Source organism: Gopherus evgoodei, chromosome 7 (genome assembly GCF_007399415.2).
Source record: "Gopherus evgoodei ecotype Sinaloan lineage chromosome 7, rGopEvg1_v1.p, whole genome shotgun sequence".
In the NCBI taxonomy this organism is placed as follows: Eukaryota; Metazoa; Chordata; order Testudines; family Testudinidae; genus Gopherus; species Gopherus evgoodei.
In genome coordinates this window covers 18,514,945-18,659,123 of record NC_044328.1, presented here as the reverse complement: position 1 = coordinate 18,659,123, position 144,179 = coordinate 18,514,945, and the positions used below count along the sequence as shown (strand labels likewise).

General features: G+C 39.5%; 1 protein-coding gene across 3 annotated transcripts; it reads right to left on the bottom strand.

Annotated features, from left to right (window-relative positions):
• Positions 1-55,568: 55,568 nt before the first annotated feature.
• WDR11 (WD repeat domain 11) lies at positions 55,569-136,586 on the bottom strand. 3 transcript variants are annotated; one of them, XM_030569165.1, is made up of 29 exons: positions 136,379-136,586; positions 133,769-133,880; positions 128,085-128,238; positions 120,814-120,987; positions 119,276-119,462; positions 115,556-115,721; positions 112,533-112,647; positions 111,143-111,338; positions 109,812-109,915; positions 108,499-108,678; positions 105,623-105,707; positions 92,346-92,452; positions 85,987-86,062; positions 83,922-84,030; positions 83,523-83,647; positions 82,866-83,013; positions 77,654-77,760; positions 75,894-76,008; positions 74,401-74,572; positions 71,692-71,800; positions 67,177-67,239; positions 65,639-65,704; positions 64,471-64,642; positions 63,960-64,055; positions 62,775-62,940; positions 61,724-61,821; positions 59,937-60,082; positions 59,403-59,482; positions 55,569-58,075 (listed from the first exon to the last, which is right to left on the bottom strand). In XM_030569165.1, exons 1-29 carry the CDS (start codon positions 136,462-136,464, stop codon positions 57,918-57,920), a joined length of 3,672 nt encoding a protein of 1,223 aa, XP_030425025.1. In that variant the 5' UTR covers positions 136,465-136,586; the 3' UTR covers positions 55,569-57,917. The 3 variants fall into 3 exon arrangements, with proteins under 3 accessions (XP_030425025.1, XP_030425026.1, XP_030425027.1); XM_030569166.1 differs by having other exon boundaries at positions 108,499-108,675; XM_030569167.1 differs by lacking the exons at positions 120,814-120,987; positions 128,085-128,238; positions 133,769-133,880; positions 136,379-136,586 and having other exon boundaries at positions 55,570-58,075; positions 115,556-115,743; positions 119,276-119,385.
• Between the last annotated feature and the right edge of the window lie 7,593 nt (positions 136,587-144,179).

The following is a 144,179-nucleotide window of genomic DNA, read 5'->3' as shown; positions in this document are numbered from 1 at the left end:
ACAAACTGTGTAGATTGGCTGGTGACACAGGTCACAAGGTATGATTCTATCCCCTGATGGGATGAATTCTTAAAATCTGTGTGGATATTCATGTTTGAGTTCAAAATTCAATGTTTGTGATTATTAATATTTGCTTAAGGGGCCTAAAGCAGCTCAAAGTCAATAGAAAGTCTCCCATTGTAATTGGAGCTGGCCAAATGTTTTGCACAAAACATTTTTTTTCCATTAACATTTTTTTCTTTGTTTTTGGATTTGGTGGCTGGGTTGTCTGTGCTTGGTGTTTGGGGAGTGTTAAATGAAACTTTCCTGAGACACTTTTTCCTCAATTTCCAAAAAAGTTTATAAAAAAGCAATTTTTGGCTTAAAAAAATTCAGCGGTGGTTTTGAAAACAATGATTAAACCTTTCAGTACAAATATTGAAAAAAGTCATGAAAAATGGATATTTTCTTTAATTACAGCAAACTAGAAACCACTTTAAAATTTTTCACAATCACTTTTCTGGTTCTTGACCTTCTCTGATAGTACAATCTCCTCATTTATCTCCTCATTTATCAGTGATACCTGAAAACAAACCGGCTCAGCAAGTGCAGAATGTGCCTTTGGTCATTAAAAGGGAGCTGGAGAAGTTTACTAACAAGGTTGGACCTTAGTGAAGAGAACATCCCCATGGTTATAGCTGCCTGTTGTGTGCGCCATAATATCTGAGAAAAAAAGGGGCAGGATTTTCCACAGGGGTGGGCTGTTGAGGCAGATCACGTGGCAGCCATTTTTGAGCAGCCAGACACTAGGGCAATAAGAAGAGAACGCAAGGGGTGCTGTGTATCCGTGAAGCTTTGAAAAGTCATTTCAATGATGAGTCACAGTAATGTGAGCTGCTTGTTTGCACTATGCTTTCCCAAACCTTCACCTGGCTTGTATCACTGTTCCTGTAAAGCCAACCCTCTGCCCAAGCCCACTGCTTCGGCTCAATAAAGAACATTTATTTCTCAAATCCATTTACTTTATTTAACAGACATAAGTAAAGAGGGAGAACAGAAAAAAAGTTCAGGGAAAAAAAGGAAAAATCCTTCAGGAAAAGGTGTTGTAAAGTTGAAATGAGAGAAACATTTTCATTTATGTTAACATAACACCACATTCTAGACCATCAAAGGTCTGTGGGACCTTCTGTTCCTTGTACCCTCCCCCTGAGTTAAGTGAAAGGGATAATGGACTTTTCTCCCATACCTTATGGAATGCTTTGGGGAAGATGATTCTGCACCAGGTGATGCTGGCTGGCTGTCCATCAAGGTCTGCAGAGGGACTCTACCCTCCTGCATCTGTTCCTGCAGTTCAACCAGATGCCTCAACATGTCTGACTGGTCCCTCATAATCTGAAGCATCTCATCCTGAGCTGCACACTCATGCTCATGGGAAGCTTTTCTGCTCTCCATGTCTAACTTCTCAGACAGTGAAATCCTCCATGCTCTCAGCTCTGTGTCAGCTGTCCTAGAGGCATTCATTATCTCGGTGAACATGTCATCCCGGGTTCTTTTACTCCTCTTTCTGATCAGCGAAGTCTGCTTTCAGGTGTTGCTGACATGCCAAATATTTCCAGCTGTCAGTCATGGGAAAGAAGAAAGGGACCATTGTACATGCATAAAATGTTTCCATAGCAAGGCCATTTTCATAAAAAAAAGCCCACCCTTATTACACTACATGCAAGCCATAACAGAATCAGAATCCGTAACCGTTCACTGTGCCATTTTGCTGCTCCAGCCATGGTCAGCAGGCCCCTCCAGGTCATGGGTGACAACACTTTTAATTAAATTTATGGCAGACTAATCTCGGGAGCAGAGGTGGCTTGTTGAACAATCGCCCCTCCCCGTAGCACCACGGGAAGCTGTTTACAAATGAGGCAGGAGTGAAAGTTTTCACTCCCAAATTGCAGAATCTCACATGTAGGGCCCCAGTCCCCTATCAGCCACTTAGTAAAGGCACATTAGATGCCACATGGTTAGGCGATCCTGTATGTTGGGAGTGGGGGGCGGTCTACATGTTTTTTTTCTTGTAAGTGCACTTTTAATGAAAACTTCCCCCATTTCCCCTGGCAGTCCTATGTGATATCAATCTCCTGAGGGTAACAGAGGTGGAGAGAAAGGAGATGCTGCAAGCATCTGGGTATAGACCAGGTCCTTATGCTGCTATGCTGTGTACCGCAACGATGCCAGCAGAATTAATTCAGGAGTTGGGTGGGAAATTATCCTACCTTGGTGGAAGAAATAAGACTGCCCTGCCCAGAAACCTTCTGCAAAGGATTGCCGTGTACCTCCATTAAAGTTTCTAAAGATATCCATGGAGGATTCCCAGGCTATCTCAGTCCACATAAACAGTCTTTTCCAGGGGGCCACACTGGAGCGGCCTCCTATAAGCAAAGAACCACAGCACCTTGCTTTTTCTTCACAGTAAACATGCAATACCACCAAATATGTGTGCTAAAGTTTAATTGGACTTTGATTGTAACTCTAGACTCACCAGAGGTGCCTTCCCTAGCATCACGGTCAGCCATTGTGATGTCCTGTGACCCACAGGGCTCCAAGGTTAAAAATATTTCCTGGCTCTTGGGTACAATGGATCCACCGCTCACCTGTCTCCCATTCTCCTTCTCTTCCTCATCCACCATATCGTCCTCCCTGTTGTCCCTAGACTCTCATATCTGCGAGGTGTCCACATTGCTTGTGGGGTACTGGTAGGGTCACTCCCAAGAATAGCATGTAGCTTGTTGTAGAATTGGCATGTATGAGGTTCAGCATTAGAATGACTGTTCACCTCCTTTGCCTTCTGATACACTTGGTGAAGTTCTTTTATTTTCACAAAGCAGTGCTGTGTGTCCCTCATGTAGCCCTTCTCCCCCATTCCATGAGCGATCTTTGCACAGATTTCAGCATTTCTTCTGCCTGCACAGACTCCTCTCCCCACACAGCGATGAGATACTCCACCTCCTGTGCAGACCAGGCTGGAGCATGTTTGGGGCGTGTAGTCTCCATGATTAGCTGCGCTCAAGCTGGCACTCTTCTAATGTTGATCAAACAGGAAATGGGAAATCAAAAATTTCCGGGGCTTTAGCAGGGGAGAGTCTGTTTCCTGTGTACCTGGCTGCAGTGCAGCAGAATTGAGAATGAGCTCCAGAGCAGTCACAGATGAGCATTGTGGGACACCACCTGAAGGTCCATTAAGTCAAATTACACAACACTGCATCTGCACTACCTTGCAGTCGAGCCATGAAAATCGAATTAAGCACTGCTCCTCTCACAGAGTCAACATTAAAGGTGACTTAGGTTGGCATAAAGGACCCGGTAGTGTAGACACATACATTAACAGGGCGACTTAAGGTGACTTTCTTTGACCCAACTCTGTAGTGTAGACCAGGCCAACGTTAAGACTGGATGTCCTTCTAAAAGACATTCTACTGCTCAAACAGAAGCTATGGACTTGATGCAGAAATTGTTGGTGAGCTTCTAAGCCTGTGTTATGTGTGGGTGGTCACACTAGACAATCATAATGGTCGCTTCTGGCTTTCTAATCTATCACTCTAAAATAAACATTTTGTAGCTGTTCATAAAGCATAAATCCCACTAGGAATTTAATGAAAAATTCCCAAGAAAAGATAAAAAAAACCCTTTTACCTTTTCCCTTTCACCTGAACTGCAATCCCAAATTTTATCTTTTTACCACATTATCTTTAAAGGAAATTAACTCCCCTGCTTACTAGTCTTAGTCAAATTATTTAAAATAAATGATCAGCCACCATTTACTTGGCTTAGGAAACTTCCTTAGTCTCAAAGCGCTCTCATTTCAACACTTTTCTTCTACAAGAATTCCAGCTGAAACAAAAATAATTTTCCTCACTAACCTTTCAACCCAGAGTCCCCTAGTCAGCTTTAAACATAACCCTAGAGAAAAGGATTTCTTACTTTTTCTTTCTGATGGCAAACTATTCACCTACCTGTTGCATCTTGTCTCACAGTAAGGCCCTGACAGCATTTCACTGAAATCAATGGGGAGCCACCTGAAGTTTCTTGCAGGATCAGGACCTCAGACTGTGAGATCTTTGGGAGAAGAGTTGGTCTTTGTTGTATATATGTACAGCACCTAGCAAGATAGCGCTTGAGTCTGGTTGGGATCTGTAGTTGCTGCAGTAATGCAAATAATCAAATAAACTATTGTATAATGTTCACTAAATGGGGAATTTCTCTCCAAACCACTAGCCCACAAAAAACAAATACCCTGCACTTTCTAACCAGCTCTATGCTGAGAGAGAACTTCTGCTCCTGAGCATATGGAGGAATACAGGAAATCTAAGGTGGCATAATAAAATATTGTAGGCCAGATGCTGGCTGCACTGTCACTGGTTTTACATCAGCATAACTTCAGATTGACAATGCTGAACCTGAGAGCAGAATTAGGCACATTCAAATCTGCAAAGAACTGAATCATACTGCAGTATAAAACTGGAGTGACTCTAGAGACTTCTCTGAAATTGCTCTGGATTTACACTGGCATAAATAGGTTGAATTTTGGCCCACAGTCTGTCTAGGCCTAACAGACCTTATTATTTTTTATTGGCAATGTTTGCTACCTACAAGGGACTAATTTCACTAGTGAATTCAATATTCCCTCTGGAATGATTTTGACTCTTACTGGTCTAATCTAGAAGCAATCAGTACTCCAGAGCTAAAGCACTGCTGTTCTCTAGCGAGGAGCTGTACTAGACTCACATGCTCTGAAGAATAGGCACGCACTTGGGAGGTGTAAACACATTGACCAGTGGGTTACGCTAGACTTCTACAGATCTGTGAACAAATGCTGGAGATATGAAATACTGGAAAGTGTGATTTCTTTGCATTCATCACGAAGGCAAGTGACAATCTAGAAAAGTCAACCCCTGCTGCTTTGTTATAAAAGAAGTTGAGAAGGTGCCAGTGCTGCCATGAGATGAAGACAGCGGAAACAAGTGGAAAAGAATTAGCAATTGCAGTCTCTAGAAAAGAGCTCGTTCAAGATTCAGTCCTAGAGAAAGGGTGGTAGCCAGAGTCTTGTCAAGCTGCTTCTGGACTCCAGGGGTTCAGACGGCAATAAACTCAGCTAGGATGCAGAACTCCAACTGGGAGCTGTGGCTGAGCAAGGCTCTGTGGGGGTGGGATTCCTTGCCCAGATTTCTTAGCACTGGGCTTTTATGAGTTGAGCACTTCACTGTGGGTGTTTTCTTTGGTGTTTATTTTCACATAATTGACTAACCTCATGCTTTAAAAATGTAGCCCTGGCATGAAAGTGGCATATCTCCAAGGCAGTGTCAACATTCAATGTGCAATCAGAGAGTAAACAGGATTTCATATTGTGTCAAAAGCTGAGCTACTATTTGCTTTTGTTTCGTTTGCTTTTTTCCAGATACATAGCAGTGAAAAGAATTTTATTCTCTTCTAAAACAAAACAAATAATACCATCCACCAAAAGGCCTGGTTTCAGGAACTGTGTTAACATCTGGCTAGTAACAGGTAGTTCAGAACACCCTGTGTGGAAAGTATGACTATAAACCCACTATGGCCTACGTTTTGGTGAGGAAAGGGAGGGGGGAAAATGCATTCCTAGTGCATTATGGAAATTTCTCCCTGATTTAGAAATGGGTAAAATCCATTTTGAGAAACGTGGTCATGGATCAGAGTGATGAGCAGAGTAGAAGTGCCCAGACAGATAGACATGTTCTGATTGAAATGCACGCAGTTGTTTAATCATGATTAGTGGTACACAAATGCAGCTGCTACAGGCTGAGTAAACAACAAGCTGATCCTGCCTGGTTGCTTAGAATCCTCAGCTCTTTCTGACTCCAAAGCTTGCAGGACATCAAGGTCCAGATTATTATTTGCCAAATCCTGAGAGGTGCTGAGAGTCTGCTACTTCCATTGCCATAATTGGGAGATGCTAAGAACTCCTCAGGATTTAGTCTTGCATAAACAAATATAGTCCATTCCAGAACCAGCTATTGGCACAGAACAGCAAAGCTTATTGAAAGAGCACCTGCAAAGCATCCTGCCTTGGCAGGGAGATGGAGTTGGTGGCCTAATAGGTCTTTGCCATCCCTAACTTTGATTTTATGAATTGTCAGTCACACCTACATCAGGCAGCTCTCTCAAATTCCAGTCATGGCAGAAAGATGGCAGCAGGCTTTGGCAGTGGAAATTGGCACCTTTTATGTGCAACTGTGCTGTAAAGGACTGAATGGAGGGGCAAGGTCTTCTCACTGGTAGGTACTTTCCACTAGATCAAAGACAAAATCTAGTTCTAGCCTGCTAGCTGTTTGGACTGTGCTTTGGGCTGCAACACAAACATTTTGTGGTGGGCTTTTTTTGCCAGCTACTTGTATATGGGCAGAGCCTGATGTAGTGGTGGGGTTAAGAAGGATGAAAAGCTGCCTTTATTTTGCAAAAAGTGCCGGTGAAAAGTATAGAAGCTAAACTCTACTCTGTAACACCAATAGAAAACTGTAGAAACTCCACTGAAGTCAGTGGAGCACCTCTGGATTTATATTATCTATGGTATTAAGTGTCCACTATTACCATTGTTTCTGAACACCTCACATCTGTACTACACCCCTTTGAGTTAGGGAAGTTCTATTATCTCCTTTTACAAATGGGGAACTGAGGTGCAGAGAAATTAAGTGACTTGTCAAGAAGTTTGGAAGTGGAACCTGACCAGAACTCTTCCAAAGTCTGGGCTGTTTGCTTGAAACTAGGTTTTGCTTCAGATGTTTCTCTAAAATATACTCATATTTAGAAAGTATTTTCAACACTAACATGGCTTTCCCAGGTGTTTTCTACTGGGGCACAGTGCATAGTGGTGCAATTAATCATATGTGTTTTTAGGAGTCTACGTGTCTTAAACTTCAGAGAAAAGCTGCTATAGATGCAGAAAGATCTTTAAATAATCAGAACTACAAACACAGGATAATTCATATATCTTTTAGTAAGCCCAGGCCAAAATTTTAGCAAATGTGAGTCAGAACAATGTCAGAGGGAAATTGTGCAAATTTCAGTGATTGCATGGTAATTTAGACAGCGCTTCACTTTCGATTCATTCATAGCATTTGAAACTCAAATCAAAATTTAGAGGATGCAAAGTCATTTCAATCTAAAAAGTCCCCAAACTGTTTACTTCAATCACGACTAACTGATAGATATAGGCTTCATACAGCTCTAATTTTACATGTTTTTGTTCAGAAAAGACACATGCTTGCGGTTCTTATAATATTTATTGCATTATCAAGTGCATGTGCTCAGAGTATAATTATATATTGCCCTGCCGTATTCTCTTAATTGAAACAGTATTTTTATTACACTTTACTCTGGAGATTCCTTCATTCAGTGTTTGCAGTTGCTTGCTGTTGAGGCTGAAGGAATTTTTTGAGCATTTCAACTCATTCATAATTAACTTCAGATGAAAATACACATTAAAATAAGATAGGGCTCCTATTCCATAATGGGTCTTAAAACCAAAATACAATGGGCTTTGCACAGGCAAAACTAAGTAATTCAGTTCTTGCCCATTTATAATATCTTTACTTAAAATAAAAATGGAACACGTAAAGCCACATTTTCTTCAACATCAACAATATGAGCCAAGGTTGATGTCAATAAAAGTAATTTACAGAATTGTGTTTTTAAATATTTGCCTAAGCAGAAAAACAAGTTCAACTATTAGTTCAAAACATAGTCACTGATGCTTTCACGTGGTGTTTTGCATGGATGCAGACAAATGCACTTTTCTAGGTCATATGGAAAATAGCACAGTATATGTTCCAAGATGTTATGCTATATGGTACAACAATCAAACCATTAAACTCAGTTAAAAAAAATCCACATGAATGACTCTCACCAAAATCTGCTGGACAAAATGTCTGGATAAACTATAAACAGACAGTTACTTTTCTACCTAATTTAACTAAAGGCTAAGGAAGAACAATCTAATTATGTCTCAAAACCACTTTCCTTCACAGAGGAAAAAGATAAAATCCCCATAAATGGTAAACGGATGTCCATTGTAACTTCTTTTGTGATTCCATGAGAGAACTTTTCATTTTTTGTCCACAGACAAGCAGGTGTTTTTAACGTTATACCAGTTGATTGCTTTAATAATCAAATGTAATCTCCTTAGAGTCTTGGATAAGATCATTTCTCACGCACCTTCAGATAGGGCAAGCCCCCAAACCATCCTCAGACTCCATTGCAGTCTGGGGCTTAGACTCAAAAGACAAAGAGGAGAATTCCCAAGGCCTTAAGGGTAGAGAGAGGACAAATTCTATGCTCCCCACCTTTCCCCAGGAAATAACTATGGGAGGCAGGGAGAAAATGACATTTTAAGATATCACATTGAGACACGGAAGTATGGTGGAAGGGAATCAAGGAAGAGGGAAGACCTTGGGGTTTGTACGGAGGGGACACAGACTTGGAAAGCCCCAAATTACCCCCACCTCTCAAGGAGAGAAATAAAGAACAACAAGGGCTTCCTCCTGAAGGAGAGAAAGAGGAGAAAAGCCTTCAACACTCACCTGCCAAATGACAGCAGGAGATACCTCCTTAAGAAGGGGAAGGAACTGACCTTGCTGTCTTTACCCTCCCAAAGACTTCAGCATGGAAAGAGTTTTTTTTGGGGGGGTGGGATGGGGCACAGAGGTTCATGTAGCTATAAATGCTGTATAGTAAGTTAATCGCTTAACATGAGCTGTTTCCACTAACACCATGCCATTAAACTTGCTCACTTACATGCTCACAGAAAGTGAGCACAACAGGAGCCTGGAGGGGAACATGATCCAAGTGAATTCATTACCAAGAATATCCCTCAAATGGTTATTTGTGGAATAGGTCTGTGCAGTATTTCCCCAACACTGCTCCCTTTCCCCCACAATCATTTGAGTGGCCATAGTGTGCAACATTAATGGCTACCACAAAGTTTCTGGTTGGCTGAAAATTTCTCATCCAAATTATAGCACCCTCCACTGTAGATAGGACTCAAGTAAGGGGGAACAGTGGTTCTCCTTTCCCTGGCCTGGGATAGCAGTGCTCCCCTCAATTGTTAATCCCTATAGTGAGAGCACTCCTTTCTGTTTCAATCCCCTATATTCAAGGCCTGTCTGTATTTTAAGAATATTACACCACATACAACCATGTTGCACTTTTTTATACGTTTCACACAGTGCAACAAATTAGCTAGTGTAACTCTCCTAGTGCCATTGTATTGTTCTTCCTCCCATGAACTGATTTAGTATTAAGAGAAGTTTAATAATTAACTGTTGGTTGTAGGTTAAGACAGACTCCCGTCTTTGTCTTGCAGCATTATTAAATACTTTCTTTGAAATGCCACATAAAAGTGATAGATGTCCTTTCTTTAAAAGTCAGCCATCTAGTGCAGTTATGTTTTATATTAGTTCTGCAACAAAGAGCCCTCCTTGCTTAAATATAGAAGCATAATGCAGATAAGGTTAAGTAAGCTGGCTGCTGTGAGAACACCAGGCCTGGACTCTGTTAAGATAAGTGGGCTGGAGAGGTAGGGGGGCATACGTTTTATAAGATTGGACTATCTGACTTACAGTGTGGAGACTAGAAAGCAACGTGAAAACAAATGAAGCTGAGACCAAAGACACAAATGGTCAAACATATTTGTGATAACATGATGAAAAGTTGTTGGCATTTGCTACCAACAACTAATGGATTTTGAAGTCTAGTTTGGCATGGGATATACTTTTAAAACATCTTCAGTTTTAAAGTGTACATTGGAAGTGGGTTGTTGGGGGTTCTTTTGGCACAAAGTTTATACTTAGAAAGTTTCCTGGTGCTTTTGGAAGTAATATTCTTTCCCTGCCAAGCAAAAATAAATTAGTAATCTAACCTGTAAATACATAGGCTAAGAGAAAAGCAAGCATTGGAAGAAAAAGTAGCAAGAAGAAAAAAATTCCCCCCGCATTATTACCACTACTCTTGGTAGAAACTTTAATTTTTATTTCTTTATTTTGCTTACCAGCTTTTATGGGGCAAAACTGTAGCATATGTCTATAAACCAACCTTTTGATGCCCCATGGCATCATGAGGCAGTTAGGGCTCTGTTAATACATAAATCCATGTCTATATGTTTAAAAAAAAATCTCTTATTTAGCTTTTTGACTGCAGTCCGCAATTTTAATATCAGTCATTCTCAGTGGATCTTTACCCTGAATAATAAGACCATTTTAACCAATTATACCAGCATCAATTCTACTGCAGTAGTCAAAGTTCTATCAGCAATTTCCTTATAAGCCTCTATTTTCAGGGGATTTATGACTTGTCTGTAAAACACACTCTGCTTAAAACTTGGCAAATAAGATTCTCAACCTGGAAGAGCAGTTAATTGGTTTTCCCCATCACATTCAAAATAAAATAGATAGCTGAGCCATTTTGAAAACATGAGATAAAGGGCCAGATTCGACCACCTTTTTGTCTGATGAGTCCCTTACTACTTGAAAAGTCCCATTGAAGTATAGGTACAGCTCAGTATGAGTAAGAGTGGCCCTGATTAAATAAATCAAATATAGAAAAGTTGCTGGGAACTGATGAATTGATGAATGTTGCAATCATGCTGTGTAACTTTTTGCAGTTTGGTAAGTAGCTCTCTTTGCATTCTAAGTACTTGTTCAATCATTTTTAATATTATTAAGCCTTCTAAAATAGATTCACAGGATCTGATTTTCCATAATGATTGTATAGGTTTTGAAAAACCCTATATTTTCAGCTTTTTTTGCACATCAGAATGATAATCACAATAGATTAAATAATAGGAAAAAAAAAACCTGCAGCCCTGGTCCCGCAAACACTACAGTACTTGAGTACCACACTCAGTAACAATTATTTTCGGTGACACTACTCCTGGTAGTAAGCATTACATTCAGAAATAAATGTTTGTAAGAGTGGACATTAGTCATTGATGAGTTGATACAATATGGAAACTTCTGCCAAACCAAAGGCTTTGCTAGTGAGGGTGCCAAGAACCAAACTTGGAATACCTAGATTCTGTGGAACAGTCTGAACTAAACTGACTCAATTTTTCAGGTATTATTGGTGATGGAAATCGTGTAAGTACTCACATGCTCCCAGCATAGGTAAAACTGACCTCTATGAAGTTTTACTGAGTGAAGGTCTTTTGGTTGAAGCCCTAAAAATCTAGGTAGTTTCTGCACTGCATGGTCATAAAAGATCCCAAGGCAATGTAACAGAGGTCTGCCCTGATGTTCTTATCATGTGTTGTGCAGCATGCCACGTACTGGCTGAAGACAGTGCTGTACTCCAGAGATGGCTGCATTTCACTAACGTTTATATATTTCACTGATACATACCCACACATAAACTGAAATAGCAGTGATATCCAAAGAAAAGAGGTGAGTCCACATGGTCTAAAATCCAACTAACTTTTTTGAGACATGTTGTGCCACTGGGCTACAAAGACACCTCTGACCTGAATTTAATGAAGCACTTGAGAGCCAAGAGAAGAGAGTGCCAGAGCTAAATACCCCCCAACTCTGTAGTGGATTAACGCAAAACATAAAGGGCTTATTGAAAGGTTATGGGAGGGATATGAGTGGCTGGGGAGTGAGGGATGCGCTGTGTAGAATTGGAGAGGGAGCACATTGGGAGAAATCAGGGAGTCTGTTGGGAATCAGAGTGTGTGCATGTGTGTGAGGGCAAAGAGATTGGGCTGTGCAGGGAGGTAGGGAAAGGACCAACCTTTTGGGGGTTGATCTCAATAAATCTTTAACTTTAACTTGTTCAGAGTTGCTGATCGTTGTTGAAATACTCTCCTAGGGAACAGAGTTTCTGTTAATGACCCTTTTGGAGGGCCTAATACATAAGCTATAACTTCATTACATCCTTGCTGACCCCTGAAAAGCAACTGACTTAAGCCCAGTTGAAATCAGTAGAAGTTAGGTGCTGAAACACCTTTGAGGATCTGGCTTCTATGGTTATGGAGACTTCTTTTCAGATCTGAAGAGACTTGGAATGCACTTGACAGTTCAGACTAAATCTCAAGTTTTTTATTATATTGTAGGTTTAGATGTTGACTTTCTTTGGTGAAAGAAACTGTGAATGGTTACAAAAACCCTATAGATACATAAACTATGTTTATTCAACCTGCAAAATGAGCTGAAAATATCCAGGTGACAAGCTGAGCCAATTGAAGCAATGGTAAATGTACACCGAGTAGTATCAATACAGAAAAAAAAAAAGATAAGATGAGAGCAGCAAACATTTTACATTGAACTATCAATATGCTTTAGTGTATCCCGAATAACACTTGAAGGCACTCAGAATACTAACTCTCTATACTATTTACCGTGGGCCCACTCTGAAACCCTCTGTCATGTGAGTTAACAGCAGTGGAATTTTCTGTGTCAGTACAGACTACTTGTCTGAGTAAAAGATTTTTAGAACTGGGCCCTCTGCCCTTGAATGCTTTAAAATAATAATTTTGTAGTTACATGGTAGCTTTCCTTCAAACAATAATTTGGTGGTTCTCCACTTCCCAGATGCTTAATCTATAGCGCAAGTCCCTGTCTAACAATAAAAATGCACAGTAATCATTCCCTGGGCAATTTCTTTGACCCAAGATATAAAGAGGACAAGCAATTAGTTCCTTAAATCATATATAATATAGGGAGTGTCTTGACACTTGGCAGAATCAGTAAGATTTTTCATTGATTAATAGCTCACAGTGAATGGAAACTGAATATGAACTTGGTAAGGTCAACATCACCCATACGTGCAATCCCTGCATGATCAACTGTTGGAAACAGCACAAGGAGACTTGTCTGGTAACACATTGCTAATCACCATAGTACTCAAAGCTGCATCTGCTAAGAGAATAATTTCCCAAGGTGATCCTTCATCCTCTTTGTGTTTCAATGAGAAATATTTCAGGATTTTTTTTTTTTTACATTTTTTTATAAATATCAGGAAATGAGGCAAATTAGCTTGCATAAAATAAATCATGCCTACCACACACAGAGAGAAGTGAATTAAAACATGCCATGAACTTTCTAACTAGTGGTCATCACACCTAGCTCTTTATATTTTAAAAGCTCTACTCACTTTTAATTAATCCCTATAATACCCCAGGTGAGGTAAGTATTATCAAAATTTTAAAAATGGGGCATATTGGCACACAGCACAGCTAAAGGAGGTGCCCAAAGAATGGAGATAGGTTAGTGGGGGGTGGGGTACTGGGATCTGTGATGTTCAACATATTCAGAGATGTTCTGAAAAAGGCAGTGAACAGTGGTAAAATTTGCATATGATAAAAAATTATTCAAGATACTGAATTCCAAAGCTGACTGTGAAGAGTTAAAAAGGGAGGTCACTAAACTGGGTGATGGAGCAACAAATGGCAGATGAAATTCAATGTTGATAAATACAAAGTAATGCACACTGGAAAAATAATCCCAACTATACATAAGAAATTATGGGGTCTAAATTAGCTGTTGCCACTCACGAAAGAGATCTTGGAGTCATTGTGAATAGTTCTCTGAAAACATCCGCATATTGTGCAGTGGCAGTCAGAAAAGCTAACAATGTTAGGAATCATTAGGAAAGGAATACATAATAAAACTGAAAATATTATAATGCCATTACATAAATCCATGGTATGACAAAACTTTGAATGATACATGAAGTTCTGGTCACCCCATCTCAAAGATATATTAGATTTGGAAAAGGTACAAAGAGAGGTAATGAAAATTAATAGCGATATGGAACAGCTTCCATAGGAGGAGAGATTAAAAAGACTGGGACTGGTCAGCTTTGAAAAAAGACAACTAAGAGAGGGGGGGAATATGATAAAGGTTTATAAAATCATGCATAGTGTCAAGAAAGTGAATAGGGAAGCGCTATTAACCTCTTCACATAACACAAGAACTAGGGGGTCACCTGATGAAATTAATAGGCAGCAGGTTTAAAACTAAAGGAAGTACTTCTTCACACAATGCATAGTGAATCTGTGGAATTCATTGCCATGAGAGGTTGTGAAGGCCAAAAGTAGAACTGGGTTCAGAAAAGAATTAGATGGGATCATGGAGGACAGGCCCCTCAATGAGTGTTAGTCAAGATGGTCAGGGATGCAACTCCATGCTCCATGTGTCCCTAAACCTCTAAACGCCAGAAGCTGGACCTGGATGAAACTCCTCTGTTTTTTTTGTTCCCTCCGAAACATCTGCACTGGCTATTGTCAGAGACAGGATACTGGGCTAGATGGACCTAATATGGCCGTTCTTATGCTGACTCTCTCTCTCTCTAACTAATGCATGTTGTTAGTGGATGTCCTGCTATCAGAGGTGTCATCTTTCAGGTGACATCCAAAATTAGGGTCTGGCCTACAGGTGGTTGTTAAAGATACCGTATTACTCTTTGAAAGAGTTGAGATGTTAGCCCTAGTGTCCTCCTGGCCCAATTTGAAATAGAGTAACTACATCCCATCTCCAAAATTCACAGTTGAGGTCGGTATTCTTTACTTCCTGGCCTGCATGGTTGTGGAACATTGCTCCAGGCTGTGGAAACACTATGGCATTACAGTGACAGCTCATGTGTTCTGGCACGTCTCTCTTTAAAGTACTTGATCCTGTATCAATGTAGGATCACTCTTATTTTGCCCTAAAATTGTAAACCAACCTCCATCCTGTCTTAATCCTGTAAATTAGAGTAACTTCATTGACTTCAATAGAACCACACTCATTTATGGAGATTTTCACATTTGAAAGGACCAGTGTGATCATCTCATTAACAAAGGCCTAGAATTAACACACAGTAATTCCTGTACCGAGCCCAGTAACTTGAGGCTGAACCAAAGAATTTCTTTCAGATAGGTCTCCAAACCTCCACGAGCTTTTAACCACCTCCCTTGCTATTCTGTTCCAAAGGCTATTTGCCATCACAGTTGTTAAACTGTTTTGTTTCTTGTTTGATTTTTTTCTGACTTTGTTGGATCTTGTTATGTCTTTGTTTAACTGGAGTTTATATATATTCGATAGGTGTGGATACCTGCTAATCAACCGAGGCGGAAAATCTTTTGTCATTAGCTGCCATCAAATGATTCTTTTTCAGTCACTGCATCTCTTGTACACTATGACCTGAACATTCAGATCATTGTGGATAAAGGGCATTGACAAGTAGAGGCGAGTCATTAGGCAAAAACAACAAAATGCATGTAACTTGCTGGTGCATGAGTGACTGTTGCCCTAGGACTGCAATAACTTACACATTCCTCTCTTGAAAGCTCTCTTTTATGAAATATACCCAATACATGCCTTAAAGCTAGTGCTCCTTTTCCGGCTCACTCCCCTTTGGAGTCCGGTCAAACCAGTTCAGAGAAAACCCTTCTTGATACAGTTAGGTGATTTTCTTTTAATACCTAGGACTTTTGTGTCCTAGCGCTGACTCCAAGTTTGGTAAGATGTTCATATCATCATCATGTCACCAGAAAGCTTGATGCCAGTGTCCTATGTCATTTCATTGAGTCACCAAATCTGTTGAAGAGTTTAGCCTGAATAAAATGTCTCCTTACCAGTTTCAGACACAGTGACATGATGGTGCTGATTCACTTAGTGGAAAGATGCCTTTTCCTTCTGATCCTAGTATAGAAAAGATAGGCTGGGACCAAGTGATCATACTCTATAAATACCTTCCAGAGAACTAAGGAAGGGAATAATTCAGAGCCTCAGAAGATGGTAGAGGAAAGTGCAAGCCTACAGAAGGAAAAGTTTGACACTTCATGTTGGGAGGACAATATTTTTAGCATAAGAATTGGAGACTGGACATGACAGAATATTCTGATCTGATCTGAGACCTCCAGTACAACATGCCAAGGCTTATAGACAAGATTTTCAACAGATGTTCAACATTAACTGCTTTTTATGGCATGTTATGGCATTTTGCAGTATCAGAAATTTACTGTTGTTTAAAACTTGCTTGTTTTATGTGTGAATATCCCCACAAACACACACAAAATCCCCTACGTTAACCTTAAAAAACATTATACACACTGATACCTTCACATTTTGAAGGTTTTTTTGACTGTTATTGTTATTGTTTCATTCTGTAATATTATCTTTTACCAGTAGCTGATTTTGTGCAAGGCTTGTGCGGGGGAACTGGAGACCTAGCCTACGTTTTCAGTTTTGGTGTAGTATAAATGGCTATAGTGGAGTCAGTGGGCACCAGGGCCGGCTCCAGGCACCAGCTAAACAAGCAGGTGCTTGGGGGGCCAATACCAGGGGGCGGCTCTTCAGCCGCTATTGGGGCGGCAGCTCTGGGTCTTTGGCGGTAAGTCCCTCACTCCCTCTGGGAACGAAGGACCAGCCACCTAATTGAAGAGTGGAGCGGCGCGATCCCGCTGCCACGGCTTTTTTATTTTTTTTTTGCTTGCCGCCTGGGGCAGCAGAAAACCTGGAGCCGGCCCTGATGGGCACCATTTAAAAAACAAGTCAGCTAGTTCATCACTTCAATATTTGACTTTACCACTCAGACTAGTTAAATTTACAATGGTATGTCCTATTCCAGAAGTTCTCAGGATTTTGAAGAGTGTGGGCTGCATCTTAGGTATAGAGAAGGTCTCCCAGATACACTTTCCCTTTCATTCCCGTTTCTATTGACTGCCTCCCCTCCCATTCATGATCTTTTGACATCCTTGTAGCAGCTAAAAACTTTCTTAAATGGCAAAATAATACCAGGAAAGTGGTCAATGTATTTTTAGCTTCTTCATGATGGCGACTTCACCGTTTGGAAGGCATGAGATGCACCTGTCCTAGGGATGGGAGTTCCATGACCACTGCTCCCAAGAGAAGGAGGTGAGCGGTGATGGTCGGAGACTCTCTCCTCAGGGAGTCTGAGTCATCTATCTGCCATTCCAACCGGGAAAACCAAGAAGTGTGTTGCTTGCCATGAGCTAGGATTCACGATGTGACGGAGAGACTGACAAGACTCATCAATCCCTCGGATTGCTTCTTGCTTCTCCACGTGGGCATCAATGATACTGCCAAGAATGACCCTGAGCAAATCACTGCAGACTACATGGCTCTGGGAAGAAGGATAAAGGAGTTTGAGGTACAAGTGGTGTTCTCATCCATCCTCCCTGTGGAAGGAAAAGGCCTGGGTAGAGACAGTTGAATTGTGGAAGTCAATGAATGGCTACACAGGTGGTGTTGAAGAGAAGGCTTTGGAATCTTTGACCATGGGATGGTGTTCCAAGAAGGAGGAGTGCTAGGCAGAGATGAGCTCCACTTAACAAAGAGAGGGAAGATCATCTTTGCAAACAGGCTGGCTAACCTAGTGAGGAGGGCTTTAAACTTGGTTCATGAGGAAGGAGACCAAAGCCCTGAGGTAAGTGGGGAAGTGTGATGCCAGTAGGAAGCACAAGCAGGAGAGTGCAAGAGGAGAGGACTCCTGCCTTATACTGAGAAAGCAAGAAGATCAGCGAGTTATTTTAAAGTGCCTATACATAAAAGCAAGAGACCAGGGAAACAGCAGGGAAGTCCTGGAACAGTCAAGGAATTATGATGCTATTGAAATAACAGAGACCTAGTGGGATAAATCACATGACTGGAGTACTGTAATGGATGGATATAAACTGTTCAGGAAGGACAGGCAGGACAGAAAAGGTCAGGGAGTTGCATTGTATGTAAGAGAGCAGTATGGCTGCTCAGAGCTCCAGTATGAAACTGCAGAAAAACTTGAGAGTCTCTGGATTAAGTTTAGAAGTGTGAGCTACAAAGGTGATGTTGTGGTGGGAGTCTGCTATAGATCACCAGACCAGGGGGATGAGGTGGATGAGGCTTTCTTCCAGCAACTAACAGAAATTACTAGATCACAGGCCCTGGTTCTCATGGGGGACTTCAATCACCCTGATATCTGCTGGGAAAACAATACAGTGGTGCACAGACAATCCAGGAAGTTTTTTGAAAGTGTAGGGGACAATTTCCTGGCGCATGTGCTGGAGGAACCAACCAGAGGAAGAGCTCTTCTTGACCTGCTGCTCGCAAACAGGGAATAATTAGTAAGGGAAGCAAAATTAAATGGGAACCTGGGAGGCAGTGACCATGAGATGGTCTAATTCAGGACTCTGACACAAGGAAGAAAGGAGAGCAGCAAAATATGGACCCTGGACTTCAGAAAAGAAGACTTTGACTCCCTCAGGGAACTGATGGGCAGGATACCCTGGGGGAATAACATGAGGGAGAAAGGAGTCTAGGAGAGCTGGCTGTATTTTAAAGAATCCTTATTGAAGTTGCAAGAACAAACTATCCCAGTTTGTAGAAAGAATAGTAAATATGGCAGGCAACCAAGTTGGCTTAAAAGTGAAATCCTTGCTGATCTTAAACTGAAAAAAGAAGCTTACAAGAAGTGGAAGATTGGACAAATGACCAGAAAGGAGTATAAAAATATTTCTCAGGCATACAGGAGTGAAATCAGGAAGGCCAAATCACACTTGGAGTTGCAGCTAGCAAGAGATGTTAAGAGTAATAAGAAGGGTTTCTTCAGGTATGTTAGCAACAAGAAGAAAGTGTGAGCCCCTTACTGAATGAAGGAGGCAACCTAGTGACAGAGGATGTGGAAAAAGCTAATGTACTCAATGCTTTTTTTGTCTCTGTCTTCATGAACAAAGTCAGCTCCCGGACTACTGCACTGGGCAGCACAGCATGGGGAGGAGGTGAGCAGCCCTCTGTGGAGAAAGAAGTAGTTCGGGACAATTAGAAAAGCTGGACGAGCATAAATCCATGGGGCCAGATGTGCTGCATCCGAGGGTACTAAAGGAGTTGGCGGATGTGATTGCTGAGCCATTGTCCATTATCTTTGAAAACTCATGCCGATTGGGAGAGGTCCCGGATGACTGGAAAAAGGCTAATGTAGTGCCCATCTTTAAAAAAGGGAAGAAGGAAGATCTGGGGAACTACAGGCCAGTCAGCCTCATCTCAGTCTCTGGAAAAATCATGGAGCAGGTCCTCAAGAAATCAATTCTGATGCACTTAGAGGAGAGGAAAGTGATCAAGAACAGTCAGCATGGATTTCCAAGGGCAAGTCATGTCTGACTAACCTAATTGACTTCTATGATGAGATAACTCGTCTGTGGATGAGCGGAAAGCAATGAACGTGTTATTCCTTGACTTTAGCAAAGCTTTTGATACTGTCTCCCACAGTATTCCTGCCATCCACTGCTACAGACCAAGTGGCTAGGCAGCAGTTTTGCAGAAAAGGACTTTGTATAAGCTGGATATGAGTCAACAGTGTGCCCTTGTTGCCAAGAAGACTAACGGCATTTTGGACTGGAAAAGTGGGAGCATTGCCAGCAGATCGAGGGACGTGATCATTCCCCTCTATTTGGCATTGGTGAGGCATCTGGAGTACTGTGTTCCAATTTGGGCCCCACGCTACAAAAAAAGATGTGGAAAAATTGGAAAGAGTCCAGTGGAGGGCAACAAAAATGATTAGGGGGCTGGAGCACATGACATATGAGGAGAGGCTGAGGGAATTGGGATTGTTTAGTCTGCAGAAGAGAAGAATGAGGGGGGATTTGATAGCTGCTTTCAACTACCTGAAAGGGGGATCCAAAGAGGGTGGATCTAGACTGTTCTCAGTGGTAGCAGATGACAGAACAAGGAGTAATGGTCTCAAGTTGCAGTGGGGGACGTTTAGGTTGGATATTAGGGAAAACTTTTTCACTAGGAGCGTGGTGAAGCACTGGAATGGGTTACCTAGGGAGGTGGTGGAATCTCCTTCCTTAGAGTTTTTTAAGGTCAGGCTTGAGGAAGCCCTGGCTGGGATGATTTAGTTGCTGATTGGTCCTGCTTTGAGCAGGGGGTTGGACTAGATGATCTCCTGAGGTCCCTTCCAACCCGGATATTCTATGATTCTATGATTTTAGCAAGGGAGTGGGGATGCAAGGAGAGGAATCTTGTGACTAGCCAGCTTTCCATAGACCATGACCAAATGCCCCATGGACAACCAATGGTCCACAGGTCACATTTTGTGATCCTAAACTTAGAATAGGAAACACCACCAACAACACTGTAAATTGAATGACTATGGGTGGAAAATATCGACTCTTCTAATAGCGTCCATTATAAGAAGCAGGGGGTTTTCCATGATACTTTAAAAAGATCCCTGATTGAACAGAATCATTCTATTTGCTTTGTGGTTGGGGGTAGAAATCCTGCGTTTAAGATTCAGCAAGCAGCAGATCTCATTGTTTTCTCACTCTATTCTAGGTAATAAAATTCCACAGGCTTTAGATGCCTTAAAATGGAGACTGATTGACATTACAAAATATGTAACTGGGGTCTAAATCATTCTGTGCAGCCCTGCTAGTTTCATAATTATACTCTGATCCCCATGATTGCTTCTGTGACTCTGAATGGAGTTTTAAGGGGAGGGAGGAGGAGCAGGTTGACTAGGAAGTTGATGGAGGTCTTTCAGGATTGATTTTAATTAATTTCAAATTCATAATATGCCTGGGAAATCAAAATGTATTAACAGAAATTGTAAACTGGGCCTCACTCTTCAAAAGGCTCAAAATGAATCCAAATATGTTGTCAACTTTAGTAGTTTTTGACTTATGGTTAAGGAATTTAGATATGGACTCTAACAATGCTTCACAGGAAAAATTATAAATGGTAACTGTAACCCCCCCCACACATCCCAATAAACTTACATCTGTTAAGATCATCCCTGAGAACTGTAATATGTTATTTTCACAATTTGTTCATATGAATCCAATATACACATACAGAAAAGTACAGTAAAAGTTGGAAACTATGTACTGTTGGGTAAAGTTTTTACCAAATACAGTCTTTGCTTTCTATCAATTCTAAAATAAACATGACTCATTCTGCTTTGTTCATCATTATTTGGTTCCATATCATTCCAAAACATAGGTTAGGTGTCAGCAGTTTGGAGGTCTCAAACGCGAGAAAGCCTGATAAAAATCTCATAAAAGTCAAACACCAGGAATTTATACACTGACCATAGAGCAGCACTATATTTAGCATATTTCAAAGCAATAAACACCATAAGATCATCAGGTGATACTAATGCCAGTAACCTGTCTACATGAAGGTTTCCACTGCCAAAAGTGTCTGGTTGCATAAATTGCAATCATCTTTGGAGATTTTTGTGTATCTTTTCATTAGAATTAAGTAAATGTTACTAGAGGATTCAGGTTTTCTGAAAACAAGGATACTTTTCCTGCATACAAACTTCTCCAGATACTTTACTTATATCTCCCACATAGGTCATCCCATCCCTTATTTTTAGGAAAATAGCCTTACTTTTCAGCCAGCCAACCTACTGTATGTCTGTCTCAGTTAGTACAGCCAATTGTCTGACGTAAGAACATAAGAACAGCCATACTGGGTCAGACCAAAAGTCTATCCAGCCCAGTATCCTGTCTACCTACAGTGACCAATGCTAGGTTCCCCAGAGGGAGTGAACCTAACAGGTAATGATCAAGTGATCTCTCTCCTGCCGTCCATCACTACCCTCTGAAAAAACAGAGGCAAGGGACACCATTCCTTACTCATCCTAGCTATTAGCCATTAATGGACTTAACCTCCATGAATGTCTCCAGTTCTCTTTCAAATGCTGTTATAGTCTAGCTTTCACAACCTCCTCAGGCAAGGAGTTCCACAAGTTGACTGTGCGCTGTGTGAAAAAGAACTTCCTTTTATTTGTTTTATATCTGCTGCCCATTAATTTCATTTGGTGACCCCTAGTTCTTATATTATGGGAACAAGTAAATAACTTTTCCTTATTCACTTTCTCCACGTCACTCATGATTTTATATACCTCTATCATATCCCCCCTTAGTCTCCTCTTTCCCAAGCTGAAAAGTCCTAGCCTCTTCAATCTCTCCTCATATGGGACCCATTCCAAACCCCTAATCATTTTAATTGCCCTTCTCTGAACCTTCTCTAGTGCCAGTATATCTTTTTTGCGATGAGGAGACCACATCTGTATGCAGTATTCGAGATGTGGGGCGTACATGGATTTATATAAGGGCAATAAGAATTTCTCCATCTTATTCTCTATCCCCTTTTTAATGATTCCTAACTCCTGTTTTGCTTTTTGACTGCCGCTGCACACTGAGGTGGACCAGTTTCAGACCTACTCATACTACCTTGGAAAGACTAGACATGCAGCTATACCTGTGACAAAGGCAGGAACCCGTACCTGAATCTATTCAGAAGGCTTGTTACACAGTAGAGAATGGTTAATTTATTTCTCCCATCCAATTAATATAACATTACTTTTTTTAAAACATTGTTCACGCTGAAAGATATGTGTTATGTGTGTAAATGTTGCATCTTTGTCTCAGTTCAATATCAGGCAGGGATTGACATATTCATAGATGTTAAAGCAAGAAGGGATTGGATAATCTAGTGAACAAAAATCATGAATGGTATGGAGAAATTGAATAAGTGTTATCTACTCCTTCACACAACACAAGAACCAAGCCTCAGCCAATGAAATTAATAGGCAGCACATTTTAAACAAACGTAAGGAAGTACTATTTCACCACACGCAGTCAACTTGTTGCCAGGGGAAGTTGTGAAGCCAAGAGTATAATTAGGTTAAAAAACCCACAAGATAATCCATGGAGGATAGGTCCACCAATAGTTATTAGCCAGCTGGTCAGCGACACAGCCCCATGCTCTGTGTGCCCCTAAACCTCTGACTGCAGGAAGCTGGGACTGGACAAAAGAGGATGATCACTTGATAAATTGCCCTGATCTGTTCACTATCTCTCAAGCATCTGGCACCGGCCACTGTCAGAAGACAGGATACTGGTCTTGAAGGACCATTGTTCTGACTCAGTAAGCCGTTCTTATGTTCTTAATCTGACCTCCTGTATAAAAACAGGCTACAGAATTTCATCCCTGAATTCTTGTAGTGAGCCCAGTAACATGGGTAATTGTGCTAGTGGAAAATCATGGTCAATTTAATTGTACAAAGAAGACGACCTTCCCAATAGGAGGTTATAAGAAATTTGTATGTTAATTGTCCTCTTTGATTATTCACAGCATGAAAATCAGCTGGGACACATGCTTATGAGAACTGCACACTGTGGATTTAAGCAAATAAGGATTTGGGCATTTCTTTTCTCTTGCCCTATTAATAAAAAACATTTACACTGCAGTGGCACCTAGGGGCCTTACCCAAGGCTGGACCCCACTGTGTTAGCCACTCTATGCACACATAAGAAAAGAGAGTCCCTGCCCCAAAGATTTTCCAGTCTATTACTTGGATTTTTTGTATACTGCTCTAGTGATGATTTTGAAACCACCTTAGGCAAGGCTTCTGTCACTCTAATTCTCCTTCCATATGTCTAATTTTTGTTGTTATTCCTGAACTTGGAACTCATGGGATAATATTGTAAAATCAGAAATAAAGAATGAGGGAGGTTCTATCACCTTTCCAGGAAATGCTACCTCCTATAGGTGGTATTAATTGGAATCAGGTTTCTCAACTCCCAGAATTGGGCAGAACATCTGTGGTAATTTTTTATGGGAGGGAGGAGAAAGAGATTGTCTGCCATGCCCTGCTTTCTTGCTTTTAAGTGTTTTGGCCTGGAAATTAATTCTATTCATTCAGTGAAATTCATCACAAGGGCATAATTAGCCTTTGCAGTTGTCTTTAAACATTAAATATAATATAAAATAACGCCTAATTTTCCTTAACTCTTGGCAATGGTAAGAGATTGTATTCCCTAGACCTCAGGTGTCTACAGTACCACATTGCATTGCGATACCAGGGCCTGTATTTTTAAAACTCAAGTAGCAAGAAACTCTAGCACTTCTTGTAGACTAATTTCAGTCAAAAACAAGAGCAAGCATGCAGGGCTAGCTTTAGTGTTTAGTCTTGTCAGGCCTTCAAAAATATTTGGCTACCAACACTTTCTCACAACTCACACTCTGTGCAAAAAAGGAAAAACTTAAATAAATTACTGATCATTCCCCTTTAAAAAGCCACTTGGTGCCTTTCAGGTTGCTCCATTCAGACACAGCCTTCACCTTCTTGGGAAGCTGCTGATGAATCAGAAACATTTTGAGTTCTCTCTCAGAGTAACAGCAAGCTGATGTGGTATCCTCTTATGGGTCCAATATGAAATACTTTGACAATAATATTTTATATAGGCTACTATGACCATTATTTAAAACATATATGTGTCATAAACAGATAGCTAAGGGTTAATGTCTCTTTCACCTGAAGCACCTGACCAGAGGACCAATCAGGAAACCGGATTTTTTCAACTTTGGGTGGAGGGAATTTTGTGTCTGAGTCTTTGTTTTCTGGCTGCCTGCTTTCTCTGAGCTTTGGAGAAGTAGTTTCTACTTTTAATCTTCTGTTTCTAAGTGTAAGGACAAAGCGATCAGATAGTAAGTTATATGGTTTCTTTTCTTTGGTATTTGCATGAATATAAGTGCTGGAGTGCTTTGATTTGTATTCTTTTTGAATAAGGCTGTTTATTCAATATTCTTTTAAGCAATCGACCTGTATTTGTCACCTTAATACAGAGAGACCATTTGTATGTATTTTCTTTCTTTTATATAAAGCTTTCTTTTTGAGACCTGTTGGAGTTTTCTTTTCTGGGAAATTTCAGGGAAATTGAATCTGTACTCACCAGGGAATTGGTGGGAGGAAGAAATCAGGGGGAGATCTGTGTGTGTTGGATTTGCTAGCCTGATTTTGCATTCCCTCTGGGTGAAGAGGAAAGTACTTTTTGTTTCCAGGACTGGGAACAGAGAGGGGGAGTCACTCTGTGTAGTTTCACAGAGCTTGTGTCTGTGTATCTCTCCAGGAGCACCTGGAGGGGGGAAGGGAAAAAGGATTATTTCCCTTTGTTGTGAGACTCAAGGGATTTGGGTCTTGGGGCCCCAGGGAAGGCTTTTCAGGAGGACCAGAGTGCCCCAAAACACTAATTTTTTGGGTGGTGGCAGCAAGTACCAGGTCCAAGCTGGTAGCTAAGCTTGGAGGTTTTCATGCTAACACCCATATTTTGGACGCTAAGGTCCAAATCTGGGACTAAGGTTATGACAATATTCCAAAGCAGTAGTGACTCAGCCCTATACAGTACTATACTGTATCTGATATCCTGGTGATTATATGCCCTTCATTCACTGTCATGTCTGAGCACCACCAAAATGCAGCCAGCTCTGAGATGGAGGGAGGCAACCAGATGCCACACACTACACTGCACAACAAGGAGGATTTGGAAGAAGGATAATTTTGGCCAGAAACATAAAGGCAAACCCTTGAGAGGACAAAAGGCATAATAATCACAAGAAGTAGACAGAGTCCTCATCAGTTTTTAAGCTGTTATGCAAAAGAGTTCTTTCCTATAAACTGTGTGTGAGAGTTGATATATCAGCAGCTCCATGAGGTGATCAGTGGGATTAAGAGATAAGAGATCCCTAAAGTCAACCTTTCCTCTTTGCATGAGGCATTCAGCACTTAGAAAAATTTCAGCTTTTTGTAATTCTGCTTCAAAAATCTACTCAGTTATTAGAGTGCTATCATCTGAATAATGTTTCAGAGTCGTTAATGTCTAAAGGACCTAAAGCACCAGGCAAAACTCCATTGAAATCAACAAATAAGGCAAAACCCAACAGAAGTTTGATTTTCTGGAATTACAAAGTACAGCTTCCTGTCACTATCTAACTCTTCTTCCCCTCCCACTCAAACAAAAATCGGGTTATAGACTATTAGTTATATAATGATCCATTTGTTTTTAATATAGACTTTTCCCTTACAGGCCCAAAGTCTGCTTTTTGGAGTCTCCTTGTAAAGTCCTACAAGATAAATAAATAATAGTAATATACTATATAGCACTTTTCATCTACAGATTGCAAAGCATTCGAACAAAGGAAGGCAAATAACATTGTCCCCATTTTACAGATGCAGAAACTGAGGCACAAAACCAAGCAAAGTGACTTGTCCAGGAACAGAATCCAGATCTCGCAAATTCCAGTCCACTTCACCATGCTGTCTCCCTTACAGCCCAGAGTTCTTAGTATTGCCTTTGTGAACAATCCTACACAGTACCGTCTCGAAAAATACTTATTCAAGTTACCCTTACTTAATCTCTTGTTTTGTCATATATAATTCTGACAAGTCATCCCAGCCCTTGGAGATGAAAGTGACCCTATGCTGTAGGCAGATGAAATGCAACTGCTGCACAAGGGAGGAGAGTTTTTTTTCCCCCCTTCGTCAGTTAACTTCTGACTGATTTAAACATTTGTTAGAATTTTCCTGGAATCTTAAAGTTTAATTTGGAACATGGTCATGGAGAAAAGATTCTACTAAGTACGTAATATAAGAATATGATAGCTAACAAGAGATGCTGATTTACTAGCAAGGGAAGATGACAAAGTATTTTTAAAAAAATAGCCGGTGATTTCACAATATTTCCATTCACTTTGAATCCAGGTTCTAGATTTCAACTGGTGGTATGGTGCAAAGTAAGCATGCCTCTTACTGTACTGGACCGAACATCCTTGGGACCCTCTGTTAAGTGTCCTGTAAACAATATGTGAAGCAAATCCTACAACTTAAAGATGCTAGTCACAACAAGCATTGCAATGTTTGTTTTTATTCTGTGATTAGAATGTAACCACCAGTGCCTAATATGAAACTAATTTTCTGCTTCACTGTTTTTCCCCTTGCTTTAATATCTTTCATCTTAGGAAAGTATGAAGAAAAGGTCAAAATCTGCTTTTCTATAACCACTAATATGCATTTAAAAAATTCAAATGACAAACTACTTTGTGCCTAGAAACAAAATCTAACATAATTCAGGAATAAGTAACCGATTAATTAAAATGATCACCATGTACTGAGCAGCAGCATGGGAGCACTCTGAGTTTATTCATGCTTGAATTTTTCTGTCATCAGTATGTAATTGTCCCAAGACACCAAATGATTGCTTGGTAGTAGCCGAAATTCCTATTGCTGGGAAGTTTGGCACTAATAATTATTGGGAACCTTGACTCCACTAAAATATGAGCTTGATAAAAATCAAAGCTGACCTCTCAGGTAGCTTTCAGATAGCAAGCACATGAAATGATGCCTAGTCAAAAATGCTTACAGGAATGAGGATAGGGAAATATTTGACAAAAAGTATATATATAGGATAAAAAAATTCTTCCATATTGCTATAAGGCAAGGGTCAGCAATCTTTCAGAAGCAGTGTGCCAAGTTTTCATTTATTCACTTTAATTTAAGGTTTTGTGTGCCAGTAATACATTTAATGTTTTTAGAAGATCTCTTTCTATAAGTCTAATATATATAACTAAACTATCGTTGTATATAAAGTAAATAAGGTTTTTTAAATGTTTAAGATGCTTCATTTAAAATTAAATTAAAATGCAGAGCCCCCCAGACCGGTGGCCAGGACCTGGGCAGTGTGAGTGCCGCTGAAAATCAGCTTGGTGCTGCCTTTGGCACGCGTGCCATAGGTTGCCTACCCCTGTTGTAAGGCTTTCAAAGGGAAAGAGCATTCATTCTATTATACAAATGCGCCAGGAATTATGAGTTTCAGTAAATTTCCACTGGAAAATGGTCCTTTGTCACAGCATTAACTTTTAATCAGGTAGCTCCTTTGAGGAAGAATTCTGTAGAAGTAACTTATTCAGTATTAGAAGATCAGAGAAAAGGTGTGACCGAACTCAGAGTGTTCCTTTAAATTGTATTCTTCTCAAAGATATTCCTACTTAGTATGACAAGTGAGACTTCTTCTAGCAATAGCAAGTAGGCTTTTAAACCTAATTTTTAAAATGATTTTTGGGGGGTGAATGGAAAGTGGTACAAACTCCATTTGATCAGTATGTTAAATGGCTGGAAGCTGAAGCTAAATAAATTCAGACTAGAAATAAGGCAGAATATTTTAACTCTTTACCTAGGGATGTGGTGGATTCTCTGTCACTTGAAGTCTTTAAATCAAGGTTTGACTTCTTCATAAAAGAACTGGTCTAATGCTACCAGAAGCAAGGATGCAGGTAACCACTTCGTAAAATTCTGTGGCCTGTGCTATACAGGAGATGAGAATAATTGATCGTAATGGCTCCTTCTAGCCTTAAATGGATGAATATTAAGGCAAACTTCATTGGTATTTGTTTTCTACTTCCCTGATACCAAAGAGGTCAGAGATCTATTAAGATACACAGGACTGTCAAGACTCTCAGGGAAGCTGAGGTTGCTCTCTCTGAGGGCAGGTCTACACTAGCAGCACTACATCGGCGCAGCGGCACCAGTACAGCTGCACCGCTGTAGCTTATCTAGTGAAGACACTCTATTCCAACGGGAGACTGCTCTCCTATCAGCATAGTTACTCCACCTTTCCAAGAGGCTGAAGCTATCTTGGCAGGAGAGCATCTCCTATTGACATGGTGCCAGTGTGGACAGTGCTTAAGTTGCTGTAACTTGCATCGCTTGTGGGGGTGTGTCTTTTTCACAGCCCTGAGCGATGTAAATTAGATTGACTTAAGCGGTAATGTAGGCCTACCCTGAGATACAATACACCTCTGCATTGAATCAGCACCTGCAAAGTTGAATGCAAGCCTCTAAACATTTTCAGCAAATATTCACTTGACTAAAAATTAGGAATTTGCTTTGTTGGTCTTTCTAACCCCTCTTCCCCTCTCCCCCCAAAAAATTCTTTTTGATTCACTTTCTGTGAATAGTCTAGTGCCAATTAATTTGACAAAAAAATACATGGAAACCCATAGAACAGATCCTCAGCTGGTTTAATTGTCTTTATAGGAGCTACACTAATTTACACCATCCGAAGATCTATCTCAGCAAATTTTAAGGAACTGTTAGGTAAATATTTACCTAATGTGAATGGGACAGACTATTCACATCAGGTATCGGAGTAGGAGCCGTGTTAGTCTGTATCACAAAAAGAACAGGGAATACTTGTGGCACCTTAGAGACTAACACATTTATTTGAGCATAAGCTTTATTATTCCTTATTCATGTCAGACATCTGATTCCAAGAGTTAAACTCATCCAATCACAGGACACAAAGAATACTATGTGATCAATCCAAACTAATTGACACTTCACATCCTTTGATTTAATAAGTGCTATAATGTTCTCAATACCAAAACAAAGATATTTCAGAGTATTAAATAAATACCATAGGAAGACACCAAACTATCTTCAAAATGCTAACTAGAAGCAAATGTGATGAAAACAAATGGTTTTGATACAAAACAATCTACACTTATTAATAGTTAGCTTTCCTATCTAATATATCAGTCTGTTCATCCGTCCCCCCGCCACACCCACACACACGGTTCAGTCTATTTCAGAGCTGGCTGGCTTCATGGGAATCAGAATCCAATTTTGCACGAGAACATCCCCACTCCCAAAGATGTCTCCTCAGTGAAAGGATACAGAGTGCCTTTCCTCACCCTGTATTACACTGAAACAGTCTTTTGTCTTTATTAATAAGCAAGGTGATTCTTTGTCTGTTGTAATGTTCCTATTTTATCTCCAAGTGGTTTCAATTGTTTGCAGTTATCTCTGATGGTGTTCCATTAAAAGTCTTTGGATGGAGCAAGGCTAGACAACTGAGCCTTGCATTACATCACCAGCTAACGATGGTGGGATGACAACTCCCTCCTGTTTGAATGAACCATCAATGAGACAGATTATCCCTGGAGAATAACTCTTACTCCAAGTCCATAAAGCATACTTTCAATATAATTACATTATTCATAAAATATTACCTGTACATACATCTCACAATGAATCTTGGCAAGTTTTGAGGTTTCTGTAGATACCTTACATGTTAGTCTTTATGGATAGATGTCATGCAAGATGTGGTTTTGGTGTAGTGAGTTTGGCAGATCTGAGGTGAAAGTGGTTTGCAAAAAACCGGGGGACCTTTGGCCAAAGATCCCGTGTCACATAGCACCTCTTCACCAACACAAGGTTCTTATGCTGCGTTCATAGCCACAGTGTCTGAGCACCTTTCAGTAGTGCATTAAGCAACATGTCTTAACATCTGTCATGTTTATTCTCTCATCCTCTCCCAGGGGGAGAAATATGTGCAGTGGAGTGTTTTGTTTTGGAATGTGTTTAAATGTATACACACATTGCTATATGTTTATGTTAAAGAAGATAAGGTCAAAGAAATGCACTTTGCACTTAGAAAGATGGGGAGGTTTGTAATGCTCCTTAGTCCCCCGGGGAGTTTACTCTGTAGTTATAGGCTGGCCCCTCAGAAAGCCAGATTTGAACTGGAGACCTGGATGTGAGAGATTAATTATTAAGGCTCACACAGTTTCTAACATAACCTCAGATGTGTTATCAATGTTATGGCTGGAAAGTCCAAATGAAAGAGAGCTCCAGAGGAGTGAGGTAGATTAACATATCCGATCATCCATAACAATTCTGCAGGGTGCTACCACTCCCTTTTTATAGCTCTTCTGCCTGTAAAGCAGGACGCTGCCCTGTAACCCTTGCAAATGCAGTAATGCAATACAAACTGTTACTGACTCAGACATAAAAAAGCATGTACTGAGACGCTGCCACCTTGTGGGAATTTAGATAGAACTAAACAAAACAGTCACACATTAAAGAGTAACTTAAAAACAGGACTGTGGCCAACCAGTATTCAGTAAGGAATTGAGGCACTGTCTAGGGGTACGTCTACACTACTGGATTATTCCAATTTTACATAAACCGGTTTTATAAAACAGATTGTATAAAGTCAAGTGCACGCAGCCACACTAAACACATTAATTCGGCGGTGTGCGTCCAGGTTCCAAGGCTAGCGTCGATTTCCGGAGCGTTGCACTGTGGGTAGCTATTCTGTAGCTATCCCATAGCTCCCGCAGTCTCCCCCGGCCCTTGGAATTCTGAGTTGAGATCCCAGTGCCTGATGGGGCAAAAATCATGGTCGCGGGTGGTTCTGGGTAAATGTCGTCAGTCATTCCTTCCTTCGGGAAAGCAACAGCAGACAATCATTTCGCGCCTTTTTTCCCTGGATTGCCCTGGCAGATGCCATAGCACGGCAACCATGGAGCCCGTTCAACTTTTTTTTTTTTTTTTTAACTGTCACCGTGTGTGTACCGGATGCCGCTAACAGAGGTGTTACTGCAGCGCTACACAGCAGCATTCGTTTGCTTTTGCATGATAGCAGAGACAGTTATCAGTCATTCTGTACCATCTGCTGCCATTGTAAATTGGCAGTAAGATGACGGTTATCTGTCGTTCTGTACTGTCTGCTGCTATCATGGGTGCCCTTGGCTGAGGTCGGCCGGGGGCGCAAAGGCAAAACTGGGAATGACTCCCCGAGTCAATCCCTCCTTTATGGTTTCTAAAAATAGAGTCAGTCCTACCTAGAATATGGGGCAAGTGTGCTAGAGAACCAGTGTATCAGAGAGCACAGCCGCTCCATGTCAGATCCCGCAGAAATGATGAGCTGCATGCCATTCTAGGGGGTGCCCCTGCAACAACCCCACCCGTTGCTTCCCTCCTCCCCCAACCTTCCTGGGCTACCGTGGCAGTATCCCCCTCATTTATGTCATGAAGTTATAAAGAATGCAGGAATAAGAAACAGTGACTTGTTAGTGAGATAAAATGAGGGGGAGGCAGTCTCCCGGTGCTATGACAGTCCAGGCAGGACATTAAGCTGTGCGGAGGAGAGGAGCCCAGCATCCAGCTGCTGTGATAGTCCAGGCAGTACAGAATCTTTTCTTTACATAGGAAAGGGAGGGGGCTGATGGAGCTCAGCCCCCAGTTGCTATGATGAGGACGGTTACCAGCCGTTCTGTACCATCTACTGGGAATGACCAGGAATCATTCCTGTTTTTACCCAGGCGCCCCCGGCCGACCTCACCTGAAGCAAGCCAGGAGCACTCACGGGCTGATGGGGACCACAGATGTCAGTCATATTGTACCGTCTGCCACCAGGGAGGGGACAGGAGCGGATACTGCTCTTCACTGCTGCAGCATCGCATCTACCACCAGCATTCAGGAGACATAGGGTGACATTGAAAAAAGTCAAGAAATGATTTCTTTCCCTTTTCTTTCATGTGGTGGGGGGAGGGAGTAAATTGACGAGCTATACCCTGAACCACGCTGGACAATGTGTTTGAACCTAGAGGCACTGGGAACTCAGCCAAGAATGCAAATAGTTTTCGGAGACTGCTGGGGACTGTGGGATAGCTGGAGTCCTCAGTACCCCTTCCCTCCCTCCATGAGCGTCCATTTGATTCTTTGGCTTTCCGTTACGCTTGTCATGCAGCACTGTGAAGCCTGGAGATTTTTTTCAAACGCTTTGGCATTTCGTCTTCTGTAACAGAGCTCTGATAGAACAGATTTGTCTCCCCATACAGCGATCAGATCCAGTATCTCCTGTACGGTCCATGCTGGAGCTCTATTTGGATTTAGGACTGCATCGCCACCCGTGCTGATCAGAGCTCCACGCTGGGCAAGCAGGAAATGTAATTCAAAAGTTCGCGGGGCTTTTCCTGTTTACCTGGCCACTGCATCAGAGTTCAGATTGCTTTCCAGAGCGGTCACAGTGGTGCACTGTGGGATACCACCCGGAGGCCAATACCGTCGATTTGCAGCCACACTAACCCTAATCCGATATGGTAATACCGATTTTAGCGCTACTCCTCTCATTGGGGAGGAGTACAGAAACTGATTTAAAGAGCCCTTTATATCAATATAAAGGGCCTCGTAGTGTGGACGGGTGCGGCGTTAAATCTGTTTAATGCTGCTAAAAATCGGTTTAAACGAGTAGTGTAGACCAGGCCTAGATAATCATTTCTTAAGTCCTTAGGTTTTCAGGGTGAGAGTAATATTAGGTCTATGTTTTAAAATATAACTGTTTGTTTCATAAAGTTAAGGGTAACTGTGTTCAAATTTGTTAGTCTCTAAGGTGCCACAAGGATACCTCGTTGTTTTTGTGTTCAAAGAAAGTCTTATATTATACTTATCTTGATAGTTGTCACAAATCCTTGTAAAATGACTTTATCTGGTATTTCCCCTTAGCCTGTTCTGTGCCTACAAACGAACAGGAGAAACATTTATATATCAAACATTCAGAACTAGTTCTCTCTAATGCTTTTCTATAGTACCTCTGCCCAGAATGTCTAAGGCCCCAATCCAGGAAAGCACTTAAACAAATGCTTCACTTTAAGCACACGAGTAATCCTATTGACAGCCAACTGCCTACCGTTCAGTTAAACACTGGCACTGTTCATGTGCTTAAAATGAACTATGTACTTAAGTGCTTTGCTGGATCAGGGCCTGAGCCTCTACAATGGTGAAGAATTTCACCAGTGCCTCAGTTCACGGCCAGCTAAGATTAAGTGCTCGTGTATTACAGTGAGAAGTACTGTAGGAAATAACTTCAAATTAAATGTCACCTTGTTAACCAAATCTATTTCCTTGTTGACTTTTACAGTTGAAAGTGCAGGGGATCATTTACTGTAATGTGCTAAAGCTGTTCTTTCTACATCCTCCTAGGGGTTCCAAATAATTTCACACACGGCTTTAAATAATACAACATGCATAGACATTTCAATGAGGAGGGGATTTTGGTCTGGGTGCCTCCTCAAAAGAAACTATAAACTGTGCAGCCAAAACAGCATGTTTTCCATGTGATGCAAGAGTCAGCATGTTTAAGAAACCTGAACTTGAAGATTAATTGGGCAAATAGATTGTCCAGCACTTATTGGTGCCTCTCACCTGAGGTCAGTTACGCTCCCAACTTTTCACAGTTTACTTAAAGTTCTTAAACTGTAATCAGTCACCCAAACAACAATTCACTACTCATCAGTAAAACATGTATATACAAGCAAGCTCTGAGATATGTATTTTTGAAAACTCTGACACAGAAAGTTCTTCCTGTCATAAATTTTCAGTGTCTCTTTCTTCCTCCTACACACATATAATTAGCTACTGTAATCTATGCTTGTACATACGAATGTTGTCCTGACATTTTAAGATGCATTATCTGATTTCAGTGTATTCCAGTCCAATATGTAAATGTAATGGTTTGCTTCAGTTCAAGACATATTTGCTGCAATTCATGCTTACATGACAGGGATATGTTATCTTTATTTTCTATTCTGCTGGTAATTCTTTGTAAATAAAACAAAAACAGAATCATAATTTCCAAATCAGCATAATTTGTCTGAAACTCTCCCTGTATCTTAGAATTAAGCACAGCTAAAACCTTCTATGCTACCAGTAATGAATAGAGATATCCTTCTTTTATGAATGATGCTTTAGGTATAGAAGACAAACATCTGACTTTTATAATAAATAATGACTATTGAAAAGAATCTTCCAGCAGAGGGATAAAATGAGCTAGAGTTGACCATGATGAGTTAGAAGATTTGAAAACACATCTTTGCTCTGTCTGCATAAGGTGTTTAAAATCTTGACTTATTTTCCCAGCCTAGACAAATTCCAAGTGAATTGCGGCCTCGTCTTTGCATACAACCAGTCAATCCCTACTTCTAATTCCTTTTTATGGGGAGGGTTAGTGTAAGACACCAACATGATATCCTCCTTTCCTCCCCAGACAGTAATAAATTAAACAGAATTTCATAATTATTAAGGAAATAGCTACTGCTTGGCTAGTTGTTGCCTTGGAGCTGCCACATTATTTAAAGTAGATTAGGGAGTATATACATGTGGGTGGTGGATCATCAAAATAACTTCATTTCATACTATTCCACTGTACAGTAGCTAGCTTGTCTCCTATTCCCAGTCCGCTCTATTCCCTGATCTCTGCTGCCCTCTTCTGCATGAAGCAACATTCTCTGGTTGCTATTAATGAAAAATGACTCATGGTTAATATTAGGTGGGTAAGAAAACTGACAACAAGGGGGGAAGGAACACAAGCCAGAATTTGGGAGGGGGGGGGGGGCGGGAGAAATGGTTCAAGTATATTTAGAAAAGTTAGATGTATTCAAGTCATCAGGTCCTGATGACATTCACCCTAGATTACTTAAAGAACCAGCTGACACAATCTTGGAACCATTAGCTATTATTTTGGAGAACTCATGGAGGGATGGGTGAGGTGCAAGAGAACAGAAGGGAAACATAGCACCTACTTTTAAATGAGGTCTACTAGCTCTAATCTCTTTTCTGGCTCCCCCCTACAGAGTGCTGGTTTTCTAGCCTCCCATTTCTCTTCCCATCTGTCCACAATGTCTTGACTCCCTAACATGGAGGAGAGGGAGAATAAGAGCTACATACTTTACTTCAATTGCCAGGCCATCCTGAGATTATGAATTTGTCAGTATAATGGAGATTTAAATTTTCCCCTAGGTTCAGCAGGTGGCATCACACGGGGAAATGTCATAAGCCGCTCGAAGTGCATCAGGCACACATACCAGAAGGGAAAACAATATTCTTTACAAGTAATTGCCTTAGAGTCTGTGGGGGAGGACATAGAAATAGCTAGACAGGACAAATGAATCAATGAGGCTTAGTTAAAATGTGTTGACTTTTTGATGAATGGCTTAGATTCCACTTTAAGCAAGATATTTGTGATAAAAACAACAACATTCAAAAGTCTTATTATTGGCCTGACAGTAACAAAATAGTGAAAGGCCCTACTGGGATTAAAACTGGTACCAGAAAACAACACACACAGGACAAAGCTTTCAATGACAAATTACCTTCCGGCTTTCTCTTTATATAACAAGTGCCGGGTTTTTCTTCCTGCAATGAACTCATGTGTCTTTCAGTTTGCTTTTAATTGAAAACAGGCTTATTTTACAGCATAGGAAAAATAACCAGGCCAGTGGTAAACCGCAAAATAGAGCAAGGAGCAAGAGTACAAAAAAAAAAGTAGTTTTGATTTATTAAATACTATTTAGGAATGGTTATTTTTCTCAAAAGATAGAGGGTAAAGAAAAATATTCCACTCTATTCTATACCACACCCATTTAGGGAGGAAAGATGGTCTCGTGGTTAAAGACCTGGACCGGGACTCAGGAAATCTTCAGTCAATTTTGAGTGCTGCCACAGACTCTGGGACCTTGCCACTAAGATGCTCTGTGCCTCAATTCCCCATCTGTGAAATGTGGATAATCCTCTCTTACCATCTCTTACCTCTCTAATAAAATCTGAGAGCTTGAGACTGTTACCTACTATTTGTTTGTACAGTGCCAAGCATGTTGCAGCCTCTTCTATTATAGTAATACAAACATCATAACTAGTTACTGAAATACGAGGGAAAAAATCCATTATAACTAATAGATGTTGTTCAAGTGAAGAGTAAAACTGGTACTAAAAGTTATTTTTCTGGATATTTAGAAGCGATATTATGGAAGCAACTGGAGGATGCAATAAGCACTTCCTGTTGAGAAAATTAGCAGCGAAACTCTCAGAGAAGGTGAAATAATTGTATAAAGGATGTAGAAAGCTTCATTACCACAGTAGAACATTGCATAAGGCTGATGTATAGCTGCTGCTGACTGTGCACAAAATCCACATAATATGCATTCCCAATGGTTTGGCTAGTGTATCCAAATCATTATGAAAATTCAATTTATCTGAAGCTTTAAAGAAATAAACTTCAGCTTAACTACTTATATACATGAGAAGAGTTGGTTCTCTTTTATCCTCAGATCCTTGAATAAACCAGTTGAAATAGATGAGCCTATTCTATAATACCCCCTGTATTCATTGATCCTGTAGGTTCATAAAACCTATAGGTTTTAATTTTAAAAGCAGAGGCCATAAACCACCAGGTACTTCCATATGTGATGTGAAAATGTATTCAGAATGTTGAGAGAACTAGCCAAAAGGAATGGATTTCTATTGGCTGGTGATTTGTTATTATCATAATCATTGGTCTGTTTAAAACAGGCCTAGCAAGTTTAACTGAATGAGTACAGACTGACTTTCTAGGCAAAGCTAACACATACAAGAGAACATATGAATTGCCATACTGGGTCAGACCAATGGTCCATCTAGCTCAGGATCCTGTCTTCGAATAATGGTCAATGCCTGATGCTTCAGAGGCAATGAACAGAACAGGGCAATTAGCACATGATCCATCCCTTGTTGTCTAGTCCTAGTTTCTGGCTGTCAGAGGCTTAGGGATACCCAGAGCATGGGGTTGAATCCCCAACCATCTTGGTTAATAGTTTGTCCTCCATGAACTTACCTAATTCTTTTCTGAACCCAGTTATACTTTTTGGCCTTCACTGCATCCCCTGGCAATTCATTCCACAGGTGACTATGCACTGTGAGGTACTTCCGTTTGTGTTTTTAAAACCTGACGCTTATTAATTTCATTGGGTGACCCCTGGTTCTTGGGTTACGTGAAAGAGTAAATGATACTTTCTTATTCACTTTCTTCATACCATTCATGATTTTATAGACCTCTATCATATCTGTCTTTAGTCATCTCTTTTCTGAGCTGAACAGGCCCAGTCTTTTTAATCTCTCCTCATATGGAAGCTGTTTATAATAATAATTTTTGTTTCCCTTCTCTGTATATTTTCCAATTCTAATATATCTTTTTTGAGATGGGGTGACCAAAACTGCACAGAGTATTTAAGATGTGGGCATACTATGGGTTTGTATAGTGGCATTAGGATATTTTCTGTCTTATCTATCCTTTTCCTAATGGTTCCTAACAGTTAGCTTTTTTGACTGCCACTGCACACTGAGCAGATGTTTTCCCCAATGACTCCAAAATCTCTTTCTTGAGTGGTAACAGCTAATTTAGGCCCCATCATTTTGTATGTATAGTTGGGTTTACATTTTCCAGTGTGCACAACTTTGCATTTATGAACATTGAAATTCATCTGCCAATTCATTACCCAATGACCAGTTTAGTAAGATCCCTTTGTAACTCTTTGTAGTCAGCTTTGAACGTACTATATCTTGAGTAATTTTGTACCATCTACAAACTTTGCCACCTCACCATTGACTCCTTTTTTCAAAATAATTATTGAATATGTTGAACAGCACTGATCCCAGTGCTGAACACAGACAGTTTATTCCTACCTTTTGTTTCCAGTCATTTAACCAGTTACTGATCCAGAAACTACAACCTAATGACAACAAGAACTCTTGGCTTGATTGGGATTAGACAATGTATGTCGAAACACTTTTTCTGCACACAGTTCTGTTTTGGGGGATCAGACTACTACTATGATCAGTACAATTCCATAGTCTTGATGGCTAGATACAAGGCCCTGTCAAGACAAATTCCCCTTCAGGCCAGGGAGCATGCAGAAATTGGGAGTGGCATGAAGAAAAATGGGAGTAGGAGAGAAGATTTGTGCTGATTCCCATCAATTTCACACTGTGGAACCAGGCACTCTGGATGCAGTAGTAGGGAGAGGTGCTAGGAACTGCTGAACACTAATCAGAAAACATTGACTTATAATAGTACTAGAGAGACAGGCTAAAAAGAAAAAAAATAGCTCCTGAATCTTGTCAGATAGTGAAAGCCAAAAATAATCCAGAAGCCATAAAGTATGTTTATGATTAATAGAAAAGATTGTCTCATCCTTGAAAAGTCAACTTGAACTTATGTTCACTTACAAATATTCGGAACCCTTCTCCAGTTACAAAGCTACTTTTGGCAGTACTGAATGTAGAAATCTTAAAGTAAAGGGGAATAGGGTTTGCTGTATTCATATTTGCATAACATTACCCAGTATGCCTTTCTAAGTCACAGATGCCTGGTATCTGAAATCTGGGGGAAAGGTTCAAGGTTTGTTATGATGACCTGTTTGCAAAGTTTTATCTAAGGCAACTGAGTTTTATAAAACTTTTAAATTGTGCTTTCTATCTCCAAAGCTCCTAAACAGCTTTACAAACCATGGGTATATTTCTTCCCTGGTATCTCCATGAAACTCCCATTTGGCATTTCGGCCATAGCTCCATCTGAAACAGAAAGTACCCAACAACCTAGAATATAGAGCACGAATATTTCTGGATGCTGTGGAGGCAGGGATAGTGAGCTAATCTCTATTTTTAACAAAAGTGCCAAAGGGACTTGTAAAGTAGCACAGAGCAAATAAGAGACTGAGACTGGAAAGTCTCATTTGAAAAACCTAGATGCAGTAAATTGTATGGGACACCTCTGCCTTGGAAAGATGAAGGAATAAATCCACCTGTGTTTCTGGGAAGTCTATATGTTTGATAACTGAAGTTGAGAATACAAGCCATCACCTGCATTCATGCTTAAAATAGAATGGGCCAAATTAATCCCTGGTCATTAGACTGATAGATTTGATCCAATGTGTTGGATACTATTAGAGCAATGACCATGTAGATAAATATCGCAGCTATTTTAAATTCAGCAACAGTTCATAACTGTGCACACTGGAACTGACTGAGATCTGGAGTCCTAGTCATAGGTCCAGGATCAGCTGCTGTTTCTGAAAAATGTCTTGGAATCTTTAACTCATACCTGGAGAGTTCAGGATAAAAGTTTAAGTCCCCATCCAAATGAGACATTTTCTATTTTATGCTTTTTTCCTTTAAGGAGCAAAGTAAATACAAAACCAAAGAGCACAAAAGAAAATGAAAATCAGAATTAACTGGAACATAATACCGTTAGTAGACAGTTTTATAGGTTCTTGTGGAGGCTTTGAATACCTAGGTGCATGACATTTTGTAATTGAGAAGTTGTTTTTAATTCACACAATATTCAGAATTTTTAAAAAAGTGTATTCTGAAAAACTGGCATCAGCGATTGCAATAATTTGCTTAAATGTTAGGAATGCACAAATGAGCTGTCCAAGAACTTATTCAGCCCTGCCCTTATGGAGGCTGCCAATTCCTTGGCAAAAACATAAATCAAAAACCCTTCTACTGCAGCAGCATCTTTCAATAACTCAGTCATTTGCCTGTCTCTAGGGTCTCTAGGATTTGCACTTCCATAAATATAGTTGGGGGGTGTTTTGTACAGAAAGCACAGATTTGACCTGGAGTAATTTTAGAACATGAAGTGACAGATTATAAAACAATGCTTACTGAGGTGTGTATACCTCCCCATAGAACTTCCTGTCCTCCCTGAAATACACACCTTCCCTTCCCCCATTAAAAAACACAGGTTCTAGGGCTTCTGCTTTGTGGAAGATAAACATAGTTTGGGCTGATCAAGCCAAAAAAAAGCAGTGCATTTTTAACCCTGAAATCAACAACATAAGGCAGCTCTGGAATATTTTGGACAAAGCTCTTCTATTTCCTTGCTTATGTCTAAAGGATGTTAAGATAATTAGGGTGTGAACTCTAAAGTTAACAATGACACTTTAAGTATCAGTATTAACTTTTTCACTGGTGACCATTTTAATAAATGGAATAGGTAAGGAACTTCTAACTTCAAAATAAAACAGTAACTGGATCACACTTAGCAAGTGAAATTAGCCAGGGAGTCAAAAATGGCCAAGGCAATAACATCCTAATTTATGTTCAGTTGAGATATCATGTTATTAAATTGGCTAAAAATATGTCCCTGACTGAAGTGGTGTGTATAATTTGATGACTGACCCACAAACTTGACCCATAGAAAAGAATTACTTTTTTCTTTGGAAAGAACAGGGCTCAGGTCAGTTCGCCAAGCACCAAAATTCACTCAAGTGGACTTGCTGCCAAAGATGAAAAACCAAGGAAGTTAGATAATACGGTCCACTTACTTCAGCAAAGAAAATCTGGCTTCTCATCTCTAACCCAAACCACTACATTATCACCATGACAACATTATTCATAACTGAGATCTAGAGTACGTTGTTGCAAACCCTATAGTGACTGAAGCGTTCAGTTGCAGAGTGTATTCTCTGCAAAATGTCTCTGTGAAAGCCTATTAATATGACTATGTCCTCAAGAGTGGAGACAGTACGAAGCAGACTAGCTCTTCATAGTTAAGCTTTAGGATTTCAGTTTCACTCTGGTGAATTGCGGTAGTTCAGGAAATGTTACCGGCAAATCTCTTCATTAAAAGTCTGTATTGCTATTAAAAAGTATAATAAATAGGTTAAATCAAAACTCTGATACACATTGGCTTCTATTAGAACAGGCATTAAATTCATTAGTGGTCTTGTTCACTCCAAAAGAATTCAGGCCAGTTTTTCTATACAGTTGGCACATTAGTTCCATGTTAAAATATAAATGATAACATCCCCAAATACCGTTTTTCTTCAGTTGTGACACTATTTAACACAAATGTAACCCCCAAGATTACATAGATTCCTGGAGCTCTGTCTGCTGGCAGCTCAGGGAGGAGGAGCCAAGGCAAACTCAGAATCTGCCCAGCAACAATGCCCCTCCCAGGGAGTTCAGAATCGGGGAGAAGCCATTGAAATCTATCTGGAACCAGTCAGGGGAAGGGCCAAAGTGGCTGTGCGGGGAGCTGGTGAGTCCCAGGCCTACAAGCAGGGTTCCCCCTGCGAACTGGCCTCTAGGGACCTGACTGCAGATCCCTCAGCTGGGTTTTCCTTCCCCACAGATGATTCCCAATTGTTACATTTCCTGAGAAGTTTCCCCAGCCAGGCTGGGTTCACCTCCAGCTCCCCTGGTGAGACCAGTCCCCACATGGTCAGCGCTGCTAGTCCAGGGCTGCTGCCTGCTGGGTGTGTGACTGGAGCCTGGGCTAGGAGGCTACAGTTTGGATGTTAGGGTAGTTGTATAACCTACACCTTGAGCCCTGCACCCCTTTGTGATGAGAGGAAATCCTGGGACCAACGCAGCCTAAATCCTGCCTGAGGAAGATCCCTGCCAGCAGACAGCAGCCCCTCTGCAGTGGCTGAGGAGTCCAGAGTCATCTTCAAACCTGAAGGTCATGCATGGAGTTCGTGAGTGCACCAGTTTTTAGTCAAGTCAGTCAGGGAATTTGTTTTAGGGATCCCCTACTCCCTGAACTGTGTCCTCAAGCCAGGGAGTAAGGGTTTGAGGATTTTATAACCTGCTGTTTATTACACCTGGGGAGGGATTCACCACCTCCTCCCACTTGTCAGTCCTTTGGGCTGTGCTGAACCCAGTCAGCCGCACTGCTAAACCACTGCAGAGAATTTTATAGGTCATCAAGGGCCCCAGCAAAGTACGCGTACCAACAGGACACTAATTTTACACTTGTTACATCAAGTGAGGGGTATTTTCAGTGTGGGCACCAGTGACCCTAAAAATAGTGTTTCACCCTGTTATGTTGTATTTGTTGCCTGTTTAATATAGTTGTTATGTTGAATATATTTTTGTGTGTTGTGTAATTTCTTGGAAGTCTCCAACTATCTGGCAAGTAAGTGTGGATTCCCCTGTAGTTAGAGTTTTCCGCCCAAGCTGCCCTAGTGACCCTGCCAGAAAGGAGCGAGTAGGGTGGAGGCCGCCAAATAATTTCATATCAAAAAAAGAAAAAAGTTTCACTCTGCTGAGTGGGTGGCGGGATCCAAAAAAACTCAGACCTGTCCATCAGAACCTGTAAGCGGATTGCCATTAAAGGAGGTAATCAGGTGGAGAGGGGCGCTACACAAATCAATATTTTGGAGTATGAGGAGGGAGGCAAGAATTTGAATAGAACAATTGTTTAAAGAGAACCATTTTATACTCTTCCAGGAGATTCAATTTCCATTTAGAAATTGAGCACTACATTTTTATCAATACCTACAAAAGATATTATGAGACACAACTGCATAATCAGCAGCATAGTAACAGAGCCATCTGAAATGTTAGTGGAAATTAAAGAGACTAAGATGGGTGAAATAATATCTTTTATTGGACCAACTTTGTTTCCCCAGCTGCAGACAGGAAACAGCTCTCCCTCCCCACCCAGAAGCAGATTCCTGCTCGCAGCTGGGGAAATGAAGTTGGTCCTGTAAAAGATATTACCTCATCCACCTTGTCTCTCTATTATCTTGGGACCAACACGGCTACACCACCACTGAATACAACAGTGGAGGCTAAGTCACACAACACAGGATTAATTTCCTGCTTTTATACAACAACACTGCGACTGACAGAAACTAAAAGGTAAAAAACTAGATGTGTCCAAATGGCAGACAGATGTGAGTAAGGAAATTACAAAGAGAGCATGGGCACAAATATAGGATCATCACCCTCAATGTGGAGAACAACTAGGGAAAACTGTTATAAAATCCTGTTCTGGTGGTACACGCCACTAGATTCTGATGAGTCTATAAAACTGGCTTGGGGAAGTGCTAGATCGTGTGGAGATTCTGTGTGGATTTAATGGGCATATCCTAACATTTGTAAGTATTGGGCTGCTGTTAAGAGAGCAAGTGTGTTTGATAACTTCCTCCAATCTCCCAGATGGCCCAACAGCTATATTAGAAGAGGAAACGATCCTACCTCTAGACTGCAGTCAAGTGATCTTACATCTGTATTATTAAGAGCAACAAGATTGGTTTTGCCATGCTGGAAACAAAATAACCTCTCAACAATTACCCATTAGTATGGCATGGTCTGGGCAATGGAAAAGTTTACTCATGGGAGACAGAGGTGTAGAAAGTGGGCTGCCTTTTATTTCAGATTCAGATAAGGAGCTTAATGATCATGCAATAATTATGAATATGAAACATTTCCCTCAAGTCCAGTGTATAATAAAAATGAATAATAATGTATATTATTTGCATCTTACCTCTAGACTATGGAAAAGGCATTTGAGACAATGATTGCTCTAGAAAAACGAATGATCAACAGTATTACTTTCAACTAAAATATGTTGTTGGTGGCTTTTTTATTAGCTCTTCTAAGGGAACCAGAAGCTAGACTAGTCTAATATAGCATTACATCATCTCCTGTTGTTGTACAGGGAAAATAAAATGTCAACAAGATCTCTTTTTTTCTTTAAAAGCCCTGTTTTGGTATCTGGTTTCAACAACAGAGGATGCTAGTACTCTGAATAACTCTCTGTGAAACCGTTATGGAATGGAGTATATCAAACTTACAGGGAAATTACATTGAAATAAGAAAGTTATTTGCCAAATGAAGCAAAGGCACCTATGAAATAGAATAAAAACACCTTCATCATATGGTATTTGACTCATAAAAAACAAAACCTTTAACTGAGGCTGATTAAACCACTTGAAAAATTAAATTATTCAAAATATTGTTGCCATTGTCACCGTGCTAGTGTTACCCCAGAATTTAACATTCCTGCGTGTACCCGGGAATTTGACAGTGCTGCTGTCAGCCATCTTGTGTGTTCAACCACTTCCAGCTGAAAACCAAACATCACATAGCTAGGAAAATCTTAGGCCCTGAGAGGAAAGGTCAAAAAACTGCACATTTGCAGTTTTGCTATCAGAATGGGAGAATAAAACAAAAAGTGAATGTATTGTAAGAATGAAAGGAATGATTGGACACTGACCTTGGTCTTGAGCACCTCTGACATGTAAGTTAGGGTGACCAGATGTCCCAATTTTATAGGGACAATCCCAATATTCGGGGCTTTTTCTTATATGGCACCTATTACCCCCCACACTCTGTCCCAATTTTTCATATTTGCTGTCTGGTCACCTTAATGTAAGTTTTATTATTGTTGTGGCTAGAAATACTTTAATAATAATATGATTTGCTGAAAGTAAAAAAGTTGGTACCCTATTAGGGGTTACTATAGTCACCCACTAGGTGTCACTATACCTTATGTGCTTTGTTTAAAATCAGCTATAAAAAATTAGGCAAAGCAATTTGCTTTAAAACAGACAAAAGAAACAAACAAAAAATCCCCTCCTCTGATCAAAAATTTAACACCTAAATTCCCCAATAGCTAAGGGCCACCCCCCCAAAAAAAAACCTGGCTTCTAATTCCTCAAAACCATTTAGAAACTTTTCAAATAACTATAAATATTAAAATGCTCTAAACCTACTGCTACAGCATGTGTGTGTGTTTATATATATATATATATAATGCTTAAAACCTAATAAAATAGTTTTAATAAAAGCATCTTGCTTGTGCCAATAATTCATTAAACAAATAAGCTGTGCCCCCATTAATTTATTCCTAACAATGCTTAAAGAAACAGGTAAATTACCTCTGCTTGGGTTCTCAAAACTCTTGGTAACATGAATTTTGAACACCCACTGTATTTCTAGCATTAGACTCTGTAATCTCAAGTCATTTCTACCTAGGATGACCAGACAGCAAGTGTGAAAAACTGAGAGGAGGGGTTGGGGGTAATAGAAGCCGATATAAGAAAAAGACCCCAAAATTGGGACTGTCCTATAAAATCAGGACATCTGGTCACCCTATTTCCACCTACCTGCCGATTATGGACTCTTTACAATCTCTCCTGCCCCCTCAACTTTTTCTGCAAGGTCAGAAATTGATCCTTTGTTCCACTAAGTGAAAAAAATAGGACCAAATATCCCACTGAAAGCAATGGAAATTCACTCACTAACATCATGACCCAAGATCTTTGGACGTAGCTATTGGAATTGACCTTTACATTCCCTATATTTAGGCCAGTGGCTCTATTTACCACCTAAAAATTGATATTGATTATTGCCTATTGCAGGGGTGGCCGAACCTGTGGCTCCGGAGCCAAATGTGGCTCTTCAGAAGTTAATATGTGGCTCCTTGTATAGGCACCGACCCCGGGGCTGGAGCTACAGACACCAACTTTCCAATGTGCCGGCGGGTGCTCACTGCTCAACCCCTGGCTCTGCCACAGGCCTGGCCCCCACTCTACCCCTTCCCGCCCCCTCCCCTGAGCCTGCTGGGCCCTCACTCTTGCCTGCCCCAGAGCCTCCTGCACACCACGAAACAGCTGATTAGGAGGTGCAGGGAGTGCTGATCAGTGGGGCTGGGGATGGGGGGAGGCTCTGGGAGTGTAGGGTGGGAGTTGATGGGGGCACTGCTGACGTATTACTGTGGCTCTTTGGAAATGTACATTGGTAAATTCTGGCTCCTCCTCAGGCTCAGGTTGGCCACCCCTCGCCTATTAGATACAACAGTTGTTTTTTCTCCTTCAATATTTATTTTTTCCTTTTCTCCAGTTGGTATTGCCTAAGCCAGCAAGCCATTGGAAGTGTTTGAAAAAATCCATTATAAAAATCAGAATTAAACTCAACAAAAAGATTCATTCTAAAGGCTTCAATTAGGATAAGCTCATGACATTCTGAATATAATGCCAGACAAGTGATGGGATGAAAGATTGTACCCTTTTCTGTTCTGTATCAGATGGTAACCAGAAGAATGTGCTATCAATTATAATGCCTCATAATATACATTGACCTATGACCTACAGTAATATGCTATATTTGGCCCTTTTCAGTATTTACATTTTAATCATCTGGTCATTTCATTTAATTTGATTACAGCTTAATTCACTGCTATGGATTGAAGGAACAGCACTGTAATATATCACACTGGAAAAATCAGGGTTCTCTATTACAGAATACAGGGACCATTCACATTCTGATACTTATTTCTTAAAAAACAGGTTGTATCCATCCTGCAACAACCTCCCCTCGTATTGTTTTTGTCAAGATTTAGAATATAAAAATTAATGATTTCCCTTTCAATTGTCAGAATGTACTTTTACAGACTCTCTTGAGCAGACATACTACGTTCTTGTCAAAAGCCAAGCATAACAAAACAGGCAGAATCTGTCTTTTGATCACTCTTCTGAAATAAGATGGACTCTATCCAGTCTGGCTAAACCGATCAAGTTCTGCATCTTGAATCTGGCACTGTTTAATGTTTTAGAGGAAGACAGCATAGGAGGAAAATATTTTGCAGAGGGATGGCAAGACAAACAAGTCAAACATATCCTGCATTTGCAGTGACTGGGTTGTCCATTAGAGAATTTAGGGATGAGATTTCAGATCAATTTAGGGAATTTAGACACATCTCCCCTTAAATTAATGGAAGATGTACACCTAACTCCCCTAAATCACTTAGAAAATCTCATCCTAGGATATTAAAAGCATTGCAGTCCTTGCTTAGGCTTTAGAGTCTAGAATACCCCTTTCTAGTATCAAGCAGACACATTAGAAAGTAGGTATTCAAACCCTTGTATCTTTCAACATTTTGGCATGTTAACATCATAAGACAAGCACAAGATGAAGATTCTGGCATCATTCAGATAAAAAAACCAAACGTTTATTTTCATACATAAGGCACATACTTGAAAATGAAAAAGAAAGGGCCCAGGATCATGAAGGGAAACACCATAAATGAGCATATTTATTTCTACTATTACTACTGTATTTCTGTTGCGAAATACACTAAGTGCTTTCCAAATAAAATAACATTTTTTTCAAATGTGCATTTTTAAGTTTCCTCAAACAGAAGTTTCCTTTCAACTTCATATTTTTAAGGCCTTTCCTGTGGTTCTCATGCCATTGTAGGTACTGTAATTAATGGACTCTTAACTCACTGTGTGTGGATGTACTGTTTTGCCTGCAGGGCTCCGCTCTGGCACTGCCACGTATCCACATCATGCAGACAATTGCAGGATTGTGGACTAAATCTGAAATAATTTTTTAAAGAATATATTTTACTTTTCGCTATTTTTGTTGCTTCTTTTTGGACAATGAAAAAAGCCAGATTAGGTTTGACTGCTTTTAGCCAGTTGTCTTTTTGGTGCCCATGCTTTAGCACATTTCAAAGAGGACTGTTTAACTACCCAGTTCCATGGAATTTTATTTTAAATTTATAATTTAAAACAACCCCCCCCAAAAGCTAAGTTTTTGGCCTTACGTACATGCAAGTATCCCTTCAGAGTCTATGCATTAGTGTTCATTTGCCATGTTTTGTTTTTGTTTTAGTATGAGCCTTTTAAATATTTTCCCTTTTTTTCCTCACAGTACATAAGAGCATCAAAAGGATTTTCTGGTTTTTTTCCCCAGTTTAATTAACTGCTGTACATTCTGATCCTCTGATTTGCTTCAGTACTACTTATACTGGGAAATTCATTCTGGTATTTGGCATCTGTCCCCAACTGTCCTTTCAGAACAGACAGGCAAAAGTCAATTTTCATTTGTCGCATTTCTCTCTTTTGCCAACAAATTACCTATGGCATCTTTTACAGCCTTTTGGTCTCCTTAACTATGTAACTGTTTCTCCTTTCCATAATGTCTTAACTAGGGTCACTTTTACTTTACCAATGATCTCATTTAGGCCATGATCATGCAAAGACATTTAATTAAAAGCATTAGTAGTTCCAGTGCAGGACTGGACTGGGACAAAGCCAACTTGATTATAAGTCTCGTAAATGAACTTTCCTTACCTGTGTTTATGTATCACAGTTCCTTATTCACCTGTATTGACACAGAACATATGACCAGCTTCCTCCTAGTGAATAACTTATTCTGATGTAAAAGAAACTACTGTGGAGAAAGGGTACTACTTAGTGTGAGCAAAAGTTTCACAATCTGGCCCAAAGCTTGAAGAACAGTAGAATGCTAAGAGGCTTTCCCAGAGGTAATTAAATTGATCCTCAAAAGCATAAATTAGTCCTAGTTATTGTATATTTGTTATTTTTTTTCCATAAAGACAAAATGTAAATATATTCCAGAGGGATTAGCCCAATGGAAGCCATTTATAGTACACTGCAGGGAAATTTCAATATAAGTAGAAAGTCCTATTAAATGCATTGAAGAGAATCATCTTACTTCACTAATAATTGGAGTTCTGCTATATCCAAGTTAATTTTAAGTGGATGTCTCTGAACTGTAGAAGCCATCTGATGCAAAGCAAAGCAAAAATGGTTTTCTATCCATTGTATTTGGAGATGCAACGTTAAATACTACTGGAATAAGAAGTTAATCCTCATGAAGGGTGAGGGCCTGAACCAAAACCCTGGATTCAATCACCTCCTTAAATTTGGGGAAATTTGTTTCTGGATGCAGACTTTGGGTCCCATCTCTACCCATATGTGCAGAGCTATCCCTTGGGTAGGGCAGATCGGGGAAACTGCTCCAGGCCCCTCAGGCTGTGCAATTAGGTGGTGCAGTTGGTCTCGAAAGACAGGTGTGGGAACTAGAGGTTCAGGGGTGCTGCCACCCCGCGTGCCTGGCACCCCAGCAGCTGCAACTGCCAGCTGGATCCGTCCTGCCATCCCAGCCACCGATGCAGTGGGGCCTCCAAGCTGGTGGGGGCTGATTTGTCCAGGGCCCCTCACCCCCCCTAGGGATGGCCCTGCATATGTGAATTAAGTTACATTGCCTAGAGTAAACTATAGTTGAAAAGACATGAGACATTAAGGACAGAAGCTGCCAAACACATCAGTCAAGTACATCAGTGCTTTCCATCTTCTCTTGTGACCCTATATAAACAAAAATCAAACTTGGGAGGAGGAGCAAAGGAGAAAAACATCCATGAAAACTTAACAATAATCACCCAATCAACAAAACGGTTACTCACCTTCGCGTAACTGTTGTTCTTCAAGATGCGTTGCTCATGTCCATTCCAATTAGGCGCATGCACACCTAACTGGGAATCACCTATTGGGATGGACATGAGCAATCACTTGAAGAACCTCACTTTCTCACATCTCCCACCTAGAACCATTTATAAATCACTGCTGTAGCAGCTGACAGAACCCATTCTAAAAGCAAATGAACTTTCTTACTTATACTAAGATACACTCGTTTTTTGAGATATATATAAATAAATTGGAAGAGCTCTTTCATTTTGATAACTGATACAAGAATCTATTCAAAACTAAGTATGCAAACCCATAAAAGACAGACAATTAAAAAAACCAACAACCTTACTCTCAGACTTTAAGTCTCTCAATATCGTTATATTTGGTCAACTTGATCATGCATGCAAATAAGCAATGTTTTGATTAAGGAAGCTCCTTGCTTTGTTACTCTGATCCAGTAGACAAATGAAAGCAAAATTCTTCCTGATCTGCACTGTGAATCTTCACTGTATATTTTGCACTTGCTCTGCGCACGTTTACATTGTGAATTGGGCGTGATGTACGAGTGAACAATCGTAGAGATAGAAAAAGAGCTTTTAGCTCATCTGTCATCCTTCTACCAGTGCTGGATTGCTCCCTACAGTACTGTTTGTCAGAATTTTGTCCAGTCTCTTATGAAGTGTTCCAGTAAACAGGGCTCTCACCAGTTATAACTTGGTGGAATATCCCAAAGTTTAAGGTTGCCCTATGTTTTTAAAACAAAATGGAAATATCTTTTTTACGTTATTAGATATATTAACTGAAATTATCCACTGCAGAAATCAAATTGTTGATATATGACAGCTACAGATGAGCTCCAATGCGGCTAAATTTAATAGATTTAGTAGTTTCTGGTTTGTGTGTGGTAACTGAGGTTTTGATTCTTTTGTTAGACACAGACATCTTCCTCACACATTATCACATCATAACAATATGGAAAGTTTTTTGGATACAAAAATTAATTTGTGCATACAGCAGTACCAAGAAATCAAATAGCAAGCTAGACCACATTGAAAAGTGCTGGCATGCAAACAGTTTTCTTCTGTGCCTTAGTTCTTTCCTTTTTGACTCTGCTTAAATAGGCACTCTGCCGTCCAGCAATACTCGCTAAGAATGAAATAACTGTTGCTCATATCAGACTTTGGCAACAGTTTCTACTTAATCCCTTTGCACCAGCAATCCCAATAAACACATTAAGAGGTTAATATCACCATGACTAAAAAGCATTTAGTACCTTGATATGAGTTCATAGGTTCTTGATACACGGGTGCCATAACGTTGATTACCTCCCATTCTAGACTCCTTAAAGGATTCCATTCTCCAGCAGGACTCATTCTAGTAACAGTATTTTCCTGAATTCTAATTTGAAGATAAGTATTTGTAAAAAAAACCCAAAACATTAAATCTTTGCCAGATTGTAATTATTCTTTTACGCTCCAAATCAATTGCTAGCTGAATCCTTACTGCATTGCATTTAGCTGCAGCTAATGATCATCCAGACTAAACACATTCATTGTTCAATGGTCATGAATGTTCTCTTCTCCTTGTCCCCAGGATCAACTCCTGCAAAACAACTAGGGGCTTGTCTACATCAGAAAGTTGCAGCGCTGGTGAGGGAGTTACAGCGCTGCAACTTTGAAGGTGTACACATCTGCAGGGCACCACCAGCGCTGCAACTCCCTGTTTGCAGCGCTGGCCGTACTCCCGTTTTGTCTCGGGTGTAGAGGATCCAGCGCTGGTGATCCAGCGCTGGTAATCCAATGTAGACAGTTACCAGCGCTTTTCTTGACCTCCGTGGAAGGAGGAAGCCTCTGGTAATCAAGCTGGTTTCCTTTCCCGGTTTGCTCTCTCGGTCCCGGAGCCACCCAGCAAACCGCAGGGAAGGAGACCTGCTTGCTCGGGGTTCCGGGACCGAGAGAGCAAACCGGGAACGCCGCGGTTTGCTCTCTCGGTCCCGGAGCCACCCAGCAAACCGCAGGGAAGGAGACCTGCTTGCTCGGGGTTCCGGGACCGAGAGAGCAAACCGGGAAAGGAAACCAGCTTCGCCGCGGTTTGCTCTCTCGGTCCCGGAACCCCGAGCAAGCAGGTCTCCTTCCCTGCGGTTTGCTGGGTGGCTCCGGGAACGCGAGAGCAAACCGCGGCATTCCCGGTTTGCTCTCTCGGTCCCGGAACCCCGAGCAAGCAGGTCTCCTTCCCTGCGGTTTGCTGGGTGGCTCCGGGACCGAGAGAGCAAACCGCGGCGTTCCCGGTTTGCTCTCTCGGTCCCGGAACCCCGAGCAAGCAGGTCTCCTTCCCTGCGGTTTGCTGGGTGGCTCCGGGACCGAGAGAGCAAACCGCGGCGAAGCTGGTTTCCTTTCCCGGTTTGCTCTCTCGTCCCGGAACCCCCCTTGAAGCCGCCCAACAGCGCTGCAGTGTGGCCACATCTAACACCACTTGCAGCGCTGGTTGCTGTAAGTGTGGCCACTCTGCAGCGCTGGCCCTATACAGCTGTACTAATACAGCTGTAACAACCAGCGCTGCAAAATTTTAGATGTAGACATGGCCTAAGATCCTAGACTAGTTACTCAGGCACTGATCACATTATCATCCTGGATTGGATTTTCTGGATGTATAATAATATATATGTCTTTATCTGGTTGCAAAGTCTCTAGACTGGCACACTCAAAGATGTTTTAAATTTCAATAAATTTAATAAATGATTCATTTGCAATATAGTACTAATCATTTTTGTACTGCTATAAATCCTAATAGTTTGTCATTTTCCACAGATATATGCCCATCATATATATGTAGTATACACATCAAAGTATTTCAGATGCCTACCCAATTTTAGACATTTAATTCATGTAATTAATTGTCAATTTACACAGACTACTTCAATTGCAAAGTAATATTTCATAATTCAACTCTAAAGGCTTGCTTATATTAAAACACAGTTGTTCGAGTACGCTCTGTACTTTTCATTTAATCTTAAAACAATATCATCATCATTAATGTAGGAGCCATTTTTAAAATAGTTTGAACTTCATTTGTTTTATCACAGGATCAAGAGATCAGACAAAATAGTTTCAAATTAAAATCTTACCAAAGCAGTCCCACAACATTTATGCAAACCTTTCTCTGATTCTGAAAACAGTAGCTGGGACTGAATGAGCTTCATATAATAGCTGCACAAATTTAAAAATGCATCCCAGGGATGGAAAAAAGCTTATGTAGTTATGTAGAGTCATACACAAGTAATTTAAAGACCTAAAAAAACAGACAATTCTTCATCCTATGAGACTAAAAGCTGTCTTCAATGGGTGAGAAAGAAGGGATCACTACTGTAAGCCTACTTGTGTTCTAAAGTGTATTTTGCAGGCTCCCCATCAAGACACCCAAACAGCTTGGTCAGAGTCTCCTTAATTAGAGGCAGGGGTTGTGGTCCTTCTGATGTAAATTTCAAAGCTGGCAAACGGCATGTTCAGAAAACCAACAGCAACCTTGATTTGATATAAAAATGCTGCTAGTTATATAGATATTCAAAGAAGTATGGAGCATATTTGGTTTCTTCACTGTTACTATGGTGCAACAGCATCATACTTAAGGTAATGTAAGAGAGTTCAGTTTCGATGGATGCTTTAAATCTTCATTTTGTAAAAATTCCATTGAAATGACAAAAACCAAAAACACAGACTGCACATAGCAAACACCATTTGAAATTATTCATGGAGGTTTGATGATAAAAGAAATACAGGAAACAAGATGTACAAAAAAAAGAGTTTAAAAATCACCCATTTTGGCAATTATTTCATTGGACAATCTCGCTTTTATTTGCACCATTTTCAAGAAATCTCACTTGCTCTAGGACCTGTCCTTTGGTCACATTCTGCTCATGCTGATTTGTAGAATTTCAGTTATACATTGGGAATATCTGTCTACAACGTATTTTATAGTATTGTAGCCATAATGGCAAGTTTGTTCACCAAAATGAACTCACAGATTTTTAGTTTGATAAAGAATCTGCTGTGTTCTGAATGCTGTCACTCACTCATGAGGGAGACACACAGCACACCGAGTGAGAATCCTTCACTCAATATCCCTGCAGCCTAGAAAAAGGTTCTCTGAGCTGGGAAAGAAGAGACTAGGAGCTTAGCGACAGAGACCTCAGTGTTATGGCAAGATTACTTCCCAAATGCATGAAGTGTATGACACCCAGATGTGCTGATATAATTGGTATCAAGGCACACAGTCATTGTTAAGCTTTCGTGTTAGAGTGCAAATTTTGAGGAAGCTGAGGTACATAATGCTTTCTGATATTGGTTGGAGACGGAAATGAAAGACTTAAGGAGTGTTTGAGTGCAAACAGAAAGGTGCAAAGGAATACATATGTCCTTCTCCTAACTTCTTTCCATGTGTCATGGTATAATTCCCAGCTCTGACCCTTAGCGTCCAAAAGATGGGGTCCCAGCATGAATTCCTCTAAGCTCAATTACCAGCTTAGTACTTGTAGCGCTGCCACCAACCAGGAATTCCAGTGCCTGGTACACTCCGGTGCCCCCCAAAACCCAGACCCTCTGGATCTTAACACAAGGAAAGTAAGCCCTTTCCCTCACTGTTGCCTCTCCCAGGCTTCCCATCCCTGGGTTACCCTGGAAGATCACTGTGATTCAAACTCCTTGAATCTTAAAACAGAGAGGAAAGTTCACCTTCCCCCCTCCTCCTCAATCCCCCTCCCAGACTCTCTCTCAGAGAGAAAGTAATCCTAACACAGAGAGAAATTGACCTCTCTCTCCCCCTTCCCTCCTTTCTCCCCACCAATTCCCTGGTGAATCCAGACCCTGTCCCCTGGGGTCTCACACCAGAAAAAAAAAACCAATCAGGTTCTTAAACAAGAAAAGCTTTTAATTAAAAAAAGAAAAACCAGTAAAAATTATCTTTGTAAATTTAAGATGGAATATGTTACAGGGTCTTTCCGCTATAGACACTGGGAATACCCTCCCAGCCTAAGTATTCAAATACAAATTTGAACTCCTTCCAGCCAAATACAAATCTGAACTCCTTCCAGCCAAATACACATTTGCAAATAAAGAAAACAAACATAAGCCTAACTCGCCTTATCTATCTAGTACTTACTATTCTGGACATTGTGATAAACTCAGGACAGACAGCTGCAAGGGAGGGGTAGGAATCAGTACCAGAAGGTTAACAGGCCCTCCTCCTTATCAACTGAGAGGCAACCACAGGTCGATCAGGTTCAGCTGTGAAAGGTTACCAAGGTAGCAAATTAGAATCAGCTGAGGGGGGAGCTACCTGAGGTTAATTGGGACCAGCTGATTCCAACTTGGGGCTGCCTGAGACCTTTTTAAACCCTTCCCTGTGGAAGGAAGGAGGGGAGAGTAGAGAGAGAAGAAGCCCTGCTGCCAGGAGTGCAGGAGCAGAAAAACAGTGAGACCCTCCAGGAGGAGAGGCAGTACTTTCTCCCACAAGGGGGTAAGAATTCGCTAGCCAGGACTAGTGGAGATACGGGGAGCAAACTTCCCTTGTGTCACAAGGGGGACTGCATTACCTGAGCCTGTCTCACCAGGGCTAAAAGCAGCAGAGACTGGGGAGACTGAGAAGGTGCCTTGCCACAACATATAAGAGACTGTATCAGAGAGATTGGAGAGAAACCTGGTTGCACGTCTGGTCCCTCTGAGCCCCCAGAGTGAACAACCACCAAATTCTAATAGCACACACACAAACTTCCCTCCCTCAAGATTTGAATGTATCCTGTCCCCTGATTGGTCCTCTGGTCAGGTGACAGCAGGCTCACTGATCTTGTTAACCCTTTACAGGCAAAAGAGATATGAAGTACTTCTGTTCTATTAACTCTTACTTATCTGTTTATGACACCATGCCTTTAAGGGTTTGAGTGAATGGGGCTGTGTCCTACTGTAATTTTAACTGCCACTAAATTTAGGCTTTTTTTTTCTTTTTGCTAATAAAAGAGTAAGTTTATGAATACCAATCACAAGTAAAATTTTCAGTCCTAATGTGACTAATATGCATGAAGCTGAACTTTATTTTCCCTCACCAAAACTAGTCCTGATCAGAATCCACCTTAGATGGCTTTATAATAAAATAAAAATAAAATAATAATAATGAAGAAGAAGAAAAAGAAAAAGGAGATAGTCAGCATTTGGCTAAGTATAGCGATTGCAATATTTTTGAATTAAATCAAACATACCACAGTGGTTTTCAGAGTATTTTTTTAATTACATTCTGTGACTGTGTTCATAACCAAATGGATTTTAGGAATGATTTTTACATTGTCCATAATTTGTGCATAAAGATAACAGAAATCAGATAACATTGTGCAAGATGCACAATCTTCATACTTAAAAATGAAGCATGTAGAAACACATCCAGCAGGAAGAAGGCCTTTTCAATAAGTTTTTTTTTCATAACATGAAATCACAGATTTAAAACTGTACACTAAAGCATATGCAGAATTTTTTCAGACTTACTGAGAAGTGCCTATAGGGATTTGTCTAAGGACAGATTCTGATACGCTTACTAACACTGAAAAGAACATGAGTAATTTTGGATATACGCAGTGTAAGTAAAGGTGCCAGAATTTAGTCCTTAGTAGTTACACTAACTTTTGTTCAACTATGAGTTAGGCAAAATAAATGCTTAAGGCAAATTTTGTTGTATATATTTTTCAAAGCTAACATAATTATATGTGCTTTGTTTATAATACACTAAAGGAATGTACATTATGGTATGTGGAACATATGGCAGGAAGAAATCAGATACATTATAGTTAAAACATTCAGTTTCCTGTTTATAGAAATGAAATTCAGATTTTCTGTTTGTATAAAACCCACGATGTATTGAAATTTTATCATAAATGCGACTTGGACTTACAATTAAAAACATTTCTGGAGTTAGAGATGTAAACAAATATGGAGACATATGGGGAAATTTTATGTTCTGTTACTTTTAGTGTGTAATGCATGAAGTCAAAACAACAGCTGAGCTACCACTTTGAAGATGTAAGTGATATGCTTCTTCACGATATCACATATTAAATTAGCAACAGTAACTTAATTTTAAGTGATTTTTAAAAGTAGCGGTTCCTTAGCTGACATGAGTTCAGTATCCTTTACCTTCATTCTGTGAGTGCAATGTCACAATCCTGGCAAATGGTATTTCAGCAGACATTCCTTTCTTGTAAAATGTTTCTTAATGCAATCTAAAATAGACACGTCTTCCACATGCAACAGTAATGCAAAGAACACGGTCAAACAAACAGCTAGGATGCTATGGAAACTACCCAATGCTTAGGCTCAAATACTGTATGGCTGGCACAGCAATCAGGAGCAGAGATGCTTCCAGAGGCATTACCTTTTACATAAGCCCTGTGAACCAGGGTAGCCCTCCCTCACAGTAAAGTCGGGAATGACATACTGAAGTCTATACTTGGTTATTCTGTAAAATGCTTTCTCTACCAACTGATCATGGCAGCACATTCAATAGCTAACTATGCTACAATAGCTCCTGAACTGCAGAAGAGGTGCAAGAGCAAGGGTGTTAGCAGCCCTTTCTCCTAGTGACCTTGAATGCTGTGGAGAGATCCTGCCCTGCAGCTTGTGTGGTAGGCTTTTTTGATCTTAAGAACTGAATACGGTGCAGTGCAGCATTTAATCGTTAAGGCATGGAGGAGGTTCACATTTAAAATAATATGGAATGTCTTTAAAATTATAACCACACTAATATGCTGAAGAAAACACTTTTGGATGGGTTTTGAAAAGTTAAAAAGGAGAAATTTGTAAGTACTTTTAAAGGATTTCTTGTACTTAAAGCTTTCAAAGGTAATATTCACAGCTAACTTCAAGAATGTCAAAGTACGCTGGACTTCCACAAAATAATTATGGGCTTGGGCAAAATATATGGCTTTCATGGCCATATGCATGTTTTTGTGATCTACATTTATTCCTTAATTAATTTTTCTTATTAATGTAAAGAATCCATAATATATGCATATAAACTCACCTATGATGAATTCCAAATGTCCATAAAAGTCTCTTAAAAAAGTAAAAGTAGCCCTCCCTCAAACTTAACAAATCTTTTAGCAAATTCTGGAACCTTGATCTTTATGCCTAGGATCAAAAAGTTAAAAGCATTTCCAGTTCTATGATTTTTCAGATGTTTCTATGCCTCTTCTCAAAATGAGGATAATTAAAAAAAAAGTAGCTGAGATAACTTAAATCTAAGTTGTGTCTTAACAAGTTATTATCACTGTCTCCACATATATATTTTTTTAAAAAGTCTTGTCCAAATGAAACATCTTATATATATGATCCCTAATGTAATGGTCCACAAGAAAGGATATTTTCATACAATGGAATCTCATTAACCTTGGAAATATAACTAACAAATACCCTATCTGATGGAAATCTTATATTTTTATGACAAATGAAGTTGTCACTCTTCAGTCACTTCCTCTTCAGGTTGTTTAAGCTCATTCAATAAATCTTTACCAGCTGCTCCTGCTTTTGAAGCAAAAAGAATAGCACCCTGTTTAAAACCCAATGTCTTCAAGCTTCTGGCATAATCTGCAAATACCATGTGGATTAGTTTATGTAAATGATGGTTAAGGAAAACAGAAGTGAGAGATAATGGAGAAGGCTCAGAACCAGGCTTCTCTTATACCCACCCATGTCTAAGCAGGAAATGCTAAACACTGCTGTTAATCACTTGTTCACTTCTGGAACAAGATACCAAGTATCATCTAAAAGCAACCTCTAAGCACAAATTATGGCAAAAAATCCTAATGCAAATGATTTTACAAATAGCTGCTCAGCACCATTATTTCAGATCATTTAATGGCAGCAATAAATTAAATACAGCAACATTTTGGTGAGGGTCTATGGAAATTAATTTGAACAGCAAGATACAACAATACAAATGTAATATCTTATATTGACATACATTCACTTTCTAATGGTAAAAAGGTCCCATTTTTAGCAAACAGACTACAAGATATTGGCAATAAAATAATTGGGATGATCTACAGGACTCACTTGTGGCTTTGCCAGCTGGGAGCACCAAGGTCATCCCAAAATTCATGTAAATAAAAATCTTTATAATGGTCACAATTTTCAAGATTCAACACATTAGCAGAAGTGTACACCGGACAAAACAAGTTCTCAGGTTGCTTTTTTATTGTTAAGCTTTCATCTCACACTATACTTCGATTTATAACTTAAATAATTCTTACAAGCTCAAAACTGATGATCCTTTTAGTAAAGAAAAAAAAATCTTGCTAGCACACACTGCAGGGGAGTGCCAAGAGACCTGAAATTTAACGTACATTGTGGTGTACAATTTTTAAAAAGATAACTGCCTCATTAACCTAGTTAGCTTAACCTAGCTATGTGCCCAGCAGCAACTGGCAATTTAGCCCAAGTTCCATCAGCACCAACATTCTGCCATCTGCTCCCAGTTTTAAAGGTGTGAATGTAAGTAGCAGCATGCACAGGCTTGCTCTTATTCTTGCTCCCTTGTTTGTTTCCCAGTGCCACTGATTTAACAGAATACAGAAAGAGGCTGGTATTGTGATTTGGATGTATATTTTCTCTCCACTCATTTCCTTATTCATAGAATCATAGAAGATTAGGGTTGGAAGGGACCTCAGAAGGTCATGTAGTCCAACCCCTTGCTCAGAGCAGGACCAATCCCCAGACAGATTTTCACCCCAGTTCTCTAAATGGACTCCTCAAGGATTGAACTCACAACACTGGGTTTAGCAGGCCAATGCTCAAACCACTGAGCTATCCCTCCCCCCTTGTTCCTTCAAGAAATGTAGTACACACCCTGGGGAACATAATAATTAGGAGTTTCTTTTCCTGTACAGACTAGCTAATTTTATATATACACACACACCATATGTCTTTAGGTAAAGGATATTTGTATCTTCATTAACTTCAATTGTGCCATACTTCAGACACACCTCAACAAATAAGGCAGCTCTATCAAAATACCTCATGCTGTTGAAAAGAAAAAAAAGACTTGTTAGGACAGGAAGATTTGAAAGTTCTTCAAACCATTTTGATCTGGCTTACATAACTCTGTAATTCAAGACTATTCAATGAGTTGATCTTTGATGCTAAAGTTTTGAAAGGACAAGGTTCAATTTACTAGCTCTGAGTAACAGCTGTTATAAAATGTTAGCGCTCGTTTAGATGCTGGCACCTTTATAAGCTGCTGAAAATTTAAAATGCCAGCATTTTTCTTTGAAATTACAGAAAAAGCATCAGTACAAGCACATAGACAAGGATGACATGTTGTTGAGGTAACTGTCAACTAAAGAAAACAAAATGAATTGTTCCAAAAAAAGAATTAAATGTAAGAAGTTCACAGAAAAAAACACATTTCCTGCGCATACGCTCAGGTGATAATTTTGGACAAAGCAGTGTAGAGAATGTGCTCATTCAGCTCTACCTGTGCAGCATCTCTGCAACCCTTGTAAAACATCCTAGTGATAAGAGGACAAGGATGGCCTTGGATTTCTGGTTGACTTGGGGAGCGCAAAGGTGATCAACCCAACGTTTCAAGACATCACCACACTCCTCTGAATTCAAACGAACCTTTGGGAGATAAAGAAGGCCCAAGTCTGAATGCACCTGACTGCTATATAACTAAAGAAAACATTTCTGTGACAATCCACGTACAAGTTTCCTACAAGATTGTATCTGATTATAACTTCATTACAACTCAGCAGATTCTTACTCAGAGTTTATCTCAAGTTACCACGTCCGAGATCCCAAATGCATTGGTCCCTACACTGATAAAAGGAAAATGAGAAACACAAAAAAGTTCTCAGATCACTTAAACCTTGACATAGGAAATCAAGCTTGCTTGCTTGCTATGCATTTCACTACATGTACTCCTGACAGTATGCAGAAGTCTTCCAGGGGGTACATCAACTCATCTAGATATCTACCTAGTTTTACAACAGGCTACATAAAGAGCACTAGCAAAATCAGTACCAACTAAAATTTCATACGACTTGTTAATACTCCTCTATATTCTGTACGCTGAAATGTAAGTACATATTTATATTCCAATCAATTTATTTTATAATTATATGGTAAAACTAAGAAAGTAAGCACTTTTTCAGTAATAGCATGCTATGACACTTTTGCATTTTTATGTCTGATTTTGTAAGCAAGTAGTTTTTAAGTGAACTGAATCTTGGGGATACACAAGATAAATCAGCCTCTGTAAGGGGTACAGTAGTCCAGAAAGGCTGAGAGCCACTGCACCAACAGGCTTCACTGCAATCAAAAGTGTTAAGGAATTAAATACAACAGGAGAAATCTCAACTTCTCCTGAAAATCTAAAAAACCAAAATGGACAAATAAAAAATGGGACTCATCTATTTTGAAAAAATCTATATTGCCCCTTTCCTTTACCTCTTCCAGTGAAATAGCTAGACAGATAGAAATTTTTATTGCTTTAGGATAGACACCTGTGAAAGTGAATTATAGCATCTTTTTATTATTTTAATTTTTTCCCAGACATTAGGGATATACATTTTTGCAAAAGAAAAATGTAAATAATAAGAACAGGTTATTAAAATGTCTTTGACAAATCTTTGGTCACAAACTAGAAAACTGGGAATTCTGACCATTCTTAGTCCCCAATCCTATAATCTGATCCATGCAGACGGGCCTCTGTACCCATGTGGAGACCTTCTAGGACTCCCTGTGGGAGAAGGTGTCTGCCTGCAACGATCCAGTTGCAGGGCTGGGACATTGTAGCTTAATGCATTGGAAAGAACTTTTGTCATTGATATGTTTCTGAATTGATACTGTAAGTTCTTCAAGTCTGAAGGACCTCGAAATCCACACTAATCTCTATAAATATACATCTTGAGGCAGGCCTTTTATGTTCTAAGTTAAATTTATGCTTATTTTATTTCCAATGTTCTGCAAGCAGTTAAGGTAAAGAAAATGTCTTACAACTAAGTAAAAAACATAGGATATCTTTTGCAATTTTAGTTACAGGTGGCATTTTTGACAGGGTCATGGGAAAAAATTTAGACCGTAACCAATCAATAGAATATCAATGGAACAAAATCATCAGTGTATTTTAGTTGCAAGCTAACTGAATCATTGACAGTATATAAACAAAACCAAATGCCACTGGAGTTTAAAATAAGCCAAAAATTGATGAGGGCTTCTTTGTACTATCTGGGTAATAATCTGGATTGAGCAATTACATACTTTTGCCAGCCATGCTGCACGGTTCCATTCTCCGTAGGTTTGCAAATAACGACACGCATCAGCAGCTTTATCTATTAGACTGAGCAACTGCACTCCCTCTGGAAAATAAAAGTAGATTACCTAAAATTTGACTCTCAGCTAAGGGGAAAAAAAGTTGCTATTTAAATGCAACAGATACCCCCCCGAAAGGGTCCCTTGCTGCCTTTTGGGATACAGGAGCTCCACAAAGTCCCCAATTCTTAACATCCACCTCTTCATGCATTGTAGAGCTTTGGAGCTCTGAAGGTTATTCAGGACACCATCTCCCTTTGCCTTACATGACATCTGCAGGGCTTAGAAATGCTCCACAAGGTCCTAACCTCTCCTCTGCTTCTCTATGCCTCAAACAGACATGATAAGGAGATCATTGGCCCACGTAGACTTAATCAGTGTCACAGAATTATACCAAACAAGCAGTCTGATTTCTACAAATCATCCTTTAACTTCTTTTTTTTTTTTTTTTTCAAAAAGTAGTCTAGGCCCTAAAAAATATATATATATTAACAAAACAGAGTAATATGCTTAAGAAATGCCTAATCACCTATAGACTTCAGAAATTCCAGTCAGTCACCTTACAACAAGCATCTATTACATTAGGTAGAAAAACACGCAGATATAGTTCTAAGAGCCCATTTATATATTAATGGATTTGAAACAAACAAACAAACATAGAAGGACTTTCATTTCCAAACTTTGTGTTTTAATTTTAGCCAATAAATATGCAGTTGTTTGAATTAGGAATGTGGCAGCAGTCTTCTTTGATATTAGCAATAAATTGCAAACAGGCTCATTTCTGTAATATGGTTTGTAATAAAAAAATACATTGACTTGTCCAGTCTTCATATCAAGTACTTACAATTATGTCTAATGCTTTTTGTACATCTGCAAACCTTATAAAACAAGCACCCTATATGATTTACTGTAAAAAGAGATTTTTTGTCTAACTGTATTAATTTCCATAACAATTATCAGTATTAATTGCTTACAAACAAAAGGAAAACACATATTTTACCTGCTAGCTTTCCATTTGCTATCATGTTGGTTGCTACCAGTTTAATGGTGCTTTGAGAAGGACCTGAAGAAGTGACAGTAGTGACCAAACATGCCTTGAGTGAATCACAGTAGTAATGTGGGTTTTCTGCACTTGTCTCTAATAATAGTTGTACTGCTCTGTCAGTCTGGTGAGAACAAATAAAATTACATCATCTTAAAAATCCCACACTTTTGTTTGGATGTTTTAACCTTTTTTTTAAAAAAAAAACAAACAAAACTCAACAAACAGTTATAGTAACAGAGATAAGAGGAAAAAAATCTATTTTTTCAAGTTTGTTTACTAACTGATTACAGTCCCAATTCAAGAATGCACTTTATTCAGGACACCACTTAAGCACAAATGCTCTGAATAGGGATAGTGTTAAAGCACCTGCTTAAGTGCTTTCCAGAAAGAGGGCCTACAGAGTGGAATCAGTAAACTGAGCATGCAGTTTTCCCTGTTTGTGTGGTCCTTCAGAGAAATGAACAACAGAAAAGCAACTTAAAAAGTAGGAGTGAAATAAGATCATATAAGCAAAGGAACTGGTCAGAGGATGGTACCTGCAATAACCTAGCACAATTTTTTTGAAATTCACTATATTTAAAGTTGATAGGTTAATGAATTATGGAGAAATATGAAAGGCATTATATATACTTAGTAAAATCTGATTTTAGGGTGCATTGGTTGTGTTGGCATATTATCTCTTTATTCATGTCAAATCTTAGATCTGACAGGCGTCATTGATGCCACTATGTCGTCTTGTAAACTTGCATACCAATACTAGCAGTTTTTCCCTGCAAATACTAAGCTATCTGAGCAGCTTGGTTATTTTCTTTCAGAGAACTCAAAGGATAGTATCTGTTTGGTCATGTGACTGAAGAAAAGACCCACGTGGAGCTCCAAAAGAAGGATGTGCGTTGAGGTGCTTTTCACAGTTGGATGACACTTAACTCTGTTTCCATTTCATTGGACCCAGATGGTGCAGTGGAACAACATACCCAACTGTCTAGCCAAAACTGGGTCTTGGCTGTAGATTAGCTTGAAGAAACTCGGCCCAGATAAGACAGATATAAATGTTGTCTGGATAGAGGAAGTACTGAAAAGAACACACAAAACCCACAGAAACAGATAAGGACATTACAAACAAACAAGTCACTCACAAACCTGCCCCAAGAGAAGAAGTTGGTCAGCACATTTCCTAGTGTGGTCATATGTTGATCTTTTAACCTCCTGTAGATGTACCCTTTCAAGCTGAAATTTCTGCAGAGAAAAATTAAAATGATTACAAATCTGAAAATAAACTAGCTAATATATGAAAGTGAACTTTTTCCATAATATGAATTGGAAACATATGCAAAAATATGTGAGCTTAAAAATATATATAAATGTGAAGTACGGATGAATGACCTTCGAAGACTATGCTACTATTTATTTATTTATTAAACCACAAAAAAGCCCAGCCTTTAAATAGTACTGAATGCTTTAAATTCACAACAAATACACTGAGTTAAGGGTAAAACTTCATTATTAAAACACAGTCATACACCTTTTAATTTGAAATAAAAGTGAGGCACTTATATGTAGGAACTTAAAAATCAAAAGGGAAAAAATGCTCGTCATTTTGTTGATTTAGTCACATACCTACTAAATACTATTTATAAACAGTTTTCAATACCTGGAAGTAGGAATTTTCACACAGTATGTCATAGCATATATCCAATGGGTTGATTAATTTTTCTTGCAGATTATCTGTAGTTTTTGCAGTTAGTGCTTTTTCCTGAGAGAAACTGTGCAAATAATGGGAAGCAACACTCCAAAAATGCAGCTCTGATTCATCCCCATAGAGTCTAAGAAGTCAAAAATGAAAATGAAGCAAACCCTACCATTATATATTGTAACTACAACATGAGACTAGTTTAAATTCCCAAACCCCCAAAACAATCACTTGTAGCCATAATACTGATTCATTGCAGATTCCCCACTCCTCCCTTCACTACTAGTAATTGTTCTGTATTTTAAAATAATTTCTTTATTCAGAGAATAAGGTACATTCTTTCTGGAATCACAAATATTGTGGGTTACCAATAAGACTTCTTATATATGACATCACAATGATCTCTTTTGAAATATGTTTGACAAACTAGGAAGTAGCAAGTTGGAGGAAAGAATTTTTTACAAGGTTAGTTAAGGTTCAGTAAATCTCTCCACAAACTAGTTTAGCAAAGGCATTCAGCACGTAATCTATCCTTAACGTAATTTTCTGGATTACTTTATGCTTCACCATTAAGACACCTTTTCAACTTTAGGAAAAAATCAACCATAAAAGCTTGCAAGCAACTAAAAAATGCAGAACAGGTTAAAAATTGTTATGATTTGGGCAGAATAACATGACGACAATGGTCATGGAATTAAAAAAGAGCCCATTTTCTCTTTTTCTTTGCTTGCATATGGGCCTAGATCTTAGGTTATAAGATCTTTGGGAGAGAAATTGGACTCTATAGTCTAGTAAAGTACCGAATAGACTTTTGGGCATTGTAGGAGTAACTACTACTATTTCAGTGTAAGCATGGTAGTTTCTTACACCTTTCTAAAATTCAATTCTGTTCAACCACATTAAAGAAGTCTTTTCATTGTAATATAAAACTCAGTGCAAATACAAATAATTCACTAACATAGTAACTTAGACCTTGAAATACATACACATTCTTAACTTTATGTACATCATTAGTGTCATTCATTTTAATAATACTACACAGATGCTTAAAGTTAAACACATTTGTACTGTGCTGACAGGGTCAGGATTATTTACAAAAATCTTTTGACTTTATCTGAATCTCTGTTACCTTGCAACCAGTAAACATCTCTGTAATAGAGCAAATTCAGGATCAAGCACAAGTTTCTTGATGTCACTGCAAAAACAGAAAGTCATATCTGATCTATAATATGCTGAGCAAGATTTTTAAAAAACAAGTACTCTACATTACATCTAGGAATTAAAATTTAAAAATGAAAACAAGCCTTTTATATCTTTTGTCAGACAAGGAAAGTAGAAGTTTATCTCATGCTGGCCTGAACAAAGGCCTCTATCAAATAATATTTAATCATAGCAATAGGAACTATACAAGTTTAAGTATGGCTAAACCTTGACAGGAGCAATTCATTGTTTATCAGTTTTAATAGTTAAAATCAGTCTGTCAAGAACGTTTTCTGACTTACATGTATTGCAATACATGTGAACTACCAGAAGAGTATACCTGAAGCTGTAATATTGGTTTGCAGCAATTCTATGTATTATAAAATTAAATTAATAATCATGTCATAATTATGTAAATATAATCTGGGTGGTGTCACTGGACAACAAATACATGTACTATAAATCTATGAATTAAGTTTTGCATGCATTTTTCTACATACAGAAGAAAATTAGCTTTTTTTTTTTTTTGCATGTAGGGGAGGAACAGGAAGTACTTCCAGTTTCTTCGCTGCAAAGACTGCCTTAATAGTTTAAATGAATGTACTGCCATCTGTTGGCTATGCAACCAGGAAGACTGATGTATATTGCCAGAAACATGAACTTCACCCATGAAGAGTAACTTATCTTGACAGTATCAGAGGGGTAGCCATGTTAGTCTGGATCTGTAAAAGCAGCAAAGAGTCCTGTGGCACCTTACAGACTAACAGACATATTGGAGCAATATGTCTGTTATTCTTCATATTCACCCATGAAAGCTCATGCTCCAATACGTCTGTTAGTCTATAAGGCGTCACAGGACTCTTTGCTGCTTTTATCTTGAAAGGGTAGGATTTTCAAAAGTGCCAGTGTGATATTTTTCTGGTCAGGGTTTAAAATTCTGCAGAAGGTTTCAAATTACACTTTGTTTTCTTTTTTTTTTTTTAAATAGGCTGCACTCATCGGGGCAGCACTCTGAGGAGCAGACATGTTGAGAAACATTTGCCAATAAACTGTGAATGCCATTTGAATTTAAATACTGAATATTCCTGGGCCTCCTGCTGGCAGCCACCATCTTCTGTGGCATCAACAATATGTCTCAAATCAGACATGAGTTTCATCCCACTTTAATGTTTAATACAGTAAATTATTCTGTCAAGTCAATATTAAACAATTTATTTTAAGAAAGATTTCCAAGTTGGGAAGAATGCTACCATTCACTTTTCATTAGACAAAGCAGGTCATGGAGGTAGTTAAATTTCATTTATTGTAACAAGTACTTATCTTTAAACACAGTAAAATGTTTTAATACAAAAATAAAATTATTCCAGATTGGCTGCTAAATGAAAAACCAATCATTGCAACTTTTGCTGCTGCTGCAATCTCATTGAAAGCAGTATTTTGTTTAAACACTAATAAAATGGTTCTTACTTGGACAGTGAATTCAGCTGTTTTTGAAGCAGATTTTTAATATTGTCATTCTCTGGATAATCACTGCAAAGAAAATATTTGATTTAACAGGAATATATATTCTAAGAATTTTATATTTCCTCATAACTAAATTGGCAATACTATCTGAAGTGGTGGAAGAATGATGGCTATGTACAACACAAAGCATGGAGGAAGCAAACTTAATGTTCTCATGTCCTTAATTAAAAAAACAGTTTAGACAGAAAATCTTGGACATCAATTACTATTTCCCAAGTACTAATCATGGCTAATCTTCACTCCTGCTCACTCTTATTACTCCCACATCTTTGTTACTGTCTCCCTTCTCTTCACATTTCCTTCTTACCCACTCACCTTTAGGTCTCCCCCTTTTTCATGCCTGTCCATTGATAATCCTCAACCCCACTTGTCTCACAAGTTCTTTTCTTATCTCCACTTCTTCTTCTATTGCTTACCGCTGCTTATTTTCAGCAACAATAAATCCAATCTTGACCATCCTCTTATTCTTACCCTTTATGCCCAACTGTCACCAGAGCTTTCCCACACTGGTCCCTCACCAGTGATGAGCTGCTAAAATCTTAACAACCGGTTCCCTATAAAAAGTTCTGATTTAAAGGATGTGCCACAGCATGTATTTTTTGTACTAATAGGGTTACCATACATCTGTATTTTCCTGGGAGGAAATTTTAAAAATTCCACCCAGATAGCGATTTAAGAACCAAAAAGCCTGACGTGTCCAAGAAAATACAGATGTATGTTAACCCTATCTAAAGTTCTTTTTTAAAAAGATGGGCCTGAACTAGAAATGAGCTCCTTTTCACGTGAGTGGGGCCCCGCCACTCCCTTGGGGTATGCTAGGGTGACCAGATGTCCCAATTTTATAGGGACAGTCTCAATTTTTGGGTCTTTTTCTTATATAGGCTCCTATTACCCCTCACCCCCGTCCCGATTTTTCACTCTTGCTGTCTGGTCACTCTAGGGTGTGCACATGTGTGGGTCCCAGCTGCTCCCTGCCCCCCTCATTGAAACAGGTGTGAAGGGTTACTGCCCGGAGAACTGCAGGGCACCAGTGGACATGGGGCTGGCTGCAGACAGGGGTGTGGGACAGGGCTAGCTGGAGGCAGGGAGCGTGCCTACAACAGGGGCTGGCTGTGGGCAGGTGATGCAGACGGGCTGGCTGTGACAAGGACTGGCTGCGGGCAGGGGGTAGCTGTGGCAGGGGATGGTTCGGGTGGCTGCGGGCAGGGGGTGACTGTGGAAGGGGCTGGCTGCGGGTGGCAGGGACTGGCTGCGGGCAGGGGATGTGGCAGAGGGCGACTGCGGGCAGAGGGCAGCTGCGGGCAGCTGCAGGTAGAGGGTGCAGACGGGTTAGCTGTGGGCAGGGGCTGGCTGCGGGCAGGGGGTGCAGACAGAGGCTGGTTGCGGGCAGGGGGCTGGCTGTGGCAAGGGGTGCAGACGAGCTAGCTGTGGGCAGAGGCTGGCTGCGGGCAGGGGCTGGCTGCGGGCAGGTGGGTGGCTGTGGGTAGGGGGTGCAGATGAGCTAGCTGTGGCAGAGGCTGGCTGCGGGCAGGGGGTGCAGACGAGCTAGCTGTGGCAGGGGCTGGCTGCGGGCAGGGGGTACAGACGAGCTAGCTGTGGCAGAGGCTGGCTGTGGCAGGGGGCAGCTGCGGGCGGGGGGTACAGACGAGCTAGCTGTGGCAGAGGCTGACTGCGGGCAGGGGGTGCAGATGAGCTAGCTGTGGCAGAGGCTGGCTGCAGGCAGGGGGCAGCTGCAGGCAGGGGGTGCAGACGAGCTAGCTGTAGCAGAGGCTGGCTGCAGGCAGGGGGTGCAGACGAGCTAGCTGTGGCAGAGGCTGGCTGTGGCAGGGGGTGCAGACGAGCTAGCTGTGGCAGAGGCTAGCTGTGGCAGGGGGCAGCTGCGGGCAGGGGGTGCAGACGAGCTAGCTGTGGCAGGGGGCAGCTGCGGGCAGGGGGTGCAGACGAGCTAGCTGTGGCAGAGGCTGGCTGCGGGCAGGGGGTGCAGACGAGCTAGCTGTGGCAGAGGCTGGCTGCGGGCAGGGGGTGCAGACGAGCTGGCTGTGGCAGAGGCTGGCTGCGGGCAGGGGGTGCAGACGAGCTAGCTGTGGCAGAGGCTGGCTGTGGCAGGGTGCAGCTGCAGGCAGCTGCAGCATGGACTGGCTGTGGTCATGGGGGGCAGGTACTCACACGGGGAGAGCAGCTGGTAGCAGCCCGAGCAGCAGGATGCAGCCGGGGACCCAACAGGCAGCAGCAGGAGCCCGACAGCCACAGGTCCAAGGAGCAGCAACAGTAACAGGGCCAGGAGGCAGCCCACATGGCTCTCGCAGCGCAGCGCCCCCCGGCGGACGGGAGGAGGAATTACAGGCTTCCCAGCCAGATCCCATCAAAGCTTCCCTTGCAGGGAAGCCAGTTAACAAGCGGTTCTAAAACCGCTTCTAAATTTAACAACCGGTTCGTGCAAACTGGTGCAAACCGGCTCGGGCTCACCCCTATCCCTCACTCATCAATCTCACCCCCATTTCAACTATAGTAGAACCTCAGAGTTACGAACACCAGAGAGACGAACTGACCAGACAATCACACACTTCTTTTGGAACTGGAATTATGCAATCAGGCAGCAGACACGGGGGAATAAAAGCAAATGACGTACTGTACAGTGTTAAATGTAAACTACAAAAATACAAAAAGGAAAAGTTAAAAAAAGATCTGACAAGGCAAGAAAACTGTTGCTGTCCTTGTTTAATTTAAATCAAGATGGTTAAAAGCAGCATTTTTCTTCTGCGCAGTAAAGTTTCAAAGCTGTATTAAGTCAATGTTCTATTGTAAACTTCTGAAAGAACCACCATGTTTTGTTCAGAGTTATGACCAACCTTCATTCCAGAGGTGTTTAGAACTCTGAGATTCTACTGTATTCTAGAATCCCTGCTTTCATAAAAAACCATCCCCAATCTCTTCAGCTCTCACTCCCTTTCATCTCCTTGAACTCAAAGAAACCCAGATTTCCCCTTATAACACTGTAGCCTTAATTTTCAAAAGTGGTTCATGATATTGGGTGCCCTACTTTTTAGGTGCCCAACTTGAGAAACCTGAAAGGGGTGGGTGCTCAGTACTTGTGAAAACCACTCCCCTTTAAGGAGTCTCCAGTTAGGCACCCAAAAATAGAGGCCCTCAAAATCACTACCCACTTTCGAAAATGTAGGCCTGCGTGCTTGCAGCTGTTTTTTCTTATGGCAGTCTTTACTTCTTTCACATCCTCCCAGCTGAGGGGTTGCCCACACAAACACTTAGTTGGCAGCAAGCTGGTGTGTGAATCTACCCCATACTGGTCTGCTGTACAATAAGTGTGTGTGTTGATCCTGCTGCTGTGCACTAAAAATTCCCAAGTGAGCTTTAATGTATTCTGTTTCAAAGCAGCGTAGATCAAAGCATACAAGGGAATTTTTAGAGCATGGCAGCACAATCCACATGGACACTTAGACCACGGCATGCTAGTGAAAGGTATAGTCACACTCCAGCTAGCCATGAACTAAGTGTCCATGTAGACAAGCCCTGAGATGGTTCCCAAAGGCTGCAGTGGAAGTGTCTTTCTTCTCTTCTCTTGCTTTTTGCAGCCTCTTCCTCTTTCTCACTCTATTTCCATTTTAATCAATACCCCATTCAACTCCCTAGTCCCTTCCTTTCAAAGCTGAAATCATTTGCTCCCCAATGGACTCACTGCTCTCCATCTCATCACAAACCATCACGCTTCTCTTTGGGGAGTTCAACTTTCATGATGGTGTCCTGCATAGTCCCTTTAGCTTCCATCTCCTTACCATCTCATTTGACTTATGTACTTTATATTTCATTTGCATTAAGGCCATATTCATAATATATATCATGCAAATAATATTGTCTATATTGACCATATCATTTTGCACATTGATTATCTTCTTAGATTGTACACTCTTTAGGGCAAGGAGTGAATCTTCCTATGGTCTGTATGTTGCCCTGAACAATCCTCATGGGGTCTAAGTTATTGAACTATAAATAATGTCACATCCTGATGAGGTGCTCCATTCTGATAGGAATCTGCACCACTAAAGAGGAAACATGATCACTAGTGTAGGGGAAGGGACACTTGGAATTACTCTCTTGTGGCCACCTCTAACTTTGAAATCACCTGCTTTTAGAATGAAAACATTTTTGGTTTTTGATGCAATATGTTGCATGAGTTTCTAATTCTGACTACAGACAATTGCTATTGTCTTAAAAACTTAAGGTCTGTTTTCAAAGATGAAGGTAGGTTGGCGTTACTTGAAATAAAACATCTTTGACCTCACATCCCTCTTGGTTGATTACACAGAAGTACTGCCCTCCATTCTGACTGCTCTTTAAGTGCTGAAGTTCACCCATTTAACAACCTTCTCCCAAATAATACACAGGAGATCTGCATGTGATAATAGTTAAAAGTTTGAACAGAAAATGAAAACAAAGCCTTACATGTGTAAAATATCTAGAGTATATTTATCATTCCATGGCTGATGCAGCAAGAAGGCTTTTAAAGCTAATGAGGCCCTTGGAACAAGGAGATAAGGGCACCACACAGGCTCTGAAAAAGAAGAAAGGAAGTGAGGAGGGAAATGAGTCATAGTCAAGATCTACGAGTAGCTACCCTCTAATGACATAGCATTTAACAACTATAAAATGTATTGGTAGGTGCCTGTGCGAGAAGATAAAATATTAGATGTTGGGACAGATTGTAATCCCAGATGTATAGCATGGATCATTGCACATGAAAGTCTGCTGCTACACATGAGCAAGAAGTTTTTCAAGGACATATAGTTAGTCACTATACATTTACAATCAGAACCTGGTTTCCTCTTTCTTTGGCTTTTAGTTTAGTTAAAATCTAGTTGCAGATGAATTTGCAAAGTAAAAGTAAAATTTGAGTTAAGCAGCGATGTATGTGGCGGAATGCTTCTATAAAGGAGATTTGAAAAAAATTCACGCAAAATATGCCAAAATGCCTCATCCTTATACATCACAATTACTATGGACTCCAGTGATACTGAGTCTTTATCACAGTATTCAGGAATATCTGCAGAGAAAACAGGACACATCAATATGGTTTTATAGGGAGAGAATTAAACTAAATGTATATCTATACTGAATGCCTCAAAAGACTGGTCAGTAGGGATACTTGTGCCTAACTATCGCCATAATGAATCAGATTGGCAGTCCATCTAGTCTGGTATCTAGTCTCTGACACTAGTAAGATGCTCCAGAGGAAGGGGTCAGATTCCCTGTCCTAGAAAATTATTGAATTATTTGCTCCTATGGTAAGTTTCTTTCTAACCTCCACCTGTTAGTGGTTGGCATAAACACAAAACTATGACAACTTTTATTACTTATATTTTCTATCTTATCTCATGTAACCTGTGAGTGTTTTCATTTTTGCTATAAATGTCTAATCCTTTTTTGAATCACACTAAATTCCTGGACTCAGTGATACCTTGTCCTTTAAGCACCACAGGTAAATGACACAAATATGCATTTACACAATTTAATTTTCAGGTCTCAAAAGATAATTTATGATAACTAAACTATCCTTCAGTGATGCTGATCACACTGCTACTTCTCTTTCGTCAAAACTATAGCCTTCATAATAGGAAAAAAACAATCCATTTTTATTGTAGACAAAGTTAGCAAAGTACTGTATATTAAATCAGAACATGTATCAAACACAGCATCAAATGATGATACTCTTACTCTCACAAGTAGTCCCAATGATTTTAATGGGATTGTCCCACAATTTGAAAAATCTGGATCATCTTCAACTCACGATTTGATGTATTAACCATTTTAGCTGCACAGTTCACCCCAAAGATGAAATAATGTAAAATCAATTTTTTATAAGAACTTATGCTAGCTAAAAATATTGTAAAAAGTCAGATAATAAGGCTGTCACAAACTGACACACTTCTACAATTTCATGGAAACATCCACGTTGGCCATCCACTGAACCAGTCAATGACTAGGATTCAAATTCTGGAAATATACAGCAGTATAATAAAAGCAATTTTTCATGTATCACAAACATGCTGTGTATGTGAATTACTGTTCTGGATGCAATTAATTTATATATGTATTTGCTGCATATTTATGCAGCTAAAACTAAAAAAGCAAAACATGAATTATTTAGAAATATCAAAAGCTGTATAACCTATTATAAAAGTGATCCATTTCCCCAAATTTTCTGGTGTTTGTGAGCTACTTCATCTTCTGGCTTAGACTGAAGTCAGTTTTAAACAGTCAAGACTACTTTGCACACTTTTCAAAATGAAATATATTATGGTCTGTAGCAAAAGGGAAACAATTCAAAGCTGTCATAAACAGATGGTTAAGGTCTCTTTTACCTGTAAAGGGTTCAGAAGCTCAGTAAACCTGGCTGACACCTGACCAGAGGACCAATAGGGGGACAAGATACTTTCAAATCTTGGTGGAGGGAAGTCTTTGTTTGTGTTTTTTGTTTTGTTCATTGTTCGTTCTTAGGACTGAGAGGAACAGGACATCATTCCAGGCTTTCCCTATCTTTCTCAATCAGTCTTTCATGTTTCAAAATTGTAAGTAATAGCCAGGCAAGGCAGATTAGTCTTATGTTTGTTTTCTCAACTTGTAAAGGTTTCTTTTGCTGGAAGGATTTTTTACCTCTGTTTGCTGTAACTTTGAATCCAAGGCTGGGGGGGAGGGTCCCTCTAGGCTGTCTGAATCTGAGTACCCTGTAAAGCATTTTCCATCCTGATTTTACAGAGATAATTTTTACTTTTTCTTTCTTTAATTAAAAGCTCTCTTTTTAAGAACCTGATTGATTTTTCCTTGTTTTAAGATCCAAGGAGTTTGGATCAGTGTGAAGCCTCTCAAGGCAACCCAGGGAGGGAAAAGTCTGGGGGGAAAAGGAGGGGGATGGTTAATTTCTTCTTGTTTTAAGACCAAGGGGTTTGGGTCTGAGTTCCCCACGGAAGGTTTTGGGGGAACAGAAAGTGTGTTAGACACTAAATTCTGGCTGGTGGCAGTGTACCAGACCTAAGCTAGTAATTAAGCTTAGAAGTTTTCATGCAGGTCCCCACTTCTTGTACTCTAAAGTTCAAAGTGGGGAAAAAACCTTGACAAAAGCACATGAGCCTTAGGTGCTGTTGAGATCTCTCAGACCTGTTAATACTTGTTCATCCATTCTAAAACACGTTGACTTCATAGTTGTCTCTAGAACTCTGATGCATCCATCATCTGATGCCAGGATCACTTTGTCTGAGGTACAGCAATCCACATCCAGTATTCGGAAGTTGACATTTCTTCCACTTCTTAAACTGCTTACCATCTGCACCTTGAAATATTAAGACATTTTCACTTGTAGTAACGCTATTAATCACGCTGGTCAAGATTCTGTGTTGTGCCTCCCAGAGGCGTTTCACAGAACTTGCAAGATAGGTGGAGCTGGAAGGGCTAAGGGGGCATCTTTGCACCCTCATGATCATGGAACGCTCTGGGGGCTGGAAAGGCCCCAGTATAATTTAGCAAGCTCTGAGGGCCAGCCGAAGTTAGAGTAGGCTGCCCTATGGGCCATGGCACTCTCTGCAGTGCTGCATTCTGAGGCCCTGTTCTGATACATGCACCCTGTCCCCACTCCTCAGCCTTGCCCTAAGGGCTTGGGAAAGGCTCTTTAGAGAGCAGCTTAATTCTGCAGTGCCTGCACTAGATATAGCGCTTTTCAGACACCTTTTACACTGTTCCAGTCTACTAGAGTGGCCTGCAGTGAAGCAGCAGCTCTGTGGCATGACACCGAAGACAATGAAGCTCCACTACAGACTTACAACAGAGTTGGAGCATCATAGATAAGGAAGAAGTTCTAGAGACAGATCTAAGGAGATGTGGCTCTCGCAAGTTGTTTTCCTGGGGACTTTGACAGATTTTCGATTGGAAGTCAATGAGCATTTTAAGGCTTCTACTTAAAAACCTTCTTTCATTCACAAAAGGAGGGTGTGAACAGCTGCAGGGAGAACTAACCAGTAGCATCAACATTCCTCAGACATCACTCCTGGAGGAAAAGATTACAGAGTCATAGCCTGCTCTGCCTGTGGAATCAATGGAGTTCAAAGGTCTATGGACCTCTGGAGGAAGGAATGCAACTCCAACTACATAAGATGAATCCCAGAATTTTTAAGAGCAATTTTCCTGAATACAGATTTCTCTTGCAGGAGAGGAGAAGCAGGGCCAATGTTAATATCAAGTGTCTAGCCTTCTCATATCCTCTAATAAGTTAAAACCAAGCTCTGAAGAGAAGATAACTTTACAATTCTATAAACGTAGATGTTCATTAAACTTTGATAAAGTTTTTGGAAGGGAGATTTTTCTCTTTCTAAGTCTGAGTTCAAAACAACATATGCAACCCAAACTCACTAGAAGAGTGGTAAAATTGTATATTTCAATAGAGCGTCAGCTTTCATAGTGAAAGGCACTTCTCAACTGAAATCAGATTGAAAAACTAAAAACTAAAAGTCCTTTGTGAAAGGCTGGGTAACTATTACACAGATGTCAGCAGCAGATTAAGTATTATTTTAATCAGATTGCTTGGGCACCTGACCTTCTCTAATTCAAAGCAGCATATTTTGCACACAAGTGAATACTGATAAGAAATAGATGTGTACCTCTTTTGTGTCCCAAACTTCAGCTCCATCATTGTACATTGTTATCACTTTTTGATTTCCTTTCCCAGGGGCAAAGCGTATTTTTCTCACCCAGCTTCGGTGTGTGGGGATCCCCCTGGGGACAAAAGGACTATAGGTTCAATTTCATTCTCAGGAACAGATATGCCATAAATTGTTAATATAAATTCTCCCTTAATCATTTACACTTTGATCCTGTATAAATTTGTAGAACTAATCATCCAATGCTATATAAATAGATTAGTAAAAAACCCACAAAATATCAAAAATTGACAGCGCTATTAAAAAAAAAGTGGTCACGGGGAAAATGTCAGAACATTTAATACTATTAGTTATCAAAATTTATTATGAAATAATCTTGCTTGGATTAAACACAACAGGCAAGATCTCTGGTCGGTGTGAATGATCGTCAGTTTCATTTAAGTCAGTGGAACTATTTACAACAGTGAGAACATTCTATATCACAGAACCAGAAATAAATGATGAATTTGGTACAAGTGATCATGACTTGATCACACTCATCATGTCCAGAACAGTAATTTATATACTTGGTGCTTTAAAAAGGCCAATTTCACAAAGCTGACACCAATTATGAGCCAGATCAGCCAGGAAGAAGAATTTAATCAGAAAAATGTGAATGATAATTGAGAATTGTCTAAGGAAACTTTACTAGATGCCCCAAAAGCCACAATCCCACACTGAGGAAGATAGTCATATTGCTTAAAAAAATACCTGGTTTAGAGGGTAAGTGAAGGCAGCTATAAAAAAAATAATCATATGATAGAAAAAAGGAGTGACTTTATTACAGTCTAGAAGTACCTACATGGAGAACAAATATTTGATAATAGGCTCTTCACTCTAGCAGAGAAAGAAAGAAACAATAAGATCCAATAGCTAGATATTGAAGCAACACAAATACAGACTAGAAATAAGGTATAAATTTTAAAGAGTGAGAGTAAATAAACATAGGAGCAATTTATCAAGGGTCATAGTGGATTCTCCATCACTGGCCATTTTAAAATCAAGATTGAATGTTTTTCTAAAAGATGTGATCTAGAGCAGTGGTTCTCAAACTAGGGCCGCCGCTTGTGCAGGGAAAGTGATCATGACTTGATCACACTCATCATGTCCAGAGCAGTGATTTATATACTTGGTGCTTTAAAAAGGCCAATTTCACAAAGCTGACACCAATTATGAGCCAGATCAGCTGCATCCGCAGGTTCGGCTGATTGTGACTCCCACTGGTCGCATTTCGCCTCTCCAGGTCAATGGGGGCTGCAGGAAGGGCAGCCAGCACATCCCTTAGCCCACGCTGCTTCCTGAGGCCCCCATTGGCCTGGAGTGGCAAACTGCAGCCATTGGAAGCTGCACTCAGCCAAACCTGCGGATTTGGCAGGTAAACAAACTGGCCCGGCCCGCCAGAGACTTTCCCTAGTTTGAGAACTACTGATCTAGGAATTATTTTGGAGAAGTTTTATGGACCGTGTTATACAGGTCAGACTAGATGATCACAATGGTACCTTCTGGCACGGGAGTTATAAATTTATTAACATGGCCCAATATCTCTCTGGTTAATCACTGTCTGCTAGGACATGACTGAGAATTTTCTTTTTAAAAACACAATCTTGCATAGTTATCTCAGACAACACACAATCATCTACTAAAGAGAAAAAAAAGAATTAAAAATGATTTACCTTTCCTTCATTTTATATAAATTAGTAAGATTTGATTCACACTCATACCTGGATACTCTTGCTTTCAAATCCCAGAAGTTTAAGTTTCCATCAACATCTCCGAGAACCAATGTATCTCCTTTCCATGCAATACAAGTAATGCTACCCATGCTTCCCTGCAAGTATTTAAGAAGAAGAATGAAACTGTGTAATTAATAATAGCATACATTGGCATAAACATATCAGTACTGATAGTTCCTCTCTTTCCACAATGGGTAAATCTAATGGGCCAAATTCTTCTCCGGTACAACAAAGCAATTCAGCTGCATTTAATGGAGTTGTTCTGGGTCAGAGGACAGAATCTGCCACATCATATTTTTGAAGACTTTTTGTCCTGAATGAAGTGTTTTGTATTATCACCTTTGGGGTTTTAAAGCAAATGAAAAGCTTTTGTTCCCTAGATGTATGTAAACCCCAAGTGACAGGACTCAATTATCAAACACTCACAGGACCAACAAACAATACTAGGAAACAGAAATAAGAGGATTCCAAATTGACAGATACATTTATCTGAGCCTTCGTGTTTGATGCAGGAAAGCGGCTGCACTTCAAAGAAGCAAAAAATTGTTAAAAGGTCACAAAAAGAGAGTTCTGACCCATTACAAATCTGTAGACACCCAAGCCATTTCTGTTCAATTCACGATTTGATGCGATTACAAAAGAAATTACAGCTGAACAAATGACTAACTTAAAAGAAACTCACACGAGGGTTAATTATTAGAATGCAACATTTGGTTTTTGAACACTGAAATTCAACATGAAATTTTAATCTAAAATGACAAAAGCTATAATTAGTCTGCACCTAGATATTAATATTTCTTGTTCTACAAATTGGTATCAAGCTTTCTTTTTTTTTTCTTCCAGGTCACAATATAAAAATGGTGATTGAAACAAAGTGTTATGTGTAGCTCAGATAATGCATTTTCCAGTCAATAATTCTATTCTGCCTCAGAAGAAGGAAAAATGATGATCTAGTAGACAGGCCACCTCAGGAGACCTAAGTTCAAATCCTAGCTCAGTAAAGGCTTCCTGTGTGAGCTTGGGCAGATCACTTAATCTGCCTGTGTATCAGGTGGGAATCACAGGATGTAAAGACAAAATTGATTAGTGACTGTGAGGTGCTCAGATTCTATGGTGATGAGGTCCATGTAAGTACCTAGACAAATAGTTATGTTTTCCACAAATTTCCTGATATAAAAACAACCCATCATATCAACATGAAAAGTGACATCCTCCAAACTCATGACTAAAAAGTGTCTGCAAACATTTTTCTCCTTGTTTGACAGGTTATAATGTATTATTTACCTTTAAAACGGTCTCTGAAAAAAATCCATTGTCTGGCACAGACAGTGCCAATGCTTAAAGATTCCTGCCTCACTGTGGGTAGAGCCATAAGCAAGAGACACACAGAGCTATGCGTAGTGCGTTACAGTCTCCAATGAATTTTTTTCACTACAACCATAACAGAGTCAGGGAACCTATATTCTAATTTAATTGTTATAACCTCTGTAAAGTGAAAGTGAGAACTAATAGTCATTTAATCTTCTAAAATAGGGGTTGTCAAGCATTTTCATAAGCTGGACTGCATCTTAAACTGTGTCAGAGGAAAGAATGTGGGCCCACAACAATTATATGGAAAAGTAGTTTTAGAAAAATATTTAAAATAGTTATAGCTTCTTTTAATAAAATTTAGAAGCTGAAAACAAGGAGATTCAGCACCATACATCCCGTCAACTCTGCATGGACCATTAGTAAGGGTTCTATTTACCACTGTCTGTCATGAACCATAGTTTAGGGTCATTATTAAAAAATGATGAAGAGCTGGCCAAAACCAAGACCATGCACCAGAACTTGGGACTGTCTGAAACCCAAATTGTGTGGCTTAAGCACACCTCTAGAAACAGATCAGGGATTTGTGTGTATTTAAGTACCTTTATCCCAATATTTTGTATTTGCTTTACTCCTAAACATTTACTCTGTTGGGAAGTATTAATTAAGAGAAAAATAATTCTCAAGAGACATCTGGTCTGGAATACTTTTATGTTACTGGATTATGCTGAACAAACTTGGTAGATTTTCTAGTGAACTATTTTTCTCTTAAGCTAAAACTCAAAGTATATGAAGAACATCTACAAAATTGTTCTGTTCTAGTCAACTTGTAATGCTCAGATATATTTTAACATTTCTTTCTAAACTACCAGACATAAATATCACACAATATCTGTATGGTTATATGGGTAACTTTTGTATTGTTAAAGCAATATTCACACAGTACACATAAATTAAAAAAATATTTCAGCAGACCTCTGTCTTTAAAAAAGCTTTGGTTATGTAACAGCAGGTAAACACTCACTACCTTTTTCCTAAATTCTGCAAATGTACTCTTGGAAATACATAATTTTTCACTAAATCCCGGGGGGGAGGTGGAGGGGTGGAGGAGGGGAGAAATCACACAATAAAACAGCATTTTTTCCATTACTTGTTTTTTTCTCTCCCCTGTGCCCAAGTCTGCTCTAAATTATTTACTAAAGCCATCAGAGACTGGATCCTTAATAGCTGGTCTCTCTCTGTGAAAGCCACCACTATCTCTGAAAACAGACAACCTGTCACATGGAACAGAAGGAGTTTTGCAATATTTTGACTGCTTGTCTAAACAAGGAGAATGGGATAATAAAATGAGCAACATTTAACAATGTTACTTAAATGTTTTTAAATGTATGGGGTAAGAGGAGTCAAATGGAGAAATATTCGGGTTTCTAATGTTGCAATATGTGTATTTTTAAGAAGCAGTCTGAAGACAAACAGCTTTTTAAAATAGATAGGGGTATAAGTACCTGCAGGGCAAGCTCCATTAACTGTTCAACAAGGATGACTTCATCTTTCCTAGAGCAAACTGATTATTTAGGAGTCACAGAAGAGTGTGATCTTGGGTTTCAATCCCTTTCAGAGTATATATTTCAAATTATGCCATAAAACGTTTTCTAGTAAGACTGACTACTAGCCACTGGGGGCTAACCTGAGAATGTTACATGTCACTTATAGTTATGAGGGGTTACAGGGATCATTGGTTTAGCCACTAAATCACTGCATAACGATTGTACATAAAGTTTATTTTTTCTGTCCCATAAAGAAATAATGGGAGGGAGGCATAGCTCAGTGGTTTGAGCATTGCCCTGCTAAACCCAGGGTTGTGAGTTCAAGCCTTGAGGGGGCCACCTAGGGACATGGGCCAAAAATCAGTACTTGGTCCTCCTAGTGAAGACAGGGGGCTGGAATCAATGACCTTTTGGGGTCCCTTCCAGTTCTTTGAGATAGGTATATCTCCATATATTACTTTTATTTAAGAAAAAAAATTAAGACTTGGTTATTGAACTGTAGGATATTATTCTATACTCCTTACTAAGGCAAATTTGCATTCACTTCAGTAATAGGCCCTTAAGTAAGTAGAATTGCACATGCTATTAGCAAAAAGAGCAACTGAACAGAACATCTTAAGAATGAAAATAAAAATAGAAATCCACTCTGACTACAGATCTCTGATTCAAATATATAACTATGACCAGTAACAACATTCTGTACTTAGGCATGCCACTATAAGCTAAATTCAATCAAGTCTTGCTTCAAGGTATAAGTTAAAACTCAGACATTTCCCCTATCTTAAATCCCATCACATGCATTTAACATGCAGCATTGCACAACTGTTTAGCAGCATGTGATAGTGTTTTGGGCAAAAGGTAGGTTTCACTTTCTTGTGAAGGAATAGTCACTGGCGACTACCAGAGGCACACTACCAGAATTGATCGAAGAGTAACCTGATCTAGTGTTGCAAATCTTGTATTACAGGGCTATGCCTGATGTACCGGTCCCCGCTGAAAATGAGAAAACAGACTTAGACCCCAATCCCACAAACACTTACACAGGTGCTTACATTTTTACATATGTGAATAGTTCCTCTGAGCAAAACAGGGCTGTTAATACATGTAAAGTTATTCATATGTGTGTTTGCAGAAACAAGCCTAAATATATTGATATTAAATGCAATTAACCATTTAGTGAAATGTTAAGGATGAATGGTTAAATCACAAGTCACACAATGCACAAACTAAGGCTCCGGCAGAAATATCAACCTGTTCATTTTGAACATCTTGTATATCTACTGGCATGCATCTTATGATATATATAATGTACACATTTAAACGGAAAAACAGGAATACTACATGTCTAAGTTAACTTTGCTGTTGGAATATTAGAATCATAGTCAGGAAGTATAAAAATTAATGATGCAGCCTTTAATGTTACATAAGTATATTTTTTAACCTTTGTTTTCCTTGTGATTTTCAAAAATAATAATATCCAAAGAACACGAATGTTCTCAGAAATACTTTTTATAAACACAAACTATTTTAAAAGTGTCTCCACCCCAAATGAAGCAAAGGCACTAGTGCTCACTGAGGACCACGGTTACACCACATTTGAAATTTAATTTCAGCTGTTTCTGTTGTCTTGCCTGAAAGAATATACCCCCATTTCCCCACAAAACAGTGGGATAAAGTATCTGCAAAATCAAAATATGTTAATTGGGCAAACTATGGAAATAGTTTTCCTACGTATAGTAGTTGCTACCAGATGCCTACTATATGATTAACTTGGTTAATGCCTGGTCTCAACATACATAGGTGAAACTACTGTTTTCTTAAACCGAGTATGATAGTATATCTTAGATTTCTGTACAAGTATAAAGACAAAGAGACAAAAAACATTCTACAGTTAGCATAAATTGAGTGTTTTCCTTTTTTCAGATGCTGTATTTATTATTTCCACAAGGATTAAGACACCTTCAACATCTGCATACAGCTTCCCTCATTTATGTATTATGCAAAATAGAGACACAATGAACAAAAATCCTCCATTGTTCTTTCCAAGTAAATATAGTGATCACACATATAACAAACTAATGTGCTGTTGTAAATAAGAGCACTGTTTGAATATTTACATAAAATTTTACATTCCTACAAAAATTTAAGTGTCTTTTTTTAAAAAACAGTAATTTTAGTTTGTTTTACATCTTATATTTTTGGTTTCATGTTTCCAATTATTGATTTCTGGTAACTATTTGCCATTAAAATGCATATCTCTATTAATATTAATGGCATGCTGTTTTCTGCAGCAGTAGCTATGAAAACAAATTACAGCATTGATGATACAAAAATACCGAACTCACATCAGGCGGAATTCTTGCACTGTCTTTTACCGAATTTCCCTCCACTGTGAGATGATAAACCTGCCCATCAGTATCTGTAAACACAAAGTGCTCTCTGGCAGAAATGTTCTGATTCAGCTCCGATTTACTTTCGGCCTCCTGTAATAAGCTTTAAGAGAAAGATAATTAGACAACGGTGGCCTTTTTTTCCCCTTGAAATGGATATAAGAGGTCATGACCCCAATCAACAAATACATAAAAATAGACAGTAGATCAGAAGTGAGTGTTTCCCCTGAGAACAGTCTGAATAAGTCCTGAAATAACAAATTGGTTTATATACTTATGACAGTGCATAAGTGGCAAATTAAAATTTTACTTCAAGGAGTAGGCCGCTAAAGTCTGCTGAGATAACTTTTCCTGCTCAGCAGTCAAATCAAGGGACTATGTTCAAGTGCTAGACTCCGGCCCATTCTTTGGCTCCTTTGTGCTGTTCAAATGGCACAAAGGATCCTGCAAAGTTGCTTTAACAGGACAGCTGAGAGTACCTCCATCATGGGACAGCATCTGGATGGCATGTACCAAACAGCACTATTAACGAGCGACAATCTCGAGCAAGAAAACTCATCTGAAGAATAACTGATGCATTACTATATCATATGAGACAGTGATGGGCAATACCTGATCATAGAAGATTCTACACTGCTAAGTTCTGTATCAGACACAACCGTCTGTCGGGCCATGGCTTCACGGGCTGCAAGCTGTTTCTTTCTCAAGCTCTTCAAATTATGAGTAGGTGACCATTCCTGTGAGAAATTTTAATTAGGAAAATGGAAAATATGTCCCTTTTACTTCCTAGTTTTATTGATTAATAACGATGATGTCCACTACAGATTTATTTTTATGAAAAAAATCCAAGCCCTATGTTTTAATAGGCTATTTTGAGAGAGAAGAGTAGGGGAGACAAGTCAGACTGTGTTTGTAGACTAGAGAAATTTTTAAAAAATCAATTATTTTAAGATATACAAATTTAATAACCATTTACATTTCAAATGAGAATCAACAGATTGGATTCCTTACCAAAGCAGTCACGGTAGGGAAGTTTTTTGACATTTCTCTAAGAAGAGTACACGTCCTGACATCCCAGAGTTCCAGAGGCTTGTCTTTAAATACTACAGCTAAGTACTGCCTGAAATAAATGAGACCTTTACTACATTCCAGTTTGTGTAGTAGTATTTTTTGTTTGTTTGTTTTAAGTAGAGGGCGAAAAGACACTTAACAAATTTAGTCTGGCCGCGATCTTGCAACAAATTTTGTGGAACTGGAATGCTGCACCCATTCAGAATCCCCCTGACTTTCCTCACGGGAACAAACATCTAGAGTTCATTGCAGAATTAGGAACTAAATGATCCAAAGCTTCTGGTCACTATCATAGGTTAGTAGTGCATGGTATGTGTGGAATTACTTTTGAAAACTGCTGCAAAAACTGGTACGTAAACTCTTATTACCATATTTCCTGATATATAAACATCTATAAGCCACAATTAATTTAAAAAACTCCATTGTTACCATAAGGTTCCTGTCAGATATGGAGACTAATGAGAAGAAGAAAATTTGAATTAAAATGTGAATTTGTTAAACTTGATGCTGTTGCAACAATCTCTTACCCAGCCAATTTAGGATCTAGACTACACAGTACATATTGGGTTTTTTAGATTTAAATGGAAGATCTTTTCATTTCTAAATCTGTCTACTAAAGCAAAGAGCTGATAATAGTACATACTGATTTGACAACAACTCATTTTCCGGAGATAAATGTTTAGCAGACTCTCATTGTACAAATATTAATACAAGAAAACATAACTGTGTTTTACAGATTAGCTATTTCAATGGGCTTTTAAAAATACTTATTCTGCTATTCTGATTTTGTTCTACCATAATAAAATGAGGATAATCTGATCTCAAGATTGCCTAACTATAGAATTTATGCTCTCTACCTCTATTGAAGATAATATCCTGCTGAGAACAAGGCTAGATTGTAAGCTCTCCATATTCAAATGCTTATTATTATATAACAAAAGTTGTCTGCTATTTTAAACAAAAAAAATTACAATAAAACCTTTTATAGAATTATATTGAATCCAATATTGTTTAAATTATATTTACAAAAAACTAAAAAAATCAGAAGACTTCACACCATAGTCCTGTAGTGAATGGATATGAAATCCTCTTACTACTAATTTATTTGCCACTTTTGCCTTCCAAAACGTTATTCTTAAGGAATTTCCTGCCTTCATCCTGTGGAGAATTAGTACCCTGCAGTCTCTAGTCCAGGATCTTTGCCTTCCCATAAGGGTATGTGCAAATGCAGAGAACCCCTTCTAGACTTAACTCCCTGTTTTCTGGGTAGTTTCTGTCACATCACAGTTTGCAATGGACTTTTGCAAAGTAACTTTTTATGACTTGGATACAAACTGTTTCCTTATTTTTTCACATGGAATGTTTTAAAAGTAAAATTCACACTTTAATATTGTGTAAGCTATCAACTGTACCTTCTCCCTAAAACTGAAGGCAAAATAGCCTCTTTCCTAACCCATCTTAATCTCTAGCCAATCAAACTGTTCCTTTCTTGTTCTCACCTAATAATCGTCCATCTCTTCAGACTGAACCTACTGATTTGTAACTGTGGTGGCAATTGCAGAGCCTAACTGTGTTAAGTGCTGTGTAAAACACAGGAAGACATTGATGTGCAACCCTGACCTTCTGATTTTATTTAAAGTTTAGATTCTAAAAAAACCTTGAAACTCATAGAGAAACACAAACTCTGCAAAAAATTTCATAACAACCATTCTCTAGTGGCCCTGGACATCAAAATACAGCTATTAGACTAACATTCCCTTTAATTATTCTAGACACCCAGTGGGATTTTGAAGTTTGTGAAAACGTCCATTACATAAACATTCACATTTTAATAAAAGCCTATAGTAACAAACATATGTAAAAATAGATTTTTTTGATTAATTTGCATATTCTTTTCCACCTTCTCCTTGTGCAGAGTCTTTCCTCAATAGCAATTTACTTCTGTCTGTTACTCCTGAAAATTCAATACTAGATAACACAAGCTTTACAAGGCTAATCTACTTACTTCAAATGAGACACCTTTATCATTTCAATGGCTGGTTCATCATTGCCTCGTTCCCCACGAAATGCAATGCTCCTGCCTAGAATAGAGAAGTTATATGGGGGGGAAAAAAGAGGGAATATACAATTGTAACCCCACAGAAGTAAAACCCCTGTAATTGACCTGTCACACCTTTGCTTCTCTATTCATGTTATTCAATTTTTTATTTGCTTTCTAGACACTAAAACATAATATAGTCTCTACGCCTGAGAAAATACCCCATAACAATCTCACTTCCAGATGTCAGTATTTGCGTAATGCCAATCATGCATTAATTCCAGTAGTGCTGATTGGCATTACGCAAATACTGACATCTAAGCGAGTTATTTGAGTTGTGGCTCATAGACAATATTTCATATCTACTTATTGACTGCTCCAGAAGGAAACCTTGAATGGATTTTAATTTTCATACCAGAAACATATTTTGCCCCCGTATTTTAACTCCTTTTGACTATAAGAAATGTATAAGTATTTCTCCACAGAAGGATTAACTCATTCTGCACTCATGGAATCACTGCATTCCTGTACTTGTAAACTGTAACTTTCAAAACGGAACTGATCACTGCTGAATACCAATAATGAAACTTACTGTCCTTTCTCAGTGAAGCTTTATATGACCTATACAACTGTTATTACTCAAAGTTCCATATTAATATGCCTAGTAAAGAATCTGTCAAAAAACATTTCCTGAATCTTTTTTGTTGTCTGTATTGTTACAGACATAATTGCTGACAGGTATTTCGAAATAAATGTCCAAAATAATTAACACAATATAACCATGCTGGTTTCATTTTGACAAATAAAATATGCAGAATTTTGCAGAATTTTAAAATATTGTGCACAGAATTTTTAATTTTTTGGCACAGAATTCCCCCAAGAGTACTTTTCCTATGGCTGCAGACTTCCTGCTTAGTGAAAATAGCCCAGCATGGATGGGGTATATGAAGTCAGCAGTGAAGCATAAGCACTAGAGCAAAAGGTTTGCCTGTGTGGAAAATTGAAGTTTGTTTTCTTCATAACTGAGAAAATACCTTCAGGGTCTCTTAACATTCATTATTTATATACTAAAGGTATAATGGCAACTTTAGCAAAGGCACAACTGGGCTAAATTTTTTCAATCCTACATGCAGACTCTTTCTCTAACGCTTACAGTACTACTGATAAAATAGTAAATTGGGAAGTCCATAACAGCTACTATAGAAAGCTACTAAAGGGACGAAAGGGGAAGGTCAGTCACTGTCAACATCTGATAAAAATCACAGCTAATTCAGTTTACATGAGAACACAGCTGAACATCTTCTGTTACCTTTTTCTTTTTTTAAAGTTGCTGTTACTATTAGGAATTTCTATAGAATAAAGTTTAGTGGAAACCAAATTTCTTTTAGCTATAATGTCACAAATATGTTTTCCACTTCTTTTCTCCTAACTGCTCATTTGTTTTTATAAAAGATGTTTTTTAAAAAAGAATGCAATAGCAAAGTTAGATTAACTGTTATTTTGTGCAATGCGTTAGAAGTGCTCATAAAATTAGAAAAGTTCTTTTATATCATTTTAAAAGTTGTTGCATGCCACATAAAGTAATTTAGAATTATTGGTGTGTTACTAGATTCAGGGTCTTCAATCAGAAATTAAATGGTTCTGGGTTTATACATTTTAAAACAATTTAAAATTAGTGAAAGTGCTTCCCATTCCTAGGAGCTCTCTAATCTTCCAAATCAAATTTCTCTGTAAGACAAAGATCACAGATGGGCTTTTCACCCACCTTAACCCCAGGTGTTTGAGAGATTGACACCTAGGCCAAAGAGCTTTCCACAGACAATTTACTAACAAGTATCAGAGGGGTAGCCATGTTAGTCTGGATCTGTAAAAGCAGCAAAGAATCCTGTGGCACCTTATAGACTAAGACATTTTGGAGCATGAGCTTTCGTGGGTGAATACCCACTTCCTCAGATGCATGTAATGGAAATTTCCAGGGGCAGGTATATATATGCTAGCAAGCAAGCTAGAGATAACGAGGTCAGTTCAATCAGGGAGGATGAGGCCATGTTCTAGCAGTTGAGGTGCAAATTTGACACCATCGGCTCAGGATTGAACAAAGACTGTGAATGGCTTGCCAATTACAGAACCAGTTTCTCCTCTCTTGGTTTTCACACCTCAACTGCTAGAACAGGGCCTCATCCTCCCTGATTGAACTGACCTCGTTATCTCTAGCTTGCTTTCTAGCATATATATACCTGCCCCTGGAAATTTCCATTACATGCATCTGAGGAAGTGGGTATTCACCCACGAAAGCTCATGCTCCAAAACGTCTGTTAGTCTATAAGGTGCCACAGGATAATTTACTAACAAGTTGATTATAAAGATCTTGCAACACATTGTTTGAAACGGTCTCAACTTTCCACAACTTATGGTTAAAATATCTATTACATATATGCAGCAAGTTTATTTTCAAAAAGTATTTTTAAATAATAATCTTATATTAAAACCAAGAACAAACATTGATTTCAGTAGAATATCAGCTTATAATGTAGCATCATACATGTGTCACAAACTAGATTCTAACTTTAAAGTACAGCTATACCATAAAACATGACATTTTGGGGTACCATTTGTTTTCCCAGTAACTTTTATATCAAGTATTCTTAGTTTGTAAGTAGGAAGTTAATGGAGGAGGGATCTTCAATGGACTGAAACGGATGTTCACAATGCCGAGGGGAGGGGTGGAAACAAGAGCCCCTGCATGGCTGCAGCAGCTTCCCTCTCCATTCCCAGCTCCACTGTCTTGCCATTGACTGACAAACCAACTAGCCGGTTGGCTCTTGTGGGCCACCACTTGCCTATTTAAAGCCTCTTGTGCCTGCTGGTGACCATGATCATTGCTGGCCTGAATGGATAAGGTAAAAGGGATCAACTCTCAGAGTTAAAGGAGATCCAGGGTGTTTCTGGCTGTCATTTTGCCTATGGGAAAAAGGAGAGACCTGAAGCCATAGAATCATAGAAGTCTTTGCAGACTGAGGCCCTCTCTTGGTAACCTCTACCACCACACATGTGGCAGGAGGTAGAAGGGATTCAGAAGCGAGCTGAGTCCTAAGGGTGAGCCTAAGTGTGTCTACTCTGAGTTACTGGTTATATGTAGGGCTGTTGATTAAATCGCAGTTAACTCATGTGATTAACTCGAAAAAATTAACTGTGATTAAAAAAATTAATCATGATTAATTGCACTGTTAACAATAGAATAGAATAGACTACAAAGTGAAATTTATTAAATATTTTGGATGCTTTTCTACATTTTCAAATACATTGATTTCTATTACAACACAGAATGCAAAGTGTACACTGCTCACTTTATATTTTTTTATTACAAATATTTGTAAATATAAACAAAAGAAATAGTATTTTTCAATTCATCTCATACAAGTACTGTAGTGTAATCTCTTTATCATGAAAGTATAACTTACAAATGTAGATTTCTTTTGTTACATAACTGCACTCGAAATCAAAGCAATGTAAAACTTTAGCGCCTACAAGTCCACTCAGTCCTACTTCTTGTTCAGCCAATTGCTAAGACAGACAAGTTTGTTTACATTTACAGGAGATACTGCTGACTGTTTCTTATTTACAATGTCACCCAAAAGTCAGAACAGGCCTTCACACGGCACTTTTGTAGCCTGTGTTTCAAGGTATTTATGTTCCAGATGTGCTAAACATTCATATGTCCCTTTATGCTTTGGCCACCAATTCAGAGGACATGCTTCCATGCTAATGATGCTTGCTAAAAAAAATGTGTTAATTAAATTTCAGACTGAACTCCTTGGGAGAGAATTGTATGTCTCCTGTTCTGTTTTACATACATTCTGCCATATATTTCATGTTATAGCAGTCTCAGATGATGACCCAGCACATGTTCATTTTAAGAACACTTTCATGACAGATTTGACAAAACGCAAAGAAGGTACCAGTGTGAGATTTCTAAGGATAGCTACAGCACTTGATCCAATGTTTAAGAATCTGAAGTGCCTTCCACAATCTGAGTGGGATGAGGTGTGGAGAATGTTTTCAGATGTCTTAGAAGAGAAACACTTCGATGCAGAAACTACAGAACCTGAACCACCAAAAAAGAAAAACAACCTTCTGCTGGTGGCATCTGACTCAGATGATGAAAAGGAACATGCGTCAGTCTGCACTGCTTTGGATCGTTATCGAGCAGAACCCATCACCAGCATGGACGCATGTCTTCTAGAATGGTGGTTGAAGCATGAAGGAACATATGAATCTTTAGTGCATTTGGCACGTAAATATCTTGCGATGTCGGCTACAACAGTGCCATGAGAACACCTGTTCTCACTTTCAGGTGATGTTGTAAACAAGACATGGGCAGCATTATCTCCTGCAAATTGTAACCAAACTTGTTTGTCTGATCAATTGGCTGAAGTAGAACTGAGTGGACTTGTAGAATTATATAAAAAATAACTGCATTCAAAAATAAAAATGTAAAACTTTAGAACCTACATTTGTAAGTTCAGCTTTCATTATAAAGACACTGCACTACTAGGTGAATTGAAATATACTATTTCTTTAGTTTTTACAGTGCAAATATTTATAATAAAAAATAAATATAAAGTGAGCACTGTGTGTTGTAACTGAAATAAATATATTTGAAAATATAGAAAACATCCAAAAATATTTAAATAAAATGGTATTCTATTATTGTTTAACAATGCAATTAATCACAATTAATTTTTTAATTGCTTGACAGCCCTAATTATACGGTATGGGAACCATTAAGAAAGAAATAGATAATAATACAGAAAATATCATACTGCCTCTATATAAATCCACGGTACACCCACATCTTGAATACTGCGTGCAGATGTGGTTGCCCCATCTCAGAAAAGATATATTGAATTGGAAAAGGTTCAGAAAAGGGCAACAAAAATTATTAGGGGTATGGAACAGCTGCCATATGAAGAGAGATTAATAAAACTGGGCCTTTTCAGTTTGGAAAAGAGATGACTAAAGGAGGATATGACAGAGGTCTATAAAATCATGACTGGTGTGGAGAAAGTAAAATAAGGAAGTGTTATTTACTCCTTCTCATAACACAAGAACTAGGGGCCACCAAATGAAATTAATAGGCAGCAGGTTTTTAACAAACAAAAGGAAGTATTTTTTTCACACAGCACAGAGTCAACCAGTGGAACTCCTTGCCAGAGGATGTTGGGAAGGCCAAGACTATATAACAGGGTTCAAAAAAGAACTAGATAAATTCATGAAGGATAAGTCCACAAATGGCTATTAGGCAGGATGGGCAGAGATGGGGTCCCTAGTCTTCATTTGCCAGAAGCTGGGAATGGGCAACAGGGGGCGGATCACTTGATGATTACCTGTTCTATTCATTCTCTCTGAGCCATGTGGCATTGGCCATTGTCCGAAGACAGGATACTGGGCTAGATGGACCTTTGGTCTGACCCAGTATAGCCATTCTTATGTATGGTAGGAATCCTGTAAGCCTCCACTAGACTCAGTTAAATGTCTAATATGTCACAACAGGGGTTGGGATACATAAGGCCTCTCTCCACTGTTAAAATAATAAAGTTGTGGTCTTCTGTTTAAAATCTGTTCTCTGTGTCTGTCATTTATGTGCCTGTATTTCCTGATCAAATAACCTTTTTTGTTTATAAACCAATAGCTCTATATACTCAGATTGGGATCTGAAAGTTGAGTTCTGCTCTTTCACATAAGGTCACAGGTCTCTTTAGGCCAAATTCTGCTCTCAGTGGCCAGGCGCGTAGTACAATAATTATACATTTGCTGATGTGTATCATTAAAGGGTTCAGCACCATTTCAGCTGCACATGGCATACATACAAGTTTAGATCAAGACAAACCACTTTCAGCACCATTCAGAAATCTGTGGATAAAATACATCTGGAGACAATCATACATAAGAACTGGTTCTGAACTTGTTTTGTCTTGGCCTTCATGTGGAGTTAATTAAGCAGGAAGTTGCTGAAACGGTGCTGACTCTGTTGCTGATAAGTGGTAATTCTTCTAGGTTGGACCAAACCTGAGATATTTGTGCAAACCTCTTACCTTCAGTAAGTTTGCACAGATCTAACAGGCACTTACCCCTATGGTTGGACAAGGAAGAACAGAATCAGCTCAATTCCTTTTAGTTATGTTATTTCCGCCATGACAAGAGGATAAAGCATAATTTATTTTGTCACTGAAGTCAGATACGAATCTGGGTATGCTTCAACAAGCAGTTCTGTCACAGCCACTTTCCCAAGCACAATCTATACAGATGTCACAAGAGACACTAACCTGTTGGAAGATCAACCAGCTGCAGTTCATTCCTTACCAATCCCAAATTGTTGGGCGTTGATGTGGCAAAGGAAAGAAAACCAGTCAAGCTTGTCCACTCAATGCCCCTGTCATCAGAATAAAATACATGCAGCATATTAGCAGAAATTTTTGAGAGCCTAGAAAATGTTCTAGATTAGTACAGAATTACTCTATAGCTTATTCTACACTTTGAAACAAATACATAGCTTTTAAAAAAAATTTTATAGAAACATTCTCTTTATTTAAACGAAACGTGAAAAGCAGGATACATGTATGATAAAAATAAAAAAGATGTAGTTATCAAGTGATATTAATGCAAGATGTTTATTTTCAAACTCCATTAGACATGATTTTCTTGACATCGTCTCTTGTTGGGTCAAGAAGAAGTTTTGATTGAGGAACAATAGGAAAGTTTAGCCCAAAATTTCAGGCACAGATATAGCTTACAGGGAGCAGAACATGTTCACCACAGTGTAGAAGTGAGCCATAAATGTAGGCCATATGAAACCTAGAGGTTTGATATTAGCGCACCCTGTTCAATCTGGGCCACAAAGTTGTGGGGTAAACAGATCAGTCCAGAGCAGCCAGGATGCATTTGCATGCTTCTAAGCAGCCAGGAATTAATAGAGGTGGTAATAAGAAGACACATTCCCTTCCTATCAACATCAAGGACAAAGGAAGAGGGAGGAGAGCGTGAATAACCAAACAGATTTGAAAACTGCCCCATACAACAGGTACCTGACGATCTGACATTATACGACAATGAAACTCCAGTCTCATGTTAACATGCAACATTTTATGTTTGTATATCAACAGTTAGTATATTATAGGGAATATCCTGAAATGTCTGGGAGATGGATTAGGAAGCCCAACAAATCCTTGTCATTGCCAGATTCTATTCTATGATTTAATTTAATTGTATTATTTCTGAAAAGTTGTTGTACATTATAGAAACACCACAGAGTAATTATAATTCATTATTATTCCCAGTAGCCATTTCCAGTCCTCTTTAAAAGAACAGAAGCACGTTCTAGATTTTTAGTCATCAACCCACACTTATCAAATAAGGATTAGTAATACTGTTGTTCCCTTTGATGCCATTTGGCCATCTGTCCATGTTAATAATGATCTATTGCATCCCAGGACACCAAGATTTACTAAAAATTTCTCTCCCATTGTAAATGCTTGCATTGCTGAAGCAATATAATTATTTGTTACTGTCATATGCATATATTAACCAATCTGGAAGAAACTAATAATTCATTGCACTAATTAAGACAACTGTTCTAGTTTTAATATAGCAAATGAGTAATGGCTTCTTTTTTGCTGGAATATTTCCTTTCTACAAAAAACTTTGTCATAAAACTACTATCCATTTATCTGATGCAATTAAGAGTTACACTAAGCTGGTTTTGTAGACTACATAGACTCATAGACTCCAGGACTGAAAGGGACCTCGAGAGGTCATCGAGTCCAGTCCCCTGCCCTCATGGCAGGACCAAATATTGTCTAGACCATCCCTGATAGACATTTATCTAACCTACTCTTAAATATCTCCAGAGATGGAGATTCCACAACTTCCCTAGGCAATCTATTCCAGTGTTTAACTGCCCTGACAGTTAGGAACTTTTTCCTAATGTCCAACCTAAATCTCCCTTGCTGTAGTTTAAGCCCATTGCTTCTTGTTCTATCATTGGAGGCTAAGGTGAACAAGTTTTCTCCCTCCTCCTGATGACACCCTTTTAGATACCTGAAAACTGCTATCAGGTCCCCTCTCAGTCTTCTCTTTTCCAAACTAAACAAACCCAATTCCTTCAGCCTTCCTTCATAGGTCATGTTCTCAAGACCTTTAATCATTCTTGTTGCTCTTCTCTGGACCCTCTCCAATTTCTCCACATCTTTCTTGAAATGCAGTGCCCAGAACTGGACGCAATACTCCAGCTGAGGCCTGACAAGCGCAGAGTAAAGCGGAAGAATGACTTCTCGTGTCTTGTTTACAACACACCTGTTAATGCATCCCAGAATCACGTTTGCTTTTTTTGCAACAGTATCACACTGTTGACTCATATTAAGCTTGTGGTCTACTATGACCCCTAGATCTCTTTCTGCCATACTCCTTCCTAGACAGTCTCTTCCCATTCTGTATGTGTGAAACTGATTGTTTCTTCCTAAGTGGAGCACTTTGCATTTATCTTCATTGAACTTCATCCTGTTTACCTCAGACCATTTATCCAATTTGTCCAGATCATTTTGAATTTTGACCCTGTCCTCCAAAGCAGTTGCAATCCCTCCCAGTTTGGTATCGTCCGCAAACTTAATAAGCGTACTTTCTATGCCAACATCTAAATCGCTGATGAAGATATTGAACAGAACCGGTCCCAAAACAGACCCCTGCGGAACCCCACTTGTTATACCTTTCCAGCAGGATTGGGAGCCATTAATAACTACTCTCTGAGTACGGTTATCCAGCAAGTTATGCACCCATCTTATAGTAGCCCCATCTAAATTGTAATTTCCTAGTTTATCTATAAGAATATCATGCGAGACCATATCAAATGCCTTACTAAAGTCTAGGTATATCACATCCACCGCTTCTCCCTTATCCACAAGGCTCGTTATCCTATCAAAGAACGCTATCGGATTAGTTTGACAGGATTTGTTCTTTACAAATCCATGCTGGCTATTCCCTATCACCTTACCACCTTCCAAGTGTTTGCAGATGATTTCTTTAATTACCTGCTCCATTATCTTCCCTGGCACAGAAGTTAAACTAACTGGTCTGTAGTTTCCTGGGTTGTTTTTATTTCCCTTTTTATAGATGGGCACTATATTTGCCCTTTTCTAGTCTTCTGGAATCTCCCCCGTCTCCCATGATTTCCCAAAGATAATAGCTAGAGGCTCAGATACCTCCTCTATTAACTCCTTGAGTATTCTAGGATGCATTTCATCAGGCCCTGGTGACTTGCAGGCATCTAACTTTTCTAAGTGATTTTTTACTTGCTCTTTTTTTAGTTTATCTTCTAAACCTACCCTCTTCCCGTAAGCATTCACTATATTAGACATTCCTTCAGACTTCTCAGTGAAGACCGAAACAAAGAAGTCATTAAGCATCTCTGCCATTTCCAAGTCTCCCGTTACTGTTTCCCCCTCCTTACTGAGCAGTGGGCCTACCCTGTTCTTGGTCTTCCTCTTGCTTCTAATGTATTGATAAAAAGTCTTCTTGTTTCCCTTTATTCCCATAGCTAGTTTGAGTTCATTTTGTGCCTTTGCCTTTCTAATCTTGCCTCTGCATTCCTGTGTTATTTGCCTATATTCATCCTTTGTAATCTGACCTAGTTTCCATTTTTTAGATGATGCCTTTTTTATTTTGTAGGTCATGCAAGAGCTCGTGGTTAAGCCAAGGTGGTCTTTTGCCACATTTTTTTATCTTTCCTAACCATCGGAATAGCTTGCTTTTGGGCCCTTAATAGTGTCCCTTTGAAAAACTGCCAACTCTCCTCAGTTGTTTTTCCCCTCAGTCTTGATTCCCATGGGACCTTACCTATCAGCTCTCTGAGCTTACCAAAATCCGCCTTCCTGAAATCCATTGTTTCTATTCTGCTGTACTCCCTTCTACCCTTCCTTAGAATTGCAAATTCTATGATTTCATGATCACTTTCACCCAAGCTTCCTTCTACTTTCAAATTCTCAACAAGTTCCTCCCTATTTGTTAAAATCAAGTCTAGAACAGCTTCCCCCCTAGTAGCTTTTTCAACTTTCTGAAATAAAAAGTTGTCTGCAATGCAGTCCAGGAACTTATTGGATAGTCTGTGCCCCGCGGTGTTATTTTCCCAACATATATCTGGATAGTTGAAGTCCCCCATCACCACCAAATCTTGGGCTTTGGATGATTTTGTTAGTTGTTTGAAAAAAGCCTCATCCACCTCTTCCACCTGATTAGGTGGCCTGTAGTAGACATCTATTTGTTAAAATGTAAGGTTCATGGATTTTATATATATAGCACTTTTTAGGAGCTATTTTACCATTAAAGTCCATAGCTCTGATCAATGTGCACTTTTCAGGGAAATTAAGATTTTGATTAAGAACCTATAACTCCATTACAGTTTTTAAATCCTCAGGTGGATAACAAGCTGAATCTAGTCAGAGAAGGAATCTTGTCACTTTACAATAGACTTACGGAAGAAAGCACAGAAAATAAACTAGGACAAAGAGGAAAAAAAGCTAAAATTAATGTGATTTTCAACCCCAAATTTGTATTCTTTCCACACACTTTGATTTTAATTCAAAAGTACTTTAGTTGTATTTAAAGAAAAATCAGTTTGCACATTTAAGGTGCCAAAATGTAAGAATCTCAGTAATGGTAACAAAATATTTTGAGGAAGGTTAATAAAGAGAAGCTGAAATGGCACTGAATTTGGAATGTCCCAGACAGACACTTTCAGCAGAACTGTGTCCAGTACCTTGTATATAGACAAGGCATCGTCCTGCCTTTTTTCACAGGTATTTGACCATTATGAGAGAGAATGGACCCAATTTGTTTTTTTTTTAATGGGTATCTAAAATTCAGTTCTCAATTTTGCATCAGAACATAATTAAAGCATTTCATCAATTTTATCTTTATATCATTTAAAAATAAATTCTTCACTAAAATTCAACATTTCTGAGTTCAGAATTAGTATTGTTACCCAGGAGTAATAAAATGCTAATGCATTAACTCAAAATTTATTATAATATATCATATATTACATATAAGTGAGTCATTGGAAAGGACGGCTCTTGCTTTTCTAAATTCACATATGGCAAAGTGAAAGCTCCACATTGGTACTTGAAACCAATACATAATATGCCAATTCTGGTCATTCGGAGCATAACTGTCCAACATGAAACTAGCAGTTTGACATTGTCTAACAGCAGCTCAGAAAAATATTTCTAGAAATCCGTGGACAAGCTGTTAGAAATTAAGATGTCCTAGTAGAAATATAAAATTTTCATAATTGTGACAGAATTCTCCCTTTTGAATGGTGTCAAACAGCTGAATAGAATACTAGTTAGGCTTCAATGTCAGCATTGGAAGAACACAGTATGTTTCTATGCACCACTGCTTGCCAATTTTCATGCAATGTAAGCTAGGCATAGAGAGAGGAGTAAAATACCATCCTCAAAGAGCCACTGTTTCTCCAATGACAAGCAGACCATCACTATACAAGTTGTTTGCCCACACCAATATAAATTGCCCTCCAGTTTATTCTCTAATCCCACATTAAAAACCCAGTATACAATAGTGTCATGTTTGAGGAAGCAGAGTCACCTTTTTGCTTTGTCTGACTGGGGAAGGTTTTCACAGGCTGCAAGTCTTCACATTTCTTTCCTATGGCACGCTCACATAAAAAAACACTCAGAAAATAGTTTCCCACATAACTTTTTGTCATTCCTGGTATGATTTTTTTCCCTTTATTCCTTGCCACATGGCAATGAGCACAGTATTATGTGCAAAATCCTGGTAGATAGATAGATTTGAATTTAAACTCACATGTGTCCTTAAAGTACACCAGAATGAGTCATGAAACAGAGCTCGTTTTAAAAAACTGGAGATGATTTCAGGACAGCTTTAAAAACACTCTCCAGCAAGAGCCAAGGGTCACTCAGGCCACAAAAACTTTTTTGCATTATTTAGATCTTCAGGATTTCCTCGCACAGTTTGCTGAGTCACTGCAGATATAAATATAATAATGTTTTGGGCACATTTATGTAAAACTTTCTGAAGCAGTTGTAAGAAAATGCAGTTGGAACAGCATTGCAAGATTCAATCTCAAGGGCCATCATGATTTCATGTATCTGTTAACCATGCATTTTGTTTACAAAAGTAAAAGAACCACTTTTGCCAGATCCCCATGTATAAGACATTCATCTATTGCATCAATAATGTTCTCAAAACCATCATGATAGATCTCTAGTAGGTACATTTGACTGAGGGTATGGCTACACTTGCACTTCAAAGAGCTGCCGCGGCTGCGCTTTGAAGTTTCGAGTGTGGTCGCAGCGCCAGCACTGGGAGAAAGCTCTCCCAGCGCTGCACGTACTCCACATCCTCTACGGGTGTAGCCTGCAGCGCTGGGAGCTGCGCTCTCAGCGCTGCGGCACTGTTTACACTGAGGTTTTACAGCGCTGTATCTTGCAGCGCTCAGGGGTTGTTTTTTTTTCACACCCCTGAGCATGAAAGTTGCAGCGCTGTAAAGCACCAGTGTAGCCATGGCCTCAGTGTAAGGAAATTTTCTGGCAGTTGGAGCACATTTGTGAAACAGCTCTCTAAAGGAGCAATCAGCCTATATTAGACTCACTCTTAAACCGAGGCTCTAGCGAATTCATATTCTCTCTATCAATCTTTTCACTTGAGAGAGAACTAAGAGTAAGAGGAATCTGGAATGAACCAGTTTCATTAAACAATGGGGCCAAAATGGCAGTCAAGACTTCAATGCATTAGTAATATGAATAATAAATAATTGTTCAATACAGATGAGTTTAATTACATGCCTTGAATAAACTACAGTCAGAGATTTTAGCTAGCAGTCTTTCCACAAAAAAACATATATATTTGCAAAATTAAAACCCAAAGAGTATTTAATTGCATATGTTCTACAAGAACACTTCTGTCCTCTAGAGAATTTAATCATTATTATTTGTATTGCAGTATCACCTAGAGACCAGAGTTGGCATCAGGCCCCCATCGTGTTAGCACAGTACAGACGTAAAAGAAAGACAGTTCCTACCCCAAAATGTTCCTACTTGAATTCAGCTATTGTTCTAGAGGGCATTGTGAGCTTAGTTGTCACTTAGCTGTATGCGATGTCTTTCTCTAAATTGTATATTTTCAGTTAAAATAAAAAAAATCAGAAACCTTTACCTATATTTTAGAGATGAAGTAAGAGTTCACACTAAAGGAAAATTTGCTGTATTCCAGGCATTTTAATTAACTGCAAAGATTAATGTGCAATATCCTACATAGCTTAATCATTCTCTTGAAGTTGTTACAATTGGATAGGAAACATCTCCTAGTTTATTAAGAATTAAATCAGGAGATTGAAGCTAGTCTCTTAGAGCTCTGCCTACACAAATGATGCCTATCACCATTAAGTAACATTTATGATAGTTTTAGTTCAATTCAAAAACATATTGAGCAAAAAGATGTCAACAGAAAAATATGTTTCGTTATCCAACTTCTAAAATGGGTACAAGAAGTTTGCGGTGTTAAAAGCCCTTGCCAGTGATCATTTAAGTCTCCATAAAATTAAAACTATTTAAATCAAAATAAAAAATACACATTGATGTAATGTATAAAAAAGAATTCTAAAAAAAAAAAAATAAGTGTAATTCCTCTGCCATCCATCTCCATATCTTCAGTAGTCCAATGTGGATTCATGGTTTCTTTATCTTTTACATTAAATTTTCCCAATTAGGTATCTCTCATTATGTTGTTTACTTTATAAATATGATTAAATATATTTTCAAAAGATGCAATATTAATCATACCTACGTCTGAATCTTTTATAACTATAACAGAAGCACTTCCAATTTTCTAAAGTTTTTACTAACCCTTTTAAGAATCTTTTTGTAGTTCTACATTTTATTGAAGTGTCATTCAAACAAATACAGCTAACGTTCAAGTCGTAGTATAAAATTTCATATTAGATGGATAAATAAATTGATCTTTTTCTATTTATGATACAAAAGCACTAAGGATTAAGAAAACCCCAGCACTAGTATCAATTATTAACGGAAGAAAAGATGAAAATAACTTTTCTGAAAGTTATGCTTTCAACATGCATACAAAATTGTATAATACATTGGTTTAGCTTTAATGAGAAGCCTTTTAAAATGTTTTTTAAAACCATATCTGTGATATGTTAGCAATGGTTTTTAATTTTAAATGCTATAATCACGTTAATGAAAAATAAAAAAGCAGGATTTAGTAATCTCTTGGGTTACATAACAAAATATAAAATGAGAATAATTTCAAAACCAGTTAATAGTAGGAAAAAGAGAAAAATCAAATGAAGATTAAAACAGATATGATGTCCCTGTAATGTCTATTAATCACACCACAAATTCATTGGTGGAAGAGCCAAAGCAGGGTTATTGAATAGCAGCTAGTATTCATTCTGTTAATCATATTTTTCTTATGTGTTTGTACAATGAAGGGGCCAATCCTGATTAGGGCCTCTGGACACTACTGTGGTTTCAATCTGGTGTCCGCAGACTAAGATTTCCCAGTGGGTCCGCAACTCAATTTGAAAATTTTTAGGGGTTCTCAAATGTGGTCTAAATAATCCATAGTAATAATAAATATTTTATTCCCTTCACTAGTATGGATCTTGAATTTGGTATTCAGAAATACTATGGTATTCTGATTATGTTCTTAAATTGAAGTGCGGGAGATCTTGGTTGGATATTAGGAAAAACTATTTCACTAGGAGGGTGGCGAAGCACTGGAATGGGTTAACTAGGGAGGTGCTGGAATCTCCATCCTTAGAGGTTTTTAAGGCCCGGCTTGACAAAGCCCTGGCTGGAATGATTTAGCTGTGGTTGGGTCCTGTGTTAGAGCAGGAGGTTGGACTAGATGACCTCTTGCGGTCTCTTCCAACTCTAATCTTCTATGATTACTCTACTCCATGTGCCATAGAAATACATGGCACTATATATCTATAAATAAATGATGTCAGCCCTTTAGATTTATGTATGCTCCTTATTAAAAATATCTAAATATTACATGCGTTGTGTCTTACAATTTTTTTAAGATCAACTGCTTTTAATTCAGTTTGTACTAAAATTCTATCAGCAGCAGTTTCAGCTTAATATGAATGGGGAAAAAAAAACAAAAAAACCATTACTTACCTTTCTGTAACTGTTGTTCTTCGAGATGTTTTGCTCATATCTATTCCAGTTAGGTGTGTGTGTGCGCCGCGTGCACGGAAGGCAGAAACTTTTTCCCTAGCAGCTACCCATCGGGCCGGCTGGGGAGCCCCCTGGAGTGGCACCGATATGACGTTCTATATAAGACCCTGTCAGCCCAACCTCACTTCAGTTCCTTCTTGCAGGCTACTCCGACAGAGGGGAAGGTGGGGGGGAAATGGAATAGATATGAGCAACATATCGCGAAGAACAACTGTTACAGAAAGATAAGTAACCATTTTTTCTTCTTCGAGCGATTTCTCATATCAATTCCAGTTAGGCGACTCCCAAGCCTTACCTCGGAGTCAAGGAACCGTAGATTGATGAATCGCTCTGCCAAAGGCCGCATCATCCTGAGAGTGCTGAACGATGGCATAATTGGATGGGAAGGTGTGCACCGAGGCCTACGTGGCACCCCTGTAGATTTCCTGGAGGGGAACGTGTACCAGAAAGGCTGCTGACAATGCCTGAGCTCTTGTGGAGTGAGCCATGAGAGCAGGAGGAGGGACGTTTGGCAAGTTGTAGCAAGTATGAATACACCTGGTGATCCACGAAGATATTCGCTGGGAGGAAACCGGAGTGCCTTTCATCTGCTCCGCGATGGCGGCAAATAACTGGGCTGTTTTAATGAAGGGCTTTGTTCGCTGAAGGAGAGCGCCCTTCTAATATCCAGAGAATGGAGGTGCTGTTCCCAAAGGTCAGCACGCGGTTTTGGGTAGAAAACTGGCAGGAAGATATCCTGACTCACATGGAAACGGAACACCACTTTTGGCAGAAAATTTGGGTGAGGTCTTAGTTGAACTTTATCTTTATGAAAAATTGTAGTTCGGACACCCGACATGCGGAAGTGATGGTCACTAGGAAGGCGACTTTCCAGGAGAGATAGAGAAGTGAGCAAAAGGCCAGCGGCTCGAAAGGGGGGCCCATAAGGCAGGAGAGGACCAAGTTAAAGTCCCATGCAGGCACAGGCAACTTCATTGTAGGGTGGATTTTTTCCAAGCCTTTGAGAAAACACTGCACGACTGGGTGCGCAAACACTGAGTGCCTGGCCACGCCTGGGTGGAATGCAGAGGTGGCCACGAGGTGAACCTTAAGGGATCTAAAGGCTAGGTGCTGATCCTTCAAGATCAGGTAGTCCAAGATGCACGGGATCGAAGCCTGGAGGGGGGGGGGCACCCGCCGCTGAGCGCACCAGCAGGAAAACCTCTTCCCTTGTGAGAAGGGTCCCTGAAAAGGGATGGGGAAGGAGGGTGGGATGGAGTGGAAATGGATAGAATATCCCGTCTGCACCACGCGGAGGACCCAATGGTCCAATGTAATACGGGACCAGGCATGGTAGAAATGGGATAGATGGTTCAGCAAGGGATAATTGTCTGGGGTGTGAACTAGTAGTTCGTCCTTGAGCGCACCTTCAAAATAGACGCTTAGGGCCCGGGGGTGGCTTGGATTGTCCTTGACCCCGTCCGGAGAGGGGACGTGACGATCTACGTCAAGAGTACCTGCTTCTCCGATGGGAGAAGTCCTGCCTGGGTCTAAGTGGGAAGGGATGTTGCTGGGAGGTCTGGGGTTTAAATGGCTTTCTTTGGTTAGCCAGAGTATGCATAACCAAGAATTTAATAGGGTTTCTTGTGTCCTTTAAGGTATATAGGGGGGAATCGGTTTGCTCTGCAAACAGGCCCCGTCCATCAAAGCGGAGATCTTGGATAGCGTGCTGCACCTCAGGCGGAAGTCCCGAAAACTGGAGACAGGCGTTCCACCACATGGCGATGCCAGAGTGCATGCAGCCGTGTCCACAGCATCAACGGAACCCTGAAGGGAGGTTCGAGCTACCAATTTTCCCTCCTCAGCAGTGGCCCTCAGTTCCATATAAACCTCTGCTGGGAGAAGGTCTTGGAACTTAAGGACCGCAGATCAGGAATTAAAATTGCATCTACTGAGGATCGCCAGCTGGTTCGCAATCCGTAGCAAGAGATCACCAGTAGAATAAACTTTTCTTCTGAAAAGATATAGCCTTTTGGCGTCCTTTGATTTGGGAGTGGGCCCTTGTTGGCCTTGTCTTTCTTCTGCATTCACCGCGTCCACCACAGGCGAGCACGGGGTGGGGTGGGTGAAAAAGTATTCATATCCCCTAGTGGGGACAAAGTATTTTCTTTCCATCCCTTTGGCTGTGGGGGAAATGGAAGCCGGGGTTTGCCAGAGAGTTTTGGCATTGGTTTGAATAGTTTTATTCATGGGGAGGGCCACCTGGAAGGCCCTTCTGGGCCTAAAATGTCCACTATAGGATCCTCTTCCTCCACAACCTCCTCAACTTGGAGGTTCATATTAAGGGCTACGCGCCTAAGTAGTTCTTGTAGGACTCTAAAGTCCATCGGAGGTGGACCAGATGTGGACGTGCCAGCCACAGCCTCGTCAGGGGAGAATGAAGACGACTCCACTGGGAGAGCCGGGAGGGAGGTGGCTCCTTAGTCAGATGTGGGTAGCTTTTCCTGGATGCCTGGGGTAGCCCCTACCACGGGTGCTGATTCCACCGGTTGCTCCAGGTCTGGAGAGGGGCAGCTGAGGGTCGCCTCAAGAGGCCAGGTGTCTGAGTGCGACGATAGCTGGGCAACTGGGGTGGGGGGGGCGCCCTGGGCCTGATGATATGCCCAAAGGGGCCAAAGTTGCCACTTGGGTTGCCAGCTGGGTGCTGAGGGGTCATGACCGAGGCCTCCTAGGCCTGACTGGGGAATGTCCGAAATGGTGTCGCGAGGATGATGAACATGACCTGGATCTCAAGCAGGACCATGTTCCAGCAGTCCACAGCGACCAAGTCTAACCGGTGCCATGAGTCAGACCGGTACCTGGAGTGGTGCCGGGATTCTGAATGACTCCGGGACTCAGAGTGGCGTGGAGATGCTGGTCTGAGGGCTAATAGTCTGAACATCGCCGGTCTGTCCTTGGTCGGTACCAGGATTCAGGCTGGAGCCGGTGCTTGGATCAGGGACACCGGTGCTGTCATTACGATGAGTCCTCTGGTGGCCTCAAGGGTATTTGGAGTGGAAGGCAATGTAATCTCTTCCACTTGCGCGGTCTCTTGCGCATGACTGCCATGAGGAGACCAGGGACTAGCGGTCTTGTCAGAGGCCTGGTCCGAAGCTTGCTCGGTTGGGATCAGAGTGACCGCTTCAGGCCTAATAGAGGGTCCTCATAAGGCTTGCTTTTTTCGAGCAACTGGGGAGTGGGAACAGTGTCAGGATGGGCATCTCTGGGGCCCAAGAGATTATCGGTCCCAAAGCAGGCACGGGATCTTCTGTGGTGCCATGGCCAGTACCACTGGGGGAACACTGCACACCGAGGCACTCGGTCCTGCATCTTGAAAGAGATGCGGACTCCATGAGGAGTTGCTTGAATTGGATTTCCCCCTCTTTTCTTGTTTGGAGCTTGAACACCTTACAGATTTTACACTTGTCACCTTGATGGCCCTCCCCCAGACACCTAAGGCAAGAGTTGTGGGGATCGCCCGTAGGCATGGGTTTGTTGCAAGAAGTGCAAGGTTTGAAGCCCTGGGATGGCGTGCCCCAGAGCCCCACAACTGCCCTCAACTACTAAACTACACTTAATGCTACAGTAACAGTAACACTTAACACTAAGATAACTATCGACAATTAACTAACAAAGGTAACTAGTAAGAAGAAGCTAGGGATTAGTGGAGCACATGAGAAACAAGAGATCACTGTTCCAACAACCATCACGGGTGGTAAGAAGGAACTGAAGTGGGGTCGGGCCGGCAGGGTCTTATATAGAACGCCATATCGGCGCCACTTCAGGGGGCTCCTCAGCTGGCTCGACAGATAGCTACTAGGGAAAAAGTTTCCGACTTCCATGAACGCGGCGCACGCGCACACCTAACTGGAACAGATATGAGCAATCACTGGAAGAGGAAAATAAACCTTAACAAATGGAATGGAATTAGTTCCAATGAGAAAAGGAACATGAATAGTAAGATCCATATAAATCAGACATTGTAATAAAGTTTATCATGCTAGAAAGAATTCTCTGCCTTCCAATGTTCTAGAGAATATGCAAACAGCTAACGTTCATCCTAGATCAACAGGCACATTAGTTACCAATTCAAATATTTATAGTTCAATGCAATTTCCAATCTAATTTTCACAAAGAGGTATTGGTTTTGCAGAGCAAAGATACTAGGGCAGAAAATTCAACAGGGTAATTTTCTTGTGTGTCACAATGACTGCATTGCTTATGGAATAATAAATACTATAATTCTCATCCCCCCAAACGATTAGCAAGAATTAAAAACAAAAACTCACTTGACTTCGCAGGAATGGATGCTTAACTCCTTGTGTAAAAGTCCACTGGTAAGATTATACACTAAGACTGAGCCATTGCTTGTACCTATAGAAAGTCATTTGTATTTTATAAAAAAAATATATATGCACAGCAGCTTTTGAAGTAATTTTAAAAAATGAAAACACAAGAGTCACAACTACTCTAAATAATTTAATCTATAAATAAGTCACACTTCCAGCACAAAGTGGGCACTTTGATTTCTAAAGGATTAAAGTTTAAATCCTACTTCAAAGATTGTAAGGTTCAGTTTACGCCAGGAAACATTCATGTACCTGTTAGGGCTTCCAACTTTTAAAATTTGCTGAAGATTTGGGAACAAAAGTGGGTTGTTTTTTTTAATTACACAAAAGCATGTTCACTAGATACTAAAGTACCAGGTAGTTTTACTTTTATTACACAAGTAGAGTTACTAAATCATATGTGAAGATAATAAATTGGTTTTCTCAATAATCCAGAAGGAGCAACATGGCAAATTTTCATAAATCAATATTTACAATTCTGCTTTCTCTTCTTTGAAAAAAATAACATCTCTGTTTTAAACTACAAACCAATAAATGTATTAAGAGCTTCTAGCTTAAACCATTTAGATCAAAAAACTTCATGAATAATGAAGTTTATATATTTTTTTCTTAATAGTAAACTCAATAGAAATAGTGAACTTTTCCCATCTAACAGATTGTTATGGGTATAGATATGGAAATGACTGTCTAAAGCCAATCGTTCTCAACATGTACCCCAGGGGATATGCAAAGGTCTTCCGGGGGTATGTCTTCTTATTTAGATCAGTATTTCCCAACCTAGAGATTGCAGGCCCCATCAGGCTCACAAGATGGGTTTAGGGCAGTGGTGGGCAACCTGTGGCCTGCAGGCCACACGCAGCCCATCAGGGTAATCCACTGGTAATCTGCATGCACCCCGTCAATGTAAATAAATTGTTTTGCAATCTGCCAGCAGATTACCCTGACGGGCTGCGTGCGGCCCGCGGGCTGCAGGATGCCCACCTCTGTTTTACGGGGATTGCAAGCACAAGGAATTGTCTAAGGCCCCATGCCACAGAGTCTCCCATGAAGCTAAGTTGCATGCTTCAGCCCCGTCGCGTGGGCTCAGGCTTCAGAGAAGGCTCAAAAGTGAAAAACAGGCTCAAATATCACACTGAAATATAAGTACAATATTTATATTCCAGTTGATGTATAATAATATGGCAAAAATGAGAAAGTAAGCAATTTTTCAGCAATAGTGACACTTTAATTTTTTGATGTCTGATTTTGTAAGTAATTATTTTTTTTTAAGTGAGGTGAAACTTGAGGTACGCAAGACAAGTCAGACTCCTGAAAGGGGTACAGTAGTCTGGAAAGGTTGAGAACCACTGATCTAAAGAATGGGATGAAAGACTGGTGCTTAAAGAACACATTCTCGGTATACAGTAAATATTATCCTATAGTGCTGAAAGCATTTTATAGCTACATATTAGTTTCTTAATCTTCATATTTCACTCTTGGAACAAATACTAAGGCAACAGCCATAGTGGAAGGATTAGATATTTGTCAGTAAACGGTGATTTCGCTATAGACTAGAAATTTACAGGTAGGAAAAGAAAAAAATTCTGCTTGAGAACTCAGAGTTTGATGTAAGGATATTTACAATGTATATTTTTGACGTGTGATGTTGATCATTTGCATTTTAATCGTAATAAAGCTTTTAACTTTTTTAATCTCAAAAAGTCTACTGTCATTAAATAATTATTGGATGACATTATTTGCAATAGTACTGACTTACTAAAACAGGATTAGGAGGATTTACAAATCCCAGAGTGAAATCCTGTGTACGAGAACTGGAATGTGTAAATGGCTCCCAAAACACCCAGCTGTGGTCACAGGAGGATTCTCCAGCACAGACATTGTGATAGACAACTAACTATAAGATGCTTTCTGAAGGTCCCTTTGCAATCATGGTAAAGGGAGTAGAATGGGGATGTTGGGGGCTAGACTCCAGCATGCTATGTTGTAGAGATTCCAGACAGTGCTGAAGCCCACAGGCGTAGTCTGGGGAGGTTGCTGTAATTTAGCCAGGCTCCAGGGGCTTTCCAAAGTGAGGTGAGTCACTTCAGCCCCAGGAGAAGTCAAGAATCAGGGTCCAGTCTTGCAAACATTACAGTGAGTCTCAGGCCCCAGTCCTGCAACTGGCTCCACTCAGGTAGATGTCTGAGCCTGGCTGGAATCCCAGTGAAGTCATTGGTGCTATGCACTAGCACGGGGGGTCTTGCCAATTTGGAGCCAGTTGCAGGATCAGAGCCTAAATAGCAAGGGTTTGCAAGATCAGGCCCTCAATGCCAATCACAGTAGTATCAAGATGCTTTAGAACCGAATGAAATATGGCAAGGAAAAATGGCACGGTTAAAATTAATCACATGGTTAAAATTAAGTAATTGCTGTTACTCAGTTGAATCAGGGCCTTAAGGCACATATTAAGATCATTAATTCATTTTGGCCAAGTGGCATACAGAAGTGAATTTCTAGGAGGGTTTGGAATGAGGAGCAATCACTGCCTTACAGAACAGGTTTTGGTAAAGTATTCCATGAACAGAGTGCAACATGGTAGACAGAAATACCAACAAAATACCTGTTTCTAAGCACAAGACAGTCAAACGACCTACATTTACAAGCTGCACCACATATGCCCAAAGCTGCTGGGAGCAAAACTACGCAAAAAATATTTCTAATGAAAGTTACTAAAATGGCCTCTGCTTTGGACCGGATACACAGTACTAAAAATAGATTGAAATTATCCTTGGTTTTGCACAACTTTCACACGTAAGTACAACATTCAGAGTACTTACCAACAGCTAAGAGAGGCTGATACTGTTTTATGTTTTTTGTGGTTAGAGGTGGACACATACGGATAGCAAATGGAGGTAAAGGAAGTCCTGAGAGAAGCCCGGTCAGCAGGAATTTGAGGTGCACTTCTTGAAAGAAAGAATTTTTTAACTGTTCTTCACCAGTAACTGCACCTTGTCCTGCTTTATATTAAAAAAATGAAGCTTCTGTAAGCATTGCATTTGAATCTGACTGTAGATATATACTTACCAGCTGCAAGGCTTTATAAGGCAATTAATTACCAACAAATATATGCAGTAGTAACTTGTATTTAAAGAGGCATTCAACATTGTTGCAATAGGTACAGGCAGAACTATCTTCAGGAGACTTACATTTCAGCTGATAATTGCTTACATCTCAAACCCCTTGCCTCCACCTGCCCCCATTTTTATCTTTAGGAATACAAATATGTACATTTTGTAGATTCTGATTTATTTCCATAAACTCAGAAGTGGCTTCATTTTTGTCTTTTACAGTTCAAAAGTGTTTTGCAGTCCCTTTGGAGGGAAAAAGAAGGGATAACTCTGGAAAGTTAATATGGTATATACTCCACTTCTAGACATTAAGTGCACTTGCACAGCAAATTATACTAAAGATAGAAGAAAAATAGAGCCTGATTCTCTGTTGCCCTATGCTTTGCACAGCCATTTACACCAATGCAAAGAAGTTGTAAGAAAGATACTAAATCAGAATGGCACTGGTGTAAATGACTACACAATGTGCAGGTAATGGAGAATCAGGTCCTAAGTGTCCCTCCTTAATGCTCCAAATCATATCAAGTTATCGAAAAAAAGGGTTTTTTGAACAGTAGTCTGCTGAGGGTGAAAATTCATTCAAGGGCAGTATATCTTTACACCATGTCGGTAATAGGTAAGCTTAGGTCACATCTCACAGTCAGGCTCTCTCTGCATTGGATTTGAATAGGCTAGTGCAGAAAAGACCCTTACTCAAATGCAGTGAACCCAAATTCTCACACAGGTGGTTCACAGGAACTGTTACCGTTATTCCCACATTTACAGAGGTTCTCCTGCTATTGCAATGTTGATTATTTTCCCAACATTACTTTTTTAAGAAGTGCAAACATAAGGTATATTGTCTTCATGTCACAGAAATATTAATTGAATATTTTCTTTAAAAAACAGAAATGCTGTTCAGGTTTGCAACATTACAACTCAAACCCAATCTAGCTTCAGTATTTACGTTGAGTCCACAAACCATAAGATTTTCTCTTTGGTTTTAAAAGTCTAGCTGTAAAATTATTATTTGTAACTCTTACCTATCATGTTATCCAGTGAAAGATCTGGAAGTTTATTTTGGAATGCTCCTACAGGAATTCCACAGAAAGCAACAGGTGAATACAAAGGTGATGCACTTGAATTGCTTTAAAGGAAAAAAAAATAAGCTGTGAATGCAAAATGGCACAGATGCTTGCTTGATGCACTTGGTTCTAATTTTTCCTGAACTGTTCTTTCCAATGTCACTTAAACCCCCTGTTACTTATTATCTGCAACATTATTTTGGTGAGTTTCCATATATAATCTCACCAATATAAGGCAATTATCATGCTAACTCAAAGCAATTCTCATCTTCCCTGTACACATTTTCTAAGCAATCCTCTTTGCTTTGCACTTGTGACAAGTTACCTCAATGTAGTTCTTGTTCTGAACTGACATCCAAAATTTTATACATGCATTTTTTCTTTACTATTCCTATTTTAACACCAAATTAATCAGTGCAGTAGCCACAGACCTCACATCTAGAAAAGTATTAATATACAGTTTAGAACATTATAGCTACATTATTTTAGAACATGGTTACATCAGAACATTCCCTGTCCCAAACCCTTTTTAACTGACTCAATATTCAAATACCTTATAGCAATGGATCAAATTCAGCAAAGTAGATAAACAGGGATGTAAAAATCAGTCTCCTTAAGCCATATAAGAACTTGTCTAGGCAAACATTAGTTTGCAACAAGCTGGAGCTTGAATCTACCACTAGCCCGAGTAGATTTATAAACCAGACCTAAGAAGGGATGTTGTTACCGGACTTGTAAATGCCTCTTTTTTTAGTTTAATAAGGAACCAAGAGGGAAAACTATGGTGAGGGGTGCTTGTAGGGCTGCTCCCAGGCCATGGGGGGTCCGAGGAGGAGGATATTCACTGACACCTACTAAAAAGTGTTCTAATTTCCAGACTATTTTGGCAGTCCTTTCTTCACCCAGTCAAAACACATAGGTCTTTTCTTCAGGAGAATGGTTTTGTCTGAAGAAAGCTGAATGGCCATGCTCAGGGTAGGAAGGAGGGATGAAGCTGAAGGAAAATTTTCCTTGAAATAAAATGTTAATGTTGGTCTCTACTGTATTTTTGTATAAATGTTAAACAAGTGGGAGGGAGGAGGGAATAAAATCCCTTCCCCCAAAACACAAATGAAATCTAAAGCCCTTTAGTTAATTATAACTATTTTAATCCTCTTACTGCACATAAATTTTACATATTTTCAAGAAGAATGACTCACCCTGTTACCTTTATGTTGTCACATAATGTGATTAAGTGTTTCGTGTAAATACAATTAAACACCAATGTAACGGAAACATAATAAAATTACCTGTTACGTAAATTTCTGCCAGAAATGGTAGACTTCAGTTCCCATATCATTACTCTCCCATCACTGACTATGAGAGCAGCAGAGTTCTCATTCACTGGGCAGCACACCACACTGAATGGGCGAACCGTCTTTGTCACCCTGATTGCATCAGACTGACTTCGCAAGTCATAAATCAGCTCCTGAACTGGATCTGGATCTGTAATATCAATGTACCAAGTATAAGATACATAACATTCAGACCCCAAAATAGGATACTATTATTGGAGGGTAATATAATTAAATGGGAAGAACAATTTACTTTTTTGTTAAGATGCATAGAATGTTCATAGGAAAACAAGTTTTTATGAAAGAAAATTAGAAATTAAACACATTTTCACCTTTAACTTATACAACAGGTGGTGTTAAATTCTACGGTGGGTATCCTTTTACCTTGCAAATAGGTAATTCCATTACAATTTTTCAAACATTATAAACATGACTTCTCTATTTCCAAAACTTCTCTTCAAAATAAGTGAAAGAAAGGTGTCCTCTAGATTAGTAAGCAGATAGTGAAATAAGATCTCCAAAATATGCTAACTCAAAAGCCAATTTGCCTTGGGACATCCTCTTCTCTGCTTAATCTAAAATACATTTCTGACATGCTTGTAAAATTGGAACAAGGGAATGTGATGCCTATAGCAGCTCACTAAAAATACACAAACCACAAAAGCCTATTGAAAAACTTTATCAGAACCATCACTTATTCCCAGCGGATTTTAAAATTTACAGGCTTAAGCATGTATATAGAGTTAACTTATGTCCTTTATTCCGTTTAATTTAAACAAAACATTTAACTGAGTAATAATGTGTTACACAACAAATGACAGAAGTTTAGTAACTTAGAACTGGAATTACAGTATTATATTAGTTGACTCCAATTTACATTAAACTGTAATAAACTCTTCAGAGCAAATTGTTTCCAAAAACTTATGTTTCTAAATAAATTATTGTGTGTATACACAAGCATCTTTTGCTTTGTCCAAAGACACGATAGAACAAATTAAAAACCATTTATTGGGATTTTCCCTACAGATTTGATTATTAAGATGATACATAATTTAAAAAGATTATTTATTCAGCAATTAAAGGATATTCAGGTTCTTATCTTGCATTAAAAGCCAAGGGAATTTAGAATTAAGTTGGAGAAAACAGTGGAAATTCAATTAATTTAGTGAAAAAAACTCAGGACCAACCATCACAGAAAAAAAACAACCATTTATTATAAGACCAGGTTTTAATGTTTTGCAGAAAAAGTGTTTGTATTTGAAAAAAAAAAAAATTAAAGTTTAGGCCAGAGGAGCTGATTCTGACATCATAGTCAGTTTTGATCATTTGTTGACACAAAACTCACCTGGGTCCTCATTTGGTGTACCAGTTATACTAATGTTAGATCTGCGAACTCTTAAAGTTATACAACCATTCTCGTGCAGGCAAAACAAAGCATCACGCTGAAAGCATGGAATTACCTGTATAAGCAGATGTCAAAGAGCACTGCATTAAACACAAGATTACACAGTGTGCAATTTATGTTAATATGCATCAAAAGGTGCATGCTCATTTATATTGAAGGAGTTACTAAAGAATATACCACTAAGGAACTACTTAAACTAATATATCTAGTTATATTATCTGTAAAAAAAAGCATTTTTTCCCCTGTGCAAAAAGCCCAGGAACTCATTTAAGCAAACTGAGTGGCAGTCTTTAGTTTAAAAAAATAGTAAAAATCTGCATATCACATATTAACAATGAGATTTTCAGCACAAGTTTTCTTTTAAACCATGTGATAAAATTATTCAGCATAGGAACTTTATTTTTAGAGTTATCTGAACAGTTATATTATACAAATATTTGTGAATAAAGCCTCAGTTTCTTGTAATTCGGGATTACACATTATTCATGAGTAGTCAGACAACTGCTGGGTATTCACAGAAATGTCTGCAATGCCTAAAAATTTCAAGAGTTTAAGCACCAGGAACTATCATCCAAATGGAGTAATTGACACGCCTTTTAATATAAATTTAGCAGTTGAAAATAAGGAGTCATCATGTGAACAATCAACTCTGCTTAGATCACAGTTTGAGAACCTCTCTTTATAGCATCATCAATATCTTTGGAACTAAACTGGAAAATCAATTGATAGTTCAAATGATACTGGTACAGGTGAAATCAGTCGGCTTATGAGGAACTTGACATTTTCCTTTTTGGGGGGATGGGAGGACATTATTTCCACGTGTACACACACAATTGCACTCACATTTGTTGTAGCTGTGATATTTTGCTCTACTTTTTCTCTAGTCCCAGGAATTCATGATTCCATAAGAACAAACAGATTTGGATAAGACCATAGACTTGATTTGGCTACCTAATCAAGCAAAGACAGATGCTCAGAGGAGTGCATGTAATCTTGTGTGTAAAAAGCTAAACACACAGAAAATGAAATTTCCTTTTTCCACAGAATTGTTTCCACACTGGTAGCTTTTATACCACCACAAAAAGGCTGGATTTGCAATAGGCCTCTGTGAGCTTAATTAAACAATGCCTGCTGCATCAGGGGCCAGCTTTTCCCCTATCTAGTTTATTTCTTTTCACTGTCTGTTACTCATCAAAAAAAACTGTCAGTGGGTGAAGAACTTATGGATGCCACATTGCTTCTATGGCCATGCACTTCTCTCACTCTTGCCCAACTAGCCTCCCCACCCTTCACCAGGAAGCATTTAAAAACTCATTTAAAAATGGAACTTGAAAATATTTTCACCCTGACATGAGTTTAGAATGAATATAATTCACAGTTTTCAATCTTTTCATTTTTTCCCTGCCCACACAAATGTAAACTATTTGGAAAATGCAATTATTATGTTGAATGATTACACCCTGCTGCATGAATATCTCAACAGCATGTCAGAATTCCAAATGGAATCTTGATCAGACAAACTAAATGACTAAGGAGTCACAAAAAATAGGAAAAATTAATGTGGAGATAGTTTATGAAAAGAAGCCAGTTTACCTTGCATTAAGCTACTGACCTAGGCCCTGCTCCAAGTTACAATGGTGTAAGTGAGAACAAAACTTAACCATTGCAATTGGGATACCGTAACTTCATGATTTTTCAGAATCATGTGTTAGAAATAATACAAACAAAATCAGTTTCCACACTTATCTCCAGCAACCAAGCTACATCATATTTAAAAAAAAAAATTGAGCAGGGCATGCAGGAGAACGAAACAGACACAGAGATAGATTTTAAATTGGCAGACTGCAACTTTATTAATTTTAACGGGGAGAGGTACTTCAGTTTGTGAAGACATGTTCTCCCCTCCTTCCTAAAGCTACATCTATCTCCCAGCTTGCTTATTTGGGAGTTGATATCTTTCAGCCTCTCATCTGCACTGGCCACAGGTTGTGATGAAGTTACCAACTTCACTTATTAAACTTACAGCTTTTAAATACCTTTCCTTATTAGCCTCTAACCAGGTCTCCAGAATGCTATGGGAAAGTAAACTCCCCCAGACACTACATGAATCTTCCCCTGAGGGAAAATTCCTTCTTGATTCCAAAACTGGTGATCTGGTCAGATGCACAGAATCTTGAAAATACAGTTCAAATTATACCTCCATTTTTCCAATAGAGACAGTACGGCAGTAATCACGCCAGAATGGCTTATGCAGACATGCCAGTGAAGCTTTACATACAGCAAAGAGATGGGAGGGATGGGAGAGCTAATCATCTCTCTCTCTCTCTCTCTCTCCCCCAAGGGCCAATGGGTGGCAGGGGGAGGTAGAGGTACCTCTTCTCTACCCCTGCCCAGGAAAAATCTTTACTTGCAATGGGGTTGGGGTGGAAGAGAAAGGCTGTGGAGCGCTCAAGCCTACTCCACCAAGTCTATCCCCTGCCAGTCTGATCAACAACTGTTCTTGCTGAGATGGAGGGGGCAATTTTGTGATCATACCATGGTTTGAACAAATCATTCCATGTGCCATAGGACCCTAGTTCTAAATTCAAGATTCCTTTATAGATGTAAAAGTAGCTTTTTCTCATAGCACATAGTAAAATAATTCACATGCATACAGTGTTATGCAGTACAGAATATATGGTAGCTCAGTAGTAAATCTCAGATATTAGAGCACATTAAGAACCTTTGCTCTTCACACTCTAAATTAAAGTTTTCCTTGGGTTTTATAGACTAAAAATCCCAGCCTAAACATCTCTTTGCTGACAGCCACCCAGGAAACATAAAACTTTAGAAAGACAGATTCATGTTTTTGATATTTATAAAAATCAATAAATGTTTGTAAATAGAATACAGTAAGGACTGGTTTTAATTGCAAAGAATGTTAAATGAAATAAGCATAGGCAGAAACAAACTGGATGTGTTACCTGTAAAAAAGGTATGCCTGTTCTTTCAATAGCTACTACACCTACTGTCTGGTTCACTTCAAGGTCAAGAATCAAAATTTCTCTGGGATAGAGTAACAACATGTAGTTTCGTTTGGAAGGTAGATATGACAACTGAAGACACTCATTCAGCGTTACAGATTCAGCACTGAAATACACCAAATACACATCTATAAAGCAGTTTTTACATAGTTCAGTAAGCAGGAGCAGCTTTAAAGAGGTTTTGATATTAGCATATTTCAAACTCCATATAGTTAATGGTTGCACGGCAATACTTTGCACGTAGCCACTAAGGCCAATTTCAAAGGACTACCCACTTCAACAGCTAAGATAGTTATAGAGACCCCCATTTGATCCATCACAATTAAAAATACACCTCTGGAAATTAAAATCAAACTGAAAAGCCTTGGAAAATGAATACGTTTATGATGCTAGGAAAATAAATGTAATGTAATGGCTTCACATTTCAAGAGAAAGGCAGTCCAACTGTGAATAGTGTTAGCAGTTGAAGCATCTATTGGTATTCATGAGAAATCAGCCTGACTCATGGGGCTTACTGCAATTTGCATATTGCTGTGCATAATATTTTATTTTGTAATTAACTAAAACTAGCCTCACGGCCAGAAAATATGTTAAAGTTGAGAGAAAGAAGTTGAGAATGCACAAACACTATTAACAGTCAAATGCAATGTATCTAAACAAGAGAGGGGCTGTGAAACAAAGGAAATTCTTGAGAATATACATTTAATCTAATAATTAGTCTGTAAGTCTGTCAGAGTCGTGAAGGGCATCGGTATCACATGTAAATTCTTCATACTACTGAAAGGTATGTACTATTGTTAATGTATTGTTACTATACCTGTGTGCGTATATCTACAGATAGATAGATAGACAGATAGACACACACACACACGTTGCAGCAGCACATTCACTTTCCTTGACATTTTTTTTTAAGTCAAGTATTCTAGCTGATGCAGCACAAGCAGATCATGGTATAGTAATATAAAAAGATGTCACACACTTTAATTTAAAAGTATAAAGATCACAGTCACTTAAATGATTACAAAATGAGATGCCACTAAGTTTTCTGTTCTATTTGCAATTTAATAAGCTTATTAAAATTAAGTCCAATTTCTCATCTGCACTAAAATTTGGTGTTAAGCGCTGATTGACAAAATGGTTTGATTAGTTTGTTCACACAATCACTGCCAGATTGGAAGGTATTTTTAATATGTAAAAAAGTACAAAAAGAAAAAAAATCACAACATATAAAAATGGAAGTTGGCTGATTTCTAGAATAACTTAAAATGCAGCAATTTTAGCTTTCAAAATACTGAAGTTGAATTTACTGGTTTAAATTCTGATTTTATGTTATTTATTTATAAATCATCTATCGTTAATTGCTAGGTGCAGGATAAAAAGAAATTAAAAGTTACTCTTAAACACAAAATTAATGTCTCTTTACTGCTGCTATTATTTAGGGATTTCTGATTTTCCTCTATTATTTGCCCTCCCAACCCCATATTCCACTGAAATTATATTATTAAAGGAAGGCTTTTCCAAAAAAAGCGGGGGTTGGTTTGAAAATAGTCAGTCTTGGATTTATGGTAATCTCTTTTAATAAATTGTTCGACTGTCATAGATTGCCCACTGAGCACACTATGCTATCTACCCCGCCATAATATGCTTGACACAGAGATTCTAAGGTTCTATCCACACTATGGTGGCACGCAGAATACAGACACTGCATGCCCCCTCCTAGCCTGAGTATAAAGAGCAGTGTGGATGGTGAGGCATTGCTTAGGTGAGTAAAGACACACCAGAACCTAAGGGTATGTACCATGCACAGTTCCCTACACACCCAAGCAGTGCCTGTCTCATCTATACTGCTATTCCTAGCTGTGTAGTATTCTGCTGCTGGAGTCTTTCCCAGACTCAGTGAAAGACTCCAGAAACAGGGAAAGGCTCCAGATGGGGGAAAGCTTTTCATCGCCACATGTAGCTACTCACTGCAGTTTGGACGCAGCCAACTTTTCACTGTGGCATGTAGCTACACATACTCTATACGCCAGTGCCTGTGTAGACAATGACTCTGGGTGAAATTGGAAAGGTAATCTCTGATAATCTTTACAGATTTCAAGAATAATCTTTAAAGTTGTACAGACTGGGACTAGAACCTCAAATCAAATAGGGAAAATGGGTATGATATGCTTGCCACATTTTTTCTTACTCAGAAAGCAGGTGAGTCAATGTGGCTTTAACTTAGACAGTTGTACTTCACATTAAGTTGGAGGTAACAGAAGCATTGTTCACAGTTAAATCTTAAAAAGGACTAGGTACAGAATCCTGGTAAACTGGAGACAGGAAAAGGTAGGAATAATTGGTATTTTCTTAAATGTGTTATACTTCAGTCTTAGAATAAGTAGAATGCAATCCTAAACGGAGTTTACAACCCAAAATTAAGAAATGGGCATTATTAGGTACATATCATCTTCCGAAGTTTGAAAAAATACATTTAAAAACTGAGACTGCCTCATTTCAGAAGATACTGACAATAACAAACTAAAAATTATTAGATATTTGAAAAATAATCATGCATTATGTGCACCCTCTGAGCAAGTTCCTTGAAGGAATGCAGATAAAGACAGGTAGTTGTACTTATTAGGGTTAGCAGATCATTAATAAAGTGCAATCTGTTTACTATGTGGTAAATACTGATAATGATTTAAGTAATTTTGCTCAAATGCTGAAACAAAGTGCAATTTATTAAGGAAAAGTTATTTTTAAAATGGCATTGCGGTTCAGTATTCATTGTCTCAATGTTTTCTGTATCATTTTGCTCATTTGTTCACTTTAGAAATAAAAAGATTTGTTCCTATCTACTAGGCTTACAAACTCAGCTGAGATCTGAAAGTCAAGCTGTGTTCTTTTCTGTTTCTTCAACATCACTATTCATCAGAATGCAGACCTTTATCTACACCATTTGATGCCATTGAAGACAATAGATTTCTACAGTTGTATATTAGGACAAAATTGGGCCCTTCAGTTGGGATGTATTTAACAATTCAGCTGATGATGCAAGAGAAGGAATAAAATCCAACTCTCTCTTTCAGGACTATTGGCTCTGTAAGGATAGAATCGGAGTTAGCAAAACTTATTTATCCATAATGTAAACACGTGACTCCAAAAACAAAGAAAGAGCAGATTTTTTGAATGGGAAAGTGCTCTTTGTTCACAAACTTTTTAGAATGTACCTATTGTTTAAGAATTCCATCGCTTCCCTTCAACAATCAATCATCAGAAGTAATTACTAAAAAGGGGCTCAATTAAACCTTATCCAGGCAATCAAAATTAAAAGGAAACAGATGCATGCAGGAATTAATAAAAAGTAGATGCCTACATCAGGTTCTTCACGTTTCATAATCACAGGGCCAGATGCCCTTTAGTTTCACTGTTACAGTGGAGAAGATTAGAGATGCTAGGACATGGAACAAAAAAAAATTCTGCAACTTCCCTTTATTTCCCTGTCCCTCAAAGATTTATTAGCAAATATTATATCATAAATCAATCCAACTAGTATTTACAGGACTTATGACATATACACATACACATACATATTCATATACACACACACACCCCTATATACATACATACACACACAGAAAAAGTTCTGTGAGGACAGGAGAAACACTTGCAACCTACCTTGGTTTTTCATTAGTGATTAAAATTTTGACTTTATCAAGGGCTTTTTTGGCCCCTGTAGCAGCAACCAGCTTGTTATGTGAAGGACTGGAATGTGGACTGGAGATGTAAACTTTTTTTCCCGAGCTGGCAGGAGCCTTAGAAGGAGAGAAGTCTGAGATGAACACTATACCCTCACTGGTGAGCACTGTACCAAGAAAAACATTTTTTTATTATAACAAACTATTATGTGCAATTTTATTATGGTGTTTTATTTTTAATGTAGCTTTTCGGCAGAAAAACAGTAATAGTTTTAATGATATTGAACTGGCTGGGAAATTCATAATTCTAGCTAACAGGAATCTTCTTGTGAAAGAGCAAGAAATGTTCCACTACAATTCATGAGAGGCCACAAAACTCAAGTTTTTCAAAATTAAGTCTGTATATTACAAAATACTGTACAGATTATTGGCAGAAAGTTCTTATTTGTCCTTTAACATTAGTTCCGTAAACTGATTTTCAGTCATCAACTATTCCTCATTAAGTTTTACAATGCAAAAGGAAAGCAGGGCTACCCACAAGAATAAGTCCCCATTGCCATTCTCACGCAGTGTTGTTCTCTCAGAACCATTAATTATAACATTTACATGATTGCATAACTCAACACAACCTTAACTGTGGAGCCATGATGGACAGCTCCATAATTTGATACTATGTATGCATACATATAGACACCCAAAAGCTCCTTCCTTCCATTTGATTTGCATAGAGGGACACAGGAAAAATACAGAAACTGTACCCAGTCTCATTAGGGAGAAAAGAGTAGTGATGGAGCTAAATTCAGAAATGAAAATGGTGATTTCATTATTCTTCTTTTCCTATTTCAACTAAATTGTGCACAAATCTATCCTTTATCTCCTTTGACATTTTGGCTGCTTTTGACACTAATGATCAGATGCTCCCCTTCTTGAAAAGGCCCCATTCATTCCTGGTTTCCTTCTACTTCTCTAGTCATTCCCTCAGCAGCTTTTTTAGTGGGCCTTCTTCCCCCCACCCCACCTTACTTTCAGAGGGGCTCCCATAAGGCTCTGACATTAGATCACTTTTGCTCTTCCTCTTCAGCTTTTCTTGCAGTAATTCAATTACTGCTTAAGGCTATTGTTTCAGGCTCTTTACAAATTCAGGAACAACGCTGGATCCTTCATCTAACCCTACCAACAGGCAACCTCAGCACTGGTTCCCTTTCTCATACACAGTTATGTAGCTTACATATGGAATGACCTCCCAGTATGCCCAGTCACCACCCACACAATCAAATCCATTTAAGATTCACTTCCACAATGCTCATGAGTTAGTAAGTAATGATACTAGACAAATGTCTACGGTATTTCCCCTCTGAATTTCTCAGTGCATCCTGCTTTCTAAATGAGGGACACATTGATTCTAAACTTCTTGGGGCAGGGACTCTTTACCTGTATTTTGTACTATCCCAAGTATACTGTCAACATGAAACAAACATAATAAAAATAAGAAATTCTTTTTGTATAATGAAAGCTTACAAGTTAAATGTGAAGGATCAAAGGGGTCAAATGAAAAAGAAAGGATGTTTTCTGCATAACTCTTCTTCCAAAGTTTAGTGCCTGTATCTGCATTCCAGAGTACAATGTAGTTTGGTGGATGAACTGCAAGCAGTAAATCTCGAGAAGCATCTTGATTCCACAGCCACTGCATGTCTGCCAAAAGAAAGAAGCAACAAGTAGCCAAACTTGAAGTTAGTGTTAAAAATATTCATTTCATTTTAAACCTACTCTGCTTCTAAGTACTTGGCCTTATTAGGCTGAAAAAGTGACTTATTAGAAGCAACACACTAAATATTTCACAATTTCAAAAAAATTCCTTTATTACCTCAAGTTTTTATTTACAGTATACATTGATGACATCTTCCCTTAGTCCTGACGTATACATATTTGAAACTATTTATTTTAGTTTACAATAACATACCCTAGACATTGTGAAACCAATGAATGAGTTCAAAGAACCAAGAAATGCATAAACCCATTTACTAATGCACGCACTGCTATTAAAAAAACGAAAATAGTGGCAGTATCATATCTTAAAATAATACAAAGGACATCTGTGTTTCAAATTCCCCTTTTGGAATTTCAATTTCAATTATCATTCTATACTATGTACCTAAAAGAATAACAATACCGCTAAAGTGATATGACTAGTCACGAGAGAGGATGCCAACCATATAATTCTTTGACATAATGTAACAACTTATTCACGGTATGTGGTCTTGTAACAGTAGGTGAAGTTAGCTAGCAGGGATGGGAGAAAGGGATGGGCCACAGAACAATGGAGTGGGCAAATGTTTATACATGACTGTAAAATGCAAATCTCCCTTCTGTAGAAGCTGTATTTGTTTTCATCCACTCTCTATCACCCAATTACATAATACTGTACAGATTATTGGCAAATAAATAAATTCCTATTGCTCAATCACCCTTGGAAAAAACATTTTAATCCAGACAACTAAAAATAAGGGGGGGAAATCTGCACTGCCAAACCAAAATGGAATCTGCAGACTACTCTGAAGTTCTGTAAGATAGTACCTAAATCCCTCAAAACACAAATGCAATGTCTCTAATATCAAACGTAGGATGAAAAACAACAACAAAGTTCTGAGCTCTCAATTTTTCTTTCCATTAATTCTTAATTTGATAGCTCACTTTAAGAAATGACACTTTTTTATGTGCCAGATCCAACACTAACATTAATACAAAAATGCTGTAAGAATGTGCACAAATCATGTGTGTGAAATATCGGATTACTTTGATGTGTTTCTAAGCTGGCAAGAAGAGCTCATTATCCAAATCTTTTCAAAGGATGGTTTTCAATATAATTTCCTTCTTTTCTTTCCAAAAAAAAAAAAAAAGATGGATGATTTCCAATGACATTGAGAATATACTTTGAATCTATCCTGCTGGAGAATGCAGTGTGTCATTATATACTCAGTTGAGCGAGAAGGACACTTAAAAAAAGCTAAGTACCAATATACAGACTCAGCTAAAATAATGTAATGTATGTGTATACATACATAAAAATAATGCAGTTGAATTTTCAAAAACACTGAGCGCTGGCCTAACTCTGTTTTCCCACTGAAGTCAATGGTAAGACTTCACTGACCTCAGTAATAATGTAGTTAAAGCCAACTCATAGTGCTTTTTTTAAACAATTGCACTGGAAGTACACAGAGAGATCATGAAATGAAAGATATTGTGTGTGTGTATATATATATATATATATATATATATATATATATATATATATATATATATATATATATATATATATATACACACACACACACACACACACACACACACACACACACACGGCAAGAAAATTAAGGCTAACATGGGAAGGAAGGTCATGTGACTGGACTGAGACTCCTGAGATCTGGACTTAATACCTCGTTTTGCCACAGATGGGTATGACCCTGGCAAGGCACAATTTCTCTCTACCTCAGCTCCCTATTCATAAAATGGGGCTAATACATCCTACTTCCCTTCCTTTGTGTTTTGCCTATTCAAGTTCTTCAGGGAAGAAGGGTTATTAACTGGAGAAAGCCACGCCTGGCTCCCATCAAGCTAACACGGTTTACTCTTCCTCATGCCGAAAGCCTAAGACCAAAGAAAATCCTACACTTTAAAGAAGGTGGGCTGAATGGGCTGTCAGTAGCAGCGGCAAAAGATGGGTCTCTACCAGACAGACATAGGAACTGCAATAAGTAGGCTGGATTTCCCAACAAGAGAGGGAATACGCTGTCTACCTGACCTCTGGATAGAGAGGCTAAGCTTTAAGGAAATATGCATATAGAACTCAGCTGTTTTATTAACCCATTTTATAGATGCTATGTTTCTTTTGGCTAACAAATGCCACTTTGTTTGAAGATACTGTTTTTCGGTTACTTTAATGAGCTGCTGTCACAAATTCCTGGGGGAAAAGAGCTTACAGGTGCCAACCCCCGTTTGGCCTGTCGGCTTAACAAGGTAGGTAAAAAGGGGGACTGCAGTAAAGAGATCCCAGTCCAAGAGTGCTAGGACCACTTGGTTTCATCCAGAGACGGGCAATATAGCGAAACCTGTCAAAGAGGTGCCCTCAAAGAGGACAAAGAGAGGTCTAAGGTGCAGTTTGCACAGTAACAGTGACATGCTATATTAAAAACAACCCAGTGCAAATTGCTGCATTGGTTATATTGGACTCTGGACAAAACATATAAAATAAAATATAAAAGAACATTTTGTACATTTTATATTAGCAACTCCCAAATTGTCATCTATGAAGCACTTGCTAATGGTGCATAGAGAACTGGCAGATCACACTGGTGCTCATTTCCAGTAACTGAAAACAGGAGCCTGGAAGTCTGTAGAAGCAGATGGAAAGAAGGAGCCAACTAAAGAACAAAAGAACTAAGAGCAGCCATACTGAGTCGGACCAACGGTCCATACAGCCCAGTAATCTGGATTTCAACGGTAGCCAATGAAAAATGCTGAACAGGACAGGCAATCATCAACTGCTCCATTGCCTGTGTCATAAACAAATAGTTAAGAGTTAATGTTTCTTTTACCTGTAAAGGGTTACAAGCAGTGAACCTGGACCACCTGATCACAGGACCAATCAGAAAACAAGATACTTTCAAATCTCAGGGGAGGGAAGTCTTTGTTGTGTGTTGTTTGTTTGTCTGTTGTTTTTTTTTTATTCTAAGAGTAACCAGACGTACCTACAGGCTCTTTAATTTTCTGTTTAAATAGTGAGTATAAGTACAAAGGCGGTTTAGTCTTTTTAATTTTTTTTTTATTTGCAAATGTGTATTTTGCTGGAATAATTTTAATGTGTATTTGTGCTGGGGGGAAGGCTTCTCTCTAGTGTTTATAAACTGAAAGACCCTGTAACATTTACCATCTACATTACAGTGACAACTTTTACTTTTTTTCCTTTCTTTTATTAAAAGTTTTTGTTTTTTTTAAGACTTGATTGATTTTTTCCCTTGTTAAGGCTCAAGGGATTTGAGTCTGTACTCACCAGGGAATTGGTGGGAGACAGGGAGAGAGAAGGGAAGGGGGAAAGGTGGAATCCATCTGTTTTAGATTCACGGAGCTTGAATCTGTATTACCTCTTGGGGAGGGGAAAAGAGGAGGAGGAAAGGTGCATTCCTCTCTGTTTTAAAATTCAAGGAGTTTGAATCACAGTGATCTTCCAGGGTAACCCAGGGAGGGAAAGCCTGGGAGAGGCAACAGTGGGGGGAAAGGTTTTACTTTCCTTGTGTAAGATCCAGGGGGTCTGGGTCTTGGGGTCCTCTGAGAAGGTTTTGGGGGGACCAAAGTTTACCAGGCACTGCAAGTCCTGGTTGGTGGCAGCACTACAAAATCTAAGCTGGTAATTAAGCTTAGGGGGATTCATGCTGGTACCCCATCTTTTGGACGCTAAAGTTCAGAGTGGGGGTTATACCATGACAGCCTGTCATCCACATCCACTCCCAGAGGCTAGGGACACTGAGGGCATGAGGCTGAATCTCTGATCATCTTAGTTAATAGCCACTAATGAATCTATCCTTCAGGAACGTATCTGGGGTTTTTCTGAACCCCGTTAGTTTTAGCCTTCACAACATTCCCAACTGCCTGTCTCTCTTATGGGACACTGGTACACAAGAGGAGAAGGAAAGAAAAAAGGAGCATCTTGTAGGGACCAGAACAACCAGCAGATGAAATTGTCACCTACCAGCAGGAGAGAAAGTCCAGAGTGAAAAGAGAACTGAGTGGCTAGATAGCACCAGAAACAGAAAAGCACATACAGGAAGCACAGGAAGAAAGGAACAGAACACGTGAGAGAAAAGAGCATCAACAGAAGACTGATTTAAAAAAAAAAAAAGGATAACCCTCCTCACACTAAGACTGAAAATTACAAAAAACTTTCTCAATATTATTTTTCCGTGTAAGTAATTGATGTAACCACCAAAGGAATGTTATGTCATGATAGGAGGGGAGATGATCTGTGAGATAATCTCTTTATTAAGATGTGGTTCACACTATGAAAACTTTGTAAGTACCCTGTTCTAGATGGTGGCTCAGAGACGTTTTTTATTACAATGGAGACTATATTCAAGAGTGCTGGTGGGAGGTGCTTGTATTGCAAAACACTTTTTAAAAAATGGATAAAAAGTTAATCAAATCTTAACAACGACTCCACCAGTTTCACACCGTAAACAGAAAAAGAATGGATAACCTTGCTTACAAACAGCAATGTAAAGCAGGACGATGTTCTAAAAATATGTTTAAATATGAATTTAAGGTGAGGAAAGGAATGCAATTTTTTTTATTTTGTCCCCCATTAACTTTTCTGCCATTCATCAGAACAACAGGGATAATGATTTCCTTGGGTAAGAAGGTACAAGCTATACACTGTTGGAAGTCGATGGCTATACAACTGGAAAATGGCTTTAAGCAACATGTAAAAAGCCACACTAATCGTTCAGTAACTCAGTATCATCATCTCAGAAAAAACCAGTAACACTAGAGAAAAAAAACAAAGCTAAATGAATTAACTGAAGCCAACAAAAGCTGGCTGCTGTATTTTATCCACTTTATTTTATGCTTCTGTTTTATAAACCTTGCTAAAGAAACAAAAATCTAATTTGTTAAGTGGCTTTTCAGATAATACAGTTAAAGATAAAAACAGGAGTCAGGCTGGTGTCAGAGAGAGAGTTTGGAAGAGGGGAGGGAGGGGGGCGAGCTGGAACTATTAACTATTCTCAGAAATGTACCATGAAAATTTCATTGCACAACATAACGTCATTTCTGAGTTTTACTTCAAAAATAAACAACCTATAAAGTGATGCTAATAAGGATGTGGGCAGCTGTAAAAGAAAAAGAGATTTACTCAGGATTTAGTTTGATTTTAAAAATCACAGGAGAACTTAAAAGATGCCAAAAAGTGTTTGCACTGATGCTTGTTTACTGAAAAATTCCCAAGAAAATAAAACTGCACGTTTCTTTTAGTAACCAGAATCTCACACACAAGAGGAGATCTTGAAAGTCCCTACTACCAATAATTATAAAATAGTTTTTATCCAAGATCCTCAACCATGGGAAGGTAGTAGTATTCCCATTTTACAGCTGGGGAAATATGCAGAGAGAGAGATTAAGTGATATGTGTCTAAGATCATTCAGTGAATCTGTGGTGGAAGCAGAATAGTTTAATGTTTAAGCCCCTGTTTTAACCATCAGACAAAGACTTCCTCACTGGAGGCATTTGCTGGATGGTAACCTGCTGACTGACAACAAAATAAACAGAAGCCAGGTAAAAGGAAGGTTGCTTACCCTGCCCTCTCTCCTGCTGCTCTTTATTCCACTCCACCACTAAGTCCTAGAGCAGCTCTTCAGTCCTCCTACCTATCCACCAGACCTACTAGTATGACAATGAACTCTGGGGCATGCAGCACTGCCACTATCAGGCTGGCTTTCACAACCTCCAGAGCTAAGTAGTTTGCTGAGGGAAGATATCACCAGTAATTGCCACTACACCAGGCTCAACTAGCATCAGGAGCCTGCCATCCAGCACAATCAAGCAAACCATACACACCTACAGTTTCGTACTCATTATAGCCCACAATTTTTTGTGGCCAGAAAGACCTGTGAAATGTAGGTACTTTGCATTAAGAAACTGGAGGGTTTCTAGGTTGTGGGTGAAAAAGATTGAGAACCACTGTATTAATCTATGCTCCATTTTAATAGGAGTACAACATAGAACATTCCAAGCAAGAAGGATTATTTATGTATGGCTTTGTGAGTATTTTCTATAGCTTCCTGTTGAAGTGTTGCAACATGCAGATGTATACAGATGTGACAATAAAAAGCAAATGACTCCCAGATGTATCTCGTCAACTGTAACCAAAAATCAATGATCATCCAAAAATTCCTTCCTCTCCTGCAAGTTCTATGTCAAGCCCTCTCCCATCAGTCTCTCCACTGACTCCTTCTATGTCAAATTCAAACACTGCAGTCTCAACTTCAAGACTCTATCTAGTTAAACCCAAGCACATATCAGCTCTAGTTTCATCTTACAGCCCACTTATTTGCTGCCATTTGCCTGCTCCTTAATGCTCCCTTTGTTTCCTTTTCCAATCCATTTTATTGCTTTTTCTATACCAGCTCTTATGCATGAAATAGCCTTCCTGTTCTTGTGTGCCAAGAAAGACGGATATAGATATTCAAAGGAATCTGGAGCATAATGGTTTAAAAAAAACAAAGAAACCTTTATTCCTTAGGAATACACAATCCAATTTTAACTTGTCATATTAGTATGTTTGCATCGTAGTGGCTATATAAAATGCACTGTAAATAAGAATACAGTCAAATCCATGATTAACAGCACTGTAATTCTGTACAAGTATTATTACAACGTGGACTGCAAGCTGCATTAAATCCCCAACTCAAAACCTAAGGAGGTTTATTTAGTGTTTTGTGTGAACATTTATCAATAATAAAAAATACTTCTTAACTTATAGCACTTTTAATCAGAAGATCTCAGAACATTTTATAGGCATTAAACAAACCCCTTAGCAGCCCTGCTGGGAGATAAGCATTATACCTATGTTAAAGGTGGGTAAACAGGCGCACAGAGTGATGTACTCAAGGTCAGAGTAAGTCAATGGCAGGCCTGTGAATAGAATTTGAGAGTCCTGGCCTCCAATCACTACTATAACTAGTAGACAATACTGCCTCTTACAATACAACTTATTTATATAAATAGCATACACCTTCCTTACCTTGGATTGGTTTTGTATGCTCCTGTATTTCACAGCGAACCGTTCCCGTTGCCACATCCCAAACAATTATCTTTCCAGTAGCATCAGCAGAAGCTAAGCGCAAAGAATATGGAGAACCAATATTGTGATGGTAGTTTTCTTTAGCCCATTTAACCTGAAGGTATGAATGAAACCAGTTAAAATAGAGTTATGTATAATAAAGACAAGTATTTAATACTTTTTAGTTTGACACCACTAAATGGGATACAAACTATAGGAAACACAGCACCAGAAGATTTTGCAACAGTTTGTAGTCATTTCACATGCATGTCACTGTTCAATAAATAGAGACATAAACTTGCACAGCAGTTGTCAGTTTAATTATTTAAGTTTATCCTATATATATTGCCAGGCTAGCCTCAGGAGCCTTTTTAATAAAAATCGGCACTGCATTAACTATCCTCCAGTCTTCTAGTACAGAGGCTGATTTAAGTGATAGATTATATAGCACAGTTAGTAGCTGTGCAATTTTATATTTCAGAACACTTGGGTGAATAGCAGCTGGTCCTGGTGAGTTATTATTGCTTATCAATTTGTTCCAAAACCTCCTCTAGTGACACCTCCATCTAGGACAGTTCCTCAGATTTGTCACATAAAAAGAATGGCTCCGGTTTGAGAATCTCCCTCACATCCTTTGCAGCGAAGACCAAAGCAAAGAATTTGTTCAGCTTCTCCGCAACAGTCTTGTCTTCCTTGAGTGCTCCTTTAGCACCTCCTTTGTTCAGCGGCCCTGTGACTGGCAGGCTTCCCGCTTCTCATGTACTTAAAAAAAATTGCTGTTAGTTTGCGTTTCTTTTGCTAGTTGCTCTTCAATTTTATTATTTATTTATTTATGGCCTGCCTAATTATACTTTTATATTTGACTTGCCAGACTTTATGCTGCTTTCTATTTTCCTCACTAGGATTTGACTTCCAATTTTGAAACAACGTCTTTTTCGCTCTAATCATCTATTTTACTCTGCTGTTTAACCATGGTGGCATTTTCTTTTGGTCGTCTTAGTGTTTGTTTGGTTTTTATTTGAGGGTTTATATTTAGAGCTTGTCTCCTCTTACCAGGGGATCAACATGTGGCGATCGATCCACCAGGGATTGATTTAACAGGTCTAGTGAAGACCTGCTAAATCAAACACTGATCACTCTCCCATTGGCTCCGGTACTCCACCAGAATGAAAAGCATAAGGTAAGTCAACAGGAGAGTTTCTCACGTTGACCCAGTGCAGTGTAGACACCGTAATAAGTCAACCTAAGGTATGTAGCTGGAGCTGCGTAACTTAGGTTGACTTAGACCTGTAGTATAGACCTGCCCTTAGTTTGAGCCTCTACTATGGTGATTTTTAAAAAAAGTTTTCAAGCAGCTTGCAGGCATTTCACTCTCATGACTGATCCTTTTAATTTCTGCATAACTAGCTTCCTCATTTTTGTGTCGTTCCCCTTTCTGAAATAAATGCTATTGTGATGGGTTTCTTTAGTATTTCCCCATTACAAGGATGTTAAATTTAATTACACTGTGGTCACTATTACCAAGTAGTTCAGCTATATTTAACTTCTGAACCAGATCCTGTGTCCTACTTAGGATAAAATCAAGAATTGCCTCTCCCCTTGTGGGTTCCAGAACGACCTGCTCCAAGAAGCAGTCATTAATGATGTCTAGAAATTTTATCTCTGCATCCTGTCCTGAGGTGATATGTACCCAGTCAGTATGGGGACAGTCACAATTCCTCCTTATTATTGTATTTTCTGTTTATGTATCCTCTCTAATATCCTTGAACATTTCACAATCACTGTCACCACCCTGGTCAGGTGGTTGATGGTATATTACTACTGCTATACTCTTATCATTCAAGAATGGAATTTCTATCCATCAAAAAGTTTTGGTACTGTTTGATTCACTTAAAATTTTTACTATATGGGATTACGTTTGCTTTTACATGTAGTTCCACTTCTTTACCAGTGTGACCTATTCTATCATTCTTATATATTTTGTACCCTGGTATTACCACGTCCCATTGATTATCATCATTCCAGCAAGTTTCTGGGATGCCCATTATATCAATATCCTCATTTAATACCAGGAACTCAAGTTCACCCATGTTTGTATTTAGACTTCTTGCATTTGTATACAAGCACTTTTAAAATTTGTCAGTATTTAGTTGTCTGCCTTCATGTGATGTAACTGAACAGGACTCTCTGCTGTCTGACTGTTTCTCTTCAGTTCCTACATATACTTTATTCAAAGAAATATATCCGGTGCTGCTTCTTCAACAATGCTACAGTCATCTGGAACCTCTCTTTCCACCCAAAGAACCACCACGCTATACACACAAACCGCTCTCCCAGCCTGGTTTAAGCAGAATCATGAGGTGTCTGGATGGCCAAGAAGGAAGTGTATGTATGAGTGAGTCCAGTGCTTTGCACAAGGTATTGGCACATCAAGGGCTCTTTGGCATTCTGGCTTCAAGTCCTGGGGTGCATCAAAACAGCAGACCTTAGTCTCCACCACCGCAAGTTCACAGCCACATCCCTGTGTCCCTCAAACCAAAACCCTCTTACCACTTCCTCAATCATTCCCTGTAACTCTGCTGCTACATCCCTGTTCCCCTTTTCCCAGTTCTCCCAGAACATTGAGCTGAACTGGGAAAAGGGGGTGAAAGATCTTTGCAACATCAGTTACTTCTTTCCATCATCCACAGCCCACACATATCACCCTCACCTTAACAACTAAAGGGCAAGCTTGAGTATGACCAATAATATAATATGTAAATACATACACAAATGTAGATTTCAAACTATATAAAAAAGCCACATGAACATCAGAACTGTTACAAGCTACATGCACAACTGTTTAAACATTACAGACAAACATCTGGCACTCATTATTTGCAATATGACATTACATACCAATAAAAACCCCTAAATATAGATATAATATAGATATTATTAAAGCCACACAAAATCTATATTACTCATAGGGACAAAGGGAGTAAATATATAAAGTAAACATGGCTGGACTTTAAGGATAACCGTTAATAGTTCAACATGAAGGTAGAAATGAGTGCAAAACATAGAAGGTTTTTAAGGTTAAAAAGAGGATATGTTTAATAGATTGCAGACAGTGTGTTGAAATACTTAATTGCTTATTTCTTGGCTTTGAACAGCATTAACTGCTGAGGTATGCAGTCCAGTAACATAATGTAAACAAGTTTTTTAGGTGAAAATTCCTTGTAAATGGAACCTGTCCATGTTATTTTCTTTGTAGTAATGGACTCAGAATATGTTTCTTATGTCACTTCCAACTGTAATAGTTCTTTTAAAAAGGAATGTGGTAAGCAGACTTCTTAAATATTAAGCTCAGGAACTGAAGAAAATTATTTATGATTACATCTAGAGGAGTGTGGAAAGATCTTGACCAGAATAATAACTTCTAATATGATGTCCACTGATCTTTAGAGCAGAAAAGAAAAGAATTCCACTCCTGTCTTTTTCCTCACAAATTAGTCATTTTCCTGGGTTTCCTCCAGTTAATAAATGAGACGGTGGTTTTGAAAAATAATCTAATAAATTATATAAAGTCTGTAGGGACCTTAACATTTAGCTTACTGTTGAAATAGGACAGCATCACAAAATTAGCTGGAAAATATAGCTATCCTGATGCAGTTACAATGCTATCATTATAAGGCAGCAGAACTGAATGTTATAATTTATTAACTAACCTATGTGCAACTTCTAAACTAAGCTATTAATATTGCTGCTGTCCTGTTCCACTGTGTGATTAATTTGCTGTTTGGACACTTTTTTAGGTATTGGTATTTTACCTATATCTCATGACCAGCTCTGAGGACAGCCCAGCACGCCAGGGGTGGAGGAGGCTAAGATGACAATCTGCTCATACAGACTCGGAATCATTCATTGTAATGACTGAGCATGTAATTTTCAAATATGGGGTAAAGAATGATTTGATATATTTTCTTTTACAGTATCTTGCCTTAAGAGGGCAAAAGCATTAAAAAGTGTTTTTATATACTTCATAATATATCCAAAATATCCATGTAGATAGGTCAAAAGGTATATTTTTGTTTCCCTTCTCTTCAGTCTCCATTTTCATTTTGTGACCAACTACAGGACCATGTCTAACCAACAGAAGTAATACCTAAATATTATGTTCAATTTAGAACAGTTATGATGCTGACTAACTATTTGTATGGTTATTTGCCAACCTCTTGCATGTGTCCATATCACTTACTGCTCCATCCACTATCTAGAATAATATAATTTATTGTTCAAATTTTGGCCACATATTACTTTGACAATCTCCACACATGTAATAAAACAGAAAGGCTTTAATCAAAATGTGTTGTCGAATATGGAGATACGACACGGCACATAACTTATATAGCTGTTCCAGATGTTTACATTTTAAAAATACTCTTATCAATAAAAAGAAAAATCTCTCTATATATTAATCAATAGGCAAGTCAGAGAGACAGCCTGGCAGTATCAGAAAAATGACATCTAAAAATATGAAGAAAATTCAGTTGCTCTCCGGCATCTTATTGCTCCAAATCTGGAGATTAAATTCAATCATTAAAATGTGATTAGAGGGATTCTTGTCCTGATTTAGATGCAAATCTGAATAGTTTGTACCATGCTCTGAAGGTTGGCACGGTCAAACCCTAACAAACTATTTGATAGAGCTCTGAGCTGAGGAATCTCCACATAAAACATGCTGCACCCCTTGCCAAAGACTAGAGAATCCACAGATAGGCAGATTATCACTAAAAAGAGCTCAGAATTTTCATCTTTTTACAGTTGTCGTATTTATTGGTAATCATGATGAACTGATGACGTAAGAATATCAGCACAGTCTCATTTTCTCAGAAAAACAGAAATCCAACAAGAAAATACTAAGGAATTAAACACACACAAATACGCACAAGCAGTATTTCCTAGGAGATAAATGTTGCAAAATGAAATTGAGGGCACTTAACTCAGCCAGTTAGCGCGTTAACTAAGGAATGCTGCTGCACAACCAGCTATCACATAGTCGCCACAAGTAGCACTATAAGAACACCAATGACAGACAAGACTGAACACTGAGCCACACTTAGCTCAAAAATAATTGGGTAGTGCTTGATCTGCAAGGAAGCTGCGTCTCTTTCGCATATGCCACGATGATGAACTCAGCTACCTAACTATCAGGAAAAACCTTTCCAGTGAGTCATTACTGCTATTACATTAAGCCATAAAAATATTTCTACGATTCAAAAATAATAGGAAAACAGCAAAAATATTTTTATGGATTGTAAAGTTAGTAGAACTGCAGCAGAACTTCAATGTTTATTAGGTGTATAATAACTGTGTTTTTAAGGAGCGTTTCTGTTTTGACCAGATCTACATCATTAACATACATACAGATGTTTCTCCATACATCTGAAAATATAATGGTACCACAGCTGCCTGTTCAATTTCAACAAATGATTGGATCTTAGCCATCAAAGAGGTCATTTTATTCCTTAAAGATTAAAGTCATATACCAAATTTGACGTGAAAGTCAAATTAGATAAAATGGTAGTTATTTACACTGAAATTTAGAAAAAACAACACACACAAAAGAATCACACGAAAGAACCTGAAACAGATAAACTCACCTTGACAACAGTAGTTTTGTGTCTTTCCAAAACTTGTACAGTCTGGGCAGTGTTGGAATCAATAACTAGCACCAGGGACTGACACCCATATGCAATCAAACCTTGCCAGCCCCTGGAAAAATAGCAATGTTACTATCAAACAAGGAAAGGGACAAATGTCCAGACCATCAATAGGTGTACTTGGATTTCATGAGATTTTTTAGCTAACAAGTCAAACTGGAGTAGCAATGATCTATACTTCATTAGAGTTTCTGTAGCTGGATTATCAACAAAACTGATATTGTGCATAATATGTAATAAAATAAAGCCGAACTGCAACTACAGCAGCATGGTTAATTTATTATGAATGCTTTTATATCATACTATTAAAACATTGCATTTATTATGAAGAGAGGGCCAATGTTAACTGTTTGTCATCTCCCTCTCCCCTATACTCTGCCTCTCTGTTCGATCATTTTTTAAATTAAAATAATTTGGGGGCAAGAAGTGTGCCACTTGTTTGTACATCAAGCATGTTGTGTGCATGCTACTGGAAACAAATAAAAATAGAAATATACCTCTACCCCGATATAACACGACCCGATATAACACGAATTCAGATATAATGAAGTAAAGCAGTGCTCGGGGAGGAAGCACACTCCAGCGGAACAAAGCAAGTTCGATGTAACGCAGTTTCACTTATAACACTGTAAGACTTTTTGGCTCTCGAGGACAGTGTTATATCAAGATAGAAGTGTATCTACTCAACAAAATAAAACCTGAAAACATACAAAACTCAATTCCAGCACTCTACAGAGAGCAATTTTTCAGTGCAAGGCTAATTTATGACAGAGGCTTTTTACATGTTAAAAGGGCAGGCTAAAACCTTACATAGTTTCAACCAGCTGCATCAGTAAATGGCATGTTCCTTTATAAGATACGAGATAATTCACATTGTTGGGAGATGGGTTGGTTGGTTTTTGCAAGGAAAGGGAGAACTGAAGGAGAAAAGGGGCATATTTTAAGTGAGTTTAGTAGCAGTCAAAAGTTTCAATCTATTTGACCTCAGAGAAGAGGCTGACATTGCCACAGAGGAAGACTACAAAAAACATGGGGTTCAATTAAATGGTTGGGGTCAAACAAGAATAGGATTGGAGTCAAGGGGTTGAAGCAAAGAAATCCAAAAGGGAACTAAGCACAGAACCCCAGATAATGCCCACTGCTCTGAGAAAATATCAAGAGAATCAGTGGAGGGGAAGGTGCTGTCTTGACTTGACAGATCTGGAAGCGCAAGTCTTCAAAGAGGGTTGGTTCAGTTATTTAAGCATGGGACTGAAAATCAAGCAGTCTGTTCAGTTTTATCAGCTGCAAAATAGAGCATTTGTTTGGATTAGTTGGAGGGCATACAGGGCATTGAAAATATATATATATTGCTTTTTATCTGCCATATCATAGGTAGATAGATGTATCATATCTACAACAGACAGCAGAAGGTTTCTACCATTTATGTTTGTACCATATGTGGCTTGTCACACCAATAAAGCAGGCTGCAGAGAGCCAAGCCAAGCCCAGCCCAGCCAGTCGTGCATCACAGGAGCTGCCTCTGCTGAATGAGTGCCGAGCAGGACCTGACCAAAACTACCCGAGAACCTCCACCCTCAGCTATTTACTGGGTCGCAACAGACCATAAACATTTACAAATGGGTCCTGGGCCAAAAAAGCTTGAGAACCACTGCTTTTGATCCTACACCAATATAAATATTTAGCAGACAAAAACAGAAACAGTCATCAATGACAGAAACTTAATGTAACTGAATTTGTCAAGAGCATGTTTATGATAAGTTTTCATTTGAGGAAGTGAAACTGATCAGATACTCCAAACTCAGTGCTGACAATTTTCACAATTATACAGCAAATCCCACGATATTTGGGGTCTGATTTAATGTTTCACCTTCTGCAGACAAGTGATTATGTGACAATCTCAACTTTATTTTTTCCTAGACCTTCCAGTTGTGAAAAGAAACTGAAAATATGACTTTAGTGTTCCCTATACCAAGCAAAGTCTCAGAAACCTAAACCAGAAGGCAAATAAAAGAACACCCGATTTTTTAAAACATGTTTAAAACTCATGTTTTCAGTGTCTGAGGCTGCGTATGCTGTACTCTTAGAAAAGTGAGTAACAACCTTCCCAGGCACAGAGAAAGTGGGTTAGGCGCAGTCCCTCGTTGACACCTGTCTCTGAGAGGCTGAAGGAGGAGGGAGGGCATAGTTCGCTCCCCACTCCAAAGACTTTGGTCTTCTAACTCTCTAGTACCCAGCCTCTCCCTGAAAGGCCTCTCCCCCTGCACCACTAAGGCAGGGATTCCTCCTCCCCGTAGCGGCAGGAGAGCCTCGCTCCCCCACTACCCTCCCGTCCTCCTCTAGGGCTCCAAGGCCTCCCTTCCTATTGATTCATCAACCAACTCTAAACCATGAGCCGCCACCCACCCACCAGGTCCGCCAGGGCCCCCCGCCCTCTGTCCCCACCCGGGGCCTTCACTCTCTCTCTCTCTCTCTCTCTCACACACACACCCCGAGCCAGGGCCCTTCACCCCTGCAAGCGAGGGCTCCCCTGCCCGGCTCCCCACTCACCAGTCCACCGCCCCCTTGTTCTGCGCGCTCAGGGCTCCGGTGAGGGTCCGGGCCGACAGCCTGATGTTCACCGTGTATGGCAACATACTGTGCAGCGGCGCGCTGGACCCCGGGCGGCGGCCCCTGGCTTTGCGGGGGCCGGGCGGGTACTCCGCAGTAGCCGGGAAGCCTCAGCCCGGCGCCGGAGCAGGAAGCGCCGCAGAGCAGTGCGCTGCCGATCCCTTTCCCCAGCCGTCCGGGCTGCCCCAGCGCCCGAGGCACTTTGGTTCCGCCGCGGCAGGGAGTCGCGGAGCTGGAAAACGCGGCGGCTCCAGCCCATTGCGGAGCCCGAGCAGCGCCCCCTTTCGTGCCGTCAGAGTAAACAACAGCTTGTGCCTCCCCAGCTCACCTGCAGCGCTACCCCGGGGCCAGGGCTCCCTTGCTCAGCTCCTCAATGGAGCACCGCACCGGGGAGCCAATTGTGCCGCCCCAGAAACCCAACCTCCCCTCCCCGTGCAGCGCTGCCCAGCAGCCGCATCCAGCCATTGGAGCCTGTCAGGTTTTGCTACGTTTTGGCAGCAATGAATCACCCAGATTCCACCCAATGAACCCGTTCTCCTGGCTGGACAGCATCTAAAAACGCGGATCCAGCACCAGGGAGCCGTCCGATTAGTAACAAATTGAGGGCCCTAAACCTCAGAGTGTACAAGCTAAATTGGAAACAAGTGTGGCCACTCCTATTTCAGTGGGAATATCTGGATCTTGATCCATCGTAGGAAAAGGATCTGTGATTGGATCTAGCCAGTTTTTTAACCCCAATATCCCAGCTCTATTGTTTCAGCACCCACTACACCCAAACAGCCAGCCTCTGTGGCAAACTGGTACAGCAGCATTGTAAAAAATAGTTATCTGGCAGCTAAATCCAACCATTTTGGTTTTTTTTAATCTTCATCCCCGAAATCTTACCAGTTACATGGAAGCTGTTCCAATTACACTACAATAAACCAGATCCCCTACATCCCTCATTACAGGTATCCTGCACTTGGAGCCTACTGTTTGGTTAGAGGGGTGCAGGTGGGGATGTGTGATGGTGGAGGTGCAAGAGTCAGTGTGGGCAGGGAGCTGGGGGATTGAGGGAGTGCAGGATTCAGGGCAGGTGGCTTGAGGGCACAGGAGTCGGGGGGTTGGAGGTGTGTGTGGGGTGCAGGAGTCAGGGCTGGGAGCACCCCCACAGTCTCAGCCCACACCCCCAGCCCTGAGCAGCTCACGGCAGGGGGCTCGGAGGGTACCTGTAGGGGGAGTGCAGGGACTGCGCCTTTGTTCCGCCCTGCCCTGATTCCACCTCCTTCCCCAAGACCTTGCCCTCGCATTTTCCTCACTTCGTACCCAGAGCATGCTGCGGCCCTGCCCCCCCACCCCCCCAGGAGCGACCTGAGAGCTGGCAAACAGCTGTTCCGTGGCGGGGGCAGCGCTGGAAGGGAGAGGGAGGGGTGGGAACATGGCGCACTCGGGGGAGCTTGGCTGCTGGTGGTTGCAGAGCCTGCAGCAGGAGCCCCAGGAGCTGGCAGGACCAAGCTTCTGCCCCCACAGCTGCCTGGCCTGGGACCCCCTTTCTTTGGAGGGGCCCATGCCAGGCCCCTGTGTTTCACTGTAAATCTGCCTCTGGACCTGATCTGGAATACTGTGTACAGTTTTGGTCACCCATATTCAAGAAAGATTAATACATACTGGAACAGCTGCAGAGAAGAGATGACTGCTTTCTATAAATACATGGGGCAGTAAACACCAGGGAGGTAGAAGAGCTATTTAAAGTGAAGGGCAATATTGACACAAAAAAGGGGTATAAATTGGCCATGAATACATTTAGGCTAGAAATGAGAATTAGGTTTCTAACCATCAGAGGAGTGATGTTCTGGAATAGCTTTCCAATAGGAACAGTGGAGGCTAAACAGCCTAATTAGTTTTAAGATGGAGCTTGGTACATTTGTGAACAGTAGCACATGATAAGGTTGCCTGTGACAGAAGGAGATTGATTGCACTCAATGACCTTGTCAGTCCCATCCAGCCCTATGTCCTATTATGTGCTTAAATTCCATTGACTTCAGGGCACTGTGATATGGTGTTGCTTGCAATTCAGCCTACACAATACTGGAGATTGGCCCAGTCCCATGTCTGCCATGAATAGTAACAGAAACAGTGAACCTCCGTGCAAATGATCTGGCTTTTCCCAGATAGCCCAATTTCCATGGGATTTCCCCACTGACCTTGGAATAGTTGCAGGAATAGAGGGGTCGTGCACCCTGTCAGGTAAGCAGGGAGGCAAAGCCACTTTTACTTCCTAAAAGTAACCTTTGGTTGAAAGTGCATACCCTCAAAGTTACAGAGTTTTCTGCTTACCCTCAGCCTTCAGGCAGCTTTTTTTTTCACAGAAGGGTATCATAGAATCATAGATGTGTAGGACTGGAAGAGAGCTCAACAGGTCATCTAATCCAGTTCCCTGCATTCCTAAGTAATAGCTAGGCCATTCCTGACAGGTGTTTGTCTATCCTGTTCTTAAAAACCTCCAGCAAAGATAAGGAGGTGTTAGTACCACTATATAAGGTGCTGGTGAGACCCCACCTGGAATACTGTGTGCAGTTCTGGTCTCTCATGTTTAAGAAGGATGAATTCAAACTGGAACAGGTTCAGAGACGGGCTACTAGGATGATCCGAGGAATGGAAAACCTGTCATATGAAAGGAGACTCAAAGAGTTTGGCTTGTTTAGTCTAGCCAAAAGAAGGCTGAGGGGGGATATGCTTGCTCTTTATAAATATATCAGAGGGATTAATATTAGGGAGGGAGAGGAATTATTTAAGCTTAGTACCAATGTAGATACAAGAACAAATGGGTATAAACTGGACCCTAGGAAGTTTAGACTTGAAATTAGATGAAGGTTTCTAACCATTAGAGGAGTGAAGTTCTGGAACAGCCTTCCAAGGGGAGTAGTGGGGACAAAAGACATATCTGGCTTTAAGATTAAGCTTGATAAGTTTATGGAAGGGATGGTATGATGGGAGAGCCTAATTTTGGCAATTGATCTTTGATTATCACGAGATAAGTATGCCCAGTGGTTGGTGATGGGATGTTGGATGGGATGGGATCTGAGTTACTGCAGATAATTCTTTTCTGAGTGCTGGCTGGTGAGTCTTGCCCACATGCTCAGGGTTTAGCTGATCGCCATATTTGGGGTAGGGAGGGAATTTTCCTCCAGGGCAGATTGGCAGAGGCCCTGGAGTTTTTTCGCCTTCCCCTGCAGCGTGGGGCATGTGTCACTTGCTGGTGGATTCTCTGCAGCTTGAGGTCTTCAAACCACAATTTGAAGACTTCAATAACTCAGGCATAGGTTAGGGGTTTGTTATAGAAGTGGATGGGTAGGGTTCTGTGGCCTGCTTTGTGCAGGAGGTCAGACTAGATGATCACATTGGTAATCCTATTTACTTCAGACCATTTCTCCAGTTTCTCCAGATCATTTTAAATTATAATCCTATCCTCCAAAGCACTTGCAACCCCCTCTCCCTTCAGCTTGGTATCATCCACAAACTATATAAGTGTACTCTCTATGCCATTATCTAAATCATTTATGAAGATATTGAACAGAACAGGACTGATCTCTGCAGTAGGATCCCACTCAATATACCCTTCCAGCTTGATTGTGAACCACTGATAATTACTTATTGGAAACAGTTTTCCAACCAGTTATGCACCCACCTACTAGTAGCTCCATCCAGGCTATATTTCCCAAGTTTGTTTATGAGAAGGTCATACAAGATAGTATTAAAAGCCTTATAAAGTCAAGATATACTACACCTACCACTTTCCTCCTTTCCACAAGGCTTTTTACCTTGTAAGAGAAAGCTCAGAGGAAAACTGTAATCTTACAGTTCCTCACTGTACATATGCCTAATTATTCCACTGGGCAGACAGATCAGATTAATGTGTGTCTGGAGAAAACAGGAACAAGGCTGAGCTCTGGTCAATATGAGAGCAGCTTGGTATGACAGAGCAGAGAATGAGTTTCCTCCTGCTTTATTGCTCTTGGCTGTGTGTGACCTGTGCTGTCTATAATAACTGGAGGTTTGCAATTATGAACTATTGCATTGTGCCTATAACCCCTGTAAAAAAGATGGACATATTTTCTCTTCTGTCTGGCTTGGGCAGACTTCTGTGGAGGAAAAGTCAACAACTACTGAGGATTTGGAGTCATACACTATAATCATGTTGGATAGACTGCAATAATGGGTCAGTTTAATCTTGTGGATGAGGGATAAAACTAACCATAAAAAAGATTAAAAGCTTTTGAAAAGAGAATAATCCTCTTTCCCAGGCAACATATTCTCTTTCAGCTAATACTATGATGAAATAATTAACAATAATATAGATATATTTGCAGAGGTAAATTACTGCTGAATCTACCCTGTAGGTACTAAATAGGATGTATTAGTCTGTTAAACACTCAAATACTGTGACAGAAAAAGTCACAAATGAGATGAAGAGGGGTCTTGTGGATACAGTTATGGGACTGGGATTCTGGAGAATTGGGTTCAATTACTAGTTCTGCTACAAATTTCCTGTGTGACTGGGCAAGGTCAAATTCTGCAATCCTTACTCATGCTGAATAGTGGCTCCCAGCCCTAAACCACCCATTTTGCACCCCATCCCTTCCCTCCCCCCAGCCCTCCTCTCTATGCCAGGGCTTGTGATGGGTTCTTGGAAGGCAGCCTGACATCTGTCTTTCCCAGAGCCTGCACCAGAGAGATCAACTCCTAGCTTGAAACTGGATGTTTCAGGTCCTTTTATAACACACCCACCCTTCTACCTAGCATAAGGAGGCCAGAGTGAGGATGAGGACCTCACCCAAGCTGTTTGTAGATTTTAGATGCCAAGGCCAGAAGGGATCATTGTGATCATCTAGTCTGGTCTCCTGTACAACATAGGCCATAAAATTTCCCCAAAATAATTTCCAGAGCATACCTTGTAGAAAAACATCCATTCTTGATATAAAAATTGTCAGTGGATGGAGAATCCACCACAACCCTTGGTAAATTGTTCCAATGGTTATTTAGTTTCACTGTTAAAAATGTACACCTTATTTCAAGTCTGAATTTGTTTAGCTTCAGCTTCCAGCCATTGGATGTTGTTATAGCTTTCACTGCTAGATTGAAGAGCCCATTATTAAATATTTGTTCCCCCTGTAGATACTTGTAGATTGTAATCAAGTCACCTCTTAACCTTCTCTTTCTTAAATTACATACATTCAGCTCTTTGAGTATATCACTGTAAGGCACATTTTGTAATCTCTTAATCATTCTCGTGGCTCTTCTCTAAACCCTCATCTGGACCTGCTGATTTAGAAATATCTACCTTTTGTAGCTTCTGTTTAATATCCTTCAAAGATGCTAGTAGAATGAAAAGAATGTTATCCCCATGTGATATCATATGGGTATATCATCTGTTTTTTCCCCAAATACAGAATAAAAATTTATTTAACACATTCATCTTTTCTGCATTATTATTAATAATTCTACCATTTCCATCTAGTAATGGACCAATATCATTGTCAGGATTCTTTTAGTTTCTAATGTATTTTTAAAACCTCCTTTTTTGTCCTTAAGTCTGCTGTCCATAGATTTTGCCTTGTGTCCCTTTGCTTCCCTTATGAATTTTCTACAATTCTTACCATCTGATTTATATTAATTAAATCAAATTCCCCTTTATTCTGTTGTTTTATATGTTTACCTTTACTTCCCTTCTAAACTAGGCTGTTTTTTTAAAATCCACACAGCCTTCTTCCTCAGTTTTGGGATTGTAGGTTTGGGGGAATTTAGTAAAGTGTTCTTAAATTATTCCTAATTATCTTTCACTGTTTTCTGATTAAGTTCTTTCTCCCAACTGATTTGGCCCATAATTGTTTTCAGTTTTGTGAAACTGGCCCTATTAAAGCACCAAGTATATACATTACTGATATGGACTTTATTCTGCTTGCACATTATAAGTCTGATCAAGTCATGATCATGTGCACCTAAGCTACCATTCATTTTTAATTCTGTTATCAGTCCCTCTTTATCTGTTAAGACCCGTTATAAGAAAAAAATCCCCCATGTTGGCTGCAATACTTTTTGAGTTAAGAAATTGTCAGCTGTAATGCTCAGGAGTTCCAAAGGTGTTTTTGTACTGGCAACATGGGACCTCCAGATATGTGACTCAACTTGAAGTCCCCTATGATCATGCAGCTTTTTTCTCCCTACACATTATAGATATGTGCATAAGGAAGTGGTTATCCTGTTCCCTGGCTGATTTGGTGGTCTGTAGCAGACATCAACCAATACCCCATATTGAGCTTTATCTGTTAGAACGTTGATCCATAAGCATTCAAGATCATTTTCTTCTGAGCAATCCGTGACTCAGAAACATGTAATGCAATTTTTGACATAAAGGGCCACCCCTTCCCTTTTTGCCCACTCAATCCTCCCTAAAATTAATGGGTATAACTTATTTAACATTCCAATCATGCAAATCATCCCATGAGGTTTCACTAATACTAACTAGACTGAATTTATGCACGAACAATTGCAAATGAGCAATTCCAATTCCTCTTGTTTGCAACCCAGATTCCTAGCAATAGATGCAGTGCAAGTTTGTTCGGATGTTTGTTAAGTGTGTTTATAACTGTCTAAAAGAGGCAGGACAGTTTCTGGCTTTTTTTGCCCCCCCGAGCAAAACAAAAAACCAAAAAAACAGGGTGCAGTGAGGCTGGAGCAACGAACCAAAAACAAAAAACAAAAAAAAAACCAGGGTCCAAACTTTCGGTGCCACTTGCTTGGCAGCTCGCGGATGCCTTCCCCAGCTGTACTGGGTGGTAGCTGCACTCTGGCTAGCGGGACTGCCTGCGCTGCAGACATGCCCCGGGCAGCGGAGTGCGCGTCCCGGCTAGCAGGGGGGAGGGAGTGGGGGGAGAGAGAGAGAAGGGGGGAAGCCAGGGCTTCCTTCAGCTGGGGCATTCACCACTCGGCCCCTCCTGCTGCACTGCCTGCCGGGAGGGCTCTGCGCTGCTCCCGGCTGCAGGTGAACTGAAAGTCGTCGGTCAGCGGGGAGGGAAGGACGCGGGCTGCCAGGTTTGCTGCAGACCTGGCACTGGCTGGGGCAGATGGAGCGCGCAGCCTGCTCCCAGCAGGGCATTCCCCTCCTCCGTGCCACCGCCCCCTACAGCGGAGCACTGAAAGTCGTTGGCAAAACAAAAGAAAAACAAACAAAACACCAGGGCGCAGGGCAGCCGGAGCGGCGGGGAAAAAAAAAGATGGTCTTGCCACCCTAGGAGGTGGTATAGGCCCCTCTCTAATTCTTCTGTTTATGGTTCTGTATATAAGGTAACATTAAGTAATATCCACAGTTTAAAAAAAAACACAAATGATGTTCTCTTACTGCAGTTTAGAATCACTGATCTTATTAATGTACATAACTTCTGTTGTGGATAGATTAATCGTAGTGCAAATTCTCTATTGCTAATAAAATATCTGACATGAACTCTTCCCCAAGAAGATTTTATTTGTGTGTCCCATAAAGTAGGAAAACAGTGCATTCCTGAATCATAGATTAAATATCATAGATAACGGCTGCCAGATTGGCCTTTACAGTCACTCTACCCAGCAATTGCTCAGACTCATCAATTTGGAACTATCTTAAGTATGAAAGCTGTATAAAAACAAAATCTGTGGAACTCTACTCATGCCTACTGTAACTCTGCCATCAGTCAAAAGAATTTCTACCAGGAAAAAATGCTAGTTA

What these genes read in the sequence shown, in the direction of transcription:
- WDR11 (XM_030569165.1), bottom strand. Translation starts at nt 136,464, where the DNA reads ATGTTGCCATACACGGTGAACATCAGGCTGTCGGCCCGGACCCTCACC. An exon ending in ACAAAACTACTGTTGTCAAG is followed by an intron (nt 128,239 to 133,768) that starts GTGAGTTTATCT and finishes TCATACCTTCAG; the next exon opens with GTTAAATGGGCTAAAGAAAA. An exon ending in GTGAAAATTCCTACTTCCAG is followed by an intron (nt 64,056 to 64,470) that starts GTATTGAAAACT and finishes TTTTCTCTGCAG; the next exon opens with AAATTTCAGCTTGAAAGGGT.